Source organism: Fundulus heteroclitus, chromosome 22 (assembly GCF_011125445.2).
Source record: "Fundulus heteroclitus isolate FHET01 chromosome 22, MU-UCD_Fhet_4.1, whole genome shotgun sequence".
NCBI classification, from domain to species: Eukaryota; Metazoa; Chordata; class Actinopteri; order Cyprinodontiformes; family Fundulidae; genus Fundulus; species Fundulus heteroclitus.
In genome coordinates, this window is record NC_046382.1 from 10,374,640 (window position 1) to 10,518,818 (window position 144,179).

Below are 144,179 nucleotides of genomic sequence, written 5' to 3' on the forward strand. Positions count from 1 at the left end.
TTAAGGGATAAGAGATTTCAGCCATGGCTGGTGCAACAAAGTACTGCCAACCTACCGGAGAATCTTAGAAAGATTTCTAACCCAGAGGTTTCATATTCCAGCCATGTTTTTCCCGGTGAAGGGTCTCCAACACCGTCCAAAGGCCACGAATGGCTGTCGCCAAAGAGACTGTGATAAACTGTGTTTTTCTCAGTCCGTCTGTCCGCCGACTCTGCCACTGGTGACGAAAAGCAGCATCCCCGCAGCATGATGCTGCCACCACCACATTTGCTAGGAGGATGGTGAGTTCAGGGGCGACGTGCAGAACCGATGTTCTGCATGTAGATTAAAGAGGTGACTCCTAAAGCCAACGGGCTGTGTTGGGTTTTACATCGGGATATCAGAGTGAAAGGGGACATATTTCCCTATTAAAATTTGTGGCTGTAATGACTTTTTGTCTGATTCTCTGCTCTACAGACATATGTTAGTGTAAAGCTGGGAATTAGCAGCTCCCTGTGTCGTTACACAACTCACCGTATAACCTCGTTCTCATTGGACCCTCATTCTGAGTCATTTAAAGCACTTATGCAGTGTGCGATTGTTTGAGTGCATTCACTGGAGACGCGAGTCGAGAGGTTGTCCCCACTGTTTTAATTGGTTCACAACACAAGAGCTCACCATAGGATTTGTTCAGACTGCAGAGAAATTGCGTGGATTTATTGTGAAGATCCCCCCCTCCTTCTCCCCAACCCCCCAATATTAAGCAGCGGTGCGTGACACTGGGCTCCTGTGAGAAGATCGATGCCCCGAGGAGGACGCATCTTTGTCAGAAAGCTCGCTGAGCCACCATGAAGGGGAAAATCACGAACCGGCACTTCCACCTATATGGGGGATGTTTGGATTACAGGCTGAAGATGCGTTCCCCCCCCCCCTTCCCTCCCTCTCTACATGACACCTTCTGTGGGGCAAGGTGTTCCCAGAGGAAGGAGGGGACATCTATATACACTTAGGCAGGAGAAAGGTCAGGCTGCCTGAATGTGCCTGGCAAACAGGCAGCGGGGGTCCGGGGGGCCCGGGGATGAATCACAGGAGAATTGGTGCATGGCAGTGAATGAATAACCCGCCATGTCTCCCCAAACCCCATTATTTCCCTGCTTCTCCGGCGGGGCCTGAAATTCATGTCTGCGCATGCTGCCAGTTCATTAGGGGAGGGATGTCATTCCTCTTCTGGCTGCGGCAGGACAGGCCTAGGCGGGCCCCAGGAGGACCCCGGCCCTGTTTAATTCCACATCAAGCGCTCCACTGAGGGCCTTAATCTGTGCTTGGGTGATCAATACCATATCAGTGTAAATTAAAACGACAATTTTAAAGCAATTAAGCCAGTTAATGCTCGATTCAAATGTCGTTATTGGGCTGACGAGAGGCAAACGGACAACCGGTGTGTATGATGGGTAGTGTTGGGGGGAAGGGGGATGGGGGGGTGGCTTTTTAAGGGTGGGCTAAATTATGAGCTGTGTCCACAGTGACAGGTAAACTGCTTTAACTGGCACGGCACAATGTTGCAACCAGAACGAGAGAGCTTAACAAAAGCAGATTAACTCTCCACCCATGCCGGCCCAGAGACCCCTCCAATTTCAGAGGACGATAACCCAATTGTTCAAATCTGATTTGTGCAACCAAACCCAATTATAGCCATATTAGATGAGAAGTGGCAGGGAGAGAACGCTTGCTGTGGGAGGCAGGGTAAATAGAGCGGGTGGAAGGGGGCGGGAGAGGGTGGGGAGGAGGGGGGGAAAAAAAGGGACGTTACACAATAAAAATGCACTTAACTATAGAATCAAGCCGCGCAGTAATTGTGTGATTGGATTATTTTCATCTCCCCTCCTGTGCTCGGCTTTTGAAAGGCTATTTGGAGTCATTGTTGGAGGGAAATAAATGAGACCCAACATTAACCTTGTCCCCGTGTGTGTCCTGTCTCGAGTGAGGTGACGTGGAAGTGAAAAGGAAATGAAACGATTACGTGGTTGGCCGTTAATGCGTCCGACTCACAACCCACAGCTGTCGTGGTTTTACTCCTCTTATGGTGAATTAACAAATTACAACCAATCACACGCCGGGAATATCAGCCGTTACAGTTCCTTGTGTATTACACATCCTGTTGTTTTTGGCTAGCCGGTCTGTTTCAGAAACTTTTCTTTGACCGTCACAATTTTGAATTACAAGTGTTTGCAGCCTGTTTGAAAAGAGACCAGCATTCAATGCCAGATTATTAAGATTGTTGGTAAAAGCCCAACAACAAAGCAACTGCATGGCCTGTAATAGATTTTCTGCAAACTCTGCACATGAAAAAGAGGCAGGTTGGCCAACGCGATATCCTCCAGACCTATCTGGAATGATAATTAAAGCCACAGAGTGTCACTGGAAATGATCACACTACCCCATGAAGCACTCAGACACTCTAATGAAGCGGCTAACAGAATTTCACCCTGAGAAAGAGGCCTGTGTCCCTTAATTAGAAGCTAACGAGTCACGTGTTGACAAACCAAGAGGAAGCGCAGTGATTAAAAAGATGGCTGGAGGCCGGGGGCGACGGATTAGTCACGGAAGTGTCCGTCACCGTTCACGGTAAACAGCCGTCACAAGACGGAGCGATTCTTTGACACGCTGTCAGACCCACCTCAGTGACGGGACGCCACGCCGTTGCGTGAATTATTGGCCGCCATCTTAGCGAACGGTGTAATCGTCGTCAGTGAACGATGGGAAATGTCCTGGAGATATTAATGACTGAAACGCACCTAGACGTTAGTCAACGTTTGGGTTGGGAGCGTGAGACGAGATACAATCGACGCGGTCAAACTGCGAGGCACAAACCCAAAGCTCTGTCAGCAGCAATCAGCCCCATGAATTATTAAATAGGTGCCAATAGTGATCAGGTTGGAGAAAAAAAACAAAAACAAAGGCAACCTGCTAGTGCTTAATTAGCAGGGCGGGTGTCACCGTGCATCCCTGATCAGGCATTACAAAGGACACCCAGAGGGCCTGAAAAAAAAGGCACCGCAACGTACTGGTTAGCATCCAAGCGGTCCGATCCATCACGCTGTCCGTAGACTGGTGTTAGGAGGAGCCGGCTCGTATTAATTATCAGCTCATTTAGGCGGATCGGGGGTGTCGGGGGCGGGAGGCTTTCGCTTTTCTTTGATCAATGTAACTGATCGCTGTTAGCGAACTCCGCTGAGGGTGATTAAGGTCAGTTCTGCCTGGCACGCTTCCTCCCCAGAAGAGGAACCTTCTGGGAACCGGGAACACCTTGGTGACTGGATTAATCGTTCGTTTTCAGCCACAGAGACGGATCCGAAGCACGCCAGCAAAGAACTGATCGTTCAAAGCTTTGACAATATAACACGCCTGAAACAAACAGATTTATAAAGGCTCCACAATTAATGTGTGTGTGATAATATACCAGTTTAATAAGCGGTGATCATACGGAGGCTGAGTAGAAGCGAGAACAAACACAATCCGATTCTTCAAGTGTTACAGGTACTCAAGATTTAACACACAAACAATCAAAAAGCATCCAACCATCCATCGATCGTGGTCTGCTTTTTCAAGATCAGATCAATTTCCACTGACAAGCGAACAGACAGTTGGTTGGACGGACATTAGACATTAAATGGGATCCACCTTCGGCATCACGTGGGTCTCGCTGTGAAGACTTCATCAGAACGAAACGCTTTGGATGGACGCATGCAGAGGAGGGGGTCTGCGAGAGAAGAAGGCTCTCAACAGGCAGAGAGATTATGGAAATCAAAGCTAAGAGATCAGCTAATGGGAAGATAATGGCCACTGACTGCTGGGGTCAGCCGGACCATGCAAATGAAGAAACTATAGCTGGTGGCGGAGGGGGGAAATCGATGCGTATGGACAAAGCGCCGCCCAGAGACGGCCCCGCATCAGCGGCGCTTCACGGACACGTATGTGTGTGCGCAGCGACGCAGAGGACCGCCCCACGGACCGCACACTGAACAGAGCGAGGGCCCCCAGCCAGCAGACAGAAGTGAGCTTTCAGCAGGAGGGCCGAGTCAAGTGGGAAAGAGGAGATATCGCCAGCCCCTGCTCCCTCTCGCTGATGTCAACAGCCAGGCGTGCGATTGTCTCCCACGCCTGGCTCTCATCCCCGCTGACACCGCTACGAGAGGCTACGCCGCGTCACACAGCTAGTCCGCCCATCCTGGCCCCCCCGAAAAAAAAAAAGACAAAACAAACACGACGCGCGCCCCTGTGTGGGCGATCAATAAAAGCTGCGAGCAGGACAGCCAAGCGTTGCGACGGCGTTTAGACACACTAAGTAGTTTATTTTCCCCCGGCCTGCACATGTTTGACATCCACCTACCGGGTGGCGTGGAAATTAACCTTCCCCCAGACGTACGCGGCAAAGAGAGCGTCATAAAACACAATCGGGGGGGACACGCGCCGGCTTTCGCCATCAAACTAAATTAAACATCTCCTCTCTTAAATGTCAGAATGCCAATTCTGAGCGTGTCAGAAAAAATTTCAATTTCAGGTGGGAGGACTCTGGCTTCTCCCGCGGCTGGCCTCTCCCCTCTCATTTTCATTCCTGCCCGCTCGGCACGGCCATCCATCAGGGTCTGGGCAGAGGACACCTCCCGCCTGCTCACAAATGCATGGAGCAAGCAATAAAATTAACCTTGTGGCAATTGTTTTCCCACCCGTTTGATGGCCCTCGTGTCAGCTCATCTGTTAAGACGGAAAGGCATAAAAAAAAAAAAAAAGAAAGGGGAGGTGGAGGGGGGAGTCATGCTGGGATGTGAACAAAAATGACGACTTGGTGGAGAAGGGTTGGACCCTGAATAGAGCCAAGCTAATGCTAGATTATGGAGTCAAAACGCAATCAATCAGCGTTAGAGAGTAGCTGAAAAGACGGTTGCTTGTTGATTTGTGTTTGGGAACGACGCAGAGCTGGAAGTTGGGTGAGTGAGCAGCAAGACGGTGCAAATGTACCGCTACCACTTAAGCCTTTTATGTGGCAAGCGCAAATTTCAAAGACATTTCACTGGGAATTTAGGCCGCAGGCCAACACACCGTAGTTTCGTAACTACAGTGGAAGGAAAATTACACAAACTTTTAGAATTTTTGAACATATAAAATGCCGTAAAGTGTGACACGCACATGCATTCACATTAAAATGCTACGTGTGGCAGACAGCTAACACCTACACCACCCCTACGCTGGAACATGGTGGTGGCAGCGTCATGCGAGAGAATGAGAAAGGTTTTCTTTAGCAGAGACAGGGAAGCTGCTCGGAGCAGACGGGAAGATGGACGCCCCGAATTATGGAGGAAACGTTTCAGATCGCGGTGGAGGTTCAGCCTCCAGCAGGACAACAGCCCAGACCATAGAGCCAGAGCTGGAATAGGATAGTTGTGATCAGAGAGTCTGAAAAGGCATTTTCATCTAAGGATACCCAACAAAGTCACCAGTAAGAATATTACGGAGAAATTCCTTTTTCTTTTTTATTTTGAGAATGACAAATGTTTTTTTCTTATCAGAATTTCTGTCCAGCCTTCTCTGCTCCCCCACAGGGCTGACTGTTTGTGAATGCTGCTATTCATGTCGTAACATCGCTCTGTTTATTTGCAAAGGACTCGGGATAAATAGCCACAACAAATCATCGGAGCGCTCATCGCGCTTTTCTGAGGATCTTTGCACAGGGAGCTGTTTGCGAAGCTGTCAGGTTAAAACCAGCTTTCTCCCTTTGGTTTGATGACTTGTTGATAATCCAACTAACTGGCTTGTAACCTAACTTATAGAAATGTTTGTCCTAAAACTCAATCAGATAAAGACTCTGATTTGAGCATTGCAATCATTAACAAACCATTAACGGATAATGTCACAGCATCGGGACGCGGCACTAGGGGTCCATTGGTTGAACTTGGCCCTAATCGACTTGCCTTTATGTCTGTATGTGGATCACAGTGCAGACTTCAAACATAAAGGGAACTAGAAGTAAAATCTGTCTAGAATCAGTATTTTCTACCCATAAAATAAGATTATCTGCGGCCATTGAACATGAAATAGTCCCAGCATAAAATCTAAACAAAGCTTCTTGCATATATAAAATCATGCGGAGCGCTATGATGAAAGCAGTAAGGCTCCACTTGTGAAAGTAAAATCTGTCGGGCTTTTTTTGGCATTAAGACAATTCTTAATGCTACATTGCCAGACCGAAGATGCTAGAGATGAGTTGTTCCTTTTTAAAGTGCAAATTCAATTGGCAGATCGCTTAAACTTGCTTCTAAAATCAAGAACAAATACATTCATTTCAAGAAAATTTGACTTGAGTTTCCTTTTTGTAGTGTAATCATGTGTTAAAATGGTCCAGTTAAAGTCCACGCCTAAATAGCAGCCCCATTTACACTACCCTTATTAAACCGATCCATGCCAAGTTCGGACCGAGCTTGGATCAGTTAACCAAGCCGAGGTTGGTTCTTAAGTCACGCTAGCGCGGTTCCTCGCCTCCTAGTGACGATCTGCGATACTACGGCTCTCTAGGATTGAAGGAGGGACTCAAGCAAATCAAAATTGTGGCGCCCATAACATTCAAGGAAGTTATGTCTCGTTATAATTGTGATACTTCGTTGTTTGCGGAGAGTCAGTAGACTCAAACGGTAGTCTAATCAGGGCTTACAGACGCAGGAAACAACGACAGACGTTGAGGTTCATCACACTGCTAAGCAGAATCATCACTGGAAACCGTGTGGCACGGTAGGGAAGCTAGTATTTTTATGAATGTCTGAAACTGCAAAATTAGTCAGCTGACTGTAAGTAGATGACGCGGTCTGCTCATGCGCTCTTTGTTATCTGAGAACCGAGCCATTGAAAAACCTCGCCGAGCCCACCCATCGAACTGGTCTAGATTTAGCGCGGTTCGGTTGTGTCTGGCACAGTTCAGTTCAGTTTGCGTTCCATTTACACTTGATAGTTATCTCAGTTACTGAGCTCGGACCGTTCTCAGCACGGTTAAAAAGGGGTAGTGTAAACGGGGTAAGTAATAGAGTAATTTAGCAAAGGTAAGTGGGTAAAATGTTCAGTCTCTACAAAGCTAGCTCAGATTTACCTTAAAAGGACTCGCTGCCGGTAACAGTGAAAGGTAGCTCTGCTAACTATTAGGAGATATGTAACACTTTTCAGATTTTTTAATTGGGAAGGAGAAAAAAAACAACAACTTTAAGTTCATTTAAAAAAAAGAAAAAAAGAAAACCATGTTACATTTCCTTCCGGGTTTAAGCACTGCTCCGGGTTGGTCGATCACATAAAACGCGTGAAAGTCTGTGGTCGTAACAACAAGCGAGGAGGTTTAAGGGCTGAGAGCAGTTTTGTAAGGCAGCGTAGCGGCGCATCCCTGACCCCACTGCTTCCGCCGGGCCGGCCGGGAGGAGGGGGGGGGGGAGTTGCTGGACGCAGGACAGCCGGGGATGAAAATCTTTCAGGGGGTGTTTATTTGCTCTCAACACCTTCTAAGCGATCAATATTTTTAATTTGGGTCCGAGTTATTATTTTTCACATCACTGCGCCGGGGAGCAGAGTAAAGTGGCTCATATTTTAGCACTAAAAAGATCGATATGACAGGCTCACCTTCACTCTGCCCCCTCGGTGGCTGGGGGTGGCTCAGGGGTTGTGGAGGGAGTGAGGGGGGGGGAGGTTGTGTACATCATAATGGACGGCGGCGAGGTACGCCCGGCCCGGCTCGTTGCTGCAATCACATCATTATCCACAGACCGCCGACACTCGGACGCCCCCCACAACACAACACCCCACCTGCTACCTCTCTCCCCCCACAACGCCACTGATTTACTCCGCAAACACGCGCTCGCAGGGAGACACTTTATCAGCTGGGTTTATGAGGAGAAGCCGGTGTGCGTTTCAGCTACAATCCGCCGGGGCAAAGGCTGGAATTTGACTCCTTGTCAGAAACGCATCAATTCCCTCACCTCTTTACACAATCCATTAATTACATCTACATTTTAAGCCTAAATATTTCCACAGAAGCAACGCCCGCGCTCTCAGCCCCATAACTCACGCCTGATGGCAGATTCATCGATTGTTGCTCAGCCCGTCTCTCTCCACGCCGCGGGTGTGTTTCCCCCCCCCCCCCGCCGTGCACGCCGGCGCCGGTGTTTGTTTCCGACTCGGCCGTGCCGTGCGCGTTCGCACTCACGGCTGCCCTGATGGCATGACTGATGGCCGAGGAGAGTTATGCCCCGGGCGATATTACCGAGCTGACATTTACTCCCTCCGAGTGGCCTCAGTTGGCGCCGCGCTTCTCGCCGTAGCGCACTAAGAGCCGCCTCGGATTTAGTTTGCAATAGCTTAACCGGTTTATGTGGCTGCCGGCGGCTTTTTAAGCGCGGAGGTAGAGGAGGAGGGCTGCTAATGTGGCGTTACGTCGTCCTGAGGGGAATGAAAACTCCCCGGCCAGTTTGGCTTGTTTTGTCAAAACCCCCTGGAAGAGAGGAGAGATGAGACTTGAACGCTCACTGCAAAAATGGAACTAAAAATAAGTAACATTTTCTTGAAATGAGTGTATTCGTCCTTGATTTGAGCAGGTAAATAAGATGATCTGCCAATATAATAAGATTTTTGCACTTAAAATAGGAACAATTCATCTCCATCATCTTATTTCAAGTGCAGGATGTCTAATTATCTTAATTTAGGGGTCAAAATACTCATTCCATTGGCAGATAATCTTATTTACCTGCTCAAATCAAGGATAAAAACATCATGTTTAAGAACATTTTGCTTATTTTTAGATCTGTTTTTGCAGTGTAAAGTAAGATAATTACATATAATGCACTGGAAATATGCTGATGAAGAAGTGCAAAAATCGTATTGCATTGGTAGATTATTTTATTTAACTGCTCAAACCAAGGACAAACACACTAATTTCAATAAAATATTAACTTATTTTTAGTATTCTCCTCAATACTTTGCAGAATCATCTCCTCTTTAAAATCTTAGGTTTTTTTTCTACCAGCATATCTGGAGACTGAAATTTTCACACTTTATTTGTAAAATAGCTCAACTCTCTAAGATCGGACAGAGAACAACTGAACACCAATTTCCAACTCTAGATTAATTTCTTAATGGGATTTAGCGCGTGTCCGTGCACTGCAAAAACGGAACTAAAGATAAGTCAAATTTTCTTGAAATGAGTGTATTTGTCCTAGATTTGTGCAGGTAAATAAGAGGATCTGCCAATGGAATGAGTATTTTGACCCCTAAAATAAGATAATTAGATATTCTGCCCTCTAAATAAGATATTGGAGATGGCTTGTTCCTATTTTAAGTGCAAAAATCTCATTCCATTGGCAAATCATCTTATTTATGTGCTTAAATCAAGGACAAATACACAAATTTCAAGAAAGTTTGACTTATTATTAGTTTGGTTTTTGCAGTGTGAATGGGACATTGCTGCATGTTAACATGCTTTGATCTAACCAGGGTTTCCCAAAGGGGGGGGGGGGGGGTCTGGACCCCCTGAGGGGTCGTGAGCTGATCCAAAGTCCTCACTTCACAATGTCAGAAATATACTTGCTTTAATATAGGAAACTGATACATTTAATTGTGGAAAATATAATTTTTTTCTAAAAAATTAGGACTTTTCGACATCTGAGAACTGCAAGTTTTTTTTCACAAACCTGTTAAATTAATTTAAAAACTTCTGAGGGCTTTTTATATGTGGAAATGTGCCATAGTCAATAATTTTTTACTCTAAATTTGCTCATATGCAATTTATCTGGGAGATAAATTACGAGAATATAGTCATAATGTCATGATCTCTCCAAAAGGGGGTCTCCAGTTTCTGCCACTGTTATTTTGGGGGTCGTAGGCATAAAAATTTGAGAAACCCTGACCTGAACCCAAGCCCGTGTATTTATGGCTGAATGTATTCAAGGTCGTCATGCTGGTGGGGGAATCTCGTCTCAAGTGCTTTTCGTCACGGACGCCGCCGTATTTAGCTCATGTAGCCCTGCTGAAGGTTCAGAATGCCTTCGTTGCATAAAGCATCATCATAATATACAGTTTCACCAACGCTTTATCTAAAAGTAATGATTCCACATTGTGATACTGCTGCCGTACTGTAATAGTGGCCGTGTTCATGAGCTGACAGAGGGAAAATGTAACACGCTGGGCGTCCCGCTGAGCTCCTAAATGTTCTTAATTAGTGCCGACAGCCCATCGTTAAACTTCTCCTCTTCATTATAGGAGCATTTTATGTAAGAGTAAAACAATCTGAAATTAGATAACCCTTCACATTTGCCCGTTCACTGCAAAAAAGAACTAAAAGTAAGTGACATTTTCTTGAAATGAGTGTATTTTACCTTGATTTGAGCAGTTAAATAAGACTATTTGCCAATGGAGTGAGAATATTTTCCCCTAAAATAAGATAATTAGATACTTTGCACCTGAAATAAGATAATGGAGATTAATTATTGCTATTTTTAGTGCAAATGATCTTGTTCCTTTGGCAAATAGTCTTATTTACCAGCTTAAATCAGGGAAAAATACACTAATTTCAAGAATTTTTCTGTTTACTTTTGGTTCCTTTTCTGTGTTTCATCAAGGAACCGTGACGTAAAAACATTTTCTGTTCTTTAATTGAGAAAAACCAGATTCAGCTTCATGAGTCAGTTTCACCCATTAAACGCCCCCCCCACGAATCTTCCCGTGAACGCAGCTTTTCTCCCGGCTTCGTCACGGGGGAGAACCGTGACTGGAAGCACTTAAATACAATCTGCAGCAGGAGCGGCCTGTCCGTGAAATTCCTGCACGCCAATTTGAGTCCAGTCAAAGTCCTTCATCGCACTCCATCGTCTCGGCGCATTACAACCGCACTCATGTGCACGCATGCACCGTGGGCAGAAGGAGACGGCAGCGTCCTGTCAAGGCACAGATCCTGATTTATCCGCTGTCGCTGATCTCATTCCTGTCCTACACACACACACACACACACACACACACGAGGGATGCCTTTAATTTCCCATTAAAATGCTCTGGAACAACTCAGTGTAGAGGAGGCAGCATGTGTGTGTGTCACGGTGTGTGCCGCTGGCCTGATTGAACTGTGCGGCGGCGGTGGCGGCGGGCGCCTCCGTTAAGCTGCAGGGACCCCCGCAGCCCCGGTTTGTATGTCAGGAGCCGGTAGCGTCGGCGCACATCGCTCCGATAAATATTAATGGCCGAGAACAAGTGGATTGGGAGTTGAGTTATCAGGGCGGGCCTCCCTAATTGACATTTTACCTGCTGTATACCTTAGCGGAGCTGCGAAACGCCCGGCCTGGAAGCGGCCGTGTCAGTCAAGCTCCTCCCGGCTCCTGCTGCCGTTCTCCTGCAGGCTGGAGGAAATCCTGCAGGATTTGAGCTTCTTACTCCAGACGGAGCATCGAGCTCCTGAAGACACAAGCTCCCTTTGTTTTTCTTGACTTATGGGACTAATTTCACTCAATCAGAACCCAGTTCCTTCGTGTAAATACAACATAAGTCACAAGTTAAAACAGCCTTCATTAAAAGTATGTTTCTCTACTTTCCTCGTTTATTATTCAAAGGTCAAACTCATACATGATAATGATTTAATTATGTATGACACATTATTTATATATTCTAATTGTTTATTTGTCGTTATTTTAATGTTTAAGCCACAACGCTAATAAAAAACACGTTTTGTTTCATAGGAAACATGTAAAAAGAAGAAAATAAATTGATTTTATTAGAGAAATGTCCTGTTTTGGTCTATCCATCATAGGGAAACACTATCCAGCAAACACAAAGGAGGCTATTATTAAGTAGGCGGTTGTTCACACAGAGATGAATCAATGCATGAATAAGGAAAGTTGGGTGGAAGGATAGGGGAAAATTGTGCACAAGCAACAGGGATGACTAACAGGCGGTTTATCGCCCCCTGCTGAGAATCAGATAAACTACCATCTGATGAAACGCTCTAACACGCTAATGTCTGTTTGCACCCTTCAGTTTCTCAGGGAGTTTTTGTTTGGACTTCCATGCAAAAAGCCCAGTTCTGCAACGTGAAAATTTGTTGCTCAGTATGTCACTGTGTGCATGAGGGAATCAGACGACGGAGCGTTCGTGTGATTCACTCATGCAGCTGCACAGTAATCCGCATCGTCTGTAAAGGGACCGCTGTCTGTCTTTTGACTCAAACTGGAATGTTATCAGATGCTAATGACGATTTTGCACGATGTAAGGTTCTCAGGAACTGTTGTTGGTGCAATCAACTAAGTTTGAAAACATTGTGTCTTGTTGTGTCTGCGAATTAAGGGTAATCTGTGGGCAATCTAAGCCAGTGTCACATCAAAATCTCATTATGGTCCAATCAGGCTCCGAAAGTAACAATCTCCAGATGCCAAAATGCGAGTAAACTTTCCGTTTGGTGAGTAAATTTCAGAGGGCTAGCTGCCACATGGCGAGTAAATGTTTGTACAAATAAATAAATTGTGGCTTTCAGTCATCATTTGGGTGGATGCTTCTTTGTATTCCTCTGGTTTCAGCTCGTATTACAACAAACACTCGCAACTACGTCATGTAAATGCTAAATGAGCTAAACGCTAGTTGCTAACAACTAGCGTTTAGCTCAGGCTAATTACGTAGCGGAATTATGTAGAGATATTCAGCAGGAGTCAGTCAGACTTACTTTGGCCGGTAAAAGATGTGCTTGGCCGGTTGATTTTTACCAGCAAACTTAGCCGGTGAATCAGGAAGTTAATTTCGGACACTGGGTTCAGTAATGACAATAAAGATTGTTGGGAGGAGATTCACAAGAGGTGGACTGTGGCTGGACTCAGAGCCTCGGGAACCACCGAGGACATCCTGAACAAGAAACGGTACCACCTTAAAATAAGGTTCCCTTTACAGACGTTAATATATGGTTTGTACACAATGTAATCTGTAATCACCTTATAAATCATTAATAAGGGTGATAAAGAGACAAAACTGACCTTGTCAAATAGTGAGCCAAATCTATATTTGGCTAAGATGTTTGAAATTCTATGTATTTCATCTAGAGTTGCTATAGTAAATATTTCAGTCTAAAGTACAACCTTGTAAGCTCAATAAGCATTTATAAACATAATTCTGCACCATGTAATATTCTACTTTATCACTGCATTATGAACATCAACAACTATCAAAGGGAGCTTTATTGTAAAGTGTTCACCATAACATAAAGAAGTATATTACATGGTGCAGAATTATGTTTGCAAATGCTCATTGATCTTACAAGGTTGTACTTTAGACTGAAATATTTACTATAGAATTTCAAACATTTTAACCAAATATAGATTTGGCTCACTATTTGGCAAGAAACCGGTCAGTTTTGTCTTTTTTTTTTGTCTCTTTCTCATCCTTTATTAATGCATAATAAACATTTATTAATGATTTCTAAAGTGTTTACAGATTATTTAACAACATATCTACAAACCATTTATAAGCATCTATAAAGGGAGCCTTATTGTAAAGTGGTACCCAAGAAACAACATCTGATGGTCTAACACGGGCAAAAGAGGGAAAAGTCTGAACCGTTGCTCAACAAAAAAAACGATTTCTGCTTTTTTGCACAACCGTCTACCAGAAAAGTGCAGACCGCTTGCTGCGGCACTTTTTCATTCCACTGAACTTTCCATTAATGCGCTGGGATACAGGAATCTGACAACAGCCCGCTTCTTTAGCAGTGACCCTTTGGTTGTTGACCGTCTGCTGGATAATTTGGCCATGACACATTCGGTACACTAGTGTCTTTTGCTTATTAGTCTTACGTAACATTCAAATTCTCCTAAAAAACAAAACAAAACCTTTTGTGCGATGAATCCATAACATGAAGGAGTTTCACATTTTGACCTGGATTCCAGAAATAAATCGACTTTTTCACTCTTATTGGCTGTGATCCTGTTGTGGATCGTCCGGCATCAATAAATGTTTTTGAGCCAAACCACATTGTTCGTAAAACGGTGTCTTCAAAGTAAAAGCCTTTTTTTCTGTCTCCTGCTGGCAGAAACGCGGGATTATCAAACTGTTTGTTTCAACGTTCGCATCGCTGAGCTTCTCACACACACCTAAGCGCTCTGATGGGCCCTTTTTATTATACACTCGCCACATCCAAGCCTTTAATTTATACACGACGGCACAAAAGGCGTTCCCGCTTATTTTATCTGGAAAGCGACAGGCGCGGCGGACAACAAACAATTATCCCAGGAGCGCGGTGGAGGGGACGGGAGGAGATCGAAGGCTGGGGAAAACAAACACGGGTGATGTCATCAGAGCCAAATGGCAAGCCCGGTGCGACAACGACTGGAGAGTCTCTTCATATTTACTGTTGCTGGGATTTCAATATCAACACCGCAGGAAGCACATCAGATGTTTCTCTTTCCGCCGACCCATCCGCACAAACTGCTATCTCTATTTGATGGGAATCAAAATAGGACTAAAAAGGTTAATCTACAGACAAACAGCGCTGAACAAACAGCTCCGGGGCGGCGGAGACGGGGCGCCGCGCTTATAGGAAAAAAAAACGGCAGATAATTATGTTTCTGAAAGGCCAGCGCTGGGAATCTGTTTTAAAAAGAGCAAATGTGACTCTGCGGGGCGTTTTGATTAATGAGCGTTTGTGGAGACGCGGCGTAGCGTGGCGCGGCTGCAGCGGCGCAGACTCGCATCGCCGCTGCCGTCCAATAAACAAAACATTTGAAATCTCGTTTTGCGGCATTTGATTGGAACTTTAGGTGACAGCAGATGTGAAGTGGAGCAAAGTAAAAAGAAAAAGGTGTGCGTGTATTTAGCCTCCCTGAGCGAAGACTCTCGTTCAGCCGTGCACATCTAAAGGCTTTTCTTTCCTTCCTTTATTGCAAAACAGCTCAAGCTCACTCAGATTAGATGGAGAGCGTCTGCGGACATCGGCGTGCTGGTGAAGATTCTCAGTCATCCAGGTCATGGTCATTCCAAAAAAAAATTAAAAAAAACAAAAGCAACTGGACTTGTTTTCCGTAGTTGAAGACGTTTCGCTTCCTCTCCAGGAAGCCATTACAAGGCCTTTGTTTGGGCAGTAGTATAAAGCTTGGTACTCATCATTACTCCAGACTTTTTGAATTGAGAAACGTCTTCAACTACGAAAAACAAGTCCAGTTGCTTTGTTTTTTACTTTTTTTGGAATTCAGCTCCGACCATCCTCCCTGTCCGTACCGACGGAGAGCATCTCCACCATGATGCGCCCTCCGCCATGCTTCTGCATACGCCTGGTGTGTTCAGGCTGATGTGAAGTGCTACCATTCCTCCACATGATGGTCAAAATGTTTGCTGTGTCTCCTACATGTTTATTTTTTGTTTATGTATATGGGACTTCTCGTAACTTTCTGCCTCTTCTATTAATGCCCTACCACGTCTTCATGATGTTGTTTCTCCACTAACGTCCTCTTACAAACCTCTGAGGCCTTCTCTTAGTACCAGCTGTGTTTAGCCGGGATCAAACCTTCTAATTACGAGCTGCTTCGTGTTGGTCTGCGGTCATAAAAGCTCAGCAACACATCAAGTTTGTGACGTGAAAAAAGTTCAGCGGGCGTGAATACTTTTTGCATGGAGCCGTAAATAGTTGCTTTTTTACGGTAAAATCTGCTTTCAGCGCATTCGTCAGGCGGTTTTGTAAATCTGAGCCTACATCTGCACATAAAGACACATTTTGGCAGCAGCAACCACATCACAAACGTTTCCCCCTGACAGCTCTAGTTTATTTCTAATTATCTGCTGCCCCCTTGTGGCTTTCTGCTGCTACTGCAGGCTACTTCTCAGGCTGATGTCTCCCTGTTGCCACACTGGATGTAAAAGGTTGGATGGAAATTGTAACCTAAACCAAGGTTCTGATGAAAATATTATGCTTCATATTTTCTAATTAAAAGAGTTTTGTGGCAAATAAAAATGAAGCGTTTATTTATAAATTTGGAATCTGGGATCCAAGACCAAGAATGCCACTGAAATGATCATGTTTCATGGTTGTTGATTTTTTTTAAATCAATGGGGGAAAAAAATTATTCAAGAAATTATATGAATATAACACCACTTATGGAATCAGATCAGCGTTATTGGAAGAGTTAAAAGAAGTTTAAGAAATGAATCAAACTTCGGGATACATATAAACTCAGGGTTGGGCTAAATAATCTCTAGTAGCTTTCACATATTTTACATGGACTCCTATATAAAATTAAACAGCATGAACTAACGTCTGATTTACATCATTGCAATCATAAGGTCATAAAGATGTGTATCCATCTTTATAGTGTGAAAATTTGATAACATGGGAACTACAGCATCAGTTTAAAAACAATGCATATATATATATATATATATATATAAATAAATAAAATCAATAACCCATAGTATTTGTAATAAGTATTGTACTCCATCTCCTCTCTGCCTTTGATCGCCACAGATCCTGAACCTCAAACCAGTCGCTAACATCTCAGCTTCAGCAAATCTGGCCAACTGAACATGAAGCTGCGTTCAAGAACACTGAAATGCCCGACACGACGCATTATCAAGCAGCCCGATTCAGGACTGCACCTGTATTTAGGGGTACATATCAATGCTGTATAATAATGATTTAAACACCAAGCTCCAGCCGTCGCTCTGGTCTGCAGCTTTTGCCTGAAAACCTTCTCACACATCCACGCACACCCCTCCATCCACTCGTTTAACCAACCCAAACCAGACTGTGTTTCACCTCACGGTATTTGTTCATCATACAAGCACTATGTCTAAGCTGCAGTACTAAGGTCACCCGTCTGTTCATCTCCTGTTCCCTCTCACCGTCCCAGGCGAACAAGACTCCAACAAACTCCTCGGCTCGAGGCAGAGACGGACCCCCGACCCAGAGAGGGGCGGTCCAACCTTAGTCCGGTCCGGTACCATGGCCTCAGACTCAGAGGAGCCGACTCTCGTGCCGGTCCACTTCACACCCAGCATGCAGGAAAGCAAAACAATTAAAAGGAACTGAATCCATTCTGACAGGAGAGCTGGCTGAGCAGGGCCATTTAACAACTGTAGTGAAGGTGTATGGATTTATAACTTTCAATTATGTGAGGATACGAACAAAAAAAACTCTAAATAAATTCAAACTGGTGTCGTTTGTTGCATAATTATTCCATCCTGGAGAAAGAACAGTGCATCACTGCAAAAAGGGAACTAAAAGTAAGTAACATTTTCTTGAAATTAGCATATTTTTCCTTGATTTGAACAGCTAAATAAGACTATTTGCCAATGGAATGAGATTTTCTATCCCTAAAATAAGATAATTAGACATTCTGCACTTGAAATAAGATGAGGGAGATGAATTGTTCTTATTTTAAGTGCGAAAAGCTTATTCCTTTGGCAAATAGTCTGATTTACCAGCTCAAATCAATGAAAAATAAACTCATTTCAAGAAGATTTTACCTACTTTTAGTTCCCTTTTTGCAGTGAAATAACTCCGTAAACGGCCTAAATGGCAGCGGTCCATGCAGATGAGGAACACCTGTGAGGAGTGGACAACCCATTCTAACGCCGTCATCGCATCACCTGTTCAACATGGTTTCCAGCAACAAACACGTTTGCAGTGAATCAATCAAACTTTATTCAGGAGATAAACAGCGTCGAATGCAGCAAGCTGCCTTCTGGGGCCAGTGGCCCCTTCCACAATGGCTCCAGATAACTTTGGCCAAAGTGGTTACCAACCAACTAATGTTCAATATAGACAACTAAAGACATTTTTATTCAAACAGGCTTTTGCTTAATGCGCTTTAATCGCTTTGTCCTTTGAAACACAGTAATTTGTGATTTATATGTCTGTGAAAGGTGCTACAGAAACATCTTTACTTACTTATATAATAAACAAAGTTTTTAGCATATTTTGAGTTTTTTTTTTTATGAAATAATTGCTTTGACTTTCCACAAAATAAAGACTAAAAGTACCAGGAATCTTTTTTTTTTTAAGTTTCATTTCTCTCGTCATAAGGCTGGAAATGAGGAGCTTTTCCTTTTAGGTAATTTCCCACAAATATCAAAGCATCCATCCTGTTTCTGCTAAACTATAGACAGAAAAAAAAGGGCGGTTCTATAAAAATTTAATTTCCAATAATAGATATGATCAAAAATGCATTAAAAAGTTACATTACATCATTTTCTAAATGATAATGATGGCCGACGGAGCGGGTCGGAGGCGTACTCACCGTGAAATCCTCGGCGGATTTGTAGTTCATATCGAGGTAGATGCGGACTCTGTCGTAGTCCCTCAGGGCCTTGCTCGCCATCAGCTCTCTGACGGACACACAGATTTATCAGACGCCGCCAACCAAACCCCTCCTTATAATCTTACAAACCTTTTTTATACAGAAAAATAAAAATCACATTTTTCACAACAAACCAGACTCCTGAGTTGACCAGAGGGGGGCGTCGTCTGCACAGCTTCCAACCGCCTTTGGCCCCTTGTTTCACATCAGCGTTTGCAAACGTCGATAAAAAGTGAATAATAAGCGACACACTTACTGGACAAAATATTTCACGTAATGCACGGAGGCCTCTAAGCTTTTCCCACCGAGCTCCTGGCAGTGCAAGGCCAGGAAGAGGGGCTTGTGCGTTTGTACGGTCTGCAAACAAAAGAGAAGAAAAAAAAACAGGAAGAGAAGGGTCAAAAGAGGAAAGAATCGGCTGATTTTATTTCAGGATTTCTTTTTTTTTTCCTCTTCCCATAAGGGAGGGTATGGATGCTGAAGCAGAGATTTGGCGGCTCGGTTTTCTGATGATCCGACTCTGAATGCATGAAGACGGACGATCGAACGTCACGCAACACAAAGGACCAAACATCAACACTTAAGACCCGGTGGACAGTTTCAGTGGATATTCTGCTAAATCGTCGTGAAATGCATTTTATTGGAGGTGTTTCTTTGGTGGGATAATCATTTAATTCATTCGTTTTATTCATTTGTGGAGCTCTTTGCAACAGCCAACCAAACAGCCAAAGTACTTCACAGTCAATTCATGAAAAAGGTTCTAAACAGATAAAAGGATCAACGTTAGAAATCAGGAATATAAAAAGCCGAAGCGCTATAGAGCGTAAAAAAGCCTTCCTGAATAAATTGTTGGATTTAAAAAAGGCCCGGGTCTAAACTCTGGATTCCTTGACGATTCACCCCCAACGTTACAGTGCCAAGCAAAAGTATTCCCTCCCCTTGGCTTTTTACCTATTTTGTTACATTCCAACCCGTAACAATGGATCTGCATAAAATAGTCAGTAGAAACTTTGTGAAGTGAAATGAGAGAAGAACATATATATAAAAAAAATAACATTTAATCCACTAAAACATTCTGGTGTGACCATTTACCTTCAAAAGTCAAATAATCAGTGAAATGAAGTCCATACAGCTGGGCTTTATATAGAAAGGCCAGAATAAAAGCCTTTGCTTAGTGTTAAAAACCAGATTGCATACTTAGAGCTTGCCAAAAGGCTTGTGGTGAAACACGGTGGTGGCAGCATGATGCTGTGGGTGATGTTTTTCAGCAGCAGCGACTGGGAAACTGGTGCAAGTCGAGGGGAAAGATGGACGGTGATGAGTACAGAGATATATTCTGGAGCAGAACCTGTCAGTCTGCCTGTGGTTTGAGGTTCAGCTCTCAGCAGGACAATGACCCGGAGCATGCTGCTAAAGCTACACTGCAGCGGTTTGAAGGGAAACATTTAGATGTGCTGGAATGACCTAGTCAAAGTATAGATATTTGACTAGTAAAAACATCCAAGATAAAGGAGCTGAAGCAGTTTAGCCTTGAGGGATGGACAGAAAACTCTTAGAAAACTCATAGACACTAACCCAAAGCCCCTTGCAGCTGGAGTTGCAGCAAAAGGTGGGTCTACGCACACTGCAGCCTTCTGCTAGCTTCTACTGACTTTTGCTTCCATGTTGTGAGGAAACAAAACATGAAAAATGCCAAGGGGGTGTGAATACTTTTACTTTGGCAGGCCATTTTACATTTTTACAACAACAGAAAATGGGGTGGTCTGGAAGCAGAGAAGTCTGTATAATGGGTCAAAGGCAAAGTTTCCAGGGCCAACCTTTTCCCCAGGGTGATGGTGAAAAGGTAACTGCAAAGTTACTGTGTTTATCCTGCAAAGTTACTTTATTTATCCTGCAAAGTTACTTTATTTTCCTGCTAAGTTACTTTATTATTCTGCAAAGTTACTTTATTATTCTGCAAAGTTACTTTATTATTCTGCAAAGTTACTTTATTATTCTGCAAAGTTACTTTATTATTCTGCAAAGCTACTTTATTTATCCTGCAAAGTTACTTTATTTATCCTGCAAAGTTACTTCATTTATCCTGCAAAGTTACTTTATTATCCTGCAAAGTTACTTTATTTTCCTGCTAAGTTACTTTATTATTCTGCAAAGCTACTTTATTTATCCTGCAAAGCTACTTTATTTATCCTGCAAAGTTACTTCATTTATCCTGCAAAGTTACTTTATTATCCTGCAAAGTTACTTTATTATCCTGCAAAGTTACTTTATTATCCTGCAAAGTTACTTTATTTTCCTGCTAAGTTACTTTATTATTCTGCAAAGCTACTTTATTATTCTGCAAAGCTACTTCATTTATCCTGCAAAGGTACTTTATTATCCTGCAAAGTTACTTTATTTTCCTGCTAAGTTACTTTATTATTCTGCAAAGCTACTTCATTTATCCTGCAAAGGTACTTTATTATCCTGCAAAGTTACTTTATTTTCCTGCTAAGTTACTTTATTATTCTGCAAAGCTACTTCATTTATCCTGCAAAGTTACTTTATTTTCCTGCCAAGTTACTTTATTATCCTGCAAAGCTACTTTATTCTGAAATCCACTGCAATTCACTAAAATTCTTAAGCTGTATGCAAATGAAATTTCCTTCTGTACGCACTCTGTGCATACAAAATGACAATAAAGTTTGTCCAAGTCTAAGTCTAAAATGATGAAAAGTATAGGCCTTAAAGCATGACAGGACTGAAACAATGTTTTATTTTGTTTCTACATTTTATTACAACTTGTTTATATTCTGTTTTATTTTCCTATGTTTTAATCACGTAACGCACTTTGCATTGTCTCTGTACTGAAACGCGTTATACAAATAAATTTGCCTTGCCTTGCATTTAGTCCTCAGGACATTCAACATTAAGCAGGAGGATGACCTCAGGGGTCTCCCACACACGCACAAACTCAATAAATGGCAAATGTAGGGCGGATCCAGACCGCGGACAGCTTTAAATAACAAATCAACGTTTAAAATCTGTTCTGGAACGGACCGGCAGCCGGCAGAGGTAGGATGTGACGGCATCTAGAGGTGTCGGTTCAAAGACGTGGAGCTGTACTTTGGACCAAGTGAAGCCTGTGGGGGGACGCCTGAGAGACAGCGACATAACGAGCGACATAACGAGCGACATAACGAGCGCTGCAGTAATAATTTCTGAAACTGATACTGCAAAAACGGATTTAATAACAAGTAAAATGTTCTTAAAGTTAGTTTATTTGTCCTCAATTTGAGCCAGTAAATAAGATTAACTGCCAATGGAATGAGTATTTTTACCCCTAAAATAAGATAATTAGACATCCTGCACTTGAAATAAGATGATGGAGATGAGTTGTTCCTATTTTAAGAGGAAAAATCTTATTCCATTGGCAAATAGTCTTTTTTACCTGCTCAAATCAAGGACAAATACACTTATTTTAAGAAAATTTAACTTATTTTTAGTTCTGTTTTTGCAGTGAGAGCTTACTCAACATCATAAAAGAAAAATTGCTATGACTTTTAAAGAGAATTAAGGATTTACTCTACGTATAGTCTCAAATGTATACATACACCCCTATGTTGCTGACATAGCTGCATATCCACCACACACTTTCACTTTCACTGCTCCGGCTGATCATAAGACCTCTTTGTCCAGCTGATTTAAAATGACATTTTAAAATGACATATGATAATTATCAGGCTGCTGCCAGGGTCAGGTTACCGAAGCGTCCTGCTTCTCTGCATTCCTAAAGCATTTACCCGTCCAGCTCTCGGCCGGCGCTGAAGCTAAATAATCTGGAGTTACTCCTCCTTCTTCATTCCATCCGCTTTGTTCAGATCATCAGCCACGACGACGTTACCTTTGTGCTCGACACTTCCAAACACGCTTGTTTTTACTGTCACAAAACAGCTCTGCCCATTTCTCAAGACAAACTCTATGTGTCGATTATGGGGGCCGTCCCTCCTGGTCCGAACCCTTGCAGTCCATGTTGGCGTAACGCCGGCTTAACTTTGGACCGTGGTTCTGGAGTCGCAGCAGTTTCCAGGTGAGGGCCGGTTTAAGCCTTGGGGGCTCATCCTACTAACCAATTCTTAGCAGAGACTTGGACACAACTGGGCGTTCTTACAAGACAAACATTGATTTTCTCTGGGATCTGGTGTCTTAGCGGTCACAGCAGCAGGTCCCTGGTCCGAACCCTGGAGACTCCACCACGAGTCCCTGAGCAAGACCCCTTAACCCCAGGTTGCTCCCCGGGTGCTGCAAGCTGCCCACTGCTCCCTAAGGGACGGCTTAAATGCAGCAGACAAATTTCACTGGGATGTGGAATGAAATATGAAGATTTCTTCATTTTAGTTGTGGCCATTAGGGGGAGCTAGAGTCAATCCAACGTACCAAATATTAAAGTTTGCACACCGTGAAGATAAGATAAGATAGGCTTTATTGATCTCACGTTGGAGAAATTCACTTGTCCCATCGGCTAAATAGTCAATCAATAGTCAGAAGAAGGTGCCAAAAGTAGGAAAAGGTGCATCAGGCACAAAAATGCACCAAGCAGTCCTTTGCAACAACGGACCAGCAGGTTGGCTTAAACTCGACCAAATCCACCCAGAACACTGGAAATACGGCGACCAGAAATGAGGAGAGGCTCGAAAGCATTGCTGGGTAATTTGTAGTGTTTTTCAGGTCATCTAGCAGGCTTCTTGCTATCAGTGAAAAAGTGCTCACAGCGAAAAGAGCAAGTGGTCGTAAAAAGCTTTAAAGTGAAAACAGATGAAAACAATCTGCAACTGTTTTACTTCACATGGAAGTTAAAAGAATATCTATAGTGGCTGACAAAGCTTGGCCTTCACCAGGGTGGCTGTCTGCTGTGGCTCCTGTTGACAAGAACAAGGTGGGACAGAACCAACAACCCTCCACCGGTTGGTAAACTCACCAGTATTCTTAGACTTAGACAACTTTATTTGTCATTTTGTATGCACAGAGTGCGTACAGAACGACATTTTGTTGCATACAGCTTGTAAATTGCAGTAAAAATTAAATTACAGTATAAGGTGCAGCAGTGCTTTAAAAGTAATACAATTGAAATGTAAACAATGCAGGAGAAGTCACAGTGTACAGGTGAGTATTTTTAAAAAACATTTGTATATGCAGAATTGATTGTGCAAAGGGCATTTTTTGCAAGAATGCATTTAAAAACTAAGAGTTCGGCAGCATTTGCAATGCTAGATGGAGATGCAACGGTTCAAGTTCAAATCTGGTTAACAATGACATCTGCTAACGTAAGAAATAGAAGTAAAGACGACAATTACGTTGATGGCTGAAGGAAAAGCGCTCAGGATATGAACAATTTCAGCCCCTGTGTGTAGATTAGAGATCGAATCAAACTTTAAAAAGAAAGTTTTGCCGTTTTTTCTGCCGTGGAACAGATCGCCCTGAGTCCCTGCGACCTCCTGCTACTCCCCTCCAACGCTCAGCGAGGTGTTTGTGAGCCCCGTGTCAGAGGCGGCGGACTTCTAATGGAAAATCAATAGCGCGGCTGATTTACAGCACCTCGCAGGCGCTCGCGGGGGTCCGGCTCCGTCAGGCGGAGGCCGCGCATCAACGCCACAGCAGGTCACGGCCTGCGAGTGCTGCCCAGGACCTGAATCCTGCCCTGCAGCTACTTCAGCCCCCCCACCCCCGGGTGGAGGAACTCTCCTTCCACAGGTCCGGTCATATAAAGTTAACGTATGGCAGCGCCGCTATGGATTTTCCATCAACCTACGGCTCGTCGCTTAGCTGGGTGACCCGACAGCGCCGACCTCCAGCCGTTTGAGCTGCTATCAAACTAACGACGGGGAAGGTCACAATCTCAAGGAGCTCGCAACTAATGTGATATGGAGGGTGTGTGTGTGTTCATGGGTGTTTCATTACGTTATTTAAGGTCTTTTCTGGTATATTTATTAATCTTCTGAAGACTGGTGGGCTTCACAGGGAACAAAACCCGGCCTAATGCAGCGGACCCCCACTTTTAGGGTGCGGGTCAGCAACTTTTCCAACCCAGAGACATTTTTTTTTTGGTCCAGCTAACAGCTTCATGAATCAAAATAGCTTATTTCTTACAGCATCTATTACAGGAAAAAGTACTGCAATGTTGTTTTTTGTTTTTAGGCTTTAAAATAAAGGAAATCATTCAAGTTTTATATAAGTTTTCAATGAGCCTTTCAGGTTTTTATAGGAAAGTTAACTCAAAAAGCATGTAGTTTGCAACCAAAACTAAAGGAAGAATTACTTCATAAAAAGATTATTTATTCATTATTAGTGTTGTTCTTTTTGAAATATTAATAATATTAATATTATTAGGAATGTAGTGGTAATGGTTAGAGGTAGGGTAAATGTTACTGTTAGGTATAAAAAGGTATGTTTATATAAACAAAAGTGCAATCTACTGGGTTTCCTTAGATAGGACATTTGTTTTGACCAATCGGTGTAATCTGACCCAATCTGTATAATCTGATTGAATTTGACTTTGGAAAGTGCCTTGAGATGACATGTTTCATGAATTGGCGCTATATAAATAAAATGTAATTGAATTGGAATAAAAAAGACTAATGTAAACAAGCCAATTGAAATATGATGATTGGATTAAGCTCGATCGGAATGAAATTGTAATCTGAACGAGAGCAGTGGTTTATACCGACTGATAATCTGATCAGCGTTCATATAAGCGCATACAAACTGACAGAACGCGTGTGTGCCTGATGTAAACATGACATATTTCCATGTTGGTGAGTGGTGGAAAAACGTCGGGAAGAAAAACTGTCGGGGCTCCTGAACAACCTTTCTGTTCGAAAACATAAAGCTCAAACTTGTCGCTAACTAATTAACGTTTCAACCGTAATAAGAACATTGTGCACATCCATCCTGGGTGCTCAGAGCACAAACAAACTCGTATAAAACTTATACTAGCTCAGCAAAGACGGAAGTTCTTCTTCTGTGTTTTTTAGGGAAATTTGATAACTGCGCATGTCTGAGTGGTTCTATTCTGAAAAAAAAAAACAACAGGTGCATAAACACTGAAATCAAGCGACCCCATGAGGGATAAAGCGGTTCGGAAAATGGATGGATGGATGGATGGATGCATAAACACATTATAATCAAATTAATTGACTGTTTGCCCATCTAAACAGTACAATCTGATTATTTATTTTGTTTTTTTAATCCAAATATATTTCAATCCGATTGTGAAATTGTGTGCATGTAAACATCGCTAATGAAGCTACTACAGTAATAAGAAGATCAATAACCAGAATAAGGACCGTAATGGTTCAATTATGTAAACGAGTATATAAAGCTTAAGTTTACACAACCTGGAGCCTAATTATATACACAGGGATATAAACCAATTATGTCCCTTATCTAATTAAGTAAATATACAATAAGACCAGAGGTTGCACAGTGGTGCAGATGGTAGCACTGTTGCATTGTAGCAACAAAGTCCTGTGTTCTGCATGGACTTCGCATGTCATCCCAGTGCATGTGTGGGTTCTCTCCAGGAGCTCCAGCTTCCTCCCACACTTCAAAAGACACGACTGTAGGGTTAACTGTGTGTAGGGTGTGAGTGTGTGCATGCGTGGCTCTCTGATAGACTGGTGACCTCTCCGCACAAATAAGATATTTGGACGGATGGACGGTAAGACCAGCGCTACTTTAATCACTTTGAGTAAATGTGGAATGAAGTCGCATCGAACTGAAGTCGATCCAAACCCGTAATATGGGCAGAAATACAGATGTGAGCGCTCGCGTTTACCTTTAAATGGAGCTCCCAGCTTGCTGACGGGCATCAACCAGGAAATAATTTCATTAGCAGACTCACCGGCCTCAAACCAGACGGATTAACCACTGGCCCTACTTTTGCTTTGAGTTTTTTTTTTTTTTGAATCCCACGGAGGCTCCCGTTTGTGTAGATAACTCCACCGGCAGCGGATCTCATCTTTTATCTTACCTTATACGCGTTCAAATGTGCTCGTAAAAGATTCTTTACGATGTACATCTCTGCCTGGACTCAGCGCCTTGTTAGCGTATTGAGACTCTATAAACGTTTCCACAACCACAGGCACAAATCTCAGAGCGTTTTTATCTGGATTTTATTTGATAGATTTTATCCGATAGACCTGCTGAATGAACACTATGAGGAGACACAGAAGCTAAAGCAAGTAAAGTTACTAGTCGTTATTCTTGTTTTGAGGTTTTTGGACATTACAATTTATTTTCTATATTTATTTTATCGAATAAAGAATAACGACGAAAGCTTTAAAAGAGAACGGTTACCTTTTCTTGAAATACTAATTTCTGAAGCCTAACAGAAGAAGAAAAAATTAAACATTAAATCTATTTATTGCACTATTGTTGTTATTCTGATGTTGAAACTCAATGGAGATATTGCATTAAAACCTGACTAAATGAATATGTATTTGCACTCAGCGCTACCTTTCACTGCGATTACACAGCAAGAGTTTGAGGGTAATGTCTTTCATTGTAACATGAATATGCATTGATCCAAGCCAAGCTCTGATTGGTTTTTCGTGGGTTTTAGGGTCTTCATCCTGCTGGAAGATAAACTTCCATCCCAGTCTTAAGTCATTGCAGTGTTTGGCTCCAGACAGATTCTCTGCCCTTCCTGATTTCATTTGAACGCAGTACCTGCTTCCACAGGTGAGTCCCTCGCTTGTATGCGTAAATGGCTTCCTTTAGCCGTCAACAATGCTTTTTTCTCTCGCCAATCTTCCACAAAGACCAGATGTATGATGTGAACTAGGGCTGGACGGTATGGAAAAAAAGCCGATCCTTAAATTACAAATCATATTGATCGATATCGATAATTATCAACCAATTCAAAACATATATTTTTAGTGCAGCTCTGGCCATTTAACGCTGTTGCTTAGCGACCTAGTTTTAGATACAGAAACACACAAACACTGAATTCAAACTCAACCCTTTTATTCCACCAACTTTTTACTAAAACTGTAAGTTTTGACCTCTTTGAAGGGGGCTGAGCTTAAGGGGCGGAGCGTACCTTGGTCTGTGTTGTGATTGGTTGGGAGGATGTAATCACTGTTATATTAACCTACATGATAGGCTGGAACCTTATTCTATTGAACTTTTTATTGCCTCTTTTTTTTCTATCATCGACATACGTCTATTGATTGATATATATCGTTATTGAATTATCGTCCAGCCCTATTGTGTACAGGTATTAGTTGCCGACATACTCTCCCACCTGAGCTCTGTGGATCTCTGCAGCTCCTCCAAAGTGACCGTGGGCCTCTTGGCTGCTGCTCTGACTGACTCTTTCCTGTCAGTAAAGGTGGACGGGCATATCTTGGTAGTTGGTAAGAACAGAGATTAAATTACGCACAGGTGGACTCTGGTTACCAGGTAGGTGACGTCTGCGGGCCAGATTTTATTCTGTTGCATCAGTTTTTCTTCCGCTTCACAACTATGCTCTACTTTGTGTTGGCGTATTGCATAAAATCCCATAATCCTACAGAGGAGACATGTCTGGTTAGAGACAAAAAGGACTTGGATGGGACATGTTGAAACCCAAGACAACCCCTCCCCCTGTCAGCCAGAGAACCTGCCATGTGGAGAGGAAACAGAGTCATATGTCACACAGACACATGCGCTTTGATTGATTCATGTGTCAAACAAGCTATGAAGCAAAATAATAAATAAATAAAAATCTTAAAAAAAAAAACGAAGTTGAGATCAATTTAAAAACGGCCCGCATTCCTGCACTTTATTCTCACAGAGTGACATTTATTGGCGCTTGCCTGTTTGTTGCTTGGACTCCCTACCAAATGAAACTGATGCCATGTAATAAAGCTTGTGTCTGATGTGACACAATCACTGGCCGGTGTCCGTCCAGGGAAGCCTCCAATGCAAATCAGCCGGGCGACCATTGATTTCGGCGCGGCGGCGCGATGCAAAGTGGCGCCCAAACTGCTGCTGCAGCAGTGGTGGAATCCCATTTGGCCCAGTCTATTGCACACAAGCGGGTCAGGCAAATGACCCTGCTTTGCTTAGGTCTATGGGAGCTTTTAAATTGCAAAATCGTGAGAGAGCCGAGCCGCGATGTTAGATTTGATTGGATTCACTGGCAACAGAAGAAAGGGGCGGTTTTTATTTCCTTTGCCTCACTTATATGATCCAATAAAGGAGAGAAATCTAATATACCCCGGTTCAGAGAGTTCACAGAGGCTTTATGTGGATGTCAAACATCCTCAACAGCTACGTTATGTTAACGGGCAAATGAAGAAAAGGAAAATTAGTTTATGTATCGGGTCTCTTTAAGTTAATTTATCAGCATTTTTGTATTCTCACAACAACAAAAAAATGTTTTATCAAGAGAAAATGATTAAGTCTACATCAGGCTCAATGATTATTTAAATCTACCGTAAACAAAATAAAAAAAAAACAGACTGCACATTACTGCTGTTTATCAAACAAAGATGAAGCCAAGATGGGAAAGATGCATTTTGTAAAACTAAGTACACCCTTGCTGTGTTTATAGGACGTAAGAACCCACTTTAACATCAGCAACAGCCTAGGAGAAGCAATTACCGACCCCCGTCAACCTGCACTGCGAAAAGGGAACTAAAAGTTCTCGAAATGAGGGTATTTGTCCTTGATTTGCGCAGCTAAATAACATTATTTGCCAATGGAATTAGTATTTTTACCCCAAAAATAAAATAATTAGATATCCTGCACTCAAAATCAGATGATGCAGATGAATTGTTCCTTTTTTAAGTGCAAAAAGCTAATTTCATTGGCAAATAATCTTATTTAGCTGCTCAAATCAAGGACAAATACCCTCATTTCAAGAATATTTTACTCACTTTTAGTTCCTTTTTTCCAGTGTGGGAAGGGACACAAGGTCATTTGTGGACAACCTGCAGTCCGTCCGAGGGAGGGATTATTTACAAACCAAAAAGGTGTAAGAAAGCTGCCAAACTGGGCGGTACAATCACCTCCAACTCAAACCCAACAGCTTCAGCTCCAACTCTACAGGCCTCAGTGATTAAATGTTAACTCTGATGACTTAACTAGTAATGTGCTACCAAGAAAGCCCCGTCTTACTAAACAGAATATGGCAGCACGCATTCAAATGAACCGCAGCAGCTGTGGAACAAAATGCGCTTCGGACAGGCGGGTTGTTCGGCTGCACAGCGCCATGTTTGGAGAAAAAAACCCGCACATTATCACAGCAGGTATCGACCACAGCGGTGGAAGGGTGAGGATCTGTGGTTCTGTTGCAGCTGCAGGACCGTGGCCACCTGCAGTCCTCTGTTGACCAAAATATTCCCGATTCAAACACGAGACCGTCTGTCCGCCAGTAAAGATCAGCCCAAACGCAGCGAAGGAAGCCTACAAACAGAACGGCTGAACAAGAAAAACCACCATGATGGTTCACAATGGCCCGGTCACAGTCCAGACCGGCATTAAAGAGATACGCACTGCAAAAACGGAACTAAAACTATGTTAAAATTTTCTTGAAATTAGTGTATTTGTACTTTATTTGAGCAGGTAAATAATATAATCTGCCAATGGAATAAGATTTTTGCAGTTAAAATAGGAAGAACTAATCTCCATCAACTTATTTCAAGTGAATTATATCTGATTATCTTATTTTAGGGGTAAAAATTACCCTTTCCATTGGCAGATAATCTTATTTTCCTGCTCAAATCAAGGACAAATACAATAATTTTAAGAAGATTTTACTTATTTTTGGTTCTGTTTTTGCAGTGCGGCCGGGTTCTGTTGCCTGAGTTCAGACATTTCAGGTTGAATCGTTCAGAACCGGGCAGAGAAGCCATTGTTTTTTGTTTTTTTTACTGTCCTGATAGCTAGAAGTCCAGGACTTACTTCTTCATATGACTCTCCTCCTTTTTCCCTAAAGAAACCCTCTGTGCACCTGAGGCATGTGTAATAAATAAAAGAGTTTGCTAAACAGCCATTTAAAACAACACTGCAAAAACAGAACTAAAAGTAAGTAAATTTTTCTTGAAATTGGTGTTTTTATCCTTGATTTGAGCTGGCAAGTTTAATCATCTGCCAATGGAATAAGATTTTTGCACTTAAAATAGGAACAACTCATCTCCATCATCTTATTTCAAGTCCAGGATATCTAATTATCTTATTTTAGGGGTAAAAATACTCATTCCATTGGCAAATAGTCTTATTTACCTGCTCAAAATAAAGGACAAATACACTCATTTCAAGAAAATTTTACTTACTTTAAGTTTCATTTTTGCAGTGAATAGGATATTTAAGGCTGGGAGGATTTTTTTTTCCTTTTTTTGTGACTACCAGTGAACACTGCAAAAAGGGAACTAAATTTAAGTAACATTTTCTTGAAATGTGTGTATTTTTCCTTGACTTGAGCAAGTTACTAAGACCATTTGCCAATGGAATAAGAGTTTTGCACTTAAAATGAGAACAATTAATCTCAATCATCTTATTTCAAGTCCAAGATATCTACTTATCTTATTTTAGGGGTAAAAATACTCATTCCATTGGCAAATAGTCTTATTTAGCTGCTCAAATCAAGAAAAAAATACACTAATTTCAAGAAAATATTACTTACTTTTGGTTCCCTTTTTGCAGTGACTAGAATAATTACGGCTGGGAGGATTTTTATTTATTTATTTTTTTGTGACCACCAGTGAACTTCTGGCCAAGGTGTGTCATGAAACTAAATCCTAACACTTCATAAATGAATAAAAACGCAGCTGTATTTGACGATATGATCGGGGCTGTGTGAAACTGAAACTATATGTAACAACATAATTGTGGCGTGTGGGGACAAACGGCTGCCTCCGGTCGGCAGGCATTCCTTTGGACTCCTGCCAGGGCCGACTTCAGGTTCTCCCGCTCTTTACTGCGTCTGCTGAGGTGTTTTAAGGAAGACAGAGACTGCGGCTCGGAGGATCAAACGGCACGACGGATGCCTCAGAGATTTCCCAGCACGGGTAGACCGGCACCCTGGCTGATGGCGGCTAGACCCCGGCCGCCCCTGCCGGTTGTTCCCAGCAGAGCAGAGTTCAAAGTCGGATGCTTCTTTCCATGACGTCAGCAGCAACGCGGCGCTGGCATGAGGCTACAGGCCTGCCTGGTTCACTCAGGGGCACACCTCTCCCACCGCCTGCTCTACTCGCCCCTCTCTTCCACTGCACACACACACACACACACACACACACACACACACACACACACACACGAGCAACCATGACACGGTCCTCTAAAGCACACAGGCCTGCAGCCCAGTGCAAACAGAGTTCCTCAACAACCGCGAGGAGGGCATGCATTATTCCCACACACACACACACACACACACACACACACACACACACACACACACACACACAGAAACCCGATGCAACCAATATCCTGAGTGTAAAACAAACACGAGCTGCAAAATCCCTCAGCAAACAACATGCTTGGGCATGCTGGTGACACTAATAATTACAGAGGGGGTGGAAAGCAGCAGTAAATAAGCCGGGGGAGCCTGACCGATTTTATCAGCTCGTTTTATAGTTCGACAACTAATGCGATGGTCTCTAATAGAGGGGCGGGTGTTAGCTGTAAAGCTTTTTTTTTTTTTAAACCAGATTTCAAATCAGATTTAAAACAATTTTAAAAAATGCTAAATCTCAAGATGCAAAAAATCCTGTGTTTAGCTCTCTTAGGCTGCGTTCACCCTGCAGCCTGAAGTGACCAAATTCCGATTTTTTTGCCCATATGCGACCTGTATCTGATCTTTTTATGACAGTCTGAACAACACAGATCAGATTTTTTCAAATGCGACCCAGGCCACTTGGATATGTGGTTCTGAATCCGATACGTATCTGATCTTTTCAAATGCGACCTGTGTCTGTACGGCCGGGTCGCATTTATCCGACCTGTACGTCACCGATACTCGACAAACGTCACTATTCTGCGTCCTGCTATGCAGAAGCGGGAAGAAAGACGACACCCATAGCGGACAACAATGAGGAGAGCAGTCAGTGGACGGAAAGCTCCGGTTAGAAAATAAATTAAAGATCGCAAAATGCGCGCCAGCATTATAATCCATGTTTACTTCCACAAACACTGAGGACGCTTGCTACGTGTGACGTCATCGCGTCCTCCAGTGCGCATGCGGGACACTTAGGTTGAACGCATTCAGTTCACACAGGAGATCACATACAAGTCGCATATATTTGGAAATGTGAACGACCACGCAAACAAAAAGGTTTCACAACAAAAAAAATCGGAAATTTAGCATCAAGACCTGCAGTGTGAACGTAGCCTTAGTGAGGAAACTTGAAGCATGACTTCCACAAAGGAACCAATACAGACGCATAAACTATGAATTGTGTGTGCAAAACAAAATGCTAATCATATGCTAAATCATATACCAACACAAAACGATGGGAGGCGAAGTAAAGCAACATACCTCTTTTGAACTTTTCTACACATCTAAAAAGTGCGGCGTGCATATGTTTTCAGCCCCTTTTATTCTGTTTCCGCTACCATTTAATTAGTTCATTAAATACGTTAGCCTTTGTAAATTTCTAGTGCCAGATCACATCCTAAGCTGTTTCTGTCTCTACTTTATTCTGCATTATTTTCAGCTCTATACGCTCGCGTTTCCATCAACGTTTTCTTTAATGAGCATTTTGAAGAATCGGATTACAAAAGGTTGATGGAAACAGCAAAATCCTAATTAACTCACTGAATTTTGCAAAAAAAAGTATTTACACTCGCTTGAGGAGATTTAAACAAATTTGTCGAATGATTAGCATTTATTAGTCTCATCCTTGAAAAAAAAAAAAAATAAATAAATCAGCACATTCATTAAAGCCTCACTCCATTACTGATCGGTGGTCCGCGCTAGTTAGAAGCCTCTACTTCCTGTTTATTATAGCAAACGTCAACGCATGATGACGTTACGCTGTGCATCTCCTGGTTAATTAGCTACAAGCCAGTAAATGGAAAAAAGTCACAAATTTGGCTGCTTTGGCAATGATATCTGTGCAATGATATCTGTGCTTTTTTTCCCCCCCAACAGAACCGGAGTCTGTTCTGTTGGGTCAACATAAATTGTTCGATGATCGGACTGAAATAAAGCATGAAGGATGCCATCCCCTGTTTTAATTTTGATTAAAAGTGAAAGATGAGTGTTGCTACTTCATCGTTCAGTGAGTTACAACAGAAAAGGACACATTTGGTCTCACTGTGGTCGTTTCCAGACGTCCTACAAAGACACTACTGGCTTTGGATTGTCGGACATCTCCAGATGTTCTGCCTGCTGCGACCAAAAATCCACCTTCCTGAAAGTCCGTCACTGAAAACAACCGTCTGCTCGATTGTAAAACCCATTTTTGTTGCTAGATAGACCCACATTAAAAGGATCATACAGAACAGATCTGAAATGTGATGAAATCTGCACAGATTAAAGTTACGCCAAAAGACAATCTTAACTGGCAGATGTAGATTTCAAGAAGTAGGAAGGAAATGAGGCAGGTGTCCTTTAAAATATAACTTAGCATATAAACGGTGACAAGATGGTGAGACTGAAAGATAAAGATGAAAAAGTGTAGAAAGAGACACATTTAAAGAGATACAGAAGCTGGCTGCTCATGTAGAGCTGAAACCAAGGACATTATTGGAAAGTTAAGTGGAAGGACAACATCTTTATGGCCACCACAAAAAAAGACATAGTATCAAGTTCAGTCCATCTTGACCCTCATGAAGTCATTAACTAAGAAGGCAAAAACTGTATATTTACTCTAGAGGAGCTGCAGGGATCCAGAGCTCAGGTGGGGAAGCTGTAGACATGGCGACTATTAGTCACGCAGCGCCCAAATCCTACATTTATGGAAAACTGGCAAGGAGAAAGTCACAGGAAGTCCCTGTTACATGCCTGGTCAAAACTAACTCAGTAGTTAAACACGGCGGTGGCAGAATCAGGATACCGGTGTAGGTACCAGATCGTCTCGGGCGCTACCCGATGACGTCTATGTATGGCAACCCAACTCAAACAAACTACATTATGCCCGCGGTCTCCATTTGTTACAAATCAATTTTATTTTGTTAATTTACGGTTATTTTCCTGTAAATTAGTCGAGGCATGAAAACGTTTAGCATCATTTTGGAATACTTGTGTGGTAGTCTGACAATTTAATCAGTAATTTTGCAGGATCAAAGTTACAACCTTAGAGAAATTTAATTCCTCCAATTTTTTTTAAGTTGTGAAGGGAAACTAAACCATAAACTTATTTCATTTTTAATAAAAGTCAGCAGCCAAATTTTATTTTATCACGACATTCATCACTTTAAAATCAATAACGTTCATTCCTCCTTTCTGATCACATGTTTTTTTATTATTCCAGATGAAATTGTGATGAATTTGATTATTTTTTTATTGTGGTATTTGGTACATTTAAGATATATGCTGGATAAATTAGTCTGGCTATCCCTTCCATTTTTGTTAACAATATTCTTCCAAACATTGAGCCAATGCGGTACCGCGCGCGAGCTATTTTTAGAAACACAACGTCACGATGACGTCACATCACGTGGTACGCAGTGGGACAAACTCCTGAAAATCCGCCGTTGTTTCGCTGTAAGAGACGTGCGTTAGCCTAGGTTTTACTCGGTAAACGACTGCTTTTTCCAAATCTAAGACCATGGTTTTTAAACATTGTTGCTATGGAACGTGCAACAGCGACTCGAGGTACGCTGGTCGGCCGCATATGAAGGATGTTTTCTTCAAGACTGCCAAGGAGAAATGTGTGACACCGGGGCGGTCGGCCTACACAACAGTTCAACCCGGAAAAAGTTACCAAATTCAAGTACATATGTAGCAAGCATTTTGTCGGAGGAAAGGGCACAACCGAAGAACATCCTGACCCAATTCCAGCGACATCAAGTCAAGGTAAGAGTATTTTGGTGGCCGACATGTTAATAAAGTAGCGCCTGCTACCATGATAGCATATAGGCTATCATGGTAGCAGGCGCTAACATGATAGCCTGCTACCAGGATAGCCTACTCAAAAACATTTCAAATGAGACAAACATTAAACATATACCCATTCCTGGACGGTGATTGCAAACAACAACAACAACAAAAAAAAACGGCCGACGCTGCCATGACCGCCGCGCAGGAAAAAAAAACAAAGCTTACCGTTCATCAACTCGGCCAGTTTTCCAGTCTTTTTAAACCCTCGAACCTCAAGCCATCGTTTGAGCTGAAGGTTGGTGTGTTCTTCGACAGTGCGACCAGTAATCCGTGCGCCTGGGACATCGTCTTGGGAAAGTTTAACGGCTGTAAAGTCGGTCATATCTGTTATCCGTGCGTTCTCTCCTGTATGCGTTCTCTCCTGTATGCCCTACCTAAGCGGCAAAAGGGGCGTTGCTCTTGAGACGGTGACGTCACGTGCGCGGTACCGCATTGTCAAATATTTGTTGATTTTTTTTTTTTTTTTTTTTTGTAAAATGGCTTGAATATTTGTTCAAGCTTTTGAGAAAAAAGAAACTGCTAAATTAACTTAATAAAATTGATTTGTTACAAATGCAGACCGCGGGCTCAATGTAGTTTGTTTGAGTGGTGTTGCCATAATGTGACGTCATCGGGAGGCGCAGGGACCATGGAGAATTTCTTTGTAAAATTGTCCGTTTACAAACCGCAATCCTGCTCTCGAATAAAACCTTCACCCCGCTATAATTACTTTAGTAAGTTGTCCAGACCAATTACAATATTTTGCTCAATTGAGCAAACGTTAAACCAACCATGTATAGTGACGTCACCAGAAGGCGCAGGACCCGAGTCGATCTGGTACCTACACCGGCATACCTTTTCTTTATTCCAGACAGGGAAGCAGGACAGAGTTGATCATGGTGATGCTCAAAGAAAACCTTTTATGGCCCTAAACATGCCGCCAGGTCTAGTTTAACGCACGTTCATTGGTGTTCACGGATGCCCTCCATCCAATCTGAGTAGTTTTGCGAAGAACAATTGGGGAGAAATGTTGTTCTGTTGATGTGCCAAGCTGGTGCAGACGTGCTCCAGTAGCCTTGCAGCTGTGGTTGCAGGGAAAGGGTATTGACAAAAGGAGGCTGAACACCAACACAGGCCACACTTTTCAGATTTATATTTGTAAATCACAGATTTTTTTTTTCCCTTCAATGTCACAATAGTGCACTGATTTGTGTTGGTCTGTCACATAAAACCCCAACAGAAAATGGATGTTTTTGAAGAACCAAGGGTTACGAACATCGACACACAGCGCGGTGCGTCTACAAATAGAAAGCTGATATTTGGGTAGGAAAAGTTCTTGCAAACGCTCCAAACAAACAGATTATTTCTTTTTAAATGCCAAAAGGCGTCGTCAGGTGAAGGAGAAATCCAGCCAGCAGAGAGTGCACATTGATCCGTAGGTGTTGCACAGCTGGGCGTGAGCGGTTCAAAGTCTTTTTCACTGTTTATGTGCTCTGCTGGGAGCAGCTCTGTTTATTGTAGCGAGCCTGCGTCCAACTATAATATCCTTTAAACGAGTTCGATGGAAAACTGCAGGGAAGTCCGGGGGAAAAAAATGGAGCAAGGAGGGGTTTTCTTTTCTGCGCAGTCACTCCCTTGTGACATTTCTAAGATGCATCACAGTCCACCTCAGACGTCTGCTTTCAGGATCTTTATTTCAGAGAGGCGATAAAAACAGAATCCACGTCTTCCGGCTTTATTCCTGCGCCGGAAAAGACTCTAAGGAACGATACGCAAAACGCAACAAGAAAGGTCCTCACAGTTCATCTAATAAAGCGTCGCCATTTCTATATACTTTTTGGCAAGCTGTGATGAAAAAAAAAAAAGAAAGGAAAGTTGTGATGATCCAAAGAGATTACAAATGGGTGTTTATCACTTCGTTTCAATCCCTGAGAATTTGATTTCTTATCTCAGTACCTCACAGGAAGCTGAATGACCAAATATGCTGACGCTGCACGCTGGGCCTTACAAAAGGATTCATGATTTTTGAACCTGTGGTCACATTGCAACCATTATTGGGATTTTATATGATGGACCAACACAAAGTAGTAGGGTTCACAGAAAAATTAATAATTCAATGGAATTTTTTTTTATCCTACAAAAAAAAGCTTCTCATTTGCGTCAAAGCCGATAGAAAGTGACTCCTTCTCATTTGTCCAAATTGTTCCTGCAGAGACACTCGGCTCGTCCCCTCCCTGCAGCCGTTTACCTGAGAAAATAAACACACGCAGACCCTCTTTAGCCGACGAAGCTAACACAAAAGAGCGGACACAAAAAAAAAAAAAAAAAAAAAAAAAAAGTGCTGAAGGACATCATATATCAGCTGGAAAATAACCGATGCAGCAAAGAAACAAAGCAGAGCTAATGCGGCTCATAAGAACACGGGTAGTGGAGTCAGACTTGTTGATCACTAAAGAAAATATTACGCAAAATTACCAGAATGGCAGAAACTGTACATGGCTGCAGCTGAGTACTTTTGCAAAGACCAGATTTATGTTTGCACTCTAATAAACATTTTTTGTATGCACCAGCTCCATGTTTGCTTCAAAAACCTTTTTTTTCCCCCTTTTAGTCAAATGATAGCGCTAATATTCAAATGAACAATTACAATAAAACAAAAATAAGTGCAAGGTCCCACACTGGATATTAACACTTTTACTAAATGTTACCTTGTTTACCGTTTTGATAGTTTTAAATTTCATAATTTCTAAAAAAAAAAAAAGGAACTAAAGGAAGTTCCAATATTGTCATATAATATTTAATCCGATTTTTGTTGCTATCATCTAGAAAGAAACCTGTGCCTACTAGAAATGTTGCTTCGGGTATCAAAAATTGTATTTTTCTTAGTAAATGTTATTGAGTTTAACATTTTAATATTGTGACAACACTGCAAAGTGGTGAATGTGAAGAGGAAGGAAGAGGATGCATGACTTTCAACATTCTCTAAAAATAAAAACTTGAAACGTTTGGCGTGCGTTTGTATTCAAACCCTTCCTGTTTACCCGATTTAATGATACCCATCAATAAAACCCTGTGCAACCAGACATTTTGTGACGATCGATCAACACTAGTCCTGCAAAAATATGAAAAATTTGCAGCTGTTTTTACAGAGAAATGTGAATAGAGAGTTACAGATTCCTGTTTGTAAAAATATTTAAACACTATGAATCCTTTTCCTTCCACTGCACCATTACGTGCTACTTTGCTGTCATCTATTACAAAACACCCATGAGGTTTGATTACTTTTGCAAAGCACTTTACTGGATCTGTTTTGGGTTTTTGTCTTGGTATAAAAGTTAATGCAAATAATAATCTTTAGCATTTCAGACGTTAAAGACTCCACAGCATCACTGTTATTGATCTGGAAAATATAAAAACAACATTAAGAGGCTCTTAGCGGTCTGGCAGTTAGCAGGAAATCTAATCAAGATTATCAGCATTCACTTGTTGGTTATTAGCTCTCCATTATACTCAATCTGTCTTTTGCCTTCTCCGTTGGCATCAGGAAATCCATTAATCTATTAGTCCAGCATGCAGCTGAATTACAGCTGAACTGTCGCTGAAAGAAAACAGACATCCAAAGTTTTCTGAAGCATTTATTTCCCATCTTCATCGCATAATCTACGACATTGAGATCCCCGAAACTGCTTGGATATTTGTCTTCATTAGATTGGAGTACGACTTTAACTTGCTATTGTTTTTCTAAATTGTTGGGTCCAGCCCCGAGAGGGGACAAAAAAAAAAAGGACTGGACTACACAGAGAACAAAGGAGACGGGTAAAAACTCAGAACCCCAGAATGCACAGGGGGCCCACAGCCCTCTGTAGGTTGCAGTTTTACACATACTGTTACACTGCAAAAACAGATCTAAAAATAAGCAAAATGTTCCTAAACATAGTGTTTTGTCCTTGAGTTGAGCAGGTAAATAAGATCATCTGCCAATGGAATGAGTATTTTGACCCCTAAATTAAGATAATTAGACATCCTGCACTTGAAATAAGATGATGGAGATGAGTTGTTCCTATTTTAAGTGCAAGAATCTTATTCTATTGGCAGATCATCTTATTTACCTGCTCAAATCAAGGACAGATACACTCATTTAAAGAAAATTTTACTTATTTTTAGTTCCGTGTTTGCAGTGTAGTTTGGCTTATTCGGTTGATTTGTACTTGGTATTTTACTTGAATGTTGCCGGCCTAGTTAGAGTTTCTCGACTGAAGCATTTTAACTAGCTGGCTGGCTGTCACCTGCCATTCTCTATTACCAAACCTCATCCGGCAAGTATTCGGGGAAAACAATCAGCGATTGAATACTTGTGTAATTCTCATGCAACCACCGGTTGGAATAGTTTCTCGCTCAACCGATGGATCTGCTCCTCCTTAACAATGAAAGCTTTTCCATTTCGGATTCGCCCTCGAGTTATTTTCTGTTTGAGCGACACGCCACTCCCACCTGACGGAGGCAACGCTGCAGCAAAAGCAAATCCAAAAACAAAACGGGCAGCTTCCATTTAATGACAAGCGTTTGTTCATTTCTCTGCAGCAAAGGATGAATGCATCCATGTTAGCGAGCATGCTCCTGAAAAAAAAAAACCTGCGTTATGAATACGGTCTGATGAAAGAAGGCAACCCGTCAGGTTGGATTTTTAGTGCTCTGGCCTCAAAAAGGGAACGTTTCAAATGCATCGAGACTCCCATCAACAACAACATGACATTTTGATGGGTGGATGTGAACTTCTGGGCTGCAGCAGTTTTGCGATGAGTCGGGAGTGACGTCTGCTCGCTGGAGGCCTCATGAGACTCGTCAACTTGAAAGCGACACCTGGGTTTCTTTAACGGGAGGCATAGGGTTGAAAATAAGTCCATCTGTGTAGAACGTGTTTGCTGCTTTACCCTGCAGGCGGAAAAACCTCAAATATCTTTACCAAAAAACTGCAAAGTTATTATTCAGCTAACTTTTACAAACACGACCCGATGCAGTGAACTCCTCCGCATTGGCCTTGAATACCTTAGACGTCCTATCTATAAAAAAAAAAAAAAAAAACAAGTAACCGGTTCATCACACCAATGAACGGGTTTTTAAGTCAATACCTTCTAAGTCATCAATAGAAAAATTATTTCTGGCTCACACACAGCTATTGCCCTTTGCCTTTCTTCTTAAACAGAGCGCTGAATGGAAAACTGCTCTAGGTCAAACCACTTCCTGGTGAGAAAATCTCACCAAGTCATTTCTGCGTAGCGTAAAAAAGAGAAAGCCTTCCAAACTCCACCTTTCTCATCAACAAATCGGTTGCTGTGACGAATGCAGCGGGGTGGCACAAACGCACACGTGAACTCGTTCACTCCTGTTTTTTTGGTGCATTATCAGGCTGCAGACATTAATACGCTACTATCACACACTAATTATTTGGGGCCTTTTTAAGCAACACAGGGTTGTTGACCAATGATGCAAGAATTGCACAATTACTGATGATTATGCATGAGCTAACTCTGGATCCACGCCTCCTTCTCTGTTGGAGGGATTCTACTGCGCAGCACTTTTAAGTGTGCAACAACGATGAGCACAATACCGTGATGGTAAAGAGGTGCATGGATGCAATATGTGGTAGGATATCATACATGAGGCGTCACACAGTGAAACGCAAACTTCAAAGCTTCCCAAAAATATTTTAGGCTAGTTAGTTAGACTTTCACTCTGTTGTTATGCCTGTACTTGATACCCTGTTGGAGCTGGACACTTCCGAGATTAAAACAAACTAAACTTTTATAGTTTCAGGTCAGTTAGGATTTCCACAATTATTTCTGTTTGCTTCACACCAAAAGAAAACTGTGGACCTTTCACGTGTCTGTTTAATCCCAATTTACAGACGCCTGAAGGCGCCACAGACATCTGCTCAGATAGTTTCCCGCAGTTAGAAGCGCCGTGGGAATGTCCAGCTACCGTTCAGAGAGGAGACGGGTTTCTGTGTCCAAGAGCTGAACGTGTTTTGGTGCAAACTGCGCAAATCCACCCCAGTACAAAAGCACAAGACCTTGTGAAGACGCTGTCTGAAGCTGGTAAGAGAGCCTCACCAGCTGCACCCACATGGACTGAACGGCCGCTCAGAAAGGAAGAGGCCACGCTGAACTCAAAAGAAAAGAGGCTGTTTGTTGATGCTTTTATAGACCCCAAAAAAAGGGGGGCTGTATTTGGTTTTCAGGCAATTATTTAACAGGAAACAGAAAAAAATGGATTTTCAGAATATCCAAGCACAGATCAGAATCTGCTTTATTGGCCAAGATTGTGTGCAAAAACAAGCAATGCATGCATACATATACATACATACATATACATATATATATATATATATACATATATATACATACATATATACATATATATACATATATATACATACATATATACATATATATACATATATATACATACATATATACATATATATACATACATATATACATATACATATATATATATATATATATATATATATATATATATATATATATATATATATATATATATATATATATATATATATATATATATATATATATATATATTTTTTTTTTTTTTTTTTTTTTTTTTTTTTTTTTTTTTTCTCTAGGTGTCTCTCTTCAGGCTAAAACATGCATGTCAGGTTAACTGGCCACCATGAGCTGCACTCAGTGCCCTGGTTGTCTGTCCTGTGTCTCTGCGTCGAATCTGTCCGACCTCTGCAGGCTGTATCTGGCTTCCAACCAGACAAAAATCTACTTTCTTAACTGATCAAAAGTTTTCCAAAGTAAATAGATTTCTTAGCTAACATTAAACCCTCTTCATTTGTGTGTTTATATAACTTCTAAAATGTTTGTGCGTGCCCAGTTGGCTGCCTGGCTCCTTTCTATCACTCTGAGCAGTGCTTTCTGACAGCAGTCAGGAGGTTTAAGCTGCCTCACGTCCCTTAACCCAGTGGAAAGAGTTGTGGTTAGTCAGGGGTTCCTCAGCAGATGAAACGCCGCGATACGAACCATGACTGAGCTCAAACGCTTGTTTGTTGTGGAAAAATAAGAGGCAATTACAGCTTTAAAAAAACGACAAGACTACAGCTAGGTCAGCTAGATCATTTGATAACTGTGCTTCAGCTCTCATCTGCAGCTTGGAAACAAGAAGAAAATCACACCGATGATCTTCAGCGTGCGTGTGGTTAAGTGCGCGTTACAACTGCAGAAAACACCCGCGCTCTCTCACTACCGCAGAGAGCTTCTGTACGGCTGCTGCACGACGGGGTTCACAAGAGAGTCCATCACTCCGCTCAAGCTGTTTGACACAAACGAAAGTATTTAAAAAAAAAAATAAAAATGCTGCACAAATGGCACAAACAATTGCGTTTTTAGTTTGTTCCGGATAGAGCAAATCTGTCTGTGCGCAAACCTCTAATTGTTGGTTGTTGTTTTTTGAGCAAACAGTGGCTTCCAAAAGTATTCACACCCTCTGAACTTATTCACATTTTTGTCCCATTACAACTGGTAACTTTAATGGATATTATTGGACTTTTACATGATTGAAACCTCTTGCAAAAACCTTTTTACACCAGAGTTTATACTTTGCAGAGCTACGTTTATCTGCAACAACAGCTTTGATGACGAAGAAACTTTCTTCTATGGAAAGTAGCTCAAACTCTGTCAGACTGAACTTTGACTAGGCCACTCTAACACATCTATAAGCTTTGCTCTAAACTAGGGCTGAACGATTTTGGAAAATAATCAAATTGCGATTTTTTTTTCTTAATATTGCGATTTAATGAGTCTTTTTAAACATATATAAACAACAAATCAATTTGTTTCCTCCCTGTGCGGATTAGTTGCTAAAAGACCCACAGCATCTAAACTCGGAGCAGAAATGATTGCGTTCTGCCTACGAAATATTTCAACCAAAATTGCAATTTTGACTTTTCTCCGCATCAACCACAAGCAACAAAAATGTAACCTGACAACAGCCAGCTGCATGTCGCTCCGCCTAGCTCCACTCACATACATCTGGGACACCACGATAGGAATTGCCTTTACTGAAGGCTGGGCCTTATCAAAAATCCTTGCATATGATTGGATAAGCCACTTGTCTGTCATCTTTATCGACGTGCTATTTCAACCACTCACACCGAAGCTAACCCGTGACGCTAATGAGACCGACGCAGGAAAAAAAAATTTTTTTTTATTTTTTTATGTGTTTGTGGCTCTAGTGGCACGCATTTTATTGACAGTGAGCTGACAGGAAGAGGGGGGGGGGGGGGGGGGCAAAGCGCCGCGGGTCGGAGTCGATCCCGGGCCGACCGCGTTGAGGACTAATAGGCCTCCTAATATGGTTCGCGCTAACCGCTAACCGCTCCGGGGCGCATCCGCGTTGCGCGTCCGCGCCCCGGAAAACAAAACTTGCCAAATCCGGTCGGGAGAAGGGCGAAAACATGGTTTCCACCAACAAAAGCCTTCAGAGCCGTTCTCTGATGTTCTTTTAATGAAACAATATCAGGTAGATTGGACAACACAGAAGAAATAGCAGCATCAATGTTAACGCTTGCTTCCTCGATGCGAGCCGCCATTGTTGTTGGAATCTCACGGTCACTTCTCCACTACGTCACATCCATGAAACACCCGCCCTGCGTCCTGATTGGCCAGACCATAAATTTGGTTGGAGAAATCACTTTCAATGAGCCGTGTCCCAGATGTATGTGAGTGGAGCTAGGCGGAGCGAGACATGCAGCTGGCTGTTGTCAGGTTAACAAAAATGGCCTCTAAATAAAGATGTTTGTAAACAAGAACTATTTTAAACATCAACTTTTAATGTTTCTATTGATCAGAATATTATTTAAGAGAACAGCTTTTAATTTAATTGGACATCAATCCTTGTTGAACATAAAGTGCAAAGTCCAACCAAACAGCAAGTCTATGTATTAAACTGATTGACCTGTACTTAATGCTATGTACGATTATATAAACTCTAAAACAAGTAATAAAATTAGATTATCTCACTGCTGCAACTGTCTTCTCTTCCATGTGGAGGCAAACCCACTTTAAACATTTTACCGACACCTAAAGGACACGTCTGATTCACTAATTGTTACAGAGCCAAAAATTACTGACCTCTGCGATTTGGAAATTGCATTTTTTTAAATCGCGATTATATTGAAAATGCGATTAATTGTTCAGCCCTAATCTAAACCAATGCACTGTTTCTCTGGCTGTGATTGTTGTGCTGCTGGAAGGTGAACCTTAGGTCAACAGGTTTTCCGCCAGGTTGGCTCTGTTTTGAGCTCCAGCCGTCTTCCCATCTGTAACCCTGCAACTGAATTTCTACTGAGACAAATTACACACGGGTACAATATTTACTAAAAAAGGTGACTTCTGAAGGCAGCGGGACGCACTGAATTTTATTTAGGGGTTCAGAGTAAAAGGGTTAAATACAAATACAGACCACTTTCCAGATTTATTTTTATTTTACATTGATCACCTTGTATCATTCTCCATTTTTCACAGTTACGTGCCGCTTTGTGTTGATCTATGACATCGATTCCCAACAAACTACGTTGAAGTGTGTTGTTGCAACCTGACAATGTGGGGAAAGGTTCAAGAGCTGCATCTCATCAACACAAAGAGCAACAAGCAGAGGCACACGGTTCTAAACAGAAATGTCTTGAAGATAACGTTTGACGGGCCTGAACTGGGATTTCTGCCTCTGGGAGCTGATCCCGGGAGGTATTTTACACAAATATTTTTGCCTTGTATAGATCTTTGGCTCTGAAGTAACAGTAACAGAGAAAACAACAAATAAATGAAGAGTCCTGTGTGAAGTTGTATTTATAGCAGCAGTAGCCTCAACAGCTTATGTGGATCAGAAGCTCAACAGCTGGAAATCCTACAGAAGAAGGGTCGGAACAAAAGGGCCAAAAGCAACTCTGGACAAACAAATTCATCTTTTTTTTTTATTCAAGACATTCCTTCTACTTTACTTATTCACTTGTGGATGAGTGCGACCTGCACACAGCACCAATATAAACCAGAGTTTTCAGCCCCATGGAAAACCGTGATCATAAAAAGACAAAGGAACACCTTCAGGAAGTTTGACGTAACCTGGCCAGCCAGACTGATAACATGCAGCACTCTACGTTCTGCACATTATCAATCTGGGACTGCTCCTGTCGAATCCGCTTGGGGAAAGGAGGGACATCCAGCAGAACTCTCTGAGCTGATTGGGCGAAGACATACCTAGTGCCCGCCTACCAAAGGTTGGTTTTAGCCAATCACGGTATCACACGAAAATGTAAGCAGCAGGCGCCATGAGAAACCACAAGAAAGTAAGCTAGTCAAGGCACTTCTTGCTGTTCTTCTTTCAAAGATGAAATCGTGGATTCTGACAAAACAGATGTGATAGCAGCAGCTACGGGTGTGCCCTCCTCCGCTGCCGGTATGTCCCGCCTTAAACCATAATAAAGCAACGTGATTGGCCCGAACCGTTTTGGGTTTGATCACAAACGGTTGAAGCCGTAGCGGTACAAGATGGATTCTCGCGAAAATACCGCGAAAATTCAGCTTGCATGCAAGGTTAAGATTAGATTAGATTAGATTAGATTAGATTGGATTCAACTTTATTGTCATTACACAGGTACAGGTACAAGACAATTAAATGCAGTTTAGGTCTAACCAGAAGTGCAATAGCAGCAAGTTTTACCAACTTCCAGTTTTACCAACCTGTTGAAATGAATTATCAAACATTTCAAAAAGCTTTAATTAAGGTTGTCCTATCTTCACCTTTTTGAATTGGGTTATTCTTTTCAATGATATTCTGATCTATTGATATGCATTCCTGTGAAACATGCTCCATAAAATCTTTTTGGACAAAGCCTTAAACTGTTATTGGACAAAAAAAAAAGAAAAAGGAAACTGAAATTTGATCCATATTCATGCATAACCAACGTGGTTTTTAATGGAAGGAAAAATGATCAGAAGAGCAGCTCCAGTAAGTGATAAATCTACTGCCGGTAGACAGAGACACAGCTGCTGTTTCTCCTCATAAACAGAGACTTGCCCGCTGGATAACGCTGTCTCCAGCAGCGGTTTCATCGCTAGCACTGCTCTGCACGCCTAGAAGCACACAACTACTGAAATGACAACTGACTAATTGAGTTTGTGTAGTGCAAATCTTACCTTGTAAAATTCTTCTAGCCATATTTTCTGCAGCTGTTCAGGCTGAAAGAAAGAAAGAGGAAAAACACGATTGGTGGAAGTTTTAAAACAAGGACTGGTCATTTTAAAGTCTTCACATCTTAGTTTTCATTTCCGAAAGGTAAAACATTTCAGTGGAAGTGCTGATTTCATCAAGCTTTGACCCATTTGTCTCCTGCAGCCGCCGGCAGGAAAACAGGAGCAATAAGAAAAAGGACAATAGGCTGCTCCTCGGTTACAGTGACAGACATCTTAGATCGATTTCTCCTCCAGTAGCCTGGTTGCATCAGTGATGAAGACCTTAAGTAGTTCATTTCAGCAGCTTTTGATGCAGTTCCAACATTCGGTCTTCTTCTGACAGCATCTGCAGTTTTGTTTTGACAAAATCTGGCCACTCTGCTCTGCAAACCTCCTCCAAAGCTATCAGATCATGAGAATATTCTACAGAGCCCTCATCAGGTGACTCCAGACCACTCTACCAATCTGGAATTTAAAACCGTTAAACATTTCTTCAACCTTGAGAAAGCTCCAGATGACCCCTGAGCATGATTCTGCCACCTCCATGCTTCACTGTAGGTTCTGCCACAGCGTTATTTACACGTGGGATAGTGGCTTAAAATTTAAAGTTTGCCATCATCAGACCATAAAATTTTACTTTCAGTAAAATTCGTCGAATGACAAGATAACTTTGGACCATAATCCTTAGTAGGTATGAATCGTGTTAGGCTTAATTGTATATTTTTAATTTTTACCTTTACCTAAACAATGGAAATGAGGAAATGCCAGGGCGTTCCAACCACTAGAGCGGACATTAATTTAAAGAAAATCAGTTTTATTAAAATTGATGGCAACAAAAACTCAGACTGAATGCTGAATAATTTTTTGTTCTGTCTGGCAATAAGAAATGTTGTCTTAACTTTCACAAGTGGAGCCTTACTGCTTTCGCCATAGTGCTCCGCTTGATTTATATGCGCAAGAAGCTTTATTAGATTTTATACTGGGACTATTTTATGTTAAATGGACACTGAAACGGGAAGGTAGAAGAGGAAGAGAAACAGATGAGACAAAATGCTAAAAGGGAAAAAAGGTGAAAGAGAAAGAGGAGAGAAAAGAGAGAAAGCAATATAACATCCTTTGAGTCTGCTTCTACCCCTGCAAAGAGAGATACAAAAAGAAGCGCAATACCAACCGATAAGGTATTAAAGGTACAAACAACCAATGCCTTGATACCATCACTGAAGAATATACAGTATAAATTCATATGACATTTATGAAGTGACAACTAAAGATAATATTAAGGGTTTTCTGTATGGAAGTGAGTCTGTAAGCACCTGAATCTAAGCACCTATAGGTGTTTGAGAGAGTGTGCCTGTGTATGAAAGGTTTATCCATAAGAAAAATGCTCAAAAGTGGTTGTGACGAGCCAAAGACCCCCCCCCCCCAGAGCACCGAGGCAGACGCCAGAGGAACCAGAACCCCACATACCCAAAAGAACCGGCAGAGCAAAAGTGTCCAAGAGGGACCAATACAGGAAAGCTGCCTCCCCCATCGGAAGATCTAGCCAAGGGCCCAGAGACCCGGCGGGGCCCCCGATAGAACCACAAGGGCCCAGGCCAAGCGAAGCAGCCGACCTGGAGTGAGCTGGCTCCAGCCTGAGCACCCAGCCCCGGACACAGAGGACCACCAACGCACCAGAGGAAGCCACCAGGGTTAAGGCCTACACAAACAATATGTAGGGCATATACACGTATATGTCTATGCCCTACATATAAGTGTGTTGTGAAAATGTTATAATGAAAGTGTCTAAGATGTATAATGAAATTGGGGTCAAGGACGTCACCAGACAGTGGGGCTGGGGAATCCTCCCCGCTCCCCAGCGACGCCCCCACCCCTCAAGGTCCTACATTTGTGGCAGCGTGATGGAGCAGATAGAGGGAGGTGTCCGGGGATGAGGAGGAATGACTCCCAGGAAGTCAGCTCCCCTGCAGACTCCAATAGGCACCCCAATTGTCAAAAAACCCACGCGGAGAGGGAGGCTTCGCCAACCGCACCACGATAGTCTGCGGGGCCAGCAATAGGCGGCAAGGTCCGAGAGCCAAGCGCAACACCACCACCTCCCAAACCCACCCACCCACCCTCCAGACTGTCCAGGAGGAGAAAATGAGTGTGTGTGTGTGTGTGTGTGTGTGTGTGGGGGGGGGGGGGGGGGGGGGCATGCAGACTCTGTTCCCTGGATAGAACCAGCACCAAGAGTCACCATGAATCAGGACCGAGACAAGGAGCTAGATACAGAGACTGAATGCTGAAATAAAATAAAAAGTGTGCACCTATGCATCCAGGTGACGGTAAACTTCCCTCCAAACCAGCTTAGTTCTATTTTTGTTTTAACAGAAAAAGCATAAAAGCAATTTTACAGAGGGGTGTAATACTTTTTATATCCAACATATATTTAGCAGTAATTTGGTTCAATTACGTTATCTTTAAAGATCATAAGATCTCCAGGCATCTCACCCTGATTTTCCTCTCCTTGTTTTTGTTTCCCCTCCCTCTGACCCCCCCATCCCCCCCTCCCCTTTCCCCACACATACACACACATTTTCCCCTCCTCTTTAAAAAGCTATTCCCAGACCTGGACTTCATTTAGTCAGTGTGGTGGAAACAGAGGCAGGGCCCTGGGTAGTCTACCATTTAAGGAGAGATCTCCCAATGTCGATAACTAGGCCCGGGGAAGGACCGTGTGTGTGAGTGTGTGCGGGGCCAGACAGAGAGAAAGTTGGTGCTAACACCACCAGTCTATAATAAGAACACATAGGGGATTCACAGGCTTTGTTGGCATTTGTTACAAAGAGCAAATGCATTACAACTGTAGGCTCTGTGTCCCAGTATGGCAATAAGAAACGAAGCTAAACTAATAACTCATAGATACGATAAGTTATGTACTTTGCCGTTACTAATAGTACTCATTATTCCACTCTGTTAGCACACTCAACCCTTAATCCAATTAATTAGCCAGTTTTTCATTGTAGAGGTAATAACGCACAAAAACAACAAGGTGCTTAATTGGGATGTTCAATAGATAACAGTGACGTTATTAATTTATTGAAAGAAAAAAAACGTGCCATGTGGGTCTAAACATGAGAATAAGAGGATTTTGTTGATTAAGGCTGTTTCCTTAAAACACTTTAAATTCAGGAGGTCATTATTCTGACTGGTGCTCAGGACTTTCACCACTACAGACACAGTGATAATAATTGATTTTGCATCTTATTTGTTGTTGAAGTTCTTTAGCTCAGGGTATGATGTGTTGCTTTTTGAGATCCTTTAGCCTACTTCATGTTGTCAGACAGAATCTGTTTAAGATACTTGTTGATTCTGGGATTATTCATTCCTGGATGTTACCGATAAGACTGAACCCAAAGAAATGTGGTTAATCACATTTAATTCACGCTTTAATAAGGGAAGTAAATTAGTCTTTCACACCGGGGATATTAGGTTTGTATTTTTGTGTGTATGTTTGTGTTTGTTTTGTATTTTAGGGGTATTTACCCAAGTTATATTTGTTCGAAAGTAAAATCTGTTTGATATGAGAAAAAAAAGCAAAAACTATAGAAACGTTAAAGGGGGCAAAAACTTTTTCATCGCACCAGAAAACCGTAATAATTGATATGTGAAATGATTTAACAATTATTGTTTTCTGTTAAAAGTAAGAGTAATACACGCCATACAATACATTTTTGCTGAGCATGTTGCCCTGTGACGACCTGCCTGCTGGAGATAAATCCCCCCCATTTTATCTGCAGTTAGTAAAGCATTTTATTTTAAAACATCTTTTTGGAAAATTACCAGCTTTCACCTCCGTTGGTCACGCGTCTGAAGTTCAACCAACTCTACAGTTACTTCCTGTAGTTCTCTTGTACGCATCGATTGGAAACGGTTTCTCTCATTCTTTGCTCTCAAAATCTCTTTCTTTCTTGTCTCTGTCTAATCTCTCTTTCTCCTAGAAATGAAAGCTTCAATTAAACGAGCACAGTCACTTTTATAATGACCAAAATAAAATAAAGTTCTGTTTAAGCATTGTCTAGACCAGTGTTTTTTAATGTCAGGGCCCACAGTCCCGTTTTACATTTGTCTCTGCTCCACCATGCAGGATTCAAATAACCGTCACTTCGTTAGCATGTCATCAAGTGCTGCAGAAGCCTGTTAATTACCCATGCATTTAAGTCAGGTGTGTGGCAACACCTAAAACAGGTGAGGATACATTTCATTATTGATTTACCCATCACCCATTAACCCATTCGTATCACCCATCACCCATTTGATATGCCGATCACCTTTGATCACTCACCTTCTGATGGAACCCCTCGACCTCTGTTATTTCACACTGCCAAGCAAAAATTTAAACAAATAAATATAAATAGGAATCAGAAAACAACGTAATAGGAACTTTGTGATCCTGTTTTACCAGTCGTTGGGATTGCCTTGTTTAAAACCCAATGGATTTCTCATCATCCGACTATGAAGAATCAAAAGGTGACAGATCACCCAGCCAGCACCGTTGTATGCAGAAATGCTGATACTCTAAGACACACTAAAGCCTCCATGTTCACTTGGAATGCAATCATTTTATATCTGGTGATAAAACTATAAAACTCCCAATAAACCTCCGTGTTGTGATCATCATCAGGCCTTTGCTAATAATACCAGCGGATGGCACAGTGTGTCCGTCTGGCTGCTCCCTGATTCAGGGGTCGCCACAGTAAGTCATCGCCACTCGCACACAGAATTGCAGGAGTTCTGCGCCGGATGGCGTTGGACGCCGTATTTCGCACCATAGCAGTGTCAGAAGGGGGTTGATGTATGAAAACCTGATGCTTGTGTCTTCAGTATTGTCAGCGTGTCAGCTGCTCTCCTGATCCATGGCGTCTGGACGCGGTATGCCACTGAAACTCTCCCAGATGTGTTTTACAGTTTGTCTTGTACTCTAATCATCATTGATGCTCTTCAACAAAGGATTTACCTCTCCCCACTCGTGTTTTTTTTTTTTTTTTTTTATTTTGGTTTTGGAGTGTAAAGGCACGTTCACAGCGAATGCAAACAATTCGCCTGCAGGACACAGACTACCACACTGCAAAAAGAGAACTAAAAATAAGTTGAACTTTCTTGAAATGAATGTGTTTGCCCTTGATTTGAGCAGATAGATCTGCCAATGGAATTAGTATTTTTACCCCTAAAATAAGATAATTAGATAGACAGCACTTGAAATAAGATAATGCAGATGAATTGTCCCTATTTTAAGTGCAAAAATCTTATTCCATTGGCAAATAATCATATTTACATGCTCAAATCAAGGAAAAATCTAATTTCAAGAAGATTTTTCTTATTTTTAGTTGTATTTTTGCAGTGCAACTCACAGAGCGGAGGAGATGGATCTTACAGAGCGAGTCACGGTGCTGTATGTAATGCCAATGAGGACACACATCTCCCTCTAGGACACCAACTACTAGCTTTGCCAGCCAGGCTCACTTAAAGGGTCAGGAGAAACAGGTTAGAACCAATCAGAGAGCTGCGGATGTGACGCAACCTCCAAGCAACCGACTCAGTTTTAGCTCTTAGAGCAGCCAATTGTTTTTAAAGATATAACCAGCTCAATCAGGACATAATAACGGGGCATCATTAAAACATCGCTCAGTTGTGGCCTTCATCAATCATGACTGTTATGATTACAGAAAAGCGCTGCTGCGTTATGGGTAAAGAGTGGCGCATCGGAAACTCCCACCTCCCGCGCTGTGATTGGTCCAATCGCTTCTTTCACCTTTTTCCTTTTTGGCATTTTGTCAAATCTGTTTCGCTCCTTTTCGTTTCCTCTTCTACCTTCCCCTTTCAGTGTCCATTTAACATGAAATAGTCCCAGCATTAAATCTAATAAAGCTTCTTGCAAATATAAGTCAAGCGAAAGCAGTAATGCTCCACTTGTGAAAGTAAAATCTGTTGGGCTCTCTTTGGCATTAGGACTAAAATTCATATTGGCACATTGCCAGACAGGACACAAAAAAAATATAAAAACGTCATAAAAACATCATAAACACATCAAAACAATCACCAGTTGTGAGACCAGTAACAAACATTAAATTGTTTCAAGTGAATAACATCATTACACACCAAATATGTTGGTCAGTGGTCCTGTTATTATGGGCCAACTCTAAAAACAGGTGGGCTTTTAGAGGAACTCAGTGTTTCGGCTGATTTGCAGTTTTCTGAAAGCTTGTTCCAGATTCGTGGAGCATAGAAACTAAATGCTGCTTCTCCATGTTTGGTTCTGGTTCTGCAGATTAGACCAGAACCAGAACCAGAAGATCAGGGTGGTCTGGAGGGAAGGATACAGCAACCGTCCAGACAATAACTATTCTCCTATCCGTCAAGTAGGATGAATTATTTCAGAAAGCAAGAGAAACAGCGCAAGGGGAAGTCATCATTTTGTAAATGTGAGGGGGTCCGATCGGATAGCTTTAAAATGCGAGGAGACGCGTCCCCTTCACACGTAATTATTGCAAAGCCCATGGGTAGAACCGTGATATTATTACTGAAAATTGTCACACAGGGAGGTTTTTAAACAGGCCCATATTAGCCCAAGTTAATTAACAACAGAGGATTAAATGAGCCAGTGAGAAAAATCTCAATACATGTTAATATCACAGTTAAATGGGGTACCTGAATAGGTCAGGACTTAGTGCGTGTGTGTGTGTGTGTGCTGTCCCAATCTCAGCCAGATCAGACAGAGCGTGGCTCTATATAAGGAAATGAGCAGTGGAGCTTGTCGTTAGTCACAGGGATGGAGGAAGAGAAAGAGAGTGAGACAGATGCAGACATAGGAGGGAGCGGACAGGTTCAAACCGCGGAGAGGGCCACCTGACCGCCATGGAAATGGAGAAACAAACAAACCGTGCCCTCTCTGATCCCGACCTTCTGATTCCTGGTAAAAACCAACAGTTCAATTCAATTTATTTATATAGCGCCAATTCATGAAACATTGGCCCCCAGTAACAACACAGCCTGCTTTCTCTTTTCTTCCCGTCTTACGCTTTAGATAATGGGTAACTAAGGCTACGTTCACACTGCAGCCTAAAATGACCCAATTCCGATTTTTTTATCCCATATGCGACCTGGATCTGATCTTTTTATGACAGTCAGAACAACACAGATTAGATTTTTTTCAAATGCGACCCAGGCCGCTTGGATATGTGGTCCTGAATCCGATACGTATCTGATCTTTTCAAATGCGACCTGTGTCTGAACGTCCGGGTCGCATTTATCCGACCTGTACGTCACCGATACTCGACAAACGTCACTATTCTGCGTCCTGCTATGCAGAAGCGGGAAGAAAGACGACACCCATAGCGGACTACAATGAGGAGAGCAGTCAATGGAGAGAAAGCTCCGGTTAGAAAATAAATTAAAGATCGCTAAATGCGCGCCAGCATTATAATCCATGTTTACTCCTGCAAACACTGAGGACACTTGCTATGTGTGACGTCATCGCGTCCTCAACTACGCATGCGGGACACTTCGGTTGAACGCATTCAGTTCACACAGTAGATCACATACAAGTCGCATATATTTAAGATAAGATAAGATAAGATAAGTCAAGATAAGATAAGATAGTCTTTATTGATCTCACAATGGAGAAATTCACTCGTCACATCGGCTCATACAAGAAGGTGCAGAGTAGGGAAGGTGCATTCAGTTATATACAGTGAATCTTCATATATACAATGGGTCAAAAAGAATACTAAAAAAAATACAAAAAAGGAAATAGGAAATGTGAACAACCACGCAAAAATATCCGATTTCACAAAAAAAAAATCGGAATTGAGCATCAAGACCTGCAGTGTGAACGTAGCCTAAGAGAATACAACCTGAAAGAACCAATGCATTTCGCTGACAGTTTTCCAGACAAGTCTGTAAGTGTGTCATGACCGCCTGCTAGCTGCAGGAAACCACAGAGAGCTTCTCTCCATCACTGAGATAAGGCTGATGCTCCAGCTTTGATGTGCAGCAAATGCGCTTCTGGGGAACAGATGGCGGCCTTGGCGGCGTGGCTCAGAGGAGCGCCGCTGGAGCCCTCAGAGGCCCGAGAGGTGGAGAGAAACTGGGCTAATAAGAAGAAAGCCATCTATATATGTAGCCTCGGCTCAAAGCTGCCCACCCTCAAACGTATCACAAGTTAATTGGGAGTTAATTAGAAAGTGGGGCTACACAGACAGAGGTATAAATAGACCCAAACCCGTCCTTCAGAGAAGCTTTCACCTGCTAACTCGTCTCCCTGCCTTCTGTCTCCTCTCTGCCCGTGTACCGCTTTCTGACTCGATGGCCTACTTTCCACACCCTGTGAGGAGAGAGGCGACGGTGCTGCAGAACAAATCAGGTTCTCTCTCAAACCTTCCCAAAAGGTGGGATTTAACTATTATTTCAGCTGATACCCGGAGTGCTAACAGAACGGTCCCTCAGTCCAAACTGTGACAAAAGAAGGAGCTAAAAACTTACTGATCCTTGGGGGGAAATAAATTCATAACCCTTCAGCTTTTGTCAGGTTCCAACCACCAATTATTATTGCATTGGGATTGTGTGAGGAACAGAATTGTAAAGTGGAAAGACAAAAAATGCACGGTTTTCTGAACTTCTCATCAAAATACATAAAGAAGCATTTGTAATCGCCGTCTTTTACTAAGCTCAGCATAAATACAGCCGTATAGCAACAACCTTTCTTGAGGAGTTTTAAGAAAAAAGGTAATTGTTTACCCAAGGAATTTGGTCTGTGGGGGCAGAACAATGCTAAAGAAAAGAAAATATCTCTTTATTCATCTTCTATGTACTGTATGTTATGTGTATCTTTTTTATGCCTCTCCATGTTTCCCTATCCATCTACTTACTTTTTTTTCCTGTCTCTTTCCAGCTTTCAGTCTTTAATCGACTGTATTGCTGCGTGTCAAGCAGGGCTTAAAAACGCATGGGTTCTCCTGCTGCTCCTCATAGGAGAGTAAGTGCTGCCAGAAATCACGTGATTTCAGCGCATTTAGAAAAAAAAAACGCTAATATTCACGCCTGCATTGCAGGTGGTCGGTCAGTCTGGTAGATCTCGCCCTCTCTTAGGCATTTCTGTCCAGCTCTTGTCATGTGTGGCGCCCCACAGGTTGTGTCTGCTGGCGGGGGTGTGCGTGTTCACCTGCGTGCGAACGCATGTGACTCAGCTCTCTGTGTGTCACCAGCACAGAGAGAGAGAGAGAGAGAGAGAGAGAGAGAGAGAGAGAGAGAGAGAGAGAGAGAGAGCTGAAAGTGGCGGAGAGACCACATAGGGACAGAAATAGCTCACAATGTGAGCTGCCATTATTTAGATAGGCTAAAAAAAATGTAATGGCCTTAACTGTGAACACACAATTACTACATGCAGTGATCTTCTTGGGGGGGCTGGTGGTCTCGTTGATGCTGTGTGGGGGGGCACACATGTGGAAGAAAGCGTTCTGGTCACAAGAGAGGAAAAGTTTACCTTCCTGCCTTGGAGCAAAAAAAAACTAACCCTGCACATAAGCTCAGAAATCGCACAGTGATGCATGGTAGTGGCAGCATGATGCTGTGGGACTATGTTCCTTCAACAAAGATGGGGAAATTATTGACAATAAATGGTTTACCTTCCAGCTGGACCACACCAAACCCACAACCAGAGCAGCGATGGAGTGGTGAGTTAGAGTGGCCTAGTCAAAGTCCAGACACAACTCCACCTGAAAATCTAAAGCAATAATGACAGACTTATGTTCCCAGACGCTCTCCATCAAATCTAACCCCGTTTGAGCCATTACACAGAGAACAACGGGTTAAAATCCCAGTCTCTACAAAGCTGATAGAGACTCACATATTGTAGTTAACATTTTGCATCCTGTGTAAAACCTGTCAACTACTTTTCAACCCAAGGACTTTGACTTGAAACGTCATCTTCCTTGGATTTAACAACTATGCTCTACTTTCTGGTGGTCAATTAAACAAAACCCGACGATAAACACATTAAAGTTTGTTGTAACACAGCTAAATGTCATAAAATTACAACGGGTAAAAATATTATCATAAAGCACATCAGTTTTTTTTCTATTACAACTCATTTCTATACCTTGTTATTCAGGTTTATGCAACATAAAAAGATCAACCGCATCAGCGTAACTAGGCCACCACCATCAGTATTTTCTCTGGGTAGTGACTCCCCGAATGACTGTCTTGTGACGAGATATTTGCCATTTGCAAAATACCCAAACTTGGAGCGGAGCTAATGGCGTGCAAAACGCTGAAGCTGAGAGCGCAGCGGGAAAAAGAAAAAGTTATTGTCCTTCAAATCCAGTGCAAAAGAACATCCTACACTGCAAAAAGAGAACAGAAAATAAGTGAAATTTTCTTAAAATGAATGTATTTGCCCTTGATTTGAGCAGGTAAATAAGATTATTTGCCAATGGAATGAGTATTTTTACCCCTTAAGTAAGATTATTAGATATAATACATTTGAAATAAGATGATGGAGATGAACTGTTCCTATTTTAAGTGCAGAAGTCTTATTGCATTGGCAAATAGTCCTATTTACCTGCTCAAATCAAGGAAAAATACTTTCATTTCAAGAAGAATTTTCTTATTTTTAGTTTTATTTTTGCAGTGTATAAAGGCACCATTCAAACACTTTACACCGAGAATAATTCCCTAAACGAAGATAGTTTGAATATTCTAGGACTGCACTTGCATACGAACAAATTTCACCTTTAATTGAAGGACTGCAAGCACACACGGCTAAATCTGGTCAAATGTGTGAAAGCCAAGATCCGAGCCAACGAACACGGCAAAGTAAGACTCCGTCTGACAGTACACGGCCAATATGGCCGCAGTTAGGACTGCCCCAACCTTAACTCATGACCGTCACCGCGTGTATGGAGGACCATCACAAAGAAAAGTGACACACTCAGAGGGAAACTCCCTTCTGCTTTTCTCCACTTGATGACAGAGCAGCGTCACAGGGGTCACGACCCTCAGTCCTCCACACAGACTCAGAGGCTGTGACCTGAATCCACTGGAAGTCATCAGTGAGACGTTTTTTTTTTACAGTGTTTTTACTTCCTCTGGCGTTATCCAGCAGCGCAGCAGGCTGTGTAAACCCAAAGTGGTGGTTTTGGAGGGGAGTCAGTCCTCGGCTCATTAAGACCCCCGTGGCGGACTGCTAGGAACACACGAGTCCTCCTTCCTGCTCCACCGTCTGCTCATACACAAAGTGAAACTCCTCGTCTTCCTTATGTTCCTAAATTTAAACGTCTTATTCATTTTGGGCTTGAAGGGATTTACCGCTTTTGCTCCAGGGTGGAAGATCTGCACAACAAAGATCTCACAACGAGATCTCAAAGTGCCCTACAGAGTCTGAAGAGTTTCAGCAGAGCAAAGCAAAGCTGTCGGAGGATTAGGCGGCAGAAGCAGCTTTCTACACAGGTTTATGTGCCTGGACGCGTGGATGGATGGTAGAAAGAAATCTTGACCTTCTCTCTGGGTACTTCCTCCCACAGTAGGTTAATTGGTCTTAAAATAAACAATCAATGGATGGAACTTTGATCCGGGAGACATATTGTGTTGGTTAGTTATCTGAATTAAAGCATCTTGACTAATATTGTAGATTCTTGACGGTTTGCAAAGGCCAGGACCACACAAAAGCAAAAATTGCCAAAAATACAGTTACATGAGATATTTGTCTTTGCTTTAATTGTGGTTTTATTCAACCAAAACTAAACAGGTACCATCGCAAATCCGTGTCTACTGCAGATCCTTTGGACCGACCTGATCGTTGATCTGGTCGGTCCAAAGGGTCTTACCTTCACAAATAATTAGGTTCACCTGTTTAATTGCTTGTTAACGCACATATTGAATCAGCCAATCATATAGCAGCTTCTCAATTAGGGCTGCACAATTAATCGCATTTTCAATATAATCGCAATTTTAAAAAACGCAATTTCCAAATCGCAGAGGTCTGCAGTTTTTGGTTATGTAACAATTAGTGAATCAGACGCGTCCTTTAGTGTCAGTAATATGTTTAAAGTGGGTTTGCTCCACATGGAAGGTTAGAAAGCTGCAGCAGTGAGATAATCTAATTTTATTACTTGTTTTAGAGTTTATATAATTGTGCTGTTTTACCAGAAACTTTCAGGGATTTCTCCATAGCATAAAGTTCTGGTCAATAGGTTTAATACATAGACTTGTTTGTTGGTTGCACTTTATGTTCAACAAGGATTGATGTCCAACTCAATTAAAAGCTGTTCTATTGAATAATATTCTGATTAATAAAAAATAAAATAAAAGTTCTTGTTTTAAATAGTCCTTGTTTACAAACATCTTTATCTAGAGGCCATTTTTGTTGCTTGTGGTTAATGCAGAGAAAAGTCAAAATCAAATCGCAGTTTTGGTTTAAATATATCGTAGGCAGAATGCAATCCTTTCTGCTCCAAGTTGAGATGCAGCGGCTCTTTTAGCACCTGATCTGCACAGCGATTAAACAGATTTGTGCATCTTGTATATATTGTTGTTTGGATAAGTTTAAAAAGACATAATAAATTAAACTTAAAAATAAATGGTATTAAATCGCAATATTAAGATATAAAACCGCAATTAGATTACTTTCCAAAATCGTTCAGCCCTATTCTCAATGCATAAACTTTAGGAAGATAACTTCCTAAAGTTTAAACTGAGCATCAGCATTAGGATTTTCTCACACAGCCATCTCTCTCGCTTTTACAGAGAACGGTCCAAATCATGTCAATGTCAGAACAGACTGGGAACACTGGTTCAAGATAGCGGAAAGGCAACGGTAGATTAAACAACCCCTCGTCACCACCAGGCTATGCAGAACCCCATCTCGGCATGTTAAACCTTGAAGCAGGTGGGGTAGAGCAGCAGGAAAACACGCCACGTCTCTCTCCGTTTAGCTAAAAACAACAAACTTAGGCTGGAATTCAAACGGGCTCACTAAAACTGGGAAACAATAGATTGGAAAAATGTCGTCGGGCTCAATGGATCTGCTGCAGGATTCAGACGCTGGGCTCAGAGGTCGGTTGAGACCGCAGGAAAACATGGACCAACCCTCCATTTTATAAACTGCGGCAGTCATTTAATGGTGTGGACATTTTCTAGGTCCTTATTAGCATCTCAGCGTTATTTAAACACTAAACGCTGCGTGATTATTGTTGTTGCCCAGATTGCACTGCAAAAACGGAACTAAAAATAAAATTTTCTTAAAATGAGTGTATCTGTCCTTGATTTGAGCAGATAAACAAGATGATCTGCCAATGGAATAAGATTTTTGCACTTAAAATAGGAACAACTCATCTCCATCATCTTATTTCAAGTGCAGGATCTCTACTTATCTTAATTTAGGGGTCAAAATACTCATTCCATTGGCAGATAATCTTATTTACCTGCTGAAATCTAGGACAAAAACACAAATTTTAAGAACCTTTTACTTATTTTTAGGTCCGTTTTTGCAGTGTGGGAATAAAGTTTCCTGATCCAGTGAGCTTCAAGGTTCTCCTTAAGATATTTAGACGGTAGAATCAGAAGTTGGTAGAAACAACATGAAAGCCAAAGAGCCGTCCTGCCTTGTATCAACGGTTGAGGCCGGTGATGGTGGTGTGAGGGTGTCGAGGGATAGTTTCTTGGCACGCAATGGATCCGTGTTCTGATGTCTACTTCCAGACGCATAATGCGCCTTGGCATAAAGCTCAAATGACCTAAAACTGGTTTCCTTGAACTCCAAAGGCCTCCGGAGTCATCAGATCTCAACCCAAAGAGCACAGAAGAGGATGAACCAGTGCTGCCATCTCAATATGAAGCTAAATCTCTGGGGGAATGTCTGCGACGCTTTGTTGAATCTGTGCTACGAAGAATCGAGGCAAAAAAAGGATCCGACCCGCTACTAGCAGAGCGGTCGGTGTGTTGACGTTACAATAGCTGTGTCCGGGTGAAAAGGACGCCTAAAAAGACGTGGTGTACATTTACTCCTGCACGTTTCGTTTGATCAAACTGCAGCCAACACATACATGACAACAGCCGACCTGACCTCCTGATTTGCCTTGCAAAACACGGCGATAAATCTGAGTCTGATTGTACAACGAGGAGAGCGTCTGGCAACAAATCCCTCATAAAACCTGGTTTTTCACAGCCGACTCTTGCCAGAGCTTGGATGTGCGTGAATGCCTTAGCCCCCTACAAACGCAATTACATGTGCGCAGGTGCAACCCCGCCGCCTGGTTACCAACAATAAAAAAAGTTAGAACACGCGGCAGAATCAGCTGTAGGGATAAAGAAGAAAGTCTCGTTTTCCGGTCCACGGAAAGCTCGACTGTGTGTGTGTTGACAAGTTGTTTGAAAGGAGGTTATTGGCTTTCAGGGGAGCACGCGGTTGACTAAAAATACCCCGGCTGGATGGAGCTGAGGGTCCTAAGGAGCGGGAGGGGGGGGTCGGATGAAAGAGAATGTGCTGACCCAGTCTCCTTCAACAGGTTGGAGCCGAAAAACGACTCTTCCTCTTCCTCGCAGTCGCTCTGCCGAGGCCGGGCGACACAGAGGTAGGTCCCCTCTGTGTTTTACGCAACTCCACATCAAAGAGGCTCATTAGGGGAGTAATTAGAGCCAAACCCGCACTGACACATTAAATTAGAGCGAGGCTGGCTCCTGTGAGATGCCTTCATCCGTCAAGAGATAAAGGGTGGAAGTATGGAGGAGGTACGCTTCAAACGTCTCCTCCTTGCCCACATGTTACGTGCCGATCACCATGAGATACGTTACCTTACAGGAGAAGCAACAAGAAGACATCACCCACCTGTGTTAAACTTCAAGGTCTACTGGTACAATATCTGTGCGTCCGAACTGATGCACTAAATCGATTTGAAGGGGAATCTGTACTGTTTGTGCAGCCATTCTGTGAATTTAGACAAATTTGCAAGAATTCAGATGAAAAAAATTGGTAAAAAAGAAAAAAAAAATTAAATAATGGGGGGGAAAAAAGGGTCTCTCTCCATGTTGCTCCTCGCTGATCCAGTTTTCAGCTACAGAATCCCTGAATGTGAGAACTAAAAGTCCTGAGAACAAACCCAGAACACTTTTCCATTAATCAAACGTCCACCCGGTACAACCCGGACAAGAAATGATTTGGTAACCAAATTCAATCTGCTTTGATTAAAGGGTGATGAGTTTATTATGCAGCAAAGCATTATCTCAGCAGAAACCCCTTAGGAACACCTTCAGATCTCAAGAAGAGCTTTTTCTATCAGTGTTAACATCACATGGAGCTCCAGCGCTCCTGGTAAAGCTCAATAATAAGTGGAAACAGATCTTTAGCTGTCAGGCGCCGCCCTTTGGTCGGGTGTCAGCCCCCTTAAAACCTGCAGTGGAAACTAAAGACTATAAAGCTATAATCAAAAAATAAAATTTCCTACAGAACACTTGGTCTGTGTCCCGGCTGGAATCCCCATTCTTTTGTTCTTTACCACATAGGCAGCACTGCAAAAAGGGAACTGAAAGTAAGCAAAAACTTCTTGAAATTAGTATATTTTTCCTTGATTTGAGCAGCTAAATAAGGCTGTTTGCCAACGGAATGAGTATTTTTGCCCCTAAAATAAAATAATTAGATATCTTGCTCTTGAAATAAGATGATGGAGATGAATTGTTCTTATTTTAAGTGCAAAAATCTTATTCCATTGGCAAATAGTCTTATTTAGCTGCTCAAATCAAGGAAAAATACACTAATTTCAAGAAAATTGTACTTAATTTTAGTTCCCTTTTGCAGTGAGAGGGTTTCAGTGGTGAAAAAACATTACAGTCAATCTTCTGCAAAGAGGCTAATTACTTATAATTTCACTCCTGATTCACTCCTGATTTTCAGGAACTCTAAAGCCATAATCATCCAAATCAAGGGAGATAAACACTAGAAATACATCCCTCCCTGGAATTAATCTTTATAACGTTTTTGAAGCTTTTCAGATTGATTCTGATGTACACTGCAAAAACAGAACTTAAAATAAGTAAAATGTTCTTAAAATGTGTGTATTTGTCCTTGATTTGAGCAGATAAACAAGACGATCTGCCAATGGAATAAGATTTTTGCACTTAAAATAGTAACAACTCATCTCCATCGTCTTATTTCAAGTGCAGGATGTCTTTTTTTTTTTTTTTTTTACAACCCCCCCCCCCCCCCCTCTTTCCTCAGGGGGGGGTTGTAGATTTCCTGTGAAGGCCCCTCTCGGGCGCACTGCTTTGGGGGCCCCCTTGGGAGTCCGGGGTTACGGGTCCCCTGACTCCTGCCTCTGTGCTCGGGGAAGGCGGGTCTTCGGTTCTCCACAATCACTATCAAGCCATTTCCTTTTGGATAATTTTCACCTAAACTAGTGCACTCTCACAATCTCCCACAGGTGCTGGGTTCCAGGTATTAAATGGTCACTTATATACAGAAAGGCTATAATTTATTTACTTTCTTTTACTTTTTTTTTTTTTTCCACATGTCAGCTTAAATAATAATACATATGATTTAGCAATGGTATCAAGGTGTTACACAATTGTATCTGTTGCTTTATGTCTATTGGTTGTGCTGTTCTTTTTGTGTCTCTTTCCAGGTGATGGAGCAGACAGAGGAAGTTTTATCATTCTCTTCTTTTTATCTCTTCTTTCTTTCACCTCTTCTCTCTCTTTTTTTTCTCTTCTTGTTTTTCTTTTACTCTCCTACTTTCCCATTGTAGTGTCCATATAATTTGATATTCTCCCTGCAGGAATCACAATAAAGCTATTTACACGCACAAATGAAGCGGAGCATTATGGCGAAAGCTGTTTGCTCCACTTGTGAAAGTAAAATCTGTCGAGCTCTATTTGGCATTAAGATATCAATTTTTATTGCCACATTGCTAGACAGGACACTGGGGAAAAAAAAAAAAAAAGTGCAGGATGTCTAATTATCTTATTTTAGGGGTCAAAATACTCATTCCATTGGCAAATAATCTTATTTACCCGCTCAAATCAAGGACAAATACACTCACTTTAAGAACATTTTACTTATTTCTAGATCAGTTTTTTGCAGTGTATAACAACTATAAAGAAATATTTGTCATTGCAACATACATTCCAATAAAACCTGTCGTCCGCCTCTAACCCGCCCGGGCGGCGGGTTAGAGCGGCGTGTTGCCACCTTGCGGCACCTGGGGAGCTTCTGTGGGCACGTGCCTTGCTCAGGGACCCAGAGAAGCAGTCTGTTGGATTCGCACCGGGGATTTTGCAGCCTTCCCGGACGTAAGCGCCCTGCTCTGACCACTGCCCCCCCCTGCCACTCGTAGTATTCATTCAGACCATGCCCAGAGAGCTCGACGAGTGAATCAACACTGCAGTCAGCTGGGATTTGTGTCAGCCGTGTCACCGGATGACAGGAAATTGCTGCCCTCAGAAACCACAGCAGTATGAGTTAAAAGCCTACCCCCCCCCCTCTCTCTCAGCACGAGACAGCAGACCTGCACCTCATGCAGTGGTTCAGTATCTGTCAGGAGAGACTGAACGATAAGGAGGTTCCACTGATTAACCAGATTGTATTGTTCTCACATAACAGAAGTATATTTTGCTTTGCATCACTGTCAGCTTTTTACTATGAGAAACGGAGAAACAGGTGTCAAAAAAAAAACGCCGCATTGTGCAATCCACAGCAGGCCTTGAAGGATCTCAGACAAAGCTGCTACGTAATAAAAAAAAAAAAAAGCAAGAGTGCTCTCCCACTCACACCTCTGCCATGTGTTACCCAACACACAGCGGCAGATCCACCTCGCTGCTGCAAGCCTCTCCTCGTTACGAAGTCATTACGTGGACATCCCTGAAGACTCAAACTGAAACTATGCGTGCATGACTAAGCGTTTTCGTTGGCGTTGCACCAGTCGAGAGGCCAGAGATCAGGATCGGGATATCTTCCTTTGATCCACTCTGACCTACAATCAGCAGCTCAGATATGGAAAAAATACGGACTTCTTCCTGTTCCTGGAATGCATCAAACCAATTTTCAGCTGAGAAATGCATCCAAAAAAAAAAAAAAAGTGTGTCTGTTATTTTCACCTCTTAAGACCCAAGAATTGTGCTCCAAGGCTTTTACACTGCAAAAAGGGAACAAAAAGTAAGTAAAATGAAATTAAATGAGTGCAATCTTTCCTTGATTTCAGCAGGTAAATAAGATGACCTTCCATTGGAATGAGCAATTTTACCCTTAAAATAAGGCAATTAGATATATTGTACTTGAAATAAGATGATGAAGCTACGTTGTGCCTATTTTAAGTGCAAAGTGCTTATACCATTCCCAGATAATCTTATCCACCTGCTCAAATCAAGGGCAAATACATTCATTTCAAGAACATTTTAATTACTTTTAGTTGCTTTTTGCGGTGTACGAAAATAGGCTGACAAACATGTTTTATCAGTTCTAAACGTCATTTAAAGATCGGTCAGTAGAAAGAAAAATATACGTTTGAAGCTAAATGGATCATTTTTAGATATCAAAAAGTCTATGTTGATGGTCGTTGATATGCTGCCTATAACTGCAAAGCTAAAAGCTGCAAAAACATTTCTGATAAGATGTTAAAATAAAGGTTTTATCCAGCTTCCTTCTCAGCTGCTTTAACCTCCCATGGTCCCTTACATTTCTTACCTTGAAACAAATGACTAAAAGCTAAAGAGTATTGTTATAGACTTAGATAACCTGGTGCCTCCTCTGCCTGCAGCACAGAAGACGGTATTTATGCTTTCAATCTGTCTTTTACGATTCAAGACACCCCCCAACTAACAGGAGGGCTGGAGAGACAAAAAAAAACCGGCACACTATCAGAAGACCAATTTAAATACGACCTTAACTTCAGGAACAAAATGTTCAAACAAAAAAGGTACAACTCAGTAAAGTAGATCATCATCAAGAAGATCCTTTAGGTTGGGTAATCGGCTAAAAAACGTATACTTCCATAGATTCATTACAGAGAGAAATACTTTGTTTATTATGGATTACAGCGGATAAAACCCTGAAATTCAGTTTCGCCAAAAATTACGCTTTTACATCAATAATCGAAGCATTTAATACAGGATTGTTACCTCGTGGTTCAGGCAATCATGGAGAAAGACTGCTGACTTAACAGCTGTGAAACCCTCAACAAGAAGGATGAGCTACAAAAGCTCCTTGTTACAGAAGCTGGCTTTCCCTTTTTATGTAACCAAACATAACAGAAAGTTAGGTGGAAGGAAAAAGTGTCCAAGTAAAAGGTAAAGCAAGATCACATAATTATACCTTTAATCCTACTGATAAGTATTTCCCTGAACTATCTAGTAAATTTACTTGTATATCTCTGCTGCTTGCACCTTTTTCCACAAGAGTTTTTCCTTCCACACAACGTTCCATTATTATGCTTGGGTACAACACTCTGAGCAGTCAGAGTTTGTGGCCGTCAATCACTGTCTGGTGGACAACAGCCAAGTTGGCAATCTTCCCAATCATTTTAACGACCACATTAAAATATTCTGCATTAAAATTAAAAAAAGACAATCATTTGAAGTAACTGAATTTAAAATAGCATTGTAAGTTTTGACCCAAGTATTAGCTTAATTTGAGATACAGCAAATGATTTACAGCACTTGAGGGCGTATCGATGCTCCACAGGAAGCCCGTCTCAAAAACTGGCGTAGGACTTAGGGCGTAGGAGCGGGACAGAAAGAGACTGAACAAGCTGGTGAGGAAGGCCACTTCTGTCCTGGGCTGCCCTCTGGACTCTGTGGAGGAAGTAGCTGAGAGGAGGGTGTTGTCCAAGCTCACATCCATCATGGACAACACCTTCCACCCGCTGCACCAGACTGTAGAGGAGCTGAGCAGCTCCTTTAGTGCCAGACTTATACACCCTGTGTGTAAAAAGGAGCGCTACCGTAGGTCATTTATTCCTGCTGCTACAAGATTTTACAATGCTGCACTATAACTGTGACCATAACTGTAATAATTAACGTGCAATAACCAATGTGCAATAATCTATTTAATACACTGTCCTACAACCCGTGCAATAATCCTGATGTAGTGACTTCTGCTGCTATCATCACCTGAACATAAGTCAGCCCACATGTATGTATGTATGTATGTATGTATGTACAAATGTATACAATGTATATGCACGTACATACGCGTAGGTGCGTATGTAAGTAGGCGCATAGATATATGTATATATTTAAGTATATAGATATGTTTATATATATATATATATATAGACCACTAAGAATGTAAATGAGACATCATATGCCCATTCCTATTTCCTTTTTTTTGTATTTTTTTGGTATTCTTTCTGATCCATTGTATATATGAAGACTCACTGTATATAATTGAATGCACCTTCCCTACTCTGCACCTTCTTGTATGAGCCGATGTGACGAGTGAATTTCTCCATTGTGAGATCAATAAAGACTATCTTATCTTATCTTATCTTAATCTAGAAATTGTTCTGCTATCAGATTCCAAAACACGGCGGGAGACTGTTTTAGTCAGCAAATGTGCAGTGTTGCCTGTTGCCTACAGGGGTGCTAAACCTGGAAGTTACAGGTCTAGTGCCCCTAGTGGCCAAATGTTACACAGCACTGCTTTAGAATCTTGAAGTGTACCTCTTTGTGTAACAAATCTGCGTTTTAATTACTTAACTGAAATATATTCCCCATAAGATCATATTCTAATTTACTGGAATTCAACTGTGTGCAACAGTTTTGTTTTATTTTTACAGTGCTGCCTTCTCTTCCAGTTTCCTTTTTGGGAATTTTGCTTGTCCAAAAACAACCGAAAAAAAGAGGTTAGTCCAAAAAGGAGTGAAACAAACTGGGGAATAAAATTTCTTTTTACAAACAACTTGCTTTCCAGGCGACTCAACCGTTTCAAAATAGTGTCAGACTAATATTAAAAAAACAAAACTGCTTCCTGGTTACCGTCTCCATAAGCAGAATATCTCGTTGAAAACAACAGGTGCAAACATAAACAGCAGGAATATGTTTATATTTTCAATTTCTCTTGAGCTGATCTGTGCTATCTGAGACATAAAAGCTGACAAATGCAATGCAGTGAAGCTTAATCCTAATGTTTACTTTGCACTCAACACAGGCATTATACGATAGAAGCTGACACGGCTGCTTCACTGTTGGGTATGTAGCATTATAAGACTCCCCAACTGGGTGGATGCAAAGGATTCATGCTGCTCAGCGTATGGAAAGATTTTTTTTTTACCCCCAAAAATAACCATTCCCACGGGTGTTTTGGGAGTTGGTGTTTAAACGCATGCAAATGTATAAAAAAATTACAAACTCGTTGCTCAAGAACAGTAACTTCATACTGCCACTGGTCCCATGCTCTCCAATAATCTACGGCGCTGAAAACCCTGGAAAGGTCACGGACTATTTATTTGTCCTGATGGAACCACGTGACAAAGAGCAGGAAATCCCCGACAGTCTTGGAGCCACAGGAGACAAGTTTCCTAGTCGTTCTCCATCTCCCTTTCTTGGAAGACATGAATTCTTAAGCAGAATAAAACCTGATAGTTCTTTTTCTAGAGCAGCCACGATCAGACAGAAATTTTCTATCTGGCTCAGAGTCGAGGAAAAGAAACGTCAACAAGTCCAACTTGTTTATCAATCAAAATACTTTAAGATCTGATTACATAATTAAAAATCTAAAAAGTTTCCATGTAGATGTAGAGAACTGGCTTAACGAAGCAGTCACTGGAGAAAAATTAAGCCCCCCTAACTGTCCGTATAGTCATAGGAAAAACGAAAAACACCCCCGTGATACATTTGCTAGAAGAACCACCTTTAGCAGCAATCTCACTAGTTGTTTTCAGAATGACCATCAATCTCCAGCGTTGACAGGAAATTTCACAACAATGTTTCACTTCTTCCCTGCACAGCTCTCTGAAGGTGCCACCCGCTGCATCTCAACCAGGTTGAGGTTTGGACGTCAACAGGGCCAATGCAATAATAATGATAATTCACTGTTTTTGTGACATTTTAAAAGTTTGCTTAAAACTTGAATGACAATTGGATGAAAACCTGGCTGCTGGTTATGGTGGAGCCAGATTGAGTAAGAGCGCGTGGCAGCCTACCCTGCTGCTGTAGCTCATCACTTAAGGACATATAATGCTAAATTACCAGAAAGACAAATTGTACAGAACTGGTGCCGATTACATTTGCATGGACCAGATCCTTGTTTACACTTTGTAATGTTTTATATGAACCAGATATATTTATTTTAGTATAGAATGGTCCTTTATTTGTCCCTCAGTAGTAATATCTATTTGTACTAATTGGTAATTGACAGGCAAATGGAAGCACACAGATGCACACTAAAGATAGGCAATTATAATCAAATAAAATAACTGCATGAATGAATCAGACATTAAAATAATACATTTCTCTAAAGAAGGGATAAAATCCCCTACCTAGTTAAAATTTTGAATATTATAATTAATCATATTTTTTATTTTAACCTGAAAGAACCCTGTGCCTTCAAAAAAAATGTTGCGGCGGTATCGACAATGGTATTGAGTATTTTTCATAGTATCGTGTCAAGTTTTACATTTTAGAATGGTGACAACCAAACTAAGCCTTTCAATACAGTCAAACGCTATAATCTTCCAATTGCAATATAACTCAACAAAGGGAGCAGAAACTTTTCAATGGTTAAAAAAGATTAAAAATGACTTAAATTCCTTTAACTGAATAGCCAGTGGATGAAACATCTCACATTATTATGGGAATACGCCAGTCTGGGTCCTGAAGCTGAAAAGTGTCCATTTGCTGGTTAAACAGCTGTTGAGCCACTCAGTGCTCAGATGGCCAAGCAAAACATCCAGAGGGACAACGCCCAACATGATTCCACAAACACTTTCAAGAAGGGGATTTAATCAACACAATCCTAAGAAAACTGTGCATCGTTTAGTAAGAGAAGAAAGGGAAAGTGTGATAATTAGGCTGTGGCTTTGAACATCTCAGGGCATCTGTGCAGAAATTCGGTTTCATGAGGATACAGAAGGTTTTTGCAGCTTTACTGTATATCCGGATGCTTGTGCTTGAGAGCTAAAAGTCCAGCTTTATTGATTGTAAAATTGATCCTGGCGTATGGCTGTTGTTGTCAGGCACTTTAGCAATATTGATTCAATGAAACCAACAAAAGGAGAAAGAATTCGGATAAGGATCAACAGCTAAGCACGACCCATCCCTTGTTACAGTAAACTGCAGCCTCCAAGTGCAGCTCTGTATGTTTTTATTTTTTTATTTTACCGCAGAACAAAAATAAACTTCAGGGTGTGACGGTAACGATAACCCGTCATTAAAGCTCTTAATATTTCAAAAGGCATTAGTCAGAACGCGTGCAACCAAATAAGTCAAGCAGTCAAACCAGATGTTTCTTTCTTCGGGCAAAATAATTAAAACGTTTTTTTGTTTTATTTGTCAGAGCTGCGCAGTAACTAACTCCAACCAGTAAACTCTCCTTGTGGTAAATTATCAGGAAATGATTGTTGTTGAGCATAGAAAGGCGAGAGCCTGCAAGATATAAAGGACACACGACTTGTTTAATAGTGTTTAATAGCGCGACAACTATGTGGACTAATTAATTAACAATATCAATTACTTCTCTCTGGCATGTTAAATGGTTAAAGAGCTTCAAAGGTTCTAAGTTACCTAAGGCTTTCTGTGTCCCTGAGGTATAAATAGTGCAAATCTTATTTGCTTTAGGAATATTCAAAGTGGGAAAGATGGGAGAACATTCAATTTACGTAAAGCATATGTATGCTTATTTTCACAAGAAAATAGGCACTCGCCAAAAACATGGTTTGAAATTAACACTCGGCAGACGCCAAATGAGAGTAAATTTTCCGTTTCAGAGGGCAAGCTGCCACATGCCGAGTAAATGTTTGCACCAAATAAATCGTGTTTTTCAGTCATCATTTGGGTGGACGCTTCTTTATGTTCCTCTGCTTTCAGCCTTTATGACAACAAACCCACACGTACACAAACACTCGCACATGTGACACAGGAGCGACAGCAACTACGCCATGTTTGTTTGCTAAGAACTAGCGTTTAGCTCAGGCTAATTACGTAGCGGGATTATGTGGAGATATTAAGCAGGGGTCAGTATTTTGTCCAGTAAAAAAAATAAGCTTGGCCAGTTGATTCTGACATCTACCGGCCAACTTGACCGGCGAATCAGAAAGTTCATTTCGGACACTGGCCTAAAATGAATCTAACGCCAGAGTGATGATAAAAAGCTTTTCTCGAATGACTAGAACCGTGACAAACAAGGCTGAGTGAGGACCTGAGTTTATCAGAAGTGAAACAAGCTACAACGCTCAACCACCATGTGTGGCATCTGGGTTCAATAGATCTCCCAATCAGACCCAAACAGATCTCAAGTGAAACAGGTTGGTATGGAGGAAAAGGGGCTTTTCTTATTCTTCAATCAAAAATTTAAAGGTGTGGAGTTCAACAAACTCTACTGAGCCGTTCATTTAGATGAGGAGAGGTTAAACTTTGATCAACAAACACAACAAAACAGGAAGACGCAGAAAAGCTCCTCACTGTTAAGCACGGTGGTGAATGTAAGATGCAGTGGGCTAAATCTCTTCCTAAGGACCTAATAACCTTGTTAGACCGCATGGCATCACAGTCTCTGAATTTTAATAAAAGTCTGGTGGCGTCTCCTAAACATTAGGTCAAATCATCCAAGAAATTGTTTAACAATTACAATCCTATTTTTAACTCAGCTGAAACTAAACAATTGCTGAAAAACACAAGTAGTCCATTTGTTAGAATGGTAAACGGTAAATGGCTTGTACTTGTATAGCGCTTTAACTAGTCTTGACGACCTCCAAAGCGCTTTACACTACAGTTCAGTCATTCACCCATTCACACACACATTCACACCCTGACGGTGGTGAGCTATGTTAGTAGCCACAGCTGCCCTGGGGCACACTGACAGAGGCGAGGCTGCCATGCACCGGCGCCACCGGTCCCTCTGACCACCGCCAGCACCAAATCAGTTTGTAAAATATACATACACACACACATATACACACACATATATATATATACACACATATATATATATACATACATACATATACATATACAGATACACATATATATCATATAATATATATATATATAATAGATATAATATAGAGATATATATATATTACACACCATATATATATATACATATATATATATATATATATAGTATAGTATATATCTATATATACTATATACTATATATATCATATATATCGATATCTATCTAGGTGTGTGTACTCGCTCTATATATATATATATATCTATCTCTCCTCTCCTCTCTCTCTCTTCTCTCCCTCTCTCGTATCCCCCTCTCCCTCCCTCCCTCTCTCTCTACTCTCTCTCTCTCGCTCTCTTCTCCTCTATCTCGCGCTCTATATCCTCTATCTCTCTTCTATCTCTCTCTCTCTCTCTCTCTATCTCTCTCATCTCTCTCTCTCCTCTATCTCTGCCATCCTCCAATATATATATTGGAGGATGTCACTGGGGTGAGGGATGTCCGAGTTTCCCTCCTGAACCTGTTGCCCTGGTGACCTGATCTCTCTGACCTGACAGAGCCTGAATTAGTATCATAACGGCACCGCAGCAGAAAAAGTCTAAACGCTTGAACCAAACCATCCTTCAGCCAGCTGCTCCGTGACAGTAACATGCGGTGGGGATGAGAGCAGAATTATGTCACAGGTGTCTCTATCTGAAACTTTACTATGACTTGTCACTCGATTGAGGTTTGGGTCGCCGGCCTTAAATAAAGTGAACCGTCGACGGGAGCCAACAGGAAATGGTTATGAGTGGGAGGAGAGACGAGGCGATGTCTACACAGCAGGTTACGCTGCACACAACTCTACTTCCTGTGCAGGGTCTGAACTCTCTGAGCGACCCTATAACTGTAAGGCTCCTCTCTGCTCGATGAGGTCATCAGATCACCTCTGCTTCATCGCTCCCACAGCTGTTTTTTCCTCTCTTTGTCCAAGCAGTCCTCCGCCTCCTTGTAAGCTGTTTCTTTTTTTTTTTTTGTCTTCCCTACTTATAGGGCGTTATCTCATGGCGTTGTCTGCAAGCAGCATCCTGTTTGCGCTGCAGCAGGACAAACATCGTTTCTGTGTGACGGCGGAGACATTTCACAGGCTATCACGCTTTCAGCGTGGCCCAGATATCTCTGTAATTAGGTTCTTCCTTCTGGGGGAGTGAGTGAGTAGCTAGAAAGGAAAGAGAGAAATAAAAATAGGGCGAGGAATAACTTGGTGAGGGAGAGGGTCCAGTTTGCATTTCCACAAGGAGCCCATTAATGTTTCATCACCATGTTCCTCTGCACGATAGATGGGTAGAAACATCAACACGGGGGCTCTTTATTGTGGAAAAGTCATTTTAAATCATTGCACTTCATCGGGAAAAGCCCAAAAATGGGACAAGCCAGACTGCCCGCTACCCTAACATGTCCAAAATATGTCAAACCCTTCAAGAAGTCCCCTCGTTTAAAAAATGTTCTCCCCCTTAGCGGCGTTCTCCAGAGGCTGACAGAAAACCAGGCCTCCAAAAACAAACAAGAGAGAGGCAGTGGATTTTCCACAACGCGCTGCCGTGGAAAACAAGGCCGGAGAGGAAAAGCTGCACGCTGGGATCACAAAGACATCCCGGTCAACATCCAATAAACACATCTCACCACGGCAGATACCACCCACAACACGGATGCTAAGCTTTCAGTTTTCTTTTCCCCGTCCAACCTCTCCTCTTTCTACTCTTCCTGATCCTTTAAGGTTTCTGGAGCCCGACTGCACAGTGTGAGTTACAGCCCTGCTAATCTCCCCGCACACACACACACACACACACACACACACACACACACACACACACAACACCACGCTCCCTTTGCCGTTTTCCTTTTTCGGCATGCAACACTGGTGTGTTTTATGACGACGCTTGAGCAACTTCACCGCCCGGTTTTGAAATTTTTCTTCAAAAAGTGACATCACAGAGACGCAATTGGGGAAGTCGTGTGGTTGTAAAAACATCTCAGAAGGAAGATAATGACTTCTCTCTCGGTTTTGGCGGTCACCCGGGATATTTAAACAACAATGGGAGTTAATAAAGTGAGTACAAGGGGACATGTGTGAAGAAGAATGCCTCTTTGTCCCCCGGGTTGACTGATTCACACATGTAGTCTAGACAGGAATCCCGACAGGAACAAGGTCTTTGTGTCCTTTAAATGAATCACGGTCGTCACGAATCAAATTCTCAGGGATGCTGCAGATGACGGCGAACATGCCCCAGTGTTCATAACCCTTAAACTTTGCCCCGTTTCTTCATGTTACGTCGTGCAGAATACTAAAACTGCCTCTCACCTTGTAAATAGCATTGATAGCACACGGTGGCGGCAGCATCATGCTGTGGGGACGGTGTGTGTTTCCGACAAAGATCGGGAAGCTGCGCAGAGATAAAGAGATGGAGCTAAACGCAAGAGAGAGTCCTGGGGTTCAGGCACTGAGTAAATGCTTAGAAGAAATCAATGCCTGGATGTGCCAAAATTTTCTTCAGTTGAATAAAAACAAAACAGAAGTAATAATCTTTGGACCGATAGAGGAGAGATCAAAAGTTAGCACACAGCTTTCAGCTAGAAACCACTAATCAGGCCCGAAATCTGGGAGTAGTGATGGACTCAGACCTGAACCTCCAAAAGCATCTAAAGACAATTACAAGGTCGGCTTTCTATCACCTGAAGAACATTTCCAGGATTAAAGGACTGATGTCTCAGCAGGATCTGGAAAAACTAATCCATGCGTTTATATTTAGTATAATTGATTACTGCAACTGTGTTTTCACAGGTATGCCTAAAAAGTGGATCAGACAGCTGCAGCTGATCCAGAACGCTGCTGCCCGCGTCCTCACTAAGACTAAGAAAGTAGAGAACATCACCCCAGTTCTAAAGTCCTTCCACTGGCTCCCTGTATCTCAGAGAATAGACTTTAAAATACTTCTGTTAGTCTATAAATCCCTGAATGGCTTAGCACCTAAATACATCACAGACTTGTTATCAGTGTATCAACCATCCAGACCACTCAGGTCTTCTGGCTCCAGCCTGCTCTGCAGAACCAGAACCAGAACCAAACATGGAGAAGCAGCATTTAGTTCCTATGCTCCATTTATCTGGAACAAACTTCCAGAAAACTGTAAAAGTGCGGAAAGCCTGAGTTCCTTTAAATCGAGATTAAAAACACATTTGTTTGAAATTGCCTTTGAATGTTCTAGTTAAAAAGTTTTACTGTTTTTAAATGTTCTTTTTTGTTTCTACATTCTATCCCTACTTGCTTTTATTCCAATATTTTAACCATGTAAAGTACTTTGCATTGTCTCTGTACTGAATTGTGCTATATAAATAAATTTGCCTTGCCTTGCCTTGCCTTGGGGAGGGAAACGCTAAGAGGAGCTCTAAACATACGGCTATAGACGCCGTGGAATGGCCCAGTCAAAGTCTAGACCTAAATCCAGTTGAGAATCTGCACAAGACTTGAACTTCCATGTTCACGGATGCCCTCTGTGGCATCTGGCTGAGCTAGAGCTTTGGTCTATTGCTGGTATAAAAAAAAAAAAAAAAAAAAAAAAAACATACACTAAAAAGGCTTGCAGCTGTAATTGTAGCTGAGAAAAAAAAAGAATAATCCTGTATCATCTTCCATTGACTTTACAGTCAAGCGCTACTTTATGTTGGTCTGTTGCATAAAACCCCCAATAATCGCATTTGAGCGTTCGCGGTTGCAGCATAGCAAGATGTGGAAAAGTGTAAACGGGTATAAAGGCTTTTGAGCATTAAGACGAGCTGTGGCGCACAGGATGAGGAGCAACAACTGCTCACTCTGACGGACATGTAAACAGGAACTGGGAGACCAAGTCGAATGTAATCTCCCTGTTCCAGACGCATTGGGTCGCACCGAGCTAGCATTCTGAGCTAACTCAAAAAACAAACTGCACTCAAAAAACATTTACGAATGGATGTAAAGGTACTCAATGTACCTTTACATCCATTCATCTTCTGGAGAACAAACGGAGTCCTCCCACAGTCACTTTTCTGTGATCCACACGACAGCTTGGACATTATCTGTGGAGCCCTAAAAGATTAGGCGACACGTCGACTCTGTAGCCAAGGGTCGTTTCTTCAGTCGCAGGCGGAAAAACAAAACAATCCCGACCTCTCAACACAGCTGATCAACGGCTACGTTCAGGATAATCACATCCTCCTCAAAGGGGACCAATCCATCCAGTCACCTTAACACAACGGTGTTCATCAGAGCCGAAAGTGAAATCTTAATAACTATTGACGGAATAGATGGTTTCAACGGTGGCAACGCAAACAATGGATTAACTCCAGACACCAAAGCAGGTCTGAGTCAGTCAGAGCAGATTCAACGAACCTTTATATGCAAATGTTTTTTTTAGACGCTCTGTGTTGACAGATCATATTTGAGTTATAAATCACTGTCAGATCTGCCGTCACCATTTCAGACCGTCAGGTTTTCTTAGGCAGTGCTTAATGACAGGTGTGAAGCAGCAGATCCAGCTACAGTATTATGTCCCCAAAGTCTTTAGGAAAGAAAGAAAAGCAAAGAGAATGTCACCATCCCTGCTTCCCCTGGCTTGGATCACCAACTATTATCTGGAAACTAGCTTTCAGACCTTGTGGTCCACAGGGCTCTTGTCTTTAAAGGTGTATACACACAAACATACAAATAAAGCAATTATTTAGTTGAGAAACGGGACAAACGAAACAAAAATGTTCATTTTGGTTTTCCACCATTTGAGTCAGCAGGCTTTATTGTGATATCCTCCACATACACAGTGTTTTTTGTGCAGTTGGCATGTATGATGTAGTTTTTTTTTTTTAAAAGGCTGTGTGAATTGCTATGACTATCTGAGTCATATAAAGACGAGCAAAGAAAAATGTCAAAAGTGTTCCCTTTATTTATTTTTAGCTGTATACATGAGAGGCATCAAGTTAAATTTCACAACTGTGACGGTGTTGCTTTTAGGGTTTTCTGGGGGGGTTTCTACACATTTTTTGAAATTTAAGACTTTTCTACGCTAAATTAATTTGAAACATCCCATTTTCCCATTTTAAAGCATAAACCTGAACAATACATTTAGAGCAGTCTGTGCTCTGCGATAATGTAACTTATCGCAGTGACTATATATTGTAATAAATCAAAAAGCGTTCTTGGCTTTCGTCTTTGGGCACGTCACAAACACAGACCTCAGATAATGAGAACATTATCCAGATGCTAGGAAAGACGACCATCCTAAGTTCATGGTTTTATTAAAGAAATGCATCTGGCTACAGAAGCAAGTTCTTCAACTTTTGGGAGTAAAAGAACTTTGTTGCATGGAATAATAATGCGTCCATTTTCTACAGGACAGACAACCGTGCACACACATGAACTGTGGAAGAAAATGCAAAATCCATGCATGAAGACCCTAACTGGGATTCAAACCCAGGACAGTGCTAACAGCAACGCCGCTGTTCTGCCCACAACTAATATTTACTGCATTAAAAGAACATTTGCGACACTGATATTGCTTGCAAAAATACTGCAATGAGGGTAAATTTGCGATGTACCCCTTGTTTACGGCAGATATTTCTACACTGGATTGCCTTTAAAAAAAGCCCTGCAAAAACAAAGCATAGGTGGTTGTTTTAAATGACAGAGAGTAAATAAAATACAAGTATTTTCCCATATTCTATTTTATTCGTTCATTTCAGCACCTGGGAAATACCTAAATTACAGACTTTTGGAGAACAGATTTTCCCAAACTGTTTAGAAAGCATTCATACACAGAGAGAGAGAGAGAAATCAGCTAATCCCTCGGTTAGAATGCTACAACCTGAACGTAGCTTGGTCCAATTTGAAGATCGCCGACATTAAATATTTGATTTGCAGGGAGCTGCCTTATCGGAAAGTTGTAGCCAATCTGCTTACGTTGACTTTCCACGCCGTCTTCCAGAAACCACACCCTGCATGATGAGCTATTTCAGTCTCTACTCTGGGTATCGATTAAAAAAACAACAACAACCCTAAAGAGAGGAAACGAGAAGAACAAAAGGAGGACCAGGGACACAAACATTACCTGGAATATCAAATATTGGCCCTTGTTTGTTTTGTTTTTTTCCCCCTCACTGCATCGATGGACATCAGAGCACATTTATCTAAACAGGAAGAAGGAAATAAAAAGAAAGCTAATGGCCGTGACCTGAAATCAGCCACCTTTTTTTATTTTTATTTTTTTATTGCTATGAACCTGACCATGTTATCACTGCGTGCAGCCGATCAGATAAGAGGCTCAGAGTGTCGGTCACGTCCCTGCGTATGCATCGCTGCGTGCAAACACCTACTAGAGGAATTAGTTTGTTCGCTATTTCACCAATTAACTGGGATAATCCACACCGGGGGAGAGCTCTGCTCATGTTCCACATCTGGAAACGCTGAAATCCTTCTTATCTTTTTTTTTTTAGGTGACAGAAAAGGCGTCTGATTTGCTCACGTCCGAATAGTCTCACTGACACAGTGGACAACGGTTTACAGGTTAGAAAAAGCGCCAGCGAGCAGACAGCGGTCGCGCGGTGGAGCTTTAAGTCCTCTGCATGGCGGCTCTGCTCTCAAGACGACGGCATCGCTCCGGCAAAAACAAACGGGGCAACATCTCTATCCCCCTCCCCTGAGACTTGCAATGTACTAAGATTATTATTGCTGCACTCTACTGTTTATTACATGCGTACAGGAGGAAGAGAACGTTTGGCATCGGCCTAACTAGGCCAGGGGTCTATGAGAGTCACGGGAAACTGCTGCCTGTAAAAAAAAAAAATATATATATATATATATATATATATATATATATATATATATATATATATATATATATATATATATATATATATATATAACTGTTTTCCATAAGGAAGGCAAGGCAAGGCAAGGCAAATTTATTTATATAGCACAATTCAGTACAAGACAATACAAAGTGCTTTACATGATTAAGATATAGCAAAATAATAAAATGTAGATAGAAAATAGAATAAAAGCAAGTAGGGATAGAATGTAGTAACAAAAAAGAACATTAAAAACAGTAAAACTGTTTAACTAGAACAGTCAAAGGCAATTTTAAACAGATGTGTTTTTAATCTTGATTTAAAAGAACTCAGGCTTTTCCGCACTTCTCTCTGTAGGTCTCGCAGCTCGCAGACAAAGCCAAGCAATGGGGTTTTGCCCGTCTTGCAGCAGAGATGAACAGATCAGATGCCAAACTTTGTGAACCGTTCACACTGCGTTGTTTCAGACATTTTTCTGTGCACTGGACGGCTGCATAACGCTGTTGATACAGTGAAAATCGCTCAACAATCCACCGAGCAACATAGTAAGCCTTTTAAAAATTTTATTTTAGCCAATTAAGAAGGTTTCCATCTGCTGTATGCGCAGAGCAAATACCTGTAAAACCCCCGACAGAGGCAGAGAAATGCGGTCCTGTTTAAGGAGGCATTTGTCTCCGGCTTCTAACGAGCTTCCCGTCGGCCAAATTGGGTAATAAAAACCCCGCGCAGCCGGCAAGGTGGAGACGATGCCATCTGTTCAGGGGGGGGTACGTGGCCGGCCCGCTCCGTGGAGTCCAGGAAACCGACGGACACTCGTCTGCGAGCGTTGACAAGCTGCGGGCAAACGGCCAAGAGATCTCTTCAGACGAGTGTGTGCTCACAGGCCAAGTGTGAAGCCTACTTCCTCCCATCTACACTCTGTCAGCCCGGGGACTCCTCACCTTCCTGATTTAATGCTTTAATTCCAACGAAAAATGTTTGTGACCGCCGCTGAAGCAGCTTAAGTCATAGAGGTACAGCTTCAGACAGTCATTATGGTCATAAACGCCATATTCATTTTGGGCTTTTAGTGACAATGTGCTGTTTTTCAGGGTGGCATGGTGATAAAAGATGCTGCCTGCGTATACCACTGGCAGCTAAACAACCTTACAGCATGATGCTGCCACCGTCGTGCTACACAGAGGGCATACCGATCTTAAATGAGGCATCTCCTCTGACAAGAAAAATATAAAAAGGCACGGATGGTTCAAGTAGGTAGTAGGGCTGGGCGATATGGATTAAAAAAATAAATCTCCGATTTTATCATACCAAATCCGATTAATCGATTTTTTTCCTCCTTTTTATTTCATAAAAACAAATTAAAGAAATTATTTTAAAACCTTGCTTTTTATGTCAAGCATTTCGTCAGGGAGTTCACCTGGATTCAAAGTGCAACTAAAAACAAGCCGTGAAACATGCATGTAAAACAAGATGGTAGCCAAGCCATTATAAACAATGAAAATATAACAAAACATTTGCTGCTAGTGGTATTACACATTGAGCACTTGTGAACTTCAAACTAAAGAAAAAAAAAAGTAAATAAGTAAATGAAGTACCTCATATTATGGTAAAAAAAAAGTTTCTACTTAACAATATTTTGACAATAATTTTGCCTAAACATATATTTAGCATCACACGCTGTTCTCTTCATGGAAACCCAATGAGTGTATTGGCAAAATAAAATCCAGATTTTCCAAAAATGAAATCTTAATGAATTGTAAATTCGAATTAATCGATTAAATCGATTTATCGCCCAGCCCTAGTAGGTAGCTGTGAGTCTAAAGCCCCATTTACACTGCCCTTGTTAAACCGATCCATGCCGAGTTCGGACCGAGTTTGGATCAGTTAACCGCGCCGAGCTTGGTTCTGACACACCACGCTAGCACGGTTCCTCGCCTCCTAGTGACGATCTACGGTACTACTGCTCTCTAGGATAGAAGGAGGGACTCAAGCAAATCAAAATGGCGGCGCGCGTAACATTCACGAAGTTATGCTTGATTATAATTGTGATATTTCGTTGTTTGCGGAGAGTCAGGCGAAGAAGGCAACCTCTGGTGAATTTACTTGACGGAGTCGGCTTTTAGGACGTGGATAAGACAAACGAACGTCTAATAAAGATTTACAGACGCAGGAAACAACGACAGACACCGAGGTTCATCACTATGCTAAGCAGAATCATCACTGGAAACAGTGTGGCACGGTAAGGAAGCTAGTATTTTTATGAATGTCTAAAACCGTAAAATTAGTCAGCTGACTGTAAGGAGATGACGCGGTCTGCTCATGCGCTCTTTGTTATCAGCGAACCGAGCTAGTGAAAAACTGGGCCGAGCCCACCCAACGAACTGGTCTAGATTTAGCGCGGATCGGATGTTTCTGGCACGGTTCAGTTCAGTTTGCGTTCCATTTACACTCGATAGTTATCTCAGTTACCGAGCTCAGACCGTTCTCGGCAGGGTTAAAAAAACGGTAGTATAAACGGGGCTTTGGTCGTGCTCAAAGGTGTCGATTTAGTAGCAGCTGCTTTCCGGGTTTTCTCACGGCCCACTCAGTACACGTCTGGTGAAACCAGCTTCGTTGAAGACAGTGTTACTGTAGCTTTTTAGTTCGTGTTAGCCTTGGGTCTCGGTGGTTCTAGACTGTTCCCGGCTCTGTCAGGAGATTAATATCCATGGTGTTAGGGTTAGGGTCAGTTCTGGTGAGACTGGTACACGTCTGACCAGAACTGCGGTTTCTAGGGCCCCCCGAAAAGCAAGCGTTCTCAAATGTCCCTCAAAAGGAACTGCTTTAAGGGAAAAATCTGATCCAAAAATCTGATCCCTAAGTGGCCTCTAAAATACTCCATCCATTCTTCACTTTGCTTTTCCTCTGGCAGCTTTTTGTTATTGTGCGAGGCAGGAATCTCAGAGGACACTTTGTAACCACATCCCAAACATCTTCCAAGGACCACAAGACCTTTTGTAGCAACAACATAAATAGAAAAAGAGAAAAAAAATAGGATGTCTTGGACAAATATGCGCTTGTGACTGAGATCTAAATATAGCCACCGGGAGGGTGACAGAAGTGGTGAAGACAAGCGGGGTGGGGGGGTTTGCATTGTTCGAGCTGTCCGCAGTGGAAACTTCCCTGTCCACAGTGGAAAAGCCAGAGATAACCTTCGGCTGAGGCCAACAGAGATAAGGCGGTGAGAGGAACCGCACGAATAACAATAGAGCTTGACTTGCTGGAAAACTGGCAGAAAGCCCCCCGTGTTCTTTCAAATCACGGCGGAAATCAGTCGGGGAGTGGTCGAACTCACTCTGGTTCACCACGGGGAAACAAAACATCAGCACAGCTTCCTAAGGATTAATAAGGCGATGGTTTGATTAGGAGTAAACGTGTTTTTATTTTGAATTAAAAAAAAAAACATCCTCCCCATTCTGTATTATTTGTTGTGCTTAAATCTCTTAACAAAATAAGACAACATGCTCCTATCAAACTAAATATCTCAAAAGATCTTCCTCAATAAAAACATTGTACAGTTTATATTCTACCAATATGCAGGATAAAAAAAAGTCTTTTCAAGACGTAATTTACATCCCAACCAATTCTGGGACCCAAATGGGTTCCAGCATTCTCCAGGGTTGCTCTACATAAGCAGTTAGCATAGGTCCACCATGTAACAACCAATCAATCACTTCTTCAACCCAATATTTATAGCCCATTTCCTACCATTAAGGGCCCCATACAAGATTATGACTTTCTAACAAACCACTCTTACAGGTGGACCTGTTGGGCAATTAACATGGACCCATAATATAACTAGCAAATAATCTCGCCTTGTTTTAACCCATTTTATTCATATGGGCCCAGTACGTATAGGGAAAAACACATGGTCAGAAAATACATCACTATTATTGTAGTTAACATGAGTCAGTCGCCCATCTTGGACACTTAGGCAAGGCAAGGCAAGGCAAGGCAAGATAAACTTATTTATATAGCACAATTCAGTACAGAGACAATGCAAAGTGCTTTACATGGTTAAAATATAGGAATAAAAGCAAGTAGGGATAGAATGTAGAAACAAAAAAGAACATTAAAAACTGTAAAACAGTTTAACTAGAACATTCAAAGGCAATTTCAAACAAATGTGTTTTTAATCTCGATTTAAAGGAAATCAGGCTTTCCACACTTTTACAGTTTTCTGGAAGTTTGTTCCAGATAAGTGGAGCATAGGAACTAAATGCTGCTTATGGGTCCCAATTTTACCTGTAGTTTCTTTGCAACAAATCCATACAGGCATGAAACTTTGGTCCATAAAGCAAACTGTGGATAATCACACCTGGATCTCCTTTTTTTTTAATCTAATTTCCTAAAGGGTACCATGTGTAAAGGGAAATACACATTGACAGCATTTAATAGTGTGAAAATATACATCAGCATCTAAGACCCACGCGGGTCCCACAGGGGGAAATGTGAGTTAATTCAGCCTAATTTACTGCAGTGTTGCTCTGTAATGCTGCATCCACATTCAGAGGGTTGTTTCTGCTCCGTATGTGAATAACTAATAATGACAATTTACAGCATTAAAACCCATTAAATTACACTTTATTATTAAAATACATGAAGCATTTAAAAACACATCCAACTGCAGATCGACGCTTTTGTTCTCACTGATATGACTTTAGACTCTATTGGAGCTTATTTCAAATATTTCTGGGGCAAACATTAGGAACGCTCTGTGATACAAAGTGTTTGTAAGCTAGCAAGCTGTAAAACCCCTAAGCCGTCACAAAATCACACTTTACAAGTCTAATGGGTGCAGGGTAAGAAATCTTTTTATTTTTGTAATGTGCATTACAGGAAAAGCAGGAGCAAGAAACCTCATCTGCCACTGTTTTTGGTAAATAATAGGCTTTGAATGGGCTTTGCTGTGTTATAACACGCCTTTAGTGTAATCATCAATCAGCTCCATTCCCAACGCATTCAACTGTTCTAGGCCATAATTTTCCCCCGAAAATGTGGCTGAGAGTGGGAGGACTAATGACGGCGTGATTACAGCAGGCGCCCGAGCTCCAAATGGGGAGTACCGCCCGGTGCCACTGCCACCCCCTGTGGCTTCCTACCCCCCCCCCCCCCCCCCCCCCACCTCCGTTTGAATCTGCGGGAGGGGAAACGACGCCTCGCGACACCACGACAGAAACAGAAGCCACAAAACCAAATTTTCAAAGCGCCACACGCAGTCCTTGCATGACTTTAGAGAGCAGAATAAAAATTTAAATGCCACCTTGATCCACCAGGAAACACGGAGCAATATCCACGGAGATGGAGTAGCGGGAGCGGGTATTTAGCAGTTTGTGTATGTGCGAGTAAAATATAGCTGCGCTCGCCCCAAACGGGACCCAGAGGATAATAAACAGTGAGATGCTGGTGACGGCTGGTTAGAAAAAGCACTTGAAGGAAACCAGACTCGGCTCTGACTGATGGGGGAAATAAACACCGTCTGAGCGCTGTGACTGCGTGATGCACGAGCTCTCTTTTAAATGTTAATGTATGTGCGTGACCCGGTGACACCTGGTATTTACAGAAGCAGCGACCCCAGCGGTACAGCAGGAGTCCAGAGGAGGAAGTCCTAAAGCAGGAGAGGGACGGCCTCCACGAGACTTTAGCCTGATGACTTGACCAGATGAGTCTGTGCTTCTTAAAGGCATACTATGCAACATTTTTCAGTTAATTAATGTGTTCCATACCGTTTTGGATGATTAAATGAGTCATTTCAGGTCGAACAAAGGTTTTCTCGGCCACCCTGGTGGTCTGTGGGGGAAATACCGTACTTGCAATAGCGTACCGCGAGCGAGCTATTTTTAGAAACGTAACGTCACGATGACGTCACATCACGTGGTTACGCAGTAGGGCAAGCTTGCATAGTCCGCCACTGTTTCGCTGTAAAAGAGACGTGCGTTACCCTTGGTTTTACTCGGTAAACGACTGCTTTTTCCAAATCTAAGACCATAATTTTTAAACATTGTTGCTATGAAACGTGCAACAGCGACTCGAGGTACGCTGATCGGCCGCATATGAAGGATGTTTTCTTCAAGACTGCCAAGGAGAAATGTGTGCGCTGGGTACACCGGTGCGGTCAGCCTACACAACAGTTCAACCCGGAAAAAGTTACCAAATTCACCTACATATGTAGCAAGCATTTTGTCGGAGGAAAGGGCACAACCGAAGAACATCCTGACCCAATTCCAGCGACATCAAGTCAAGGTAAGAGTATTTTGGTGGCCGACATGTTAATAAAGTAGCGCCTGCTACCATGACAGCATATAGGCTATCATGGTAGCAGGCGCTAACATGATACCCTGCTACCAGGATAGCTTACTCAAAAACATTTCAAATAAGACAAACATTAAACATATACCGATTCCTGGACGGTGATTACAAACAAAAAAACGGCCGACGACGCCATGACCGCCGCGCAGGAAAAAAAACAAAGCTTACCGTTCGATCAACTCGGTTCGTTTTCCAGTTTTTTTAAGCCCTCGAACCTCAAGCCATCGTTTGAGCTGAAGGTTGGTGTGTTCTTCGACAGTGCGACCAGTAATCCGTGCGCCTGGAACATCGTCTTGGGAAAGTTTAACGGCTGCAAAGTCGGTCATATCGCTGGTTCTGTTGCGCGTGTAATAGCTGGTTGCTACGGGCGTTCTCTACCTGTATGCCCTACCAAAGCGGCAAAAGGGGCGTTGCTCTTGAGACGGTGACGTCACGTGCGCGGTACGCCATTGCAGGAACCCTCGGCCCGCACCCACAGGCTCAGTAGTCTCGTGTGCATCACGAGAGTCGGTCTTGCTTTACGCCGAGAACTGCTACACGGCCCCAGTGAAAGGCATGCTCGTTGCTAGCGCAGTGGCGATATTTGTGCAGTTATCATGGCGGAACCAGCAAGAAAACAGCGAATGCCCATGTCGGAGCAGGCAAGAAAGAGGAAAAAGGTTCTGGACAGAGAGAGGAGTCGTACACGGGTGAACATCGGGCAAGCTTTTTCTGAATGGCGAGAGCTAAAAGAGAAAGAAGGCTGCAAGGCTGACGCAGACCTCGCGTTTCTGCTGATGCGATTGTAAGTAACATTGGAATGGTTTCTCTCTCTCTGTGTGCATGTTCATACCTTCACTGTGTTAGTCATTGTTTGTACTGACGTTTTTTTGACTTTTCGTTGCGTTCGCCTGTCTGCTAAGCTCAAAACAACCGCGCCTGGCTTGACGGAGGAACAAGAACAGCTGAGCATCTTTACGACAGTGCACTTTTACTTTCGCACTCTGGGGGGAGCCTTGCTGGAAAATCAACCCCTGTTGCATAGTATACCTTTAAGCTGGAGCCCCGGTGGAAACAAAAAAAAAAAAAAAAAAAACACAACAGCCTTTGCTGGGATAATCTGGGCCAATGACGGTACAAAGGACCAGAGAAACCAACTTAGTGACTGTAGGACAGAGACAGCAGAAGAACAGCAACCTTTATCGGTCTTCTTACACTGCAGCAGTGAGAGGAGTCACGATTGGTCGACGTTTAGAGACAAAACATCAGAAGAAATCTCCAAATACCCAAACTTTCTCATTTCTGGCATCCTAAACATTTCTCAGAGGTGAGTCTTATTTATTATATGGCCTTAAGGGCTCTAAGCGGCTGTATAGCTGCTTAAACATTCGTTAGTATTATCACCCATTTATCGTTATCGAGGTGAACTGCTCAGTATATCGCGATATTCCTTTTAGGCCATATCGCCCAGCTCTAGTTAGAATAATAATTAAAGTATAACATTGGTCTTGCAGCAAAGTTAATATAATGCAAACGTATTTTATGGTACAGTCCAATTAAGTTTTTGGCCCAGAGCGGATGCTGGTCCAGATGAGGACTACAAATCAACAAAAACAGCCCACCACCAAAAAAATAAATAAATGTAACAAAAAATGTATTAAAATTGTGCTTCTTCTTATCAGAATTATAAATGACAACTAAGCCTAAGATCTGATTGTCTAAGAACCCGTTACTGAACTGAACCCGAGCTAAAACTGTCCAGATCAGCAGAAAAAAAACAACAAGGACACAGAGACAGAGCCTTTAAATGCCTTTTTTGTATATTTTTACTAATAGAACATAATAAACATAAAATGCTCTCACTGTGTGGAGGAAAAACTTTCCCCTTCCCCCTAACTTTCACAAACTAAAAAGAATTTTGACAAATAAAAACAAGTTTTTTTTAAATCAAATCTATATTTAAAGTGTAAAGTGCCTTGAGATGACATGTTTCATGATTTGGCGCTATATAAATAAAATTGAATTGAATTGAATTGAATATTTAGCGTGGAGGAAATGCATTCCAGTGATGAGCTAATTTGGGCCCAGTGGATTTTACAAGTGCAGATTGTGAAGCCTTTCTCTTTCATGTTTTTGCAGGCGACGTGGAGCAGGCGGTGGCGACCACAGACTCACTTCCTGTCCGGCTCTCGCCGCGGTACGAGGCGGCTGCCGAAGCGAGCTGGCCCCTGTGGGGACGAAAGAGTTTACGGGAGCCCCTGTGAAGGTTCAGCTGCCGCTCCAGCCAGCTGCAGAGATAAACCCCCGGCAGGACAGCGCTACACACATCAGCAGGTGTGAGAGTGTTGACGGTAACGAACGGAGCGAGAGAAGGAAACGTCGCTGCGCGTCTCGGCGAAGAACTGAGGCCAGGCGAGGCCCTTGGAGCGCCGCGGTGCCGGGTTTACGAGGTTCAGTCGAGCCAAATTCTTCTAATAAACACTGCAGAAGCGAGCTTTTTTACACAGAACATAAACCACGCACACAGCTCAGTGTACAGCGGGTTTATGACATGATGTTAAAACGTGCAGCAGAACTCCCTCTGAAAGCTATTTAACATTCTCCAATGGCAAATTCAGAACGAGGATACCTCAAGGACCGGGGTTACCGAGTGTAAAAGTGTTTAAGCTGAGCGAGAGAGGGGAAAAAAGGCAAAAAGGAGGAACCACACAGCTTCATCAACAAGTTCCTTCCCAGTCTGAATTATCTGCAGTTCCTTTTTAAAGCAAAATGTGGAAAAGGTTTCTCTCAAATCTGCGTCTCAAATGTGTTCAGCGCTTTCATTAAGCTCTTAAAATGTCTCTCTAGATGAAACCCTTCAGCCTAGCGGGCGACTAGCTTTCAGGTGTCTTCATGCACACCTGACAGGTGCATCTCAATAAATCACTGTTTCATTGAAACCGCTCATTTATTTCACCGTTAATCCTTGGTCAGGGCTTCTTTAGCATGAATTACTGCACCAATGGGATCAGCCGCTAGCACCGCGGAGGTGTCCAGGGAGCCCAGCTCGCTCTGATAGCGGCTCGTCTGCAGCGTCGGGTCTGATACGTCTTCTCCCTCTTGACAACATTCCTGTAGGGCAGCGGCCCTGGAACTGGGGTCCTCGGACCCCCGGTGGTCCGTGAAACGCATGCATGCTCAGCATGAGGGATTGCTGCAAAGCCATCAACAATGCAGACGACTGTCCACTGTGGCTCTACGCTCTTTCAGGAGGAGTGAATGCTGCTTGGAGAGACTTGATGCAATCTGTAATCTGACCCAATCTGTATAATCTGATTGAATTTTGACTTTGTAAAGTTCCTTGAGATGACACGTTTCATGAACTGGTGCTATATAAATAAAACTTAATTGAAATTGAGTGTTGCGGGGCTGAGGGGGCGCTGCTGAGGATGCGTCCGGATTGAGCTAAGTAACACGGTGGACAAATATTTAACTCCGTCCACTTCATTAAGGGAGGTAATGAAGTGTAGTAATGAATTAAGTTTACGTTGCCTTTGATGAACTGGGAATCCATTTAATTGCACAACAAAGCAGATGTCCCTAACTTTTATCTTACTTTGAATAAACTTTTTTTTTTTTAAATTAGCGTTTAACGGTGATGCATTTATGCTCCAAACATGAAGAGAGTTCTCGGTTGTTTTCTGCATCTGAAGCAGACCGAGTGAAGCAGAAAACCGGCTGCTTGCGACCTCCAGCTGACAGATTGGTGCATTTCTGCCCACAGGCCTTCGAATCATCGGGCGTACTTAGCTTTGCTAACACCAACTCCTCTTTTTGGCTTCGTCTGCGCTGCTCTGGCCGTCAGGATGCCACCAAAGCGAGTTTTATAGCGGCAGGAAAGAGGGAGCAGCTTTTATGGAGCAGCTCAGAACCTCCCAGCTTGCAGCTAAACCTCCACCTTCACACATCTGGAGCGATTTCAGCCCGACAACCCGGGTTCCCAACACCGCTGGTGTTTCAGGTTTACAGCGCCACTGGATCTGCATCGTGACGTGACGGAAAGATCAACTCTGGGAATTAAAAACGTTTACATGCTGAGCGATAAAAAGGACTCAGAGAACCACGTTTCGCCCTGAACCGGCTCATCTTTCCTCTTCCAAAACGAAGGCCTTCTCAAAGAGGAGCGCTTGTTTTATTAGGTGGGGCTGGGCGATAAATCCATTTAATCGATTAATTCGAATTTACAATTCTTTAAGATTTCATTTTTGGAAAATCTGGATTTTATTTTGCCAATACACTCATTGGGTTTCCATGAAGAGAAAAGCAGGTGATGCTGAATATGTGTTTAGGCAAATGTATTGTCAAAATGTTAAGTGGAAACTTTTTTTTACCATAATACGAGGTACTTTATTTACTTATTTCCTTTTTTTAACTTAGTTTGAATTCACAAGTGCAGTGAAGCCTGTTCTTAGCTCAATGTGTAATACCACTAGTAGCAAATGTTTTGTTATATTTTCATTGTTTATAATGGCACGGCTGCCATCTTGTTTTGCATGTTTCACAGCTTGTTTTTAGTTGCACTTTGAATTCAGGTCAACTCCCTGACAAAATGCTTGACATAAAAAGTAAGGTTTTAAAATAATTTCTTTAATTTCTTTTTATGAAACAAAAAGGAGGGAAAAAAAATCGATTAATCGGATTTGGTATGATAAAATCGGAGATTTATTTTTTAATCCATATCGCCCAGCCCTATGGGGATGTGAACAGACCGCGATACTCGCTCCACCCTCTAATTCACAGCTCTTAATCTATAATTACCACGGAGGTGTTGGAAAAGCATGAATTGACGCGGACTGTCGATCACATACTGCTAATAATGCGCCGCATCCTCGCTGGCGGTCCTGACCGGGTGGAAGGAGGGCCGAGCCGGGAGCCAAACAAAAAAAACAGCAACATCTGATCTGTCTGTCGTGAGCTTTTCCACTCGTGCCTCGACACGCTGGAAGAGGCTTTGGCAGAGGAAGAAAAGCAAAATATATATATATATATATATATATATATATATATATATATATATATATAATCACGCGTTCTGGTGAAGTATTTCGTCTGTGTGGTGGCGCTTCGACCCGTGAGGCCTCGGCTGGGGTTGAAGACGCAACGTCGGGATCAAATCGGATTCCAGTGTCGTTTCTCCGCACTCCACTGCCTCCGATCCGTCAGGACTAAAAGACCTACAACGTGTTCAGTTACATCCTTCAACCCCATCCTCCGTGTGACTAGAAGCTGCATTTAGTCTCAAGGATTTATGGCTGCTGCAGAGATATCGTCATCTAAAGGGAAAAAAAACCTACAAGACTTACAAGGTTACGTCTGGACAAAGAGTTGAGCTGTCAGCAATGCAGCCTTTGAATACGTTATATTACATAAAAAATAAGTATTTAATCACCTTGTGTGGCCAGATTTGATTTAAACACACACTAGTTTCTAGACTGGATTGTGACCCTTTCACCGCCGGACCCCGAAATGTGTTCATGACTCTGTGAAATAATATCGTACACTGCAAAAATAGAACTAAAAACAAGTAAAATTTTCTTGAAATGAATGTATTTGCCCTTGATTTGGGCAGGTAAATAAGACTATTTGCCAATGGAATAAGATTTTAGCACTTAAAATAGGAACAGTTCATCTCCATCATCTTATTTCAAGTGCAGTATATCTAATTATCTTATTTTAGGGGTAAAAAAATACTCATTCCATTGGCAAATAATGTTATTTACCTGCTCAAATCAAGGGTAAATACATTCATTTCAAGAAAATTTTACTTATATTTAGTTCTGGTTTTGCCGTGTACGGTAGGAGATCGCCTATAGCTCCTCTGGTTTGATCAGAGATCACAATCTGGGATCGGAGCCAGTTTACACAGAAATGAGAGGCAAAGCAAAGTCTGCAAAGAATAACATACAATTACATGAGATATTACCATTTTTTAGATCGTCTTCAAAACTTAAATTATTTAAAGCTTATAAAGACACTCAATTACAAAACAGAATAAACTGACCTACAGTGGATTAAGTGAATTTACTATACTAAATATAATGAAGCACTTCAGTCCGGCTGCCGATTTAAATCCAACTGGGTTTTAATTTAGTTTTAAATGAAGCAAATGAGACAAACCTGCACGTTTTGTGTGTTGCAGGGTTCTCTCAGCCAAACCTGCTCATCTTTCAGCTCCTCCTGCCAAGTCGTGTTTTCTCTAAACGTGGATTCCCACACCTAAGCGTTCTGTGGTAAAACGGTCAAAAAATAAAACCTCTCTTCATCTGTGATGGCGCAGTGATTTAGTCACAGTTAGTTACAGGTTCAACGTTTAGCTACATCGTAGCACGGTTGTAGCCCTTCAGGCTCATCCTCTGCTTGGCTCTGTCCTTTAGGTTACTGCATCAACCTTGCAGCCGTTTTTTAAAGGCAGAATAATCCTTCATTAATGAAGACGCCGGTTTGGTCACTCACTCTTCTTCCACCTATTCTCCCTGCAAAAGCCATTAGCCAGCATGGCGGTGACAGCCCCATTAAGGAGCTAGCATCTATAATTAACGATGAATAAAAAGTTACTTTACTAGAAGAAGAGTCTGTGGAAGCTACCAGTAGGTGACATTTTATGAACCCAGACCTGAAGTAGAAGTCCTGTACAATGTGTGCAGAAGCTCCAGGATCATTGGCCACCAATGGTCTTGGCTCATCACGTTTACGTTATCCCATTAGCAAACAAAATTTTATCTCTTAAGCATTTTTTTTTTAAATTGCAACTAAGTTTTCAAATGATAATTTGAACTCTTGGGTGTGGGGCTCTCAGTAGCAACAACTGCCTTCCAGTGTTGTAGTCAAGTCACTATGCCTCGAGTCCGAGTCCAGGTTCGAGTCTCCAGTGTTCAAGTCCGAGTCAAGTCTAAGTCATAAAAAAAAATCCGAGTCAAGTCCGAGTCGAGTCACTATTGATCAAGTCGAGTCCAAGTTCCGCACTAAAGTAAGCATAGCCTACGTGTTTTTAAACTAAAAAAAAAATCCACTCTCCACCACATTGCACTAATAATTTAGATATTAAAATCATACACCAAATAATATTCTAATGACATATTGAAATTATAGTCTAATGATATCAAAAAAAAGTTGAGTCTTTTTCTCAATTTCCGAGTCAGAATGATCTGAATGTAGGAGTCCGAGTCCAAGTTTGAGTCATCAATGCTCAAGTCCAAGTCAAGTCACGAGTCTCTAAATTTAGCTAATGACTCGGACTCGAGTTTGAGTCTCGGACTCGAGTACTACAACACTGCTGCCTTCAAGTGTTTACGATAACTGGCACTTGCTATGTTTACGCGGGTAAAATTTCACGATCGGATTAAAGCGTATTCGGATTAAATAATCGGATCGTACCGTTTATATGGGCACACAATCAATTAATCCGATCCTAATGTGTGTTTATGCGCCTGGCTTTATTCAGACTAGAACCACTTTCACATACGCAGTTATCATATTTGCCTAAAACTAACAAAAATGTTGCTAAACTACAATAACAGTAAATAAAGCAGTATTATATAAATGTGTGTCTTCAGAGCGCCCAGGATGGACTTGCACCAGGTTCTAATAACGGTTGAGACGTTACTGAGTTTGAGCTTGTTTATTTTTTCCAACAGTAAGGTTTTATTTAGAGTCGCAGCAGTTTTGCTTCCCATCGTATTTCCACCTCTCACCAACATGGAAATATGTCACGTTTACATCAGGCACACATGCGCACTCGGGTCAGTTTGCCTCATCCAGAATAAACTGAGCCTGACGGGCGTTTATATGAAGATTATCAAGATTACAATTTCATTCTGATTGAGCTTAATCCGATCATCATATTCCAATTGGCTTGTTTACATGACGGTTTTTATTCCGATCAGCCGTTTATTCCAGTTACTTTTTAGTTAGTTTTTTTATGTTCTATTTTCTATCTACATTTTATTCGTACTTGCTTTTATTCTGTTTTATTTTGCTATATTTTAATCATGTAAAGCACTTTGCATTGTCTTTGTAGTGAATTGTGCTATATAAATAAATTTGCCTAGCCTTTTGCCAATGTAAACGCAGCTAATGAGTCTTTTACGTCGCTAGCTGATATTGGCCGGCTCCTCTTTGCAGACTTGTTTCAGTTCAGACACGTTGGCGGGTCGGCCAGCAGGAGAGCTCTGCTTTAAAATTGAGCCGCGGCATCTCAGCTGGATTTAAGTCCAGAGTCTGACAGAGTTCCCCTGTTGTCTTGCAAATCCACAGAACATTTCCAATAAAGTCTTGGAGATCATCAAGGCGTTGTTTTAAGGACAGGTCTCTTTGTTCTTTCTGTTCAGCGCTGGTTACTCTCCTATGGTGCCCAGTCTCAGATGTTGCTCTGGGTCCTCATGAAAGCTCCTGGATGAGTCCTTATGGAGGTACTTGATGGAAAACGACCAACTATTGGTAGGTCGTTCTCCATCTTCTCCGTTATTTGGATAACGGCTCTGACTCTGGTTCTCTGGAGTCCCAACGCCTTAGAAATGGCTTTGCTGTAGATTTCAGTGACTTTGTTTCTCATCCCTTCCTCCATTTCTTTGGATCAGGACATGCCCTGTTACTTTCTGGGACCTTTAAGCCTCCTCCATGTCGTCAGACAGCTTTTATATAAGATATGACTTGAGTCCAAAGCTCTGGTATTAACCAGGCCTGGGTTTGGTTAGTGAAAGCGAAACCAACTTCCCAAAAATTGTGGTTAATCACAATTAAGTCAAGATTTAGCATGACAAGCGGCTTTTTCCACATAGTTTCAGCTTGGATTGAATGAGCCTTTTTTCCCCCCTTAATAAATTAAAATCATCATTTGAAACCCGCCTTTTGGATTATCTGTATCATCTGTATCTGATATGAACATTTATTTCACGATCTAAAACGTTCAGATGAGACAAAAGAAGCAGCATCAGCAGCAGAAAGCTGTAAGAAGGGCAAATAATTTCCCCTCACAGCGATGTAGCCGCGTGTCGATGTGCACGACTTCAGCTCGAATCCTTATCTGGTCAAGTCAAACTAGAAGAAGTTGTTCCACAGGAAGCCGGCGCCGAAGCTGCGAGCGCAGGTGGCAGCTGTCACACGTGAGCCGCTGCAGAGGCAAAGGAGGAACCAGACCACCGTGAACTGGGGCATGGGGGGGACTAAAATTACATTTTTTTAAAAAGCTTCGATCTCCATGGTTTTGAACACCAAACAAACTGGTTTTGCTGTCATTATGAGGTCGCCAGCACAGCTCAGCCTGAGGAGGGAAATCTGCCTTTTTAGTACAGATGGGATTCAGTCAACAACAGAATCAAGCGTTAAACGAGCATATTAAGGCCGACCTTCTACACCGGCAGCATCAGGACAAACTCCAGGCAACAACAAAAGTTTCTGTAATTTGAAACAAAAACAACAAAAAAACAAAAAAAGGCATAAAGAGTGGCAGTTCGTCATTTCCTGCGAGAGATGACGCAGCCGACTGCAAGCACAGCCATTTATCTTCCTGCGCTGCCGCCTGGAAACTGACTAAAGCGTTCGAGAGAAATTCTGCTCTGTGCAATTTGAGGAACGTATCGATCCGTATCCATTTGGGTCGTGCAAAACCAAAAAAACAGTATCTGATGCAATAAAAGTTTGACTTCAAAAGGTCCAACTTTCATTTATTTATGTGTTTTGTTATTTGACGTTGCAGAGGTAGTTGTGTCGGCTGCAGGCTGGCAGGAGGACGGCCGACTGAACTGTCTGTGCCAGACATCTCTGATTTACACCTGCACACCTCCTGGTACCAAAGTCGACTAGATTTAAACAGTTTAGCATAAGAAATCTGTTGAAACTTTGAATCCATAATAGGGCTGAACGATTTTGGAAAATAATCTAATTGCGTTGTTTTTTTTCTTAAAATTGCGATTTAATACGATTTTTTTTCCAGTGTGATTTATCATGTCTTTTTAAACACATACAAACAACAAATCAATTTGTTTCCTCGCTGTGCAGATCAGGTGCTAAAAGACCCACAGCATCTAAACTCAGAGCAGAAATGATTGTGTTCTGCCTACGATATATTTCAACCAAAATTGCAATTTTGACTTTTCTCTGCATTAACCACAAGCAACAAAAATGGCCTCTAAATAAAGATGTTTGTAAACAAGGACTATTTAAAACAAGAACTTTTAATGTTTCTATTAATCAGAATATTATTAAAGAGAACAGCTTTTAGTTGATTGGGACATCAATCCTTGTTGAACATAAAGTGCAACCAACAAGCAAGTCTATGTATTAAACAGATTGACCTGTACTTAATGCTATGTATGATTATATAAACTCTAAAACAAGTAATAAAATTAGATTATCTCACTGCTGCAACTGTCTTCCCTTCCATGTGGAGGCAAACCCACTTTAAACATTTTACCAACAACTAATGAACGTGTCTAATTCCGTAATTGTTACAGAGCCAAAAATTGCAGACTCTGCGATTTGGAAATTGCGTTGTTTTTTTTAAAATCGCGATTATATTGAAAATGCTTTAATTTGCCCAAAAAAAAAAAGCGACAGGTGGCCTGTTGCCTTACTTGCAGTTTTGCAGCAGGTGGGAAACGCAAACGGGGAGATTTGACGAGTTTGCGCCCGTGGGGGGCTTGCTCTACGCCTCTGACGCCAACCTGCAAGCCTCTGATTGCTGGTGAATGTAATATTTCTGGAATCCCACGTTCTCCACTGAACCAGTCAGACGGTAAAGTTAGAATTAATTGAACGGGTAACCGAATTACACGAAGTGGTGAGGAAATAACCGACAGCTCTGCCAGTGACAGCATTAGAGACGAAACCGGGGGGGGGGGGGGGGGGGGGGGGGGGGGTTTTAAAGCATAAATGGGGCTGATCTTGAGAATCGCTTTAGTTTCTTCTGGATTCCAGCAGACTACCGCCATCAGTGCGGCACGGTTTTGAGATGCGGACCACCCAGAGCGCCTCGCTGATGTCTAGACGTTTCAGTGGTTGGAGCAGCCACTAATGAACAGTGGTGACCGCTAAGCTCTGCGCCACCCTCGTCCCGCAGGTAGTCTCTGATGACGCTGCCATGGCCGCCCTCAACGCAGATGAGGAGGACTTTAAGTAGGCAGAGGACGCAGGGCTTTGTGGGCTGGTGCCGGCAGAACCACAGAATCTCCCCAAAAAACAAAAACCTCAATAAGCTTTTACATCCCTGGTGTTTTTGCAGCTTATTAAACATGTCGTAGTTGTTGATTTTCATGCACATACCCCGCTACTCAGTTTTACATGTGTTTAAATCTAGATATGCTTTTTTTACTTACTAATAACTAAATTATTATGTGTCCTTACTGTACAGTCTCTTATTCTTTTTGCTGTACCTGCATGCTTCACTCTGCTGCGTTTTAGACCTGAACTCCCCCCACTGTGGGACAATAAAGGTGATCTCTGTTCTGTTTTAGTCCGTCTAAAGCATGGAGGAAAGCAGCTTGTGAGAACTGGCGTGGTCTCTGGAAAGAAAGAAAGTCTGAATCAGTCTAAAAAAAAAGAAAGCAGGGATGGGTACTGAAACCCGGTATCAAAACGGCCCCCGGGGCCACATGGGCGGGTCCCCACGGACCAATGAGCTTCATCCTTATCGGTCCTCTTAACGGTATTTTGATGGTCGTATTCGTCTTTTCAGGGAGATTCCACCCCAAACAACATTGTTTTGCTGACCTTCACCTTAAGAACCGCTCTGAGGGGACTGCTGTTACAAAGCGGGACGTAAATATATTATAAACATAATCCTTAATGGGTAATGATAGTTTTCCTTGAGACCGCTACATTTAAATAGATCCTGATTCACTCAGCTTCTGTCATTTATTCACCTCATCCACTGTGAGTGCTTCTGCTATCTTTTAGTTAAAATTGATAAAAGCATGTATAAATGTAGTATGGATTCAGGTAAAATATTATTTAATGCTTCTTTTTTGTTTTGTTTTGAGCTTATTTAGAGTGTTTTTAATAATTTTCTGTCTTGTCTGTGTTGATATTTCTCTCTCCTACAACATACTGTACGTTTTATTCAAGACAGTGTTTTAGCCTTTTGTTTATACAAAAGGTTATTTATGTAGTGTTTTTATTGCTCTATTTCTATGAAACATCCATTTTGTACTTTTCTTTTGTTTGCTTCTGTTCCAAATGTTTTAAAAAAAAATTAACCTGTCAGTGATCGTTATTTGTTTTTTTTACCCTTGTGTTTGATTAAAAAAATAAGTATCGATAATGTTTTCCTTGAGACTGCTACACTTAAATAGATCCTGATTCACTCAGCTTCTGTCATTTATTCACCTCATCCACTGTGGGTGCTTCTGCTATCTTTTAGTTAAAATTGATAAAAACGTGTATAAACGTACTATAGATTCAGGTAAAATATTATTTAATGCTTCATTTTTGTTTTGTTCTGACCTTATTTAGAGTGTTTTTAATCATTTTCTGTCTTGTCTGTGTTGATATTTCTCTCTCCTACAACATACGTTTTATTCAAGACAGTGTTTTAGCCTTTTGTTTATACAAAAGGTTATTTATGTAGTGTTTTTATTGCTCTATTTCTATGAAATATCCATTTTGTACTTTTCTTTTGTTTGCTTCTGTTCCAAATGTTTAAAAAAAAATTAACCAGTCAGTGATCGTTATTAGTTTTGTTTTTACAGTATCGATAATGGTACCGATAAAACACCAGATCAATAAGGAGTATCGTTAAGAGTAGAGGTGTCGATAAATCCTTAATCCACCTGTTTTTTAATGTTTGCTTTTAGTTTCTATTTTCCCATGTTCTATTTTGTTTCTCCTACTGGCTTTTATTCTGTTTTTTTTTGTTTGTTTTTTCTATATTTTAATCATGTAAAGCGTTGTCTCTGTACTGAAATGTGCTATACAAATAAATTTGCCTTGCCTTGCCTCAACGATGCCCAACCCTCGTCTAAGGAGGAATCTGCTATTAGGAAACTGGGAATCAGGCTCAGTCAGGAGCAGCGTCACGTTTTTAATCATGTAGATCACAGAGGAGAGGTCCTGACCGCCAACAGCAGGTGTGTAACAACACCTGTACTCATACAGCAGTTTTTCTCTCTGGGCCTATCGGCTCAGTGCGCCAGAGCACGGCTACAAACGCACCGCTTTCATGCACCTTTAAAATTAGTGATGCACGATATTAAAAATTTCAACCGATATCGATAACTGATAATTTTCTGCTTTTCATGGCCGATACCGATAAGTTCATATTCAATGTAGTTTTTGCATAATCGCAGCTTGTGCTGGATGCAGCTAAGAAAAACAAATTATTTAGTAACTCTGGCTTATCTATAACACCAAACAAAAGGTTATTTCTCTTCAAATGTTAATTTTTTTTAATGCCATCACACAAAAAACGTGGTAATTTTTTTAAATAACAAGAGACACAAATCAATTCAGAATACAAAGAGCATCCCTTGAAAAAAACTGAACAGATCTATGGCTTAACTGCAAAGACATTTGTGAAGTCAAAAAGCCAAAGTTCACCCTGAAAGATAACCACAGCAAAGGTCAAAGAAAAAAGTGCAACTTCTTAAAAAAATGTTTAGAAGACTATCTGCTAAGGTATTTGTGGAGTCAAGTCAAATAATTTTAGAACATGAAATTATATGTACTAACATACCATCTTGGGAGAGATGGTACGTTTGTTTATTTATAGTCAGGCTTGTTTATTTATAGTCAGGCAATAACGGAGCCAAGCCTGGGTCCTGATAGTAAGGAATGCAAAATCCACAGGTCTTGTCCACTGAGCTATATAATACACTGGAGTGCTGATTTTGCCGAAAAACTGAAGTCACTGGCCGCCATCTTGCTACTCCCTACTCTCACAGAATCCCACAGGATTTGGTTGCAACAACAAGCAGTTTTCTGGCTATGTGAAAACATTTCACAGGTAATTCTACAGTCAGTGGATGTACTAACACTATCAACTACTAGGAAATTAGGTGCTGAAATATTTTACATGTTATTCATATTAAATATACATATATGTATATATAAATATTTGTACACACACATATATATATATATATATATATATATATATATATATATATATATATATATATATATATATATATACACATATATGTAAATATATGTTTTTGTATATTGTTATTTATATATTTATAAATGTTATATATGTATATTTAAATGAATAAAATGCAAAATATTTCAGCAAATGACTTTCTCAGTACTTGATAGTTTTAGAACATAACATAAAAGTATATGGCATTTGACATTTTAAAAGTTTTAAGCCCCCCCTGAACATGAGAAAATCCTCGTTATTCGATGCTGTAGCGCACATATTCCCTAGTTACTGGGGGGAAATAGGGAGTACCAATATGGCGGCTGGTAGCTTCAAAGCGACTCGTTTTAACAGACAGCGATTAGCACTCCAGTGTATTATATAGCTCAGTGGTCTTGTCCCACTTTGGGGCTACTCTGCCTGAATAAAATTCCACCAGATTTAATTAATTTATCGGCTATTTTTAATCGGAAAAAATATACTAATTGGGCTGATAAAAAAATCCCACCAAATCGGACGATATTTTTTCGATCCAATAAAATAATGTGTCTCCCTATTTAAAATAGCCAATACTCTGCTACAGTGATGGTGGGGAAAGAGAGGCGGGCCAAACAAAAGCTTCCTGTCCACACTGCTCAGCTTCAGAGGGGTCAGGCATACGTACAGCAGAAAATAGTTTTTATTTTCTAAGATCAGGGCTGCTTCGCACACACAGCGCATAAGAGCGACAATAATAGAGACAGCATTTAAATAAAGACAAGAGAATTAATTCAGCCCACATATTCATCACAAGGGGGTCCCAACGCATTGGAGACTCCGGTTTGCCTCATGTAGGAGCAGCTCACCCACTCATGGCAGGAATCAAGTTCAAATGTGCATTTTTTTTCTGGCTCTGTTGCTTATTAGTCTAGAAAAGGAAAGGGGGAGAAAAAAAAACAAAAATAGAAAAAAAAAACAACAGACAGCCAAAACATGATGCTGGTGAGAGGCGGGCTATTTATAGGCTTACTCCAGTGCTGGAGACAGCTCTTCCCTTATGTTTGGGATCAGCGCTTCACATGAGTGAGAGGGGGAGGCATGAGGAGGTCGGCTCTGAAAAGGGGGGGGGGGGGGGGGGGGGGGGGGGCTTAGATTTCCCTCGGCGGTGCCTCACCATCCTTAACGCAGAACCATCAGAACCAAGCGAGACCAACCTGAGAGGTGAACACACACCAACCGCTGAACCACGTGCGCAGATGGTTCTAATTTCTAAAAAAGGGAATACCAGAGCGCCGACTGCTCTCATAGTGGTTCAAAACCATGTCGGTTCTAGATCAGGGCTGCAGCGGACCGGGATAGTTTTTTTTTTTTTTATTCTTTTTTCACGGGATACAGGACTCATCCAAAGAAAGGAGCGCCGGTATTCAAAACGTGACGTGTGCGTAGAAAAACCGACGTGTACAGTGAAGCACGGCGGGGGCAGCATCATGCTGTGGGGAGGCTTTTATTTAGCATCATCAGGGTTGATGGGAAGAGGGACAGGGATAAAATAAAATAAAATAAAATAAAAAGCTGGGAAGAAAACCTTCGAGGCTGAAACGGGGCCGAAGGATCTCTTTGGGTAGGCAACTTGCCGATACCTCATCGTGTCGCCGCCGCGAGAAGACGGATTCCAACCCACAACTCTCCGACTACGACCTAGTAGACTTTTTCCAAGACGCGTTTGTCCTGCTGAGATCTGGCGACCAACCAGGCAGCGTCAACCCGTCCTGATCCCGGGACGCTCCGGTCACGTCTGCACCGGGAGATTTCTACATATCACCGTGACATCGAACCATAAAGGGAACGAACTGGTTTGGTTTTGAAATGACAAAGAGTGAACGGTCATTAGTTTTCCAAGCCACTCTGGGACTACAACCCTTTTCTTTACTGACAGCCTCATAGGGGAAGCAGATTTCATTAAAAAAAAAAAAAAACATGTAGATGTAAAAGATTATCAATGAAACTTTATGGAAACACACCTGCTGAGATAGATAGATAGATAGATAGATAGATAGATAGATAGATAGATAGATAGATAGATAGATAGATAGATAGATAGATAGATAGATAGATACTTTAGAATAACCTTAACAACTGTATTATATATACATTATTTTTAATTTAGCTTTATTGTCAACATGAACCAAGCACATGAACAAATAAAATAGACCGAGTTTGTTTGTTTCTTCTTCATTAAATGAGTGATTCATTATTCACAGTCTACGTTTACCTTAACTGTCGGTGTATTTTTTTATTTTTATTTTTATTTTATTTTTTGTCATCTGCAAAAATAAATAAATAAATAAAACATCAAGTTATACCGCCTATATTTCCTTCATAATCTCCAAGCTACGCGACCTGGTCGTAACATTTTAAAAAGGAGGAGCTGTTTGCTTTTCTGCAACATTATTATTTATTTATTTTTACCCCGGCGCACGTGCCACCTCGCCTCCCCCAGTATTACCGGGGTCTCGCGTTGCCCGTGCGCGTGCAGGTGATACTATAACGGTACCAGTCGTGACCAGACGAGAGGTTACTTAACGTACCGTGAACACACCGTGTAGGGGGTGGGGGGGGGGGAAGAGACCCGACAAACAGAGCGTGTTTATCAACAGAGAAGGGACTCACATCTTCGAACAGAGATCCAACGTTGGCTGTCACCAGCAGAACTCCTCCCTTGCGCCTTCCTAGCCTCCACGATTCCATGTTTCTCCGGCGGCTGGAGGCTCGTTGGCGGCGGCGGCGGCGGCGGAGGGGGAGACGCTTAACGGCTGACTTTAGCGGCTAAAGAGGCGTTGGAGACGAACCAGGAGACGGGTCGAAGAAAAGTGGTTAAAAGAAGGGGGATCTGCGCTTGAAGCCCGGGTTGTTGGTTGTGCTGCAGAGGCTCGGCTGGAGCATTTTTTTTTATGTGTTATTTTTTTTTTTTTTCCCTCAGCAGTGGTCGCGCATCTATCTAAGCCAGGAGTTGTTGCTTTGCAGAGAGAGAGAGAGAGACGGGGGGCTCCGTGGACTGCTGCTGCTGCGTCTTCTGGCGCTACTTTTCCACGCTCAGAGCCATCGCGAAAAAGTTTCCCGTTTTAATCCACGATGAGCGCCTGGGTGGCTTCAGCGGGGAATGCTTCCCAGCCTTTTTGAGCGGCGTAAAAACTCCCCCTGCTGCTGTAGCTGGACGCCGTGCCAGGACCGTAGCCGTCACTGTTAGCAGCGGATAGGCTGAGGTCCTCCGCTGCTCTGACGTCACCGCGCCAATGGAAACACGGGACTCTCTTAAAGGGCCCGCACCACCGTAAACAGAGGATCCCCCCCCTCTCTCTCTCTCAGCCACCGCCACGACGTCATCCATTATCGGACGCCGCACCAGCCACCTGGGTTATCCCAGTTTGTTTTGCCTTTATAATGTTAAAAACCAAGATAATTAATGACTTACTTTGCCTTCAAGCGTTTTTATTTCTGTTCGTTTTAATCATGATGGACCAGAGTCAATTAAAACCATTAGTTATGTTTCTCAAAAATAATTAAAAACTGCTCTGGAATGTTATGTTATGACTAGTGTTGTGCCCATGCCATTTTTTGGCCCCGATACCTGGCTGTGCCGTATTGGCCGATACCGATACCATCTGTTTGAAATTGATGTATATATATGAAGAACTGGATACTACTTAGGGTAGTAGAACTTTTTATTGCCTACCTGGAATGGGTGACAATAGTTGAATAAACATTTGGCTCTCACATGCCAAAATAGTGCAACATTCGTGAAATTATAACATGTATAATAGTAGTGCAACAGTAAGACAGTACAATTACATTAATAATTGAATAATCTCTTTTAAACCCTGAGTTTTTGCTCTCAAATGCCAAAATAGTGCAACTTTCATGAACTTATATAACATGTATAATACCAGTCGGGAGAGAGAAGGCTGCGTTCAAGTGACATACAAACATCAAAATGGTATCGGTGCCCTATTTGTTGGTACTCGCCGATACAGATACCACCATTTTAGTGCTGGATCGGGGCCCCGTCCGCTACTGGTATCGGTATCTGTGCAACACTAGTTATGACACAGTAAGTTAGAACCTTGCTGAGTTTTTTTTATTTTATTTTTGCTGCACAAGGTGGACAAATCACAGTGAATGGTGATCAGAAGCACAAATATTTAGCACAAATACGGTGTTGCAGCAACAAACGTTTCATATAGGTGCACGAAAACAACAAAGAACACAATAATAATATTAAATTATGTTACTGTGTCTAAATACAAAAGGCCAATTTAGGTTAATTGCAGTATAGTCTCAAAATAATACATTAGTAATTTAGCATACAGTAGCCTATATAAATAATAGTGCTGAAAATGCAATACAGTACAATGATTTATACTATGATAAAGGCTACCACTACTATTACAATGCTATTTCTCATACTAGTATTATGTGCAGAGGGAAATCTATCTGATTTCTTTTTATTTATTTCTTTTTATAATTGGCCATTTTCCAGTACTGGATACCTTCCCCAAGACTGAGCCCACAAAAGGTTGTTGCAAAGGAAAGTAGCTATTCACAGAGTGCTGTATCCAAGCACACAAATGGAAAGTTGAGTGGAAGGAAAACATGTGATATAAACAGCGGGGATAATTGCCGCCTTGAGAGGACAGTGATGTAAAGCCTCTTCACGAGTTTCAGGGAGGTCCACATTGCGTAGACTGCTGCTAGAAGGAAGTAACTTTCAATGTCAAAGGGTTTTTCTATTTGGTTGTTGTGTCTTTTTCATGGGATAAAGCAGGACAAGCATTAGGAACAAACCTAATGTAATCAACAAAAGGATCTTTTAAAGTTTCAAAAGTAAAAAAATAACTCAAAGCTATTAAATTTGAACGTCCAAGATTTCCAAATCTAACACATGTGGTGCATGAAAAAAATCACGGTGTGAAAAAAAATTGCTTCTCTGCCATTTTGACACTTTATTTGTCATCAAACCGTTTCACATGAGACGCACAACAGCACAAAATCAATTTAAGCACATGTTCCTTTTGTGCCTGATTACATGAGGATAGGCAAACTCTCATTTTAACTCCTGTTGAATTTGGTAGAATTATTCAATCCAACTGACTGTCAAAAAAAAAACTTTTTAGACTAGCAAGAAGAACTACCGCATGGAGTCAATCATGGTCACCAACTGGACGTTAGTACTAAGGATAATCATTTTTATTTATGCTTGCAACCATTTATATTCCAATGAATGTATCCTAGTAATAAACTATCATCTGCATTTATCCGCATTTAAGTGGCCAACCCATTTTGCTGCTCAAGGACCCAGAGTGGCAGTCTGTGGGATTTGAACCAGGGAACTTGCGACCTCTCTATAGGACATAAGTGCCCTGCTCTAAGGACAAGTCCACCACCAGCCCCTTGGGGAGCTTTGCACTCGCTTGTTTAAAATAGGCTGCAATACTTTCAGCACCACTTCTTAAATTATTTAGATAAATGTATGGATATACTGTATGTATAAATGTTAACTATGCAGATTAGAGAAAAGCCACAAAACATCCAAATGAATACAACCATGTCTTGTTTTACAAAAACAACAAGAGTTGTACCCTAATTTTTCATTGCAGCCTAGAAATGGAGTCACACAGGTCAATCAGTTGACACTTTGGAGAGCAGACAGAAGGGTTTCTGCTAAAAAATAAATAAAATAAACTGTACCCAGTAAACTCAATGTGTGCAATCTGAACCATACATCTCTGTATGTAGTGACCATCCAGCTGTGCAGAGACGACATGGGGACCGTGGTTATCCTCACACTTGTCCTGGAAGGCTTCTACTGCCTTACGTGAATAGCAATAAGGGTGTGTTTGGGGGGGGGGGGGGGGGGCAGTCATGGATGACAAAGACTCTACAAGGAGAGCTTAGGGATTATCACCAAAATGAGAGTGCCCACAGCTGTGTCTGGCATGGGAGGAAAACAATGTGTGTGTGTGTGCAGGTGTGTGCACACGTGTGCGTCATTATGTCTATCTTCTGTCTTCATCTTCTGCACGTTTACAAATGATACGTAACACAATATCCATGATCGGTCACTCAGATTTGGAGAGCATATTGTTAGGATTTACGGGCCAGGAATTAATGCCACTACTAATGTGTGTGTGTGTGTGTTTTCTCTATTATGTGTGTATGTGTGTACATATGGAGAGCTTTAATTAAGGAGCTCAAACCAGCTTTGAAAACAATCCAAATGCGATGATATCTCTTTAGCCGATTGTCATCCCAGCTCCCATTGCAGTGAATTAAGCAGTGCCAGGGCTCTGTAACGTATTTCATTGACTGTCGCTGTCTGGTAAAAATCATGCAGTTAAAAGTGGAGCTTCATTTTGGAAGGGATTAACACCAGTTCACAGCTTGCATTATAGGAGGTGTATTTAAAAAGTAGGAGTTTCTTACAGTCAAGTTGAAAAAAAAAAATAAGACATCCTACACTGTTTGTCTTGCATATTTGGATATATGAATATTTAATATAAGCTTTAATAGTACAGAAACCAAAAAGCTGAAAGCAATAGAAATAGAAAAAGAAAAAAAAGCAACTGAGAAAAATACATTTGAAGTTTTTAATGGAATTTAAAAATGAATGTTCTGTGACTAATAATACACTTGTTTCTACTCAAAATGACTAAAATTAGTAACACATTGATTAAAACGTTGTTACTTGCAGGAGGTTTGTCCTTTTAAAGCCTCACGTAGTTATTTTTATGGCCTCTGAACGTTGAAGTGAGAGAGAACACCGTGGCAACATTCAGTTCAATTCAATTTTATTTATATAGCGCCAATCCATGAAACATGTCATCTCAAGGCACTTTCCAAAGTCAAATTCAATCAGATTATACAGAAAGGTCAAAACAACCATTCACACACACACTCACACCTAAGGAGAATTTAGAGAGGCCAATTAACCTAACAGTCGTGTTTTTGGACTGTGGGAGGAAGCTGGAGTACCCGGAGAGAATCCACACATGCACAGGGAGAACATGCAAACTCCATGCAGAAAGACTCAGGGTTGGATTTGAACCCAGAACCTTCTTGTTGCATGGCTACCCACTGCTCTACTGTGCAGCTCGGGACCTATTGCCTTTCTTTTAAATGTTTTCCCGCTTGGTCAGATAATCAGGCAGTTCCCTGACGCGTCTTATCATTTCTATGCTGATGATATTCAGCTCTATTGTTCTTTTAAGCCAACTGATTATTTTAAGTTACCCTGCTTGATAAACTGTTTTAATGGCATGAAACAGTGAAAACTAGTTGTAGGTAAACTCTGACAAGACAGAAACAGAAGTCATTGTCCCTGAGAACCAAATAACTGGCATTTAACAATTTCTGGGTGCATTGGCCTCCTCTGTCAAACCGAGCCTCAGAAACCTTGGCATTGTTTTTGATGTCACTGGAGTATCATTCTCCCAGATTTAATCAAAAGCTGCTTCTTTCAACTAAGACATATTTCTACACTTTAAACGTTGGTGTCAGAAGCTGAATTAAAGATGATTCTTTTTATTTCATCTCTTCTTAACTTTTATAACAGGCTTTTTATGAGTTTGATAAAGAAAGGTCTGCAGTTAGTGCAGAATGCTGCTTCAAGACTTTTAACCATCACAAGACAAAGACAGCACATTACCCCAGTTTTAATCTCTCTATATTGGCTACCGGTATATTTTAAAGTTAATTTTAAAATTTTTGTCTACTTTTAGAGCCCTGAGTGACCAAGCTCCAGCTTATACTACCAGCCTTTTAGTTTAAGATCCTCCAGCCAAAGAGTGTTAACGGCTCTGTGAACTAATTTCAGGACCAGAGGGGATCGGTCTCTTAGAGCTGTGGCCCCCAGACTGGGGAATGCGTTGCCTTTATCTTTACACTGTCTTGACTTCTTGCTTCTTGAAACTCATTCTTTCAAGAAGCAGATGAAGACCTTTTTTTTTTTTTTCAATTGGCCTTTAACAAATTTTTTACTAATTGTATATATTGTTGCATTTATGCTTTTTTATCTTTTTTTCTTGTTATATTTTTAATTTGTGTTGTTTTATGATTGTTTTAATTGTGAAGCACTTTGGATTTTTTTTTCCCTTGTGAAATACATCCTAAAATGTCATCACAGGGCCTACATCAGGCTCCTGCTACTGTAGATGTGAACAAATATGCCTTTACAATCAGAAAGGGACTGCACAAATGTAACTTTCATGGCAGGATTGTTAGGAGAACACATTGGAAAACATGAAGCCCAGACTTAAGGTTTGCCAGAGAGAATAAATAAAAAGATTAGGAGTTTGGGAATTATGTTCTTGAATAGTTTAAAGTTGAATTATTTGGACACCAGAACAGAGGACATGTTAGGCAGACATTCTGGGTAAATAACGTTTTTCAAACTGCAAAGCACGGAAGTGGAAGAGCCATGGTTTGGGCTCTTTCACTTCCATCCATCTCACCATTCATTGAATCCAGTGTAACTTTTAACATGTACGACTACTGTGCTGGCTCATTTAAAAATATCCTAATGCCTTAGGCCAGAGAAAGATAGCTGTCATCAACTGCAAAGACTGTTAGACAGGTATTCATTAGGCTGCTGAAACAACACGAGTGAATGAATCACCACTTGGCTCATCTCCACAGAGTAAAAAAACGGGTTACAATGTCAGCAATCCTCTTTCAATTTCAGGGTTTTATGCATCAGGGCATAATGTAAATCATCTGCTCTAAAGCAGCTTCTAAACCTATCTTACTGTAAAACAACTTGATGGGGGACAGAGCTCACACAGAAATGCTGCATTTGAAAAACTAACAACTTGTTGACAACCACCTTTGGCAGCAAAACTCTCAGCAGTTGTTTTCTGTCTGAACTCTGTTCCTCCCATCATTGTTGAGAAATTTGGAATCTTCTTTATTGCGTTGCTTTGATTCATGGAGGTTTGCAGACACAGTTTTGTGCACAGCTCTCATGAGGTTTAGAGTCTGAACTTTGACTAGGACACTGGAGTAGATTGTTTCTGTACATTCTTGTCAGACATTTTTTGTAGATTTGCTGCTTTGGGACCATTGCCCTTTTGATGGGCCAGTTTGGGTCAAGTTTGGGTCTAAGTTTTGTTGTGATATATATACATTTTAAAGAGGTTTTCTCCAGGCAACCCTTCAAAACAAGGCAGTCTTTTTGTAACTACAGTCATGAATTTCAATATTTGAATTGCTAACGGAGGTCTGTAGAGTCTCAGATGGAGCATTGCACAGTGGGAGCTTTGGGTAAAATTGGTTTTGTGGATAGTCCCAGACAGATAGGCAATGATGTTAAATGTTTTCCACTTGAATGTAATAATCTGTCTCTATGTGAACAATGGATTTAAAAAGTTTGAAAATTACCTTAAAACCCTGGAAGTTGCTTCGCTAAGGTCAAAGCTGATGTCTCTCCATCTTGGCATTGTGTTAAAGTGGCACTGTACCAATTAGCCACTAGGGGACACTAGACCTGTATCCTTCAGGCCTAGAGCTGCTGAGCCCCTGAAGGCCACTGGCAACACTGCAATGTTGCAAAGTTAAACAGTCTCCCTCCGTTTTTGGAATTTGATAGCATTTTGGACCAGCAGCTTGGGAAGTCATGGAGTTACTCATAAAGATGAGGCCACATTTACCTCTCTAGATGAGCTCCCATTGAACAGAGGGAGAGGACGAGGCAAAGCTAGGGGGAGAGGGAGGGGGAGCTGCGGGAGCCGTGGAAGAGATGGACGGGACAGACAAGAGGCTCGGTCATTTGGTTATGGAATGCTGCAGCAACTTCAACAGAGCAGAAGAGCTGACATGCAGGTTTGTGAATTATGTTTACTATATTTATTAATAATAACCATGGTCCTGACAGACGTTGACTCGAGGCCAGCTCTCGTGTTTAAGGGGAGGTCAGACTGCCTTAAAGTCCCGCTCTAGGTGTCATGACCCATTCAAGTTGCATAGTCGAGTTTTTGAGAAGGGCACCATGCACTGAGCGGCAAGTGCTGTACATTGACCCGAAAAATAACTTAATGTACAGTGGCTTGCAAAAGTATTCACACCCCTTGAACTTTTTCATATTTTGTTGCATTACAACCACAAATATAAATGTATTTTATTGGAATCGTATGTGAAAGATCAGCGCAAAGTGGTATAAAGTTGTGTTTTTACAAATAAAAAGACTGAAAAGGTAATTTTGCAAAAATATTCTGCCTCCTTGAGTGGAACCACCTTTTAGTCTTTGAGGTATTTTAGGGTGTCTCTCTACCAGCTTTGTGCATCTACTGAGTGAAAATCTGACCCAGTCATCTTAGATTAGATGGAGAGCGTTTGTGAACAGCAGTTTTTAGATCTTCACACAGATTCTTGATTGGATTTAGGTCTGGACTTTGACTAGGCCATTCCAAAACCTTAATATGTTTTGTTTTCCATTGTAGCCCTGGCTTTATGTATAGGGACGTTGTCCTGCTGGAAGGTTTAACATCAGCCCAAGTCTCAAGTATTTTTCAGAGTCCAACAGGTTTTCTTTCTAGACTGCCTTCTTATTTTGCTCCATCCATCCTCTCATCAACTCTGACCATCTTCCCTGTCTTCCTGAAGAGAAACACTCCTAGAGCACAATGCTGCCACCACCATGTTCTTATATTTTGTCTTTTAACAATAGCTTTCTTCTTGCCACTCTTAAATAAAGACCACATTTATGCAGAGCTTGGCTAATAGTTGTCCTGTAGACAGATTCCCCCAACTGAGCCGTGGATCTCTGCAGCTCATCCAGAGTCACCATGGGACTCTTTGCTGCGTCTCTGATTAGTGATCTCCTTGTTCGGCTTGTACATTTATCTGGATGTCCTTTTCTTGTTAGGTTTACAGTTGTGCCATATTGAACAGGGCTCTGTGAAATGCTCAAAGCTTAGGAAATCATTTTATAGCCTAAGTCTGCTTTAAACTTCTCCCTAATTTATCCCTGACCTGTCTGGTGTGTTCCTTGGACTTCATGATTTGCTCGCCAATATTTTCTTAACCGACTGAGGCCGTCACAGAGCATCTGAATTTGTACTGAGATTAGATTACACACATGTGGACTCTATTCAGTCATTAGCAACCCTCAGCCAACTTATCAAGGCAACTGGTTGCACCCAGACAAAATGGGGCTGAATACTTTTGCACACTGCAGTTTTCACTGTTTTACTTGTAACAAATGTTTTAAATCATGTATAATTGTCTTTCTACTTCATAAGTGTATTCCACTTTGTGCTGGTATTGGTTTTTCACATCAGGTTTCAATAAAATATATTTATGTTTGTTGTTGTAATGTGATGAAATGTGGAAAAGTTCAAGGGGGTGAATACTTTTGCAAGCCACTGTATCTCAAAGTAAGCTAACACTTTGAGGAAAAAACGTACACGGTGCTGCTTTAAAAAAGACCTGTGCGCGCGGTACGATCAAACTTCTAAAGCTGCTGCTCTCTCTGATGAGGATCAGTTAATCAAACGTATTTGATTCTCTCTCCCAACAAGGACGTATGATCGAATTCAGTTTTGTGTTCCTGTTATAATCTGGTACAGACCAGATTTTTTTATATAAATTCTGAAAACTAAAAGCCTGCTTGGATTTTCCGTGGACTCTGTCTATCATGCAAGGGGCTTGTAAGCCGCTACTTTTCCTATTAGTGGAAAAACTGAGCGGATGTGGACCTAAAACACAGTAATGTGAGCCATGTGTGCAGCTTGGAGTAGACACGGTTAACAACAGTCCTGACTCGGTTCATGAAGGGTCAGTGAATGCAGCACTGTACTCTGTAGGTTATATATGCCAAATAGGAGACGTAAGGAAAGAGTAATACCATTTGTGACTGTGTGTGTGTGTTAAAGATAAAGAAGCTCTACTCACTGACCACAACCCCCCTCCCCAGCCACATCTGCTGTGGGTAATGGAAAAGATTGTGTTGGAATTCCAGACTGCCAGCAAATATGTGCACTTTGATCCCAAATCTTACTACGGCTTAAATTCGTTTTTCTAAAAATAGACAAACCTGGAAAATTATCAGGCGCTCACATGTCTTGGGAGGAGCTGGAATTCAGCCACGTGATGATGTATCCCGACTCGGCCAACGTGAGGTTTTATTGCCATCTGCAACTCGGGGGTGGGGGGGTCAGTGATGTGGATCTGATGTGGGGATCTCATGAGACGCTGCTTTACTAGCATGGGAATTTAACACGAGGAAAAATGTCTCGTCGTCGGAGTGGAGGTCAGTCTGCCAAACGCTGTGGAAGCAATGGAGCTTCAACTCAGGGCTATTTGTTGTTTTTAATAACTATTCCTGTTGTTTTAACGAAACGTTTGCCCACAGCACTGTTAGATTGTTAGGACACAGCTGGAAAAAGCTTTGTTCAGTGAGCCACCATATGGAGTACCACACACCTTATTGTCCATTAACTGAATTATTCTACTTTAAAGGATATTTCTGTTCATGTATCTCAACAAAGCTTTAATACTTCTTATCAATATGCTAACCACATTTCAGAGGTGTGATGGCTTCATCAGGGCGTGATCTACAGCTCTCACTGGAGCAGTTTGCAGCCGAGTGCGAAGCGGCCGGGATGAAAATCAGTGCCTCCAAATCCAAGACCATGGTCTTCAGCCGGAAAAGGGTAGAGTGACTTCTCCGGGTTGGGGAGGATGTGCTGCCCCTAGTGGAGGAGTTCAAGTATCTTGGTGTATTGTTCACGAATGAGGGGAAGATGGAGCGGGAGATCAACAGGCGGATTGGTGCAGCGTCTGCTGTGAAGCGGGCGCTGTACCGATCCGTTGTGGTGAAGAGAGAGCTGAGCCAAAAGGCGAGGCTCTCGATTTACTGGTCGATCTACGTTCCTACCCTCATCTATGGTCACGAGCTTTGGGTCGTGACCGAAAGAACGAGATCCCGGATACAAGCGGCTGAAATGAGTTTTCTCCGTAGTGTGTCTGGGCTCTCCCTTAGAGATAGGGTGAGGAGCTCAGTCATCCGGGGAGGACTCAGAGTAGAGCTGCTGCTCCTCCACGTCGAGAGGGGCCAGTTGAGGTGGCTCGGGCATCTGGTCAGGATGCCTCCTGGACGCCTCCCTGGAGAGGTGTTCCGGGCACGTCCCACCGGGAGGAGGCCCAGGGGAAGACCCAGGACACGCTGGAGGGACTATGTCTCCCGGCTGGCCTGGGAACGCCTTGGGATTCCTCCTGAGGAGCTGGCCCAAGTGGCCGGGGAGAGGGACGTCTGGGCCTCCCTACTGAAGCTGCTACCCCCGGATAAGCGGAAGAAGATTGATAGAATCTTTCTCATCCACCATCAAGAAGATGGATGGTGGATGATAAAGCATTGAAAAAGGCAAATGGGGGACGGTCGGGCCAAAACTCAAAAGAGTGATTTAGAGTGATTTATGGAATGAAAATCTGGAACTGAGGAGAAATGTTGTCTAAGAGCAATAGCATGGAGACCTAACAAACCGGCACCCTACAGAGGTTGATGTATGGAACGAACTAGATCTGGAGCTAAAAAACCGTACAACGTTAATAAGGTTTAAAAACATATTTAGGAATAATGTGATTAAAAATGATGAATCATGTGAATGCAATTAAGAGCAGTAAGATATTGGGTGCATTACCTTTTTTTTTCAAAATGTTATTGTTGTAGAATATTATTTTCCTAAAACCATATTTTGGTATGTATTATAAAAGGTAGCCATCTCTTTTTTCTTTTCTAGTCCAATGTAAATTGGAGGGTGGGCATTATAAGCTTATTGTTTCTGCCAATACTCCCTTTTCAAATTGTTTTAATTTATATTACATGGACAAATACTGTCATTTAATACATACTTGTGTGTCTGAAATAAATATCATTAAAATTCATTCTCACAGAAAAAAGCAGTTAGGTGGAGAAACATACAGGGAGAAAACACGGAGGGAAAAATAAAGTTAACAGAAGGACAAAAACACGGTGGAGGTAAACGGGGATCTGTCAAGGAGCAACAGAAACTGATGGCAAATAAATGCCGGGGAGGTGATTAGAGGAACCAGGAAACCGTGAGTCTGATAAACACGACGAACAGCCGCTGTGAGTGGAGCAAGACTAAGGAGGTGAGGCCAACTGGTTAATGAGACAGAGGTATGAAAAACAATGCAAGAAGAAACAGAGGAACTACTTAAAAACATGGAGTCAAAACTGGATAAACGTCCATAAAAAGATAAAAGTCCATGGGGTCTTGATGCATCAAGTCATTATCTGACCTCTGGTTTATATAATTTCCTCAACAGATGCTTTACTTTGTCTCGCCCATGGTGACAGATTTAGTTATTTATCTATTTATGCCACTCCTTTTGATAAATGCCTTTTGACATCTTGCCTCACAGCATCTGCCGTTTTATGTTTTATAATAAAAGTCAGCCTTCGTTTGACAATCTGCCTCCATAAGCACACAATAGGCAGTCCGCTGTGTAAACTTCCCAGGATAAACACTGTGTTTTTTGTTTAAATTATTTACCTGGCTGTGGTGGATTTATGACTATTGAGCTTTAAGATTGGCCCATTGTTCACGAGGCAAGTTGCTGGATGAAAGAGTTGAAAGAAGTGGCCGGTTTCCAGCTTTGGGAACAAATACCTGTTGTGTTGCACGTGTTAAATCGTAATATAAACAGGTACACTGAAACGTAACCTGAGCACCATGTCCTCTAAAAGCAAAGCGTTCAGTCCACATGCTGGGCTGTCATTTGCTGGGGACTTCAGTGAATCTTATCACATCATTGTAGTTGGGTCAATGCACGAAATTAGCTTCTTCTGTTCTGCCTGGACTCTGATCTTAAATCTCTGGCACATTTCTGCACCTCCCTCTCTTGGCCAGAGTGGATCCCACAGCGAGGAAACCTATTTCTGAGCTCCCAGTGGGGACTTCAGAATATTGCTCCATTACTAATTTAGCCTTCCCCTACCAATTAATTGGGAACACGATCCTCTACCGGGAGAAAAGGTCAGTTATTTTCTGAAGGAGGCCAGAAGCATGGCCTGAATCATTTTTAGTTTAGCGGAGACAGACTGATGCAACCCGGCCCGTAATAGCACATAGCTTTGTGATATTTTTCCTCCCAGATATGAGCTTTAACCAACAGAAAGCAGGAATAGAAATGCTAAACCAACAGATTAAGATTTTCCAAACTGCAGTGGGTTGGGATTTTGTGTCTTTATGTGATAGAAACAACGGTGCTCCTTATAAAGGAAAAGGACCATTTAATCCATCTAATCCATAAGGAAAATATGAAAAGCATGCTGTACGTTTGTTTCCAGCCCCTCCCCTGGGTCAGTACTTTGTAGCAAAACTTTTTTTACTTGAATTACAGTTGAAAGGGCATGTCTTTACCAATTTTTCAAATCTTCGGAGCCAAATTATTTCCTATTCTTCAGCTCAGGTTTAGCCAGGTTGATGGAGAGCATCTGAGCATCGATTTCCAAACTTGGCAGCCAATTCTCGGCTGCCTTTTTGGTTTGACTTCACTAGGACACTCCAACATACAGACCGACTCCATAAATCACATGTTTACAAGACTTTATTTCTTCCACTTACAGCTAATGAAAACACAACATTTAACAATAATAAAATATTACATCAAAAACAATAAAAGGAGAATATAATACAGAAATATTAGCTTGGTGAAAAGTATGTTTAAAGTGCCAGTTTGTGAGATCTACACCCATCTAGTGGCGCATCAAAGTAGTTATTACGCCGCTAAGCGCGTAATAACTACTACAGAAGCTGCGGAGTGTTATAAATGTGAAAATGTCAACAAGTATGTCCTCCGTGTATCTGGTACCAAGCTACTGCTAATAGCCAATAGCTGCGGTCATCATGTGAAATGCTTTTTGGTGACCTGCAGACTCAGAGATCATCTGATGAAGTGAGAGGGAGACGAAGACGAACAAACTAGCCATCTCTGCCGGGAGGACAGAGTAGTTTCTGATCTACATTGCTTTGTTTCTCACATAAAGCCGAAATAAACTTCAGTGTTATATTGAAATAACATACCTGTTCAGCAAGCCTGAAACCTCCTCATCCGTTTTGAATCCCCGCTCCCTCATTAATTATCTCCACACCACCTGGTAATAATAGCTGCACCGATATAGACAGTCTGTTACTACTTTTTCTTTTCTCTGTGACTTTCTCTTCCCTCTCGCTGGGCAAAGACTATGGATGGTCCTCCACTTCAACAGAAAATGGCAAATAGACTGATCTACGGTCGTCTTAGCTTGTTTTCTTCTCCTCCTCCACCAACAGGGTGTCTCCAAATAGAAGACAGATAGGCAAGTTTGTCCCCTTTCAGCTACTGTAATAAAAACTGGCGACGCAACATGGCGTCTTTCACTGGGTGCACCGCCACCTCTCTATTTATAAACTACCCATTCTAAGCTGTCAGGACTCTTTTGTTTTTGATGCAACAGTTTTTTTAATTGGACTTTGGCAAGATATGTATTTATGAAAGCAATACTTGATGTTTGCTAATTAAAAGCTAAATTAGTTACACGTTGACCCTTTAATACCTTCCTAAAGTTTTTTTTTTTTATAGAAAGGTAATTTGAATCCCACAAACGAGCCTCATCAGAACACATATTCTGCTTTATTGAACATGACTGTAAGTGCTTTCATCTAGCCCATTTCAAACCGCTTCATTGTTACGTCGCATTAGCACGGGTGTAAAAGTAGAGTGAAAAGCTTAGGTGCAAAGTCCATCACAGTTTGATACATATAAAAAAAATCCTAAATCATAAAACTAGCGCCATCTTTCAAAATATACATGTTGTTAGAGGCTATTTATATACAGATGTTTAGAATTGGAAAGGGCAGAAGATTAAGAAAGGATACCTCTGGCACTGGAGGGCATGACTTGCAGGAGTCCAGTCTACAGATTCTTCCACCTGAGCTGTGGATCCCTGCAGCTACTCCAGAGGTGCCATGGGCCTCTTGGCTGATTCTCTGATTAATGCACTCGTGGCCCGGCTGTTCATTTGGATTTTATTTAGTAGTATCAGAGCTAAGTGGCACAAATAAAAATGGACGGCACACTTTCCAGATTCATATTTGTAAAGGTATCGTTTTCTTCCTCCTTCATAAGGTTTTCAGATGTAGCGTGACAATATGTGGAAACGTTCCAGGGGGTGTGAATACTTTTATAGCCCTTGGATCAGGAGATGTTGAAGAAACTTTGCCTTGTTTTTCGCCTTTTTCTAACATTGTTTAATCAAGCGCACCGAGACACTCAACTGATTGAAGACGGCCTCCTTGCTGCCCTGAAATGACTTAAGAAGGAAACTACGAGCAATGACACTGCCTGTATAAAAGTACAAGTCTTTCCACTTTGCTGCTCTCAGGCATCCACATTTTGAAAAGGAAAGGACTTTATCTGCATGCTTTCCCATAAAAATAGATATTTTTTTGTATTGATTTGCTCTTGTACTGCGTCCAAGTGTTCTGCAGGTTTACTGGCATCTTCTTCTGTTGTTTTAGTTTTTTCTGCTCCAGTTGCCAAACAGCTTTGTCACAGTTTGTCATGTAGGCAAAACTCTTGGTATAATATACGTAGAGGTGACGTAAACACAATGAGGAAGGGCCATCTTCTTCTGCAAAGGTTCCTGTCCTCATCTGAGCTGTAGCAGATATAAAGCTCCTCACAGGAGTATTCCCAGCACTGGAGTCTTTCCCCATCTGGTGATGATGTCAGTGTGAAGCGGAAGCAAGATCGTAGAAGATTTTTACTTGATTTCAGCAAACATTCTTCTGATACCCCTAAATGAGCTAATTCCCTACACATCTCGAGCCTTTGAGTAATTTATTCCGTTCTGTGGAGGTCTTGAGTGTCTGGTAAAGAATCCATGTGAGGAAGACAGCGAATAACGCCTTTTAAAACCCAAACTTAGCTTTCTAAAGCTACAATGGGATGGCTGTGTTAGGACGGTCCAGTCAAAGTCCAGACCTAGATACAACTGAGAATCTGTGAATTTTAATCCATGTACCACTTTCCTTCCGCTGCACTTTATTTTGACTCGTCACATAAAGCCCCCTTAGAAACAGAGAAATTTGTGATTGTAACGTGAAAAAAATGTGAAAAGTTCAAGTTACATAACTATGTATTAGCTACTGCAGTATTTTTCTAAATATAAACGCAAAAAAAGTTTTTTATTATATTTGTGTAAAGGCAGAAGCTCAATTCTTTTTGTAAGCTATTTAAAATTGTCATCAATTAACAACTGTTGCCTCTTTTTAAATCGATTTTAAACCCAGATGATAGTTCCTACCTGTTTTTATTGTAAATAATTAAAGTTTCTACTGGGGGGGGGGGGGGGGGGGGGGGTGTATATGTGAGTGTGTGCTGTGAGAATGGGAAGAACTTTACATATAAATGTTTGGTGTTCTTTGAAATTTTATCGTATCACTTTTTTCTTCTTCTTTTTTTACAGTGCCAATAAAGCATCTCTGAACCTTGACACCCACAAACAGCAGCCGTTTTAGCCGCAGCAGTAAAATAAAACTACCAAAAAAAAAAAAAAGAAAAAGAAAAAGATCAGCTTTCCCCAGCCCTTCTCCTGAAAACTAAAAGCATAAATGGAAATATGTCAAGCAAGCGACCCGGTAATACAGAGTTCTTGTAATGAGACAGCTGTTCTAAATATAAACCTACAGGATTAGGCCCTTTTTTTTTTTTTTTTTTTTTTTTTTTTTGGTGTTTTTGCTGCTTGTCAAACACAAAGCTCCTGAAGGTGTTGAAAACAGGCTTGTGTGTATCTAGGAAACAGCCGCTGCCAAAACGGGAAACAAGCCACACTCTGTGCTGCTTCCAGAGCCTTATGTAAATGTCCCGGCAGACCGGGGCTTAATTGGCATCAACTGGAGGCTTTGCTTGGATTGAAGAAACGAATTTCCTGATTTGTGACCTCAGGATTTTGATTCCATGACCGACTTTTTGTTGGAACATTTTGTGAAAAAAGCCATTTAGCCCAAATAAAGCTTAGAAATCTTCATACCACCAGCGCCATCCATGGAAGATGGATGTTTTTTTTTTTTTTTTTTCCAGATCCTCCGTGCAAATGCAGAATGTTGGATTATGGTGATGATTCAGGAAAGCTGTTAGGAGAACGCTGAGAGGATTGGTTGTATTCTTCATTTCATCCAGAGGATGGCGGTAGAAATCAACAGAGTTTACCCAGTTTGCTGCTGCACACAAGACAGGCTCCTGAAAATGTTCTCCTTGCTCATTCCTCCCTGAAGATGTTCTACGATATGCAAGGTCACGTGCGGTCTGCCACCCTGCTGTCCAGGTTCTTCTCTTCGTGTCGGGATCCATCTCTCATGAGGATGGCAGCCGGATTGAGTGTAAATTGAACATTAAATAGAAAGCATTGGCTAAAACTTTCTGTTCTTTTTTTTTTTTTTTTCTTCATAGTAGGAACACCTGGTCTGGCGTTCTGTTAGCTGTAACATCATCCAGGGAAGACAGATCACCTGCTACTACCATCTAATGTAGAACAGATTACTGGATCAATGTGTGCTTCTATGCTTTTAGTCTCTCTTGTTGTGTCTCTGCTCTGTCTTCTGTAACCCCCAGTCGGTCGAGGCAGATGACCGTTCATACTGAGCCTGGTTCTGGTTCTGCTGGAGGTTTTCCTCCCTGTTAATGGGGAGTTTTTCTTTCCACTGTCGCTTCATGCTTGCTCAGTATGAGGGATTGCTGCAAAGCCATGTACAATGCTGACAACTCTCCCTGTGGCTCTACGCTTCTTCAGGAGGGAATGCTGCTTGTCAAGACTTTGATGCAATCAACTGGTTTCCTTATATAGGAAATCTTTGACCAATCTGTATAATATGATTGCATTTGACTTTGTAAAGTGCCTTGAGATGACATGTTTCATGAATTGGTGCTATATAAATGAAATTTAATTGAAAATTGAATTGAATTAAAAGATTTAGAAGAAATGTGTAGAATTTTGCAAATGCTTTATGGAAGATCTTACAGATGCTGTTTTCAAATAAAAAAAAAATTATATATATATATATATATATATATATATATATATATATATATATATATATATATATATATATATATATATATAATTTTTTTTAAGTCTCACCACCTGTTACATCTGGTGTAAAACTCAAAAAAAAATATTTTCAGTAAAATGCACATCACAGTGGAAGCCAAACATGGTGGTGGTGACAAGAAATCCTAACTGGGAACGTTCACATTTGGCTGGAGCCCATTTGGCTCAAGCAGCAGAACAATTAACCAAAGCACAGCAGCAGGTCTATCTCCAAATGATGGGGAAAAAACTCCAAAACCAGCAAAAGACAAAGGAAATAAAGGTTTTTGAGTGGCCTAGTCAAAGTCTGGACTTAAATCTGATTTAGATGCTGTGGCATGGAATCTCACAGTCCGCATGCTGGAAAACCCTCCAGTGATACTGAATTTAAAAAATAAATAATGAAGAGTAGAAAAGCTAACAACTATATGAAAGCTGTAATGGAGGACCATCGGGAGGAACACTTTCAGCCAACTGCAGGCTACAACAGAAGCCCTGACTGGTTATTACGTTTATTTTTATACAGTGATAGAGTCAAACATTATGGAGGATGAATCAAAACTGATTTATGCTTCACCATCTCAGAAAAGCTTAATTTGCCCTGTTACCACCATAATGACTGAGAGAAATAATGAACAAACGCACTAAATAAGAAAACAAATGCAAGTTTCTATAGATTACCTTTAAAAAAACCCTCCAGTAACATATTTAGCTGCTGGTCTCAAGTAGTCAGAATGTTGCCACTTACTCTGTTTACCACTAGAGGGAGCAACAGCACCTCTAAAAAAAACAACAGCAGGAGGAAAAGATTAAAACTGGATTTAAAACCTTTACTCGTGTATTATGTTAACAAACAAATTATGAAATAATAAAAAAAATCATATAACTCACTATATAAAATTTACTCTGAAACCTAAGATGTAGTTCACCTTAAAAAAAAAAACTTAAAGGCAAACTTGGAGATGAGCATTTGAAATCTGGACCTGCTCTATTTAAATATGTTCCAGTTTATTATTAGTCTCAGGTTATTTAAAGAGGCTAGATTTGCTTTGTATCACACATTTATTAACAATATTTATTTATTATTTTACATGTTTTGATTTATTTTATCTATGCTGTCGGGCAGATAAATATCCCCTATCGGGAATCAATAAAGCAATTATCTATCTATCTATCTATCTATCTATCTATCTATCTATCTATCTATCTATCTATCTATCTATCTATCTATCTATCTATCTATCTATCTATCTATCTATCTATCTATCTATCTATTATAAAGAAACAACATAACCCTTTTTCTCACTGTCAAACTAAAATCAAACTAAACCTTTCCTGTTTGCGGTCAGTGTTATTTACATTTAAAACGGGACAGAGCAGTGGACATTTATGTCTTTACCTTTTGGTAAACTTGCATTTCAAGCTGTATGACTTGGGCCAAACATTTTGAGCTTCTTATGACAGTCAGCTATCATTTTTGGTCCATTCCTTCAGACAGAATTGCTGTAACTCAGTCACACTTGTAGAGGCAACCTTTTGGACTCCAGCCACAAATCCTCCAGAGTCTTCAGGTCATTGTCCATTTGTGGGACTATTTCTGCCTAACCTTTAACTTTCTAGGTGATGTTGCTGCTTCAACATCTCAACATTCCTGATGTCGTTCCACCGTCCGGCCTTTCTGGCCTTCAGACCTCAGGATGGGAGTCATTTCGGCTGTTCCCTTTTGGAGGCGTCACTACAACCTACAGGATATGTGTCCAAAACGTAAGGTCCCTGTTCTTGAGTATATTCACAAACTATAATCTGTCTTTTCTGGGACTGATTCCCACATTTCTTACGCCAAAACACGTTCAACTTTTGGACAGAGAACTTGTCACCTCTGTGGATCTTTTGGACTACAGACTGAGTATACAGGAAAATGTACTTGTCTTATTTAGATATTTGTGTTGTGGAGAAGTGGAAAAGGACGACACAAAAGAGGGAAGGTTCACACACTTCTTTTACTCTACTCCCACAAAGATCAACTGTCAGAAAAATATATTTATAAATACACCACTGAACAAAGATATTTTCAAATCGCTACATCCTCTACACTGAGGGAGAGTGGAGCCCCCTAGTGGTCCACCACAGTATCTTACTTTTGTCATGAAATTTTAAACCAAATGTTGAGACACTATTCACTATAAATTGTTGCATTCTGTTTAAACAGGTCTCTCTTGTAAATGAGACTAACCTGTATAAATAAAGGATTAATTAAATAACAATTAAAATGATGGCTGTAAAGTCCCATGGAGTTTAGACTTGTATTGTTTTATTGAATAAATGTGGCACCTTCAGGCGCCTGGAAACTCCACTTGAGGATGAACCAGGCTTGTGCAGGTTCTTGATTATCGTCCTGATACCTTGGGACAGAAAGAGGCTGAATAAGCTGGTGAAGAAGGGCCACTTCTGTCCTGGGCTGCACTCTGGACTCTGTGGAGGAAGTGGCTGAGAGGAGGGTGTTGTCCAAGCTCACATCCATCATGGACAACACCTTCCACCCCCTGCACCAGACTGTAGAGGAGCTGAGCAGCTCCTTCAGTGCAAGACTTAGACATCCTGTCTGTAAAATGGAGCGCTACTATCAGACTTTACAAAGCTGCACTATAACTGCAATAACTTGTGCAATAACTAATGTGCAATTACTATTTAATACCCTGTGCAATAATCCAGTTAAATAAGTGACTTCAGCTGTTATAGTTATCTCACTACCTCACTGTTGTTCTTTACCTGGTACCACTTTAATGTACAACGTCAAATCCATATGTATATCAAGTCACCTTAAATGTATATAAGTCATTTTAAATCTCTTTTTTATGTCCTTTTTGTTTGCTTTTTTACATTCCACTGTATATATGTGGACGCACTGTATATACCTCATGCACCTTTTCCTCCTTTTGGCATCTTCTTTTAATTATTTAGCCAATGTGACATGTGAATTTCTCTTCTGTGAGATCAATAAAGTCTATCTTATCTTATCTTATCTTATCTTATCTTATCTTATCTTATCTTATCTTATCTTATCTTATCTCACCTAGGCTAATTCACCAATGATGTTACAGAAGAGAAGCAGTGTGTTTCAGGGGTCATCTAATAATGCCTAAGCAACTGTCCCTCCAAATAGCTCAAATGTTACGGATCTATCCAAAGATTACAGAGCCAGGATATCAGTGTCTGCGCTTTCTAAACATTGATAATATTGGTGCGTCTAAACTTCTGAATTTGAACAAAGTAATAAATAAGTACCTTTAATCCATCTGATCTAAAAACGTGAAGCTTTAGTCTGATTTACAATGGCATGAATTGACTCTGCGATTAGCCAATCAAGAAAAAATTTTGTTTAATTGGGTCAGTTGCCTGATCTTCACCACTGGGTGGCAGCATTGCATTTCCTTCTCCAGTGAGTTTTTTTAGACTGAGATTGTTTCTTTTTTTACGCACTACCTCTCAACTGGAAACGAAGGCCTGCGTGTGTTTAATCAAAACCAACCAGACTTAGCGGCAGAACATCTAAAAATTTGTGAACGACGTGCCGTTTCAAAAATCCCCCCCTCCCCCCCGGAGGGTTCTGGGCCTTCTGGGCCGAGCTCGCTGCTCGGCAAATAGCTGCGGAGGGTCATCATCACGGCTCACTTCCTGTTGCTGGAAGACAGTCGCTGTGGAGATGTGCAGCTACCAGCACTCAGCCAACGCCCAGCATCCAGTCCAGATGAGGGGCTGTGATAACATCCTGAGTGACAAGCCTGCAGCAGCTGGGTGGTGAGGCAGCCCCCCCCCACACTCCCCCGCCTGCCTGCCCCCACCTTTCGTCGCCAAGCGTCCATTGACAGAGCGAGGCGTTTGTTAGTGTGACAGCTGTCACGGGCCCCTCTCACCCTCACCCACCTCCTCCAGCACAGCTTTACACATCATTAGCTCTAACCATAACCTGCTGACCTTCCAGACCTTCACACTTGTCAGTAATTTTTGAAGGACGAACTCAGCGCGGCGACTCTGTAACGACAAAGAGATACAGCTTAAAGCGCCGTGAAGGAAGCGGAAACAGGGGAGAGCTCATCTCACGGTTGGTGCAGTAAGGAGGACATGAAGGTGGAACCGTTAAAGCCCAAGGCAGGTTGGGCTGTGAGAACCGAGTATTATGCTTCGTTATTCCTGGAGGCCGCACATGCAGAGGACAGAAATGTAAAAGAAGCTAAATCAAACCCTAGAACGAGGCTGGAGCAACGCAAACCGGACACCAAAGGAGAAAATGAAACGAGATCTGGTGAAGAACAAAGGAACCCGAAGGACTGCAAACACCGAGGGCAGTGAAAGGAAACAAACAGGTGTGGGAAGCACAGTTTGAGGCCAGGTGTGTTGAATACGCAGAAATGTCCAACCAAAAGTCAAACAGAACACAAAGAACCACAAGGCATCGAACTGGACATGAGTCAGGCAGAAAGCAAATCAAAGCGATGAAAGTAAGATTGATATTTGTACAAGGAGAAAATCAAACAGCAACCTCAGTTCGACTAACCAGAATAAAACTCCAAACCCAGAAAAAAAAAATAACCCAGAAGCCAGGAGAAAGAGAACATGGTTGGCCCAGGAGAGAAACAAAACACCAGCCAGACCTTTCCAGACTCAAACAGCTTGCTTGATTTTCTTCCAGTTTTTGGTATCTGAGTGAAACATTTAACAGGGTGTTGTCAGCCAGAGGTGGGCAGAGCAGCCAGAAATTGTTCTCAAAGTAAGAGCAGCACTGCTTCTACAAATTTCTACTGAAGGAAAACGAAAAAAGTGGTCAGCCAGGAAATTACTCAAGTAAGAGTAAAAAAGTAGTCAGTAAGAAGTACTGAGTAACTAATCACAGCGAAAGATGATTTAGATTTAAATATTATGTAATTGGACAGACAAAAATATATATAAGGTTATGTGCAAATTCTGGTATTTTAAAGACAAAAAAAGGTAAAATACAAATATAATTACAAAATAACAAATTCAGGCTGAATAATGACTTTTCTAAATCTTTTTCCAACATAAAAACATATTACAGCAGTAAATATATATATATATATATATATATATATATATATATATATATATATATATATATATATATATATATATATATATATATATATACAGAGGTTAGAACAGTGCAAAGTACTTCCAATGACAACATCTACTGTTTACTGTACGTTCAGTTGTCCTCCAAATGGCTCAATGAGCTCAGCAGATAAAAAAAATAACATTAAAATAACAAAGCTTGTCTCCAAACAAGAAGTCTCACTTTAAAATAAACTCTAGGTTTTTGTCTCTCTGGTGCATTTATTTTGGTTAAAACTAGTATTTTCTTTATTCATGAAGTTACTCACAGCACGTAGAGTAGCCAGAAATTTAACTCAAGTAAGAGTAACAATACTTGAGAGATAATATAACTCAAGAAAAAAGTACAGTGCAGTAAAACTTCTCCTAAAAGTACATTTTGTTAGAAAGTCCACTGAAGTAAATGTAACTGTGTAAATGTAACTAGTTACTACCCATCTCTGGTTGTCAGGTATAGTTGCTGTGCATAAATAAATTTTACTACCTGAAACAAAGCCTCTCATGGTATAAATGAAGCTGTAAGAGAGTAACTATGGGTGTTGTAACTATGTAACTAGTTACAACACTGTAACTATGGGTGTTGTAACTATGTAACTAGTTACAACACTGTAACTATGGGTGTTTAACTCAGTCAGTCAAAGACCACAAAACTGAAAACTAAGTAGGTAAACTGCAGGGTTGGTGTGACAATTCAACCAAAGGCTTACTCAGTGGGTGCTAGGAAGAGATTTTTGGAAGATAAGCACAGCCATCTCATCTCATTTTCACGATGACAATATTGTGACGAGGTCAAATTACCTCGACAAGTCAAATCTCCAGCTCGTTTTGTCTTGGCAACAGTTTCATCCACTCACTGTCTTAAAAAATAGAAGATCTGGAGGTTATTTCTGCTTTAATAACAGTAATTTTCTTATTATCTTGAGAAATCAACAGCTTATAAGCTTGTTTTGTTACACCTGTTCATTATCTCAGCGTTTTAGATACAGATACTTATTTTGTTGGAATACCAGTTTAAGTATCTCATTATGCTAAAATCCTAATAGCTAAGGCTCATTTAGTCATAATCTAGTTTTACTATCTTGTTATCTCAAAATGTTGTTCGTTATTTATAAGGTTAGCACAACATGTCCAGATAATCTTTGTGCTCAATTTGTTTGAATTACAGCTTAAACATCTCATCAAAGATAGCAAGGTCTCAAAGTTAATCTAGATGTTGCCATAACCTTTTGACTTATCTCCATCTGGCGAGATAATGTCTTGAGCTTGGTTGGTTGAAACCGCAGTGTCATTACCTCATAATCTAGAGAGAATTTGAGAATTTAGGTTTGGTTCATTGTAATAACTGTATAAGTAATTATAAATAAATATATCTTGATCTTGTTTTGATGATAACAAAGTTTTATTCCCTCATTAGCTACAGAAATCTAAAATATTGTGCTCATTCTTTCCTCATAACTGCCCATTATTTCAATACGTACAGATATGATCTTGAACTAGTTACACCATGACCATAGTCTCGTAATCTTAAAACATCAAGGTCCTGTGTCCATAATACTGATGATTTTTTTTCCAGTATGTCTGCATAAAGTCTTGAGGTTGTGCTGTCGTGACAACTGTTTGAATATCTTATTAGATCTTGAGGCCGTTTTATCATGACAAATGTTCATTAACTCAATATCTTTATAAATCAGAATTTCAGGCTTGTTTTACTATTTTAACAATCGACAACGTCTTCCATCCCATGGAGTTGTTGCAGAGCTGGAGATCTCTTTCAGTGACAGACGGCTGCATCCCAGATGCTCTAAGGAGCGTTTCTGCAGGTCCTTCCTCCAGGCTGCTGTCAGACTTTATAATCTCTGCTGCTCACTACAGACTTAATAACTGTTTACATCATGCTGATAGCTGCACAGGATCTGATATGATCATTAAATGTTTACACTGTTCCCAGATGCTAAGCTAGCTAGCACACACCTTAGCTACTCTGGACGGCTTCTGCACTATCATGCACATTGCATATCGTGGACCTGGAGTCCTTTCCATTGTTAAAACTTTTTTCCACTGTGCAATATGTACATATCTGCTCTGGTATTTACTTTTTTATCTTCTAATCTTAGTGTTTCGTGTTAGAGCTAATTTTAGATTAGACTAGTTTGTTCTTTTTTCTTCTTTTTCATGTCATAATAATTGTGTGTAACTGTCTGTGTGTTTGCCACTGTCACACCCAAATTTCCCCATTGAAGTAAAGGAATTCTTATGTATGTTCAAAAATCTTTAGGTTCTAGTCATAAATACAGCTTGCTTTGTTGAAATTGTATATTTTTTTCTCTACTTAAATGCTATAATCTTTTGCTCATTTTGTCAAGATGATAGGTTCATTCATGCCATTATCTAAAGAAATCAACATCTTCAGTTGTTCTTGTCTCATTGACAGTTTCAGTATCTAAAAATGCAATCTTAAATCAATTTGTTGTTTTTCTTCAACAGTTTTATTTTACTTTATGTTATCAATTAACCGTATAGGCTATAATCATTCCGGAAACTACACCACATTTTTGAGAAATGCATTTTTAGAATGTCAATTTTTTTAATAATTTGAATAAACACAGAGACAGGAAAGGAAGTGCGTGTTTTAAAATACACACATGGGCATGTGGAAAAAAGTGGCTATTGGCCTAAATTAAGCACGGAAATGAAGACACAATCAAAACACAGAAAAATGTAAGGAATAAGTTGCTGCTTCTGTCGTAATGTTAGCCCATCACATTAGCTAGCAAACGTTTTATAGTATTCACAGTAAAATAACAAAAAATGTATAAAACAAAGTGCTTATTTTTTAACATCAAGGACAAAACAATGATTTCACCAAGTGACTATTATGAGAAATAAAAATGTACCCGCTACATGCAGATTTCTTTCACTTAGACCATTTAGCTTAGCATTAGCTAACAAATAAAACTAGGTTATAAGGCTGAAAAGCTAAACGCAAAAAAAAATAAAATCCCAAATGCCAAAGATGTTCTTCCGTGGTGACAATAACCTTTTACAAGTTAAAGGTAACCAATGAAAGAGATAGAGGAACAATAGTGTTCCACTGAGCCAAGCAGCTAACAAAAAGTGCTTGAATTACACAAAAGCATCTGTGTCTTTTTCATGACTCTGTGCTGATATCCACTTTTTTCTTGTGAAACAATGAAGGATTTCCAGGTGCCGTCCGGGCTCAGCTCTTAGGCCATTCGCGGTTGGAGGTCATGCGTCGACGCTGACTCATTTTCAACAGCTCACAAAAGGCAAACATTTAGTCATCGCTGGTGTACGTTTCATGCATCCTGTTACATTAGTCAGCACAGCTATTGAGTATTTCGAAACAAACAGACTGTGATATCAGAGACCTCATGGAACAGTTTTTACTGTAAGATAAAAACATTGCATGCTGAGCCAAACTCACAGAAATCAGTTTTTCTGCATATAACATTAATACTTTTATGGTTACTTCAGCAAAAAGTTCATTTTGTCCTTTTTGTCAAATGACCTTTAGGATTTTGTATTAATTGGACGGCTTGAACTCGAAGCCTTCGAGGCAAAAGGGGGAGTCAATTTCATGCAAGCATCAAGGACAAATCAAAGATTTTACAGTACATACATCCTTATTCTTTGAACTATAGAAAACTATAGTTCAAAGAATAGAAAGCCATATGCATGCCTGTATTGGCAGGCTCTCTTTAAACCCTTTCCTGGCTTTCAGTGACTTTCATCTGACATGTGAGAAAGGTTTAATCTTTATTTGCAGAGATGTTTGACGGTGGGCGGGATCCTCTACTCAATACTGTCATAATTGTGGCATTATTTCCTGTGAATGCATTTTCAGATCACTCCGGTATTCTTGGTTGTCCATTTCTGCAGCAGGACTGCCGTGCATTGACACAAAAATGATAAATCAGATTGTGAAAACTCTTTAAAACTGTTTTCTGAGTCACATTCTGAGCTGCAAAGGTGGAGGCAATTCATGCAAAGGTAACAAATCCTTGGAGTTTATTCATAATCCTCGTTCCACTTCCATGCACCACTCCTCAAACGGCTTAAAATGTATGAGGCACATATTTTCCCCTTAAAACGATAAATGAAAATAGCTGCATGAGAAATTACATTGTCACAAAAACCAAGCTAGCCAACTCATGGAGCAATGGAGAGTTTTATTGCACAAGGACTCCTGCAAATGTTGCAACAGTTTATTGTATCAGATTTAAGATTAGCTCACATTACCAGTCAAGCACATTTTGTTCCAAGGTTCTTGTTTTTTTTAAATATGAATGTTATTGTTAAATGCTAAACATTAGTACACTAGCTAAATATAGTGATACATAATTTTCTTAAAGAGTATTGAAAATACTGTAACTTGGGGTGGTTGGTGCAAATTTGAAAAAAGGCTTTATATGAAGTGCACACTTAAATATCTTTTTAGCTTCTTTGTCATTGTTTCATGTCATCAAAAAGTTTTAATTTGCAAAAAAGAAGACCTCTGTAAATCCACAGGTCATTTTTGAACGTATGTTTTCATATATTAAGAGTAAAAATGCTATCCGAACTAACGTGACCCTTTGTAAAAAAATAAAATAAATACATAGAAAAATAAAATGTGCTCCTCCTGTTAAATCATGCATTAACGGTGCTTAAGAGAACTTTCTGGTTTGATTTCTCTTGCCACACCCAGGCCTGATTACTGGAAATATGAACCATATGGACCCCTCAGGTGATCAGAGACCGGTTCACACGGTGTTCTCAGAACCAGAACTAAACAAGTTGAGACAGCATTTAAAAGGTTTCTACGCTCCTCAGCTCTGAAGCGAACCCAAAACAAGCTGAAACTGAATTTAATCAGTTTATATTAGTGTATGGATTATTATTAATGAGTTTTTCTGTGACGCTTCACATTTTGTACAAATTTTTTTATACATATATTATATATATATTATATATTTTGAGATTTGAAGACAATTTCTTAACCCTAAGGCTTTGTTCTGTAGAGCAGCACTCTGCCTGACTCACAGAGCAGATATCAACACTCTGCTATGCTCACACCACCGCAATTAGGGCCCTTTCCTGCTTCGATATTACACTCTTAAACGTTGAGGATGTGGACTGCTAGCGGGGGCCGAATGTGCGCGCATGTCTTGCAGCCACGGGCAGCACAAAGACTTTTCATTTCTCCTGCGCCGCGGAGGGGAACACTGTCGACAACAAATTCAGGTCTGCTATCAAATTAAACACAGATTGCACCAGATATAATTAGGGAGCGTGTAATTGCTACTCTGATTGAGGGTGAATCAACGATACATTCAATCTTGGGGTAGGGGAGGGAGGGAGGGGTGGGGGGGGGGGGGTCATTTAAGCACTTGAATGATAACGCTGATCCGTTCAAAGAGCCAAACTGGGATGGCTTAGGCAGCAACTCAGCACAGAGGCAGCCATTGATTTCCTCCCTGCTGATTTCTGTGTGTGTGTGTGTGTGTGTGTGTGTGTGTGTGTGTGTGTGTGTGTGTGTGTGTGTGTGTGTGTGTGTGTGTGTGTGTGTGTGTGTGTGTGTGTGTGTGTGTTGGGCTGGAGCTCGGAGCTGTGTTTTGATGAGAAGAGTAGGAACCCTGTGAGGTGGCTGTGAGATACTGTCCGCAGGGATTTGTGGGAGAGAGAGATGTGTTGCATCTCCGCTTGATTTAAACACCATCCTTGAGCCGTTAGTGATGAAAGGGCCTCGTTTATGCGTTCCCTGGCTACTTTCTGCTACAGTAGCCTCACTATATGAATTTTAAGTCTGGATGCATTTATTTCATGTCTTGTTTACACGTGTACAACATAGAAAGTGCACTCTACAGAGTTGCCCCTTTTTTTTTTTAGATGTGTCTGACCACAGCATTGGGAGTTTGTGCTAAAGTTGTTTTAAAAAATCTGGCAAAAAGTAGCTAGAATAGAGTCTTGGAAATGAAAGTAGAAAACCATCCACCTTTGTTAGCTTCCCTGGTAAAGGCTTTTGCAAAATCAATCTTTTATTGGAGTAGTGGAATCTCACATGAAAAGATTAGTGCTGTCTTCAGCTCCACACACAGGTTTTCAATGGATTTAGGTTTGAATCCAGTTAGCTTGAAAACTTCAGTATTCTTCTGAGTGCTTGCCAGAAGCTGTGATATATGTTCGTCTGACTATGTTTCAGTCCAAGCTTTTACTTCGTCCTCACCCCAAGTCTTGATGAGCCATTTCTTACGGCTATCGTGCAACATGTACATTTGTTATGGTTGTGTTTACCTATAACACCATCGATCCGGTCAGCTTTCTGCATTTGGTTCCCCTAAAGCGAGCCGAGGAACAAATTTTTAGGTGGTAATAGGTTTTGCTCTAGAGTTCGATCGCATGTTCAAACGTCTCCAAACGAGTCAGAGGTTCAGAGCAAACAAGCTAGGGTTGGATTCAACAGTGCTGGTGTGATTTTACCCAATGATGGCCATTGGTTACAGCTGGACCATTGCCACCATACATTGCAAATGTATCACCATTGCTGAATTGCTGAACGTAAAATCAATATGGGTAAAAATCTTTCTACGGTACTGAGTACTGAAAGTTATTCCAAAAAAAGTAAAAAAACAAAGCAATTGGACTTGTTTTCCGTAGTTGAAGACGTTTCGCTTCCTCTCCAGGAAGCTTTCTCAATTCAAAAGGTCTGGAGTAATGTGGAGTACCAAGCTTTATACTGCTGACTAACAAAGGCCTTGGAATGGCTTAGATAACATGCAAATTTAACCGAAACAGGTCCAACCCCTTAGTAATGGGAAGTCGTTAAAGCCATTAAGCCAGCAGATTGAACCGAAACTGGTCCACTCCTCTGTAACGAGGAGTCGTTAGGGTTGTTATAGGCCTGGCATAAAGTAAAGAGTTTTTTGGAATCATTTTTTGGAATGACCATGACTAACTGAGAATCTTCACCAGCTGAGTACTGAAAGCATAAAGAGCACAGAATGTATCTCTTCAAGATAAAAAATAAAATAAAAAATCTAAAAGATAATCAGTGTCACCAATAAAGTGGTCAACTAAGTATAACTCCACTAAAGACAGGTTACTTAATAAAAACATCACTGAGCTACTGAAAGTATACACAACTTAACTTGCAAAAATGACAGAGCAGAAAGGGCGGGAATGACAAATGGCCCAGAAGAGCTAGTCAGAGGAAGTGTGGAGCGGCTGTGGCAGAATGCAGGCAGGGAAGCTGAGGGAGGGAGACTAATCAACACAGAGGTTATGGAGAATTTCGAAGCCCAAGATGGCACTCTTTACTGCGACAAACAGGGTCCACATCCAGCAAAATGTCAAACTTAAACCCCAGGAAAACTGAAAATCACAAATTACTGATTGTTTTCACTGCTAAAAAAAAAACTATACATTTAAAACAAATTCTACTTTTAATGTGTTTTATGGAAATGATCAAAGGTGCCAATAATTGTGACAATGATGATTGAGTAAACAACAAAAAGTTATTGTCTTAATTTGGATTTTTTTTTCTCCTACTGACAAAAATACACAACTAACAATGCAACCTCAAACCTATGGTCTGTTTAACTTGAATTGTGTGTGTTTAGAGTCTAAACTGTAAAGAAAACCTGAGGAGAATTAGCTCCGGGCCTTTTAAATCGCTCAACAGCCTCACACCTCCTTATTTATATGAAGTGTTTGTGTGCGGGGCAGGTCCTTAAGGGTTAGGTCAGCTTTTATTGGTAGTTTTGAGGGCCGACCTTAAACCCTGGCGTTGCCGGGCCTTTTCGGTCGTGGTACCCACGCTTTGGAACCAGCTTCCTTTGGACTTCAATGTTTTTCAAAAACAAATTGAAGACGCATTTGTTCAGCAGGGCTTTTAACGCTTCTTAAGCATGTTCCTGTTTAACAGAACTATTTCGTTTTTGGTATCCTTTTTAAGGGTTTTCATGATTTTATTGTTATGTGCTTTGGTCTCCTTATCTGCATGTTTTAAAGGGCTTTATAAATCACTTGTGTGACAAACAAATGAAACGAAGACCCATGCGTTCAGAGAGAGAATAAGAATCCCACAGAAAGGCACCCACTGCTGCAAATCTGATCACCTTCAACAGAAAGCAAATTGCTCATATGGCGTGGATTAAATGGCGCGGGGTAGACAAACTGGAGCGACCTCGTTAGCTCAGGCGTGACAGGTAAGTAGGCTGATGCAATCTGACCAACCAGGTGGGGGGAGGAGCGGCACAGAGCAGCAGACAGAAACACAACGGGAAAAGGGAGAGAAATCTCAGGGATGGATTAAAAATATAGCTGAAATGGTCAAAATTTAACACCCGTCTGGTCAAAACTTCAGCATTTAATGATGCAAACAGTAATACACCATTTAAGTATTGTGTTTCTAACATGAATTTTCATATTTATTGATCTAGAAACCTGCTCAGTGTCAGTGTTCATAATAATGGAGGTTGGTTATTGTTCTGCCTTTAGTTTATCTTGCTGAAACTCATCGCTGATCTCATCTCACATCTGACCTTCACCCTGATGACTGTAAACATTTCCAAGTATTCGCCGGAGCGAGCCAAAAACCACAAGCCTAACTTGCTACGAAGCCTCAGGGCACAAAGCAGCGACTACAAGCCCAGACGTCCTGCAAGCTATACCAAAAGGAGCAAATCCTTCCTTTCTCCTTGCATGAAATCATGCTGATGTTTCACACGGACAGCCGGAGATAATGACTGGGCAGCTATGGCTATGAATGTGCCGACTGGCATTTCCTTCCTCTGGGAATCCAATCCTGCCTCAAGGCCTAAAGCAGTTACTCAGGAGAACGCCGGCGCATCTCTCAGCTCTGACGCCGCCGTACGTCCGCCTGTTTTTCCAGATGCGGGGCGGAAAAGTGAAGCGAGGGGTTATAGAACAACATGACCAGCTTCTTTTATTCTCTGTGGACAGGGCGGTGGTGCACAGTAGACACCGGGAGAGATGTGGTTATTCTCTTCTGGATCAACATCTGAAGCTGATCTGCCTTACAAGGCTAAAGAATGTCAAGCACGGGGGGGGGGGGAAGGGCCGCCTGTCTACAAAGAACGCTCTCTGGCTTTTGAGTCCCAGGATTCAGTGGATGCATGCAATTAGTGTGCTGCTCAGTTTGGCAGCTTATGTCAAACGGGCTCGTGCCAGGTATTCACACATCTGCACGTACAAAAACACACACACACACACACCAGCAGAAATTATGAAGAATCAACCGTTCCCAGGGTTCAGGAGTCGGAATCTTTGCAAATTCAGCTCCTCCCGCCGAGCGCCAGAAAGCTGCACGGATTAACCGCAAGTCCAACACAGATCCCATTTCTTTTTCCTGCAGAGAGCTGAGCTAGGACGGTTAGCGAAGGCCCTGCAGCGTTGGAGGTAACAACACGAGCGCCCGCACCTTGTCTTAATATGTGATTTTTATATGCATGAAGTGTTCGTGTGCGCGCCAAGTCTTTAGTTACACCACAAGCCTCCAGGCGTTCTGAGAAAGCTGTTTATAGCGAAACTGCTGGGAACCGAGGCTGGCCAGGACAGAGAGGAAGGGATGTGGAGTGTGTCCACATTTAGAAAAGTACAACTGAAAGCAGAAATCATTTATTTTCAGAAGGCCTCAGCAGGTTGGACATTGTTCCTGACCTTTCAAGGAAGCGAGCTGCCTCGCAGATTTAAAACCTGAAGGAAGCAATAAAACTGCCTTTTCAAAAACTAGGATCACAACTTCCTTGATTTGAAGTGTAGGTCAAAAGCTTTTGTAAAGGATTTTTTTTAATAAAAAATGCTTAAGCTGCATACTTATTGCATACAATGACTAGTATTCATTACCTAGAAATACGGATAATCACAAGACTCCTGAGTTCAAATCCATGAAGGAATCCATCTCTAATAAAGATGTTTATGAAATCTGCAGTTCCTTTGCTCATGGATTCACACATCATCCACCTGAGCTGTGGAGCTGCAGAGATCCACAGGGACTAAAGCAGGACTTTTTTGGCCTATAACTGGAAAGCACATCAAAATGCACATCGTCATGAACAAATGGTCCCCAATGTAAAACCTGGTGGTGGCAGCATCATGCTGTGGGGAGAAGAACAGCTATGAGAAGCTGCAAAGGACTACAGACTGGGTGGAAGGTTCAGCTTCAGCTCCTAAACAGACAGCCAGCGCTGCAGTGCGGTAACCTGACTCCGCCAGATGGATTTGCTTCGCATATCCATCTGGAAACCTTCCGTTGAAGTAATTTTGGGAAGGGGCGAAAATACTGGTTAGCTGATTGGCCATTGTTGGTGATAGACGGGCCAAATAAACCAATCAGATCAACGAAGCATATGACATACTAACAGTGACGACGAAAACACAACCACAAGCCAAGCTACTCTTGCTGCTGCAGGTAAAGGCTCGTTAGCTCAGCAAAGAAATGCTCTGTAATTCCGATAAAACTTGCTCGACAGCCACGCTAACGCTAGTTTCATCGGCTGAAGCCGCCATGTTCTTTAGACTGAACTGTCGCGCTTCTCGTTGCGTCACACCTCAACCCGCTTCAAAGCCAACGCTGATTGGATGTTCGTTTGGTGAACGGCTCCAAATTTTCTTTAACGGAGAGTAGCCAGACTGATCTGCGAGTGAAACCTTGAAAGCTCGCGAGATCAGGATGGTCTCACGAGGCTAGCAGTGCAGTGGATTCTAAACATGCATGCTTTTGTTAGAACGGCCTAGTCAAAGTCCACGTCTAAATCTAATCGACGATCTCTAGAAAGGCTTGAAATTGATGTTCAGACTCTTTCCCTTAAACCTGACTGAGATATTTTTTAAATGTGCTAAACTGACAAGACAGGAGACACACTCCAAAAGACATGAAGCAAAAAGTGCTTTTTTTAAAAAAAAAAAAAAAAAAAAAGGGGGTTGACTCAGGGGGATAAAAAAAAAAATCCACGCCCCATTTCTTAAATGTTTGCTTTTAAAAACTGTTGATGATGTGTCATTTCCTTTCGCGTCACTAATTTGCCCTACATTGTGTTGCTCCCTAACATCAAATCCTCATAAAACACTTTGGTTTATGGCTGTAATGTGAGAAAGTGTAAAAAGGTTCACTGTAAGATTTTTTATTTTTTTAATATTTTTTTATTCCAAGGAACTGTACTTCCCTCTACCCTGCGTGGCATTCGGCAGGAGAAAACAGAGCATTTCATCCCTCTGGCTTTAAATAGGAAAACGTATTGGATTAGAAAATCTATGGATGCCGCTATTGAAACAGGATGCTGACGTCATTTTCATATTACCACCTGTGGCTGATTTACCGAAAGGCCACTAATCCACTGGACTCTGTTAACGTCAAACACAAACACATGTAGCGACCAGCCGCACGCTCCTACCCGCCCCGCTCTGAGGTAATTAGATTGCTGTCGGTTCAGAGGAGAGAGTTTCAGGAGCCATCCGGAGCTCCAGCGAGGGCCCGTCGTGGTGCTGCGTCGATAATAGCCTGGATTAGTCAAACAATAGATGTTGGTGGCGGGATCAAGCTGTGAGGAGGCAGGGTTCACAGATGGGATCAGCATAGCTGCAGGGCTGGGCCGTGAACACACGTATTCACGCTTACACATAAACGGGACACGGAGAGTCAGCGTATGCAAGTAAAACAAAAGCGAGGGTGGGAAAATTACTACATGAATCTACAATTATTTAAAAAAAATACTCATTTAAATTTACCGCAGGCCTCTAATATCGGTCAAAATGGTATGCAAAGGCTCGTTGATCTCGTTCCCATTGATATTTATTGAAAAGTATTTTGGCAAACATTGAATACAAGGTTTTTGGCAGCCATCTGCAAAATTCTGGCTGGAAATTTAACAACTTTGTGACAGGATTTGGTTTGTTCAATTAAATTGTTTCCTACCAAGCTTTAAGCCATGGTTTGCAAGTTTTCAGTCGGTTGGAGTCTGTAGCATTACAAATATAATACATTTTATTTAAAAGCACCTTTCAGAGCACTCAGGGGACACTGCACAGAACAAGCAGCATAATAACAATAAAGATAGAACAAATAAGAAGGCCACTCTAGATATTAAATGTTAGCCTGTTTTATCCCGTTTGAAAATCATTTTTCATGCGTGTTTCGGGTCTTTGTCCTGTTGGAACACCCGGTTCTTTCCAAGATTGAACCAACTGACTAAAAACTGTCACTCTGGCAGGAAAAATATAAATGTTAAAATTCAGGACCAACCCAGAAACCACCGTTACACTGGCCTGTTGTGAATTTGAGCTTTAGTGAAATTGTTTTTGCCCACATGGACAAGCCTTCTTCTCCTGTCATGGCTAGACCAGACAGATTACTCTTTGGCAAAGTTAAAATGAGGTATAATGCTGGCAGTCATGCTGTGGGGCTGTTTGACCTCCAGTGGTAGTGGGGAAATGCACAAAACAATGGAATATTGAATGGAAGAAAGTACCTTCAAATCCAAAATAAACTGCTTTGTTAGTCATGCAACGTGAATGCCATTAATTGGCTTCTGGTAATGGGGTAAAAAAAAAACCTTTGGACCAGGAAATGTTGTTTAAATCCCCTATCAAACCGGTATCTACGATTTCCTCCTTTAACCAGAATTAGTAATATCCTGTTGAGCAGTTCGCCGAAAAAAACTAGTCATGCATTTGTTACTTCAAGGCTGGACTTTTGTAATTCTTTACACTCAGGAAGTCCACAAAATGCAGTTTGAAGCCTTCAGCTGATCCAAAATACTGCATCTAGATTTCTAATGAAAATCAACAAGAGGGATCGTATTTCTCCAATTCTAGCTTCCGTTCATTGGCTTCCTGTTAAATCAAGAATAGAATTTTAAATTCTTCTTCTAATGTATAAAGCCCTTAATAATCAAGCTCCATCATATATCAGAGCTCTGATTACCCCGTATGTTCCTAACAGAGCACTTCGCTCTCAGACTGCAGGTCTGCTGGTGGTTCCTAGAGTCTCTAAAAGTAGAATGGGAGGCAGATCCTTTAGCTATCAGGCTCCTCTCCTGTGGAACCAACTCACAGTTTTGATCCGTGAGGCAGACACCCCGTCTACTTTTAAGACTAATCTTAAAACCTTCCTTTGTGACAAAGCTTATAGTCAGAGTGGCTCATGTTACCCTGAGCTACCTCTATAGTTATGCTGCTATAGGCTTAATGCCGAGACACACCAAACCGTTCGATTTTGTCCTGACCTATGGACCATCGGGCAAGAGTATATACCGGAAGTTCTGCCGGCATGAACAAGCCGGACGGTAAACGCAAAGCTATGTTAGCTGCTCGAACAAGCTCAAACAACAAATCTGTTTCACTGTCTTTTCTGTTTTCTGTACACCTGAGCTCCTACCATGGGTAAGTGTACCGTTTACTGTAATGTTTTAATGACCTTTTATTGAGCTGTGTGTTTCCGGGATGAATATTGGCGGGAAATTGCATATAGTTGACCTTGCTTTTTGGAGATATTATTTTTTTTTTAAGTATTTTCCCAAACGCAGATGTGATTTTCTTGGCCAACGTGTCTCTGGTCCTATGTGACTCATGGATTTCCCATCAAATTGCATGTGGCTCTGACCAAGATAGACCAGGGCTCTACCTTAGTCAGAACCATATGGCACAGTTGCACAGAACCGCGAGGGAGTCTGCCCAGCCCCATTCACTTCAACCAGATTTGATCGGATTTTCTGTTTGATTGGACACTAACTCATGTTTGCCGTGTCTCGGCCTTAAGCTGCTGGAGGACATAATGACCACATTCCCTCACTCTGTAACATTCTCCTTCTACTTTCCAGTATTGTGTTATCTGCTGTTATTTTAACTTTATGTTCTCTTTCCGTTTTTTCCCCCCTTCAAATTAGCTACATCTGGCCTGGCGGTCTTTATAGCTGTGGATCGGCTGAGGTACTGATGCCAACAACTTTACACTCTGCTTTAACAGATGAAACATTTGGCCCTTTCTTTCAGTGGTTAGCCTTGTTAATCTCTGACATAGCTATTGAACGAGCCTTTACAGAGACTAACTGTATGTGCTCTCTTTCATCCAGTAGACCTGAAAACTAGATCAGAGCCATTCTGCTTAACCGTGTTTCTTTCCTAGATGAAGCCACTAAAGGAGCTAGAACTGCCATTACATTTTTACTTTTTCACGTTTAACATAGAAAGGATTCCTGGATCAGTGCTTCTGTGTCATTTCTGTGTCTCTGCTTTGTCTTCTCAAATCCTCAGTTGGTCTCGGCTGATGGCCGTTGACACTGGATCTGGCTCTGCTGGAGGTTTCTTCCTGTTAAAGGAGATTTTTCCTTTCTACTGTCACTACATGCATGCTCGGTCTGAGGGATTGCTGCAAAGTCAACGACACAATGCAACCGACTGTCCACTGTCTCTACATGCTCATACAGGAGGAATGAATGCAGCAAGTCAATGACTTTATGCAGGGCCGGATTATCCATAAGGGCCAGTGGGCCAGTGCCCAGGGGCACCAACCATGGGGGCGCACCACATGACACATGCTTTAAAAATATTTATTTCATAAATTGTTATATTATTTACTTGAAATTGTTGAAAGACCATGCATTATTCGTTTTGTGAACACTGATGTCACAATAATAATAAATGATTAATAAATCAAGATTTTTTTTTATTTCAACATTTTAAAATGAGATATTTGAATATTGCTCACTGCTCATATGCCTACATGTAGTTGTGTAAGTTAGTAAATAGCAAATTACATTACAGAAATCCCCTTGATTATGTCTGATGTTTTTCACCCGGAGGACAGCACGGGTAAGGGGGGGGGGGGGCTTTGAGGTATAGTGCCCAGGGGCACCACATTGTCTTAATACGGGCCTGCTGGATGGATGAAGCCTGCTTACATAGAAACTTTTTAACTAGTCTGTCTGTAGCATTTGATAGATCTTGCTTTAAAATGCATAAACTGCCTTAAGATGAGATGTGCTGTAAATTGTTGATATATAAATAAACTTAAGTGAACTGAAATAAAAGCTAACTATCATGAAGAGGTGAATTTCCAACAGGAACTGTAGCGTACACACATTCATGCTCATCTTCCCTTTTTAATGTCTTACAAGCTATAGTCATGGTATTATTAACTTTCACAGTTTCTTCAAAATATTTCACCTAGAACTAAGCCTTGATCTGTTCGTCTAACTGACGGGAACAAGTATGAGTGTGTGTGTGACTCAGCTTACGTGTATGTGTGAATCAGATGATCTTGGAATGTCCTTTTCCTTTGTGCCAGATGTCTTTGATGCTGGCAACGTGCTGCAGGTCATAGTAATTGACAGATAAAGACAGCCTAAAGCAGCCAGAGTGCACACACAGTCTGACAGATAAGCCAACGGGTCGGGAAGAGATTCAGCCAGATAGGCAGTGCGGTAAATATCTGCTCATGTAAGGGAACCGAGACTGCAGATAGGGAAGAAGAGATATTGAGGTTGGGTGTTAAGAAAAGCCCAGATCACCTTTGTAGGAACATGCACAACACTTTTATACAAATTGTGGATGTGTGCCTGTGACGACTGGATATAATGTTGCTAAAGCACTTCAGATAATTATTAGGGCCAAACGTGCCCACCATCATTAAGCCAATTTTTATTTATGCTTTTCAGTTCTAAAATAGTGTGCTTAAATATATCATATAATTAATGTTACAACAGTACGTAATCCTATAAGTCATCAGTTATTTCATCTTTGTGATGATAGAGGGGAAATGAGACCACTGTGCTCCAGAGGCTTCCCGATTCGCATGTTCTTCTCATAAGCTTGCACTGCCATCTAAAAGTTGGAGTTTAAAAGTCATTTATCCTGAACTATAACAGCTATCCCTCAAAACATTGGGAGATAGCATTGATTTTTGAATTTTCTTTTTTTTTTTCTTCGTAACTACGCTTGGAGTTCCACACTCACTCGCCTCCATTGCTTCGACTTGTTGACCAATTGTAAGCATGCACAGTTATGTAACCCCCGGTCACATGATGTTGTAGTGGTAAATATACACAGAAAAGGCTATATTTACCAACAAACTGAGCAAAAACAAAGCTCAAAAGACAAAAATAACAAATACTACACCAGCAGGACATGATAATCTTTCTGGTGTATACATTTAAAAAACGTCAAATAACGTGAATATGTATATTTTTAATCTCCTGTCATGAGATTCTTTATCTGGATGTGTCCCAATGTGCTGCTAAATTAAAGGTATACTATGCAACCGGGGTTGATTTTCCAGCGATGCTCCCCCCAGAGGGCGAAAGTAAAAGTGCACTGTCGTAAAGATGCTCAGCTGTTCTGGTTCCTCCGTCAAGTCAGGCGCGGTTGTTTTGAGTTTAGCAGACAGGCGAACGCATCGAAAAGTGGATAAAACGGCAGTACAAACAATGACTAACACAGTGAAGGTATGAACATCAAGCTTCCCGCAGCGCTATCTTGGCGAGGCGGCCGCCGCCGCCCCGCCAAGCCGCGGCCGCCGCCGCCGCTGCAGCGTCTCGTCAACATAAAAAAATAAAATAAAATAAATAATAATAATAATAATAAAACTCGATATGCTTGCATGTTTATTTGACGTTAACACGCGGTTCTTTGTTGTTGCTTTCGCGCGTGCATATAGTGAATGGCAGGGCAAAAACACATGGAGTTCTCGCCGTAAAGCGAGACTTCTGCGTGTGCGGGCCGAGGGTATTTCCCCCACAGACCCCCAGGGCGGCCGAGAAAACCTTTGTTCGACCTGAAATGACTCATTTCATCATCCAAAACGGTATGGGACACATTAATTAACTGAAAAATGTTGCATAGTATGCCTTTAATGTAAATTTTTTGCACAGTCTTAGTTCCATATAAAAAGTAACCCCAGAGCATGATGCTGCCACCGTTTTCACAGTTGCATTTTGGGAGATGTTGTTCTTGTGCTAAATGCACCTTAAATATGGCCCAAACATTCAGCTGTAGTTTCGTCAGACCTCGACACATTCTGCCACATGGTTTTAAGATATTTTAGCCGGATGTTTTCTATGAAGGGAAAGAATTAGGTTTTGAAACCCAAATAGTAACAAAACATGTGCCATCTTCCACTTCGTACTCATAAAGAAAACATGTAGTACCCAGGTCTAAATCCCTTGTTGTTGTTGTTTTTTAGTATTTTCATTCTTAATAGCAAAAAAAAAGGGTCTTATAAAATATCAGTTCCCTGATAAAACAACAATACCTCCAAGTGATTAGAAGGCACTCACCCATATTTGTAAGGCTAAGAGCAGAATAGAGAAAACTACTTTGAATCACGCCTGTGCAAACGTTATCCGGGTCACGTTGAATCATGTTTACTCCATGTTTGGTATAAGATGTTTTGTCATGGATGGCTCCAACAGTCAGGAAGGAAAAAAACTCACAACTACAAAGGTATGTTTTGGTGAAGGGGGTGAACCGTCCGGCTCTGGGGATGCTTACATGTACTTTGTATTTGTGAAAACAAATAAGCCTAATTCTTCTTTTTTTTTTTTAAGTCTCACTAACATTTTGTCTTGACCCAGTATTGTGTATTGCCACATTTCCTGAGCTAAATGTGTCATTACACCTTCAATCTGAGAACATATCTTATGTAGAAAAGATCCAGTGTGACTTTATTGTTTGAGCTGCACTGCCATAAGAAAATTGCTGGACATTTTTAAAATGATAATGGATTTTCATTTCTCATGCTGTTACAGTTTTATAGATGCATTGTGATGTTCTGCGGTCTCAGTAAATAGCACCAGTACAGTCAGAAGACAATGGAGGAGGTAGAAAAGGCTGGGAATGAAAAGCCAAACTGGAGTCAAAGTAATGAATGGGTACATTTGGGAAAAGACAAATAGATTCAGTTGCTTCGTGTCATCTGTGCAAATCTTCACGTTGAAAATTAATTTTGCATGGAGATGCAGAGGAGCTGCTTACAATTTCCCCCTTGTTTCATGTCTGAGTATGAAAGCCCATCCCCCTCCTTCATCGCCTGCAGAGGGAGCAGGCAGGCTGGTAAAAGATGGGGGCAGGGCTGCTCCCTGCCTCTGCCTTCCTCTCCGTCCCCGGGGCCCTTTTGACAGCTGCTCAGGGAGGCCTGGGGCCGGTGCTTATGGCCGGGCAGAGCCACGACCGCATCCTGGAGGACTCAGGGAGGAACTCATGCGTGCCCACGGCCACGGAGCGGATCAACCTGAAATAAAAACGGCCTTCACAAAGAAGTCTCCGTGTTTACGCAGTCTGTCCACTTGTGTCAATATTTGAAGAAGCTCTACGTGTCTGAGTGGGTGGGTGGGTGGGGGTGGGTGGGGGTGGGAGGCGGGAGACACTAACACGCCAGTCTTTAGCAGGTTTAAAGTCCATCATAAGTGACGGCTGCTTCCTGCCAGGGACTGGATTGTGATTATCCAGGTCACGTGGTGTGACCCACAGGCTGGCCTGTACACTGTCAAGTGGAACCACACCCAGATCCTCAGGTCATGGATAGAGTTTCTTCTTGGAACCGTGCAAGTCTCATTTGGGAAAGACTGGAAATTTGGCAACAATAACAAAAAGAAGTTTTTTTTTAAAAAAAATGCATAAAATAGCACAACCAGTCAATCTGAAGCACAGGATACCTCCATAAAAACTCTGCCAGGTAACCTGTTCGCTTCATAGCTTCACACCATGACTTAAAAGTGTTTTAATGACAGAAATCTATCAAGACAACATGTCCCTTTCACGACTGCACAGCAATGCAGCATCCCCCAGAGTGGCAAGGCTTTAATAATACTGTTTTAGTTTCAGCTTTGGAGTTTTAGAAGCTTTCCTACCATGATTTATGGGGATTGCATCCTTCACATAAACACCAAAGGTGTGAGGTTGAGGCTGTTTGGGGGGTTTTAGGAACACTGCAAAAAGGGAACTAAAAGTAAGTACAAATCTCTTGAAATTTGTGTATTTGTCCTTGATTTGAGCAGAAAAGTAAGATAATCTGCCAATGGAATAAGATTTTTGCACTTAAAACAGGATTAACTCATCTCCATCATCTTATTTTAAGTGAATAGATCTAATTCTCTTATTTTAGGAGTCAAAATACTCATTCTATTGACAGATCATCTTATTTACCTGCTCAAATCAAGGACAAATACACTAATTTAAAAACAATTTTAACTCACTTTTTGTTCCCTTTTTGCAGTGAATGATTTTGGCTTTAATCTAAAAGCTTTAATTCCATCTGAACAGACAACAGTATGATGTTTGGTAAATATCATCACCCTATCAACATTAAGGATTTATGGTAAATAGCTTTATTTTACGGTGAAACTGAACAATGGTCCAGTTGGTAGCAATGTCGCCTTGCAGCAAGACGTTCCTGGGTCTGAATCCCAATCTGGAGTCTTTCTGCCCGAAGTCTGCATCTTCTCCCCAAGCATGAGCATGGAAACTCCGGGTCCAGTCCAATAACATGACTTGTTAGGTTAATTTGTCTTCACATTTTTACCGTGGGTGTGCATTTGTCCAGGTTTGTCCAGAGTGCCTCTGTGTCACCCTGTGATGGACCAATCACTGTTGGAGGTGGGCAGCAGAGACCCGCCGAGGACAAGCGATGGTAGACAGTATATGGATGGAGGTTTATTCTGTTAGGACAAAATTTCATTCAGAAATGTTGATTCCTCAAACGAAATCCCATTACCTTTATGTTCAATATGTGAATTGTTTGGTTTATTCTAAGAAGGCCCCTTATTATTTATTATTTATTCTCATTTTAGTCTTGTGAGTATCTCTCTGTTGTTATTGATTTTTATCAGTCTGATTGTAATTAGTTAGTTCATATTTTTTCTTTTTTCTTTT

The 144,179-nt window shown here is 41.4% G+C and overlaps 1 protein-coding gene across 1 annotated transcript; it reads right to left on the reverse strand.

Annotated features, from left to right (window-relative positions):
- Positions 1-18,197: 18,197 nt before the first annotated feature.
- Positions 18,198-102,266, reverse strand: LOC118557192 (inositol polyphosphate-5-phosphatase A-like). The gene is made up of 5 exons (XM_036126733.1): positions 101,693-102,266; positions 50,950-50,985; positions 46,587-46,628; positions 18,577-18,677; positions 18,198-18,348 (listed from the first exon to the last, which is right to left on the reverse strand). The coding sequence occupies exons 1-5, from the start codon at positions 101,768-101,770 to the stop codon at positions 18,198-18,200; spliced, it is 408 nt and encodes a 135-aa protein (XP_035982626.1). The 5' UTR covers positions 101,771-102,266.
- Between the last annotated feature and the right edge of the window lie 41,913 nt (positions 102,267-144,179).

What these genes read in the sequence shown, in the direction of transcription:
- LOC118557192 (XM_036126733.1), bottom strand. Translation starts at nt 101,770, where the DNA reads ATGGAATCGTGGAGGCTAGGAAGGCGCAAGGGAGGAGTTCTGCTGGTG. An exon ending in TTGGATCTCTGTTCGAAGAT is followed by an intron (nt 50,986 to 101,692) that starts GTGAGTCCCTTC and finishes TTTGCTTGGCAG; the next exon opens with TGTGAAATAACAGAGGTCGA. An exon ending in TCGAGGGGTTCCATCAGAAG is followed by an intron (nt 46,629 to 50,949) that starts GTGAGTGATCAA and finishes TCTTTCTTTCAG; the next exon opens with CCTGAACAGCTGCAGAAAAT.